This window comes from Rhipicephalus microplus, chromosome 3 (genome assembly GCF_043290135.1).
Source record: "Rhipicephalus microplus isolate Deutch F79 chromosome 3, USDA_Rmic, whole genome shotgun sequence".
Taxonomy (NCBI): domain Eukaryota; kingdom Metazoa; phylum Arthropoda; class Arachnida; order Ixodida; family Ixodidae; genus Rhipicephalus; species Rhipicephalus microplus.
The window spans coordinates 18594031-18721024 of NC_134702.1; the positions used below are offsets into that span (position 1 = coordinate 18594031).

The 126994-nt window shown below is 45.2% G+C and overlaps 4 protein-coding genes across 6 annotated transcripts; 1 reads left to right on the forward strand and 3 right to left on the reverse strand.

Moving 5' to 3' along the window:
• Positions 1–5385: 5385 nt before the first annotated feature.
• Positions 5386–60068, reverse strand: LOC119181184 (rab GTPase-binding effector protein 1). Of its 3 annotated transcripts, XM_075888996.1 has the most exons (19): positions 59904–60068; positions 55952–56062; positions 54177–54483; positions 52974–53094; positions 51520–51531; positions 50378–50590; positions 48784–48919; positions 46739–46981; positions 45592–45764; positions 42246–42489; positions 40657–40686; positions 39926–40050; positions 38641–38841; positions 28239–28478; positions 26886–27075; positions 20159–20325; positions 16162–16278; positions 14414–14524; positions 5386–11802 (listed from the first exon to the last, which is right to left on the reverse strand). In XM_075888996.1, exons 1-19 carry the CDS (start codon positions 59950–59952, stop codon positions 11635–11637), a joined length of 2958 nt encoding a protein of 985 aa, XP_075745111.1. In that variant the 5' UTR covers positions 59953–60068; the 3' UTR covers positions 5386–11634. The 3 variants fall into 3 exon arrangements, with proteins under 3 accessions (XP_075745111.1, XP_037288264.2, XP_075745112.1); XM_037432367.2 differs by lacking the exons at positions 40657–40686; positions 51520–51531; XM_075888997.1 differs by lacking the exons at positions 5386–11802; positions 14414–14524; positions 16162–16278; positions 20159–20325 and adding an exon at positions 25209–25936.
• Positions 60069–61364: 1296 nt separating this feature from the next.
• On the reverse strand, positions 61365–73433 carry LOC119163607 (carbonic anhydrase 2). The gene is made up of 7 exons (XM_075887668.1): positions 73391–73433; positions 72376–72456; positions 70828–70989; positions 68258–68406; positions 67505–67594; positions 65237–65464; positions 61365–61898 (listed from the first exon to the last, which is right to left on the reverse strand). The coding sequence occupies exons 1-7, from the start codon at positions 73431–73433 to the stop codon at positions 61659–61661; spliced, it is 993 nt and encodes a 330-aa protein (XP_075743783.1). The 3' UTR covers positions 61365–61658.
• Positions 73434–88393: 14960 nt separating this feature from the next.
• On the forward strand, positions 88394–97088 carry LOC119181175 (uncharacterized). The gene is made up of 5 exons (XM_037432359.2): positions 88394–88874; positions 91194–91429; positions 92060–92240; positions 95390–95515; positions 96573–97088. The coding sequence occupies exons 1-5, from the start codon at positions 88772–88774 to the stop codon at positions 96695–96697; spliced, it is 771 nt and encodes a 256-aa protein (XP_037288256.2). The 5' UTR covers positions 88394–88771; the 3' UTR covers positions 96698–97088.
• A 4643-nt stretch (positions 97089–101731) lies between these two features.
• Positions 101732–117252, reverse strand: LOC119163600 (uncharacterized). Its single transcript, XM_075887669.1, has 7 exons — positions 117247–117252; positions 110719–111104; positions 108618–108785; positions 107671–107853; positions 106012–106317; positions 104791–105138; positions 101732–102367 (listed from the first exon to the last, which is right to left on the reverse strand). Exons 1-7 carry the CDS (start codon positions 117250–117252, stop codon positions 101791–101793), a joined length of 1974 nt encoding a protein of 657 aa, XP_075743784.1. The 3' UTR covers positions 101732–101790.
• Between the last annotated feature and the right edge of the window lie 9742 nt (positions 117253–126994).

Sequence of the window (126994 nt, forward strand, 5' to 3'; positions counted from 1 at the left end):
AGGACCCCCCTTTCATGTGGTGCTTGTTATGTCGGAACGACCGGAAGGTGTCTGAATGATCGGCTGAGAGAGCACGCGAACAATGTTAAAAACGGGAAAGATGGTTTTCTTGCCCAGCACTGCACTGAGTGCAAGTGTGTTCTCCTCTTCGAGGAAAGAGCGACGTTGTACAAACACAGAGATGTAAGCACCCGGGTCATTGTCGAGGCTGCGCAGATGGCACGCGAACAGGTGCCTTGTGTTAGCAAGCCCTCCGTGGCCTTGTCCGAGAAGGAGCGCAGGTTCCTCGAAGGATTCGGTGCGGGCAGGTAACGCGAACAGGTGCCTTGGATTAGCAAGCCCTCCGTGGCTTAGTCCGAGAAGGAACGCAGGTTCCTCGAAGGATTCGGTGCGGGCAGGTAGCTTTACCTTTCTGGTTCGGTTTCTTCTAGGCTTTTCTTTGCTGTTTTTCAGTGCCTTTGTATTTGTGTTGTTTGTTTTTGTTTTTCTTACTCATGTTCTGCTCTTGTGCCATGGTCACTGTCTCCTCTATATATTTTCGTGCGCTGCGCAATAAACTCAGTTGGAAGTTAGCGCTCGTGTCTTTCGTGTCCTTCTTGTCTCTGTGTCGTCGTTTTGTTCTCGCGCTATAACTATCGTCATGCCATACCAACTAGCCCAAGCTGCCACACTTCTAAGTCACACTTAAAAAGCCATGCATTCGAAGAAAAGAAAAAGGCAGCATATCCACGGAGTGAATGATGAGGAGTGAGGCGAAGCATCCGTCCGCCCATTCGTTCTTGCTTCGGTCCGTCCATGCGTCCGTCTGTGTGACCGTCCATGCGTCCCTTCACCCGTCCGTGCGTGCGTCTGTTCGTGCGTCCGTCCCTGTGTTCGTCCATGCATCCGCCCCTGCGTCCGTCCATGCGTCCATCCGTCGGTGCAGCCATCCGTGAGTCCGCCCATGCGTCCGTGTGTCCGTTCGTCCATCTATTCAACACTCCAAGTACCACCATCTCGCATCTTTTCAGCATATATTCCCGATATAGAAGCACCGCCATCCAGCGGACATTCCAAGGACTAAACGAGAGGTGGCACACGCACACTTTCTTACGGCTTGCGCTTCGGGTCCACTTCCCACCTTTAACCACCTCGAGTTCATGGTATATACTAGTTCACTCTATTCATGGCTCTGCGGCTCAACGCTCGCTAAACCTTTCTAAAACCAAGGAGGTTACGCCCAGCGAGTATAACGTAGCAACCCTTTCTTGTCAGATAGTGCTCAATGTACATGCCAATGGCTGCTAATGGGGGATGAGAGACAGGAGAATTCGGCTCTTAGTTAACGCGCACGCTACGAATTTTTTATTGTTCAACAACGCACAGGAGAAATCTCCCACCGGCACCACCTTGCAGGTCAAAACGTGGTTACACACTACGACTACGAGGGACGAACGGGTGTTGCTATAAAGAGCTTCGCCCCTAAAAAGAAAAATGTGCTCAAGGTGACGATGCCCGCGTGACGCCCGTTTCTCTGTGGCCCTGCTATCCTTCCCTGCCTAGCTTCCAGCGCTCTCGTCGGGACGAGAGAAGAGAGAATGCGATTGCAGCGTGTGGCAAATCTTTTAGCTCCGCTCGTACTAGACTGATTTTAAAATTTTTTTTGCGGCGTTGAATTCGTGAAGCAATAAGCTCCAGTGAATTCATTTCATTGTTACTTGAAAAAGTGTTTCAGGGCCCCTTAAGTGAGCGAGCGACTCGCTTCGTAAAATCGCTGGCTTGCTCAGCGTACCCAGCGTGCGCAGTTTGTGTCTCCACTCGTTCGCTGGGCCCTCTAAGCCACTCAGCTATCACTCTCAATAGAACATTAATTCAGCATTAAAGTGACATTGGTAAGTGACGCTATGAGGCCAGCATTCCGAGCGCAAGGCGAAACGTGGTATGCGTAATGCTTTAAAGGCGCAAAGACGCCAGCAGTGTAGCATAGAGAGCAAAATGTGGTAGCCGATGTTCTAGCTGACATCTATAAAGCAAGAAATAGAAATGGCCCGACTACAAAAACACGTTGCGCGGGTAACAAAGGGACAGAATCGGCAGCAAAAGAACGCAGATTCAAAATGACACACAAGACGAAGTGCACACTTGATTCCTCGAAGAAAACCAATGGCTTTGTAGAACCGCCACATCTCTTGCTTATGCTTATGCTCATCTATGGCTTCAGATTTCTCTCAGAAGCCACATCGCAACTAAGTTCACGAATCTTTGCTAATTGTACAAGACGGGGATGCGACTGATTTTTAACTGACCCGTGTGTCACGCATCGACTAAGCCAAGTAAACAACTGATCACTTGATGGTTGATGCACCAATACCTGAAATAGTCAAGTGAAACCGAAGTTATTATTGATAAATCGCTACAGAGTTGTTCGAAGGAAATTCACAGTACGAAATGTGTCTGCAGAACAGTTCAGTACCACGCATATGTACAACATTAAGCAAGGAAATTAATGAGCCAAACTGTGTTACTTGAACTTTGGATACCATTTAAACTGGACTATAGGACGAGTGGGAGGATAGGTTGACGCCCCAATTTCAGCTTACCGAAAGAGAAAAAAAAAGGAAAACAACCTAAAATTGTCGAACGACATTTATTTACGAATTGGGCGCACAGCACCCCGATCATCGGTGCTCCCCTCAACCACCATCGCAACTGTTCCTATTCGTCAGACGAAGCACCACTGTCTTCTGAAGACGAGAGTTTGTCGCTTTCCGCCTCCCACAGTGCGTTGTCTTCCGTGCCATACAGCGAGTTGCTGATAGAACATTTCTTAAAAGCATTTTCCACCATGGAATCTCGCAAGGAACGCCAAGCGGAAAACACCCAGCCACAAACAGTCGCAAGCGGAGGCCCCTGTAGGCGGCCGTGTCTTTGGGTTGTCGCGGAACATCTACTCTTGGTACTCCAGCCGCACTCGGTCCTTGAATGGCTTGTTTAGCACAACGTTGATCGGTTGGAGGGTGGACGTCATACCACCTGGTATCACGGCGAGGTCCGTTTTTTCATCGCCCAGTGCGCGCTTCACAGCGTCAGTTAAGTGACCACAAAACGCATTTAACACCAGCATGCTGCAAAGACACAGCAGTGCACCTGGCTGACAGTTCCGGACTACTCGTATCCATTCGAGCATCATGGCCTCATCCATGTATCCCTTTTTGTTGACGCGAATGACAACACCGGGCGGGAACGCTTCCTTGATGATGAATAGAGGAAGCTTTTTACCATCTGCCATGCATGCCAGCATGACGGTGAAGCGCGAGTGCTCGTTGCCAGTGGGCAACAGCTTCATATCCTTGGCCCCACGCTGCATGATCATGGTCGATGAAGGCATGTCAAACCACACTGGGGTCTCATCGGCATTGTCAATCTGCCCCATCATGTAGTTGTTCTGCTCCCGATGCCGGTTCACGAAGCCCTGAAAGTTTATAAGTTTGTCCTCGAACTCGTCTGGAAACTTCTGACCGATGGATGTGTGCCACCGGAAAGAAAATCCTTTGCGTCTCATGAATCGACGTACCCAAGAGTTTGGTGCACGAAACTCTTCTCTCGTGAGCCCAGCTTCCCGAGTGAGTTCCACAGCTTTCTTGCGAATGGTATCCATGGTCACTGGCAGCTAGCACACACGAACTTCCCACACAATGTTTCCTAGCGTATTCTCCAGCTGCAGATGAACCGCACTTCGCCCACGAAATGAAATTTTCTGAAGATTGCACATGTGCAGCTTCCCTTTCTGCACCCTCCAATAGCGCACGCTTTTTTCTGATACAGCAAAGCGGCGCTGAGCAGCCATATTCCTATTCGCTTCTGCGAACTCAACAATCTCTAGTTTAAGCGCAGCTGAGTACTGCCTTATCGTACCGCTACTCATATTCAGGGAACAAAAAAAAGACCACTAAAAAATAAACACAATGTCTAGCGGAGCGAGAACTTAGAACAGATCGGAGGCAAATCACGAACACACACAAAAAAAAAACAGACGAGAGAAAAGAACAACAACCTGCCATTGGATTTGAATGCGAATATGGCCGTGTCCAGCTTCTCATGCACATGCAAGCCACATGTTACCAGACAGTGGTGCACTGTCGGCTAGATACCGCTACACAAGACGAGGGGCGACTTTAGCTTGTTGTTTTATTGAAAATATCTCGACCTATATTCAGGTTTATACGGTACTTCTAATAAATCCCGTATACTTTCCTTGGCATAAATGTCCATTCTCATTAATATTGTCTAACAAAGAAAACGTGCCCTTAAATTTATACTTCTTTCCTTCTTTCATCACAAGAATCTGGTTCTGGCACAGTTGACGCTTTCAGGTAGTATGTGAGAAATTATTGGTCAGCTGCCAGCTCGTACTAAGCCTATGTGCTACACAACACCAACAGGCAAAAAATGAGTGCTCCACACTTCGTTATTGCACGCGCCGAAATCTCCGAGCATGACGTCATAAATTTCCAATTTTTTTTTTCATTTTTATAACATTGGCTTGATGGAAAATTTTAAAACTTAGTATGCTAGGTCTATGGCACCCACAGATGACAATGCACTTGCATTTTTATAGAATAGAGTTATGTAGGACCCGATTGACACCTTCAAGATCCATGACGCCACAGTGTATGGTGCGGGAATCTCAATGTGAATTCCCCATTCACATTTCCTTTTCTTGCATTTTCTCTTTTACCAAGCGTAGAATATCCATAAGAGTCGTCTTTTCGGGTTTGTGAAGTTGTACCTCAATGAAACAAAAAATTGTTTTGCTCTTCATACAAATACAAAGAGAATCTGTGGTGGAGGGCTCGGAAAATTTCGATTACTTGGGGAGCTGTCGGTGACAGCAGCAGAGTAATGTGACTTGCAGAATTCGCCAAAGCGAAGGAAGTGATCAGTTGCTTTGAGCGAGTATGACTAAGCAGCTTGAAACATTGTTTTGCTATTAAAGCTTTTCACTATTAAAACTATTAAAACCTTTCACAAATGCGACAGGTGGTGTCATGCAGGATGTGAATTTTTCAACAATATTCCAGAGACAAAATTACTACCACGTGACCATTTCACCATTTGGAGAACAAAAACGAAAGCTAGAGCTGCACAAGAACAATTGTGCTACAGGAAAAAAAAAGCAAGAAATTAGCTGCAGAAATGTCATTGTATAGTAGAGTATTTACTGTCTCATTATGAAGCTTGTCTGTGTCCATTTATGAAGTTCAGTCAACAAGGGCGTTTATTTATTGCAAAAAAAAAATCTGAAACATTATGTCTGTGCACCTGATACATCTCTGCCCACGAGCTTTTTGGTGGACACCGTGTGGAGCAAAAATATTCAGATCACAATAAAATGACCAACAAATCATGCACAGACGACAAACTTTTTTTTCTTGATTTTCATTCTGTACATATTTACAGTCAGGATAAACCCCAAATGAAAATAGAAAACATGCCCTGGTCATACATCTTTGCTACAACGCACATGGCCAACAGAATTTCGCAAAATCCCACACAAGTCAGACGTGCATCGTTAAAATGTTTTAAATTGTGTAGCACTTCTCGTCTGCAAATCATCAGTGGTTCAGAACTGTCCCCCCACCTCTCAACACAATTGCAATTTCAAAACTAGAGTTCACCTCCATTGGCTACGCTTCAGTAAAACAAAAAAAAAAAAAAAAACTAGAAATGTCTCGTCACATGGCTTCTGAAGTGCTCTATTTACAAACAAAAATATTGACATAACCTAACTGCATACAAGCGTGACACAGCATAGTGCAGAATCAGCCACTTGTGACGAGATGTCACATCTGTAGTTTTCTCGCTAAAAAAACTTAAAAAGTGAAATTAGTGAAAGACCAGTGTATTTGACATTCAACCTGGCATATAACCATTGAGCAATTAAAATATAGCATATGCTTAATTAAGCAAATGAGCAATAAATTTAAAACGACAGAGCAGGAAACGCGTACGCACCGACATTGTGTAAGAGCTCCCCGAAACAACAATTCTACACAGTAGTATATGTACAATTCACTGCTTTGCACAATTCAGTCAACACAGCATTACACGTTCACAAAATCCAGTTTGAAAGTTACTAGATCACTCAGTAGGTTTTTCTGAGCCTGCCTTAACGTTAGAAGAGCTCATCCACAGTCTTCCTTGACCACAAGGCAAATTTTATCACGCATGCCACAATCTGTTAGCAAACAATGCAGAAATTCCATGCGGCAGGCATTGTATGCAGTCTGTTACGAGCGGCATGGCCTTAGAGATTGGTACCAACCAGTTCAACATTACACCAACAACTCGCTCAGTCTGAAACCCGAGCACACGGACAGTGCTCTTCTTGAACAGCTTTTTTAGAAGTCTGTGTTCTTTCTTTTTTAATGTTCTCTTTCGAATAACCAACATCCTGCCCTTAGCCTCGGAGATCTGGAATGGGCACACACCATCTCGCAGGCCATGTTACGTGTCAGACTTTTCCCACTAGCCCCCACTTGGTAGCACATCTGAGTGAGTTTACCCGACGTATGCACAAGGGCAATCTAAAAAGTGATCTAGAAATGTTGACCCAGCATCCTGCCTTAGCATAGATAGCACTTGAGATTGGAACATTTAAAAGAGTTGTGAACAAGGCCAGCAAGAGACAGAAATCCCTGGGATACAGTCTTCGGTAGTCATCCCATCATTTAAAAAGGGCAAGAGCAACAGCCGTAACAGATGGCCTTCATAAATGCACATTTCGGAAGTAACACCAAGACAAGATTCGATTGTTGACCCACGCTCGCACACAGTCACAAAAGTGCACACATCGAAGACTCATTCTATCAGCCGTTTCCATAAACATTGCACCACATTCACATCTTTCATTGCCCAGTGTGTTATCCCATTCCCCACGCAGAAAAATGTCACAGTTCTCCGCCACTCTCATAAACTTCTCATAAACAGAAAAAAACAGCATGGTCTTTATATAGAGTTGAGTCCTGATTACAGTTTGCTAAATCAAACCTCTTGTTTAAACGTTATGCATGCAAATAAGAGCAGAAACACTGTGCGCTCTGTACGATAAAAGGAACAAACGCAGAGTAAAACAACCAAGAGCTAAAATTTGCACAATACAAGAAAACTTGATTCCACTCTAAAACACAGCGGCTTCACATCTTGCTCACGCGTGTATTTTGAAGCTTTGTAAGAAGTCCACTATCACAAGTCAATAATGCGGAAATGTATGATACAAGTGTGCACTTAATAAGCACATAAATTGTCAAGTAATGCAACTATAAACAGTTGCCAAATCTTTGTAGCTGGTTGAAGGCTACTTGACTATGACAGCAACTACGCTTGCAACAAATCCACAGTGTCAATGCAATATCAATAGTTTAAATGGTGCAGTTAAACAAGGTTATGCTCTCTAAGAAAAAAAAAATCTAAAATTACTTGGTTAAAATATTTGGAGACCACGTTTTTATTTAGCACCTCCTTTCATTCCAATAGCTTTGCTGTAATGTTTTTTAAACTTAGACAAATTTTGAAACATTGACCTAAAGATAAATGTTGCTTTGTATGCTGTTTGTCAACCAGACTACAATGTTACAGCATTACCTCTGCACACAGGCTCCTGCTAAAATGTTTTGTGCAACGACGCCATCAGGCTACAAACACACTTTGCACTGAAAAACATGATAGTACTAAAGAACAATGGTTTGCAGCATGCACTCACAAAATAACAATGCCCAGATTTCAAGAAAAGCACGATTAAAAAATAAAAAAGAGGGGAAACCATCGGTGCATATTCTGTCTTATGAACAACATATTCTCGACCAACATAGACTGAATAAAACCTGAACAAGCATCGCTCGTACTAAGAACTTTCGCCTGTGGGCCGGTTGATCTATGCAAGTGGCTTCACGTGCAGTAAGCTGTTATTAAACAAGTTGTTTAAAGCTATTGACAAGCCTTTTCTATTCCACGACTTTCTACACTAATGTGAAATTGCGCTATATAAACAGTTTTGGAAAAGGCGCAAAGAGTGTACTAATGGCGCCAACTGAAACAATGCACAAGCGAATTGCATGCTTTGTTACGTTCCTATATTTGTTCAACGTTTGTAACACTGATGAGATTCAGCCTAGCACAAAGTGTATGCTGTGGGCTACATAGTAATGTTCAGAAACAAGCCACACAATAGATGTATGTGAAACTGTAAGACTGCCATGTAATTGCAAATAGCGGGCCTTCCAGTCACTTCGTTACCGTTTACATACCCACCTATGCGAAAGCCAGTTGCTTGCAGTTAAATCTAGATGCAAGCAATGTGCATGACGCCACAAAGCCAATTGGCCCACCTTCTATTCAAATGCAACAAACAGTTCCTTACATAGTCTATGAACATGATCCAGTCTTAAAACTCATACCGGCTTCCACATCATGCCCACTTCACACACATTAAAAAAAACATGACCCACAGATGCATTCCTACTGACTTCAATACGTTCCTGTTTACAACTTATCTTGACAGCGTACATGAACCTTCAAAAACACAAAGTTCCTTTAACACAATTCAATGGGTAAAGAAAAAAACTAAGCAGAAGTACTTGTCAGCATGCCACCACATCCTAACCCAAAAAAAGATAAAATCATTTGCTATATGCACAATGGCAGCCATACTATTTATAGGTGTATTAAATTGGATAAGTGGATAAGAACAAGAAACGCACAGATACACGGGGAAAGAATTTAAAAAAAAAAAAGATTGAGATGCTCTAGATTTTTTTTGAAAGGCGCACCAAGAATAATGAAAGCCTGGCATGAACTTATAGCTGAAAGAGAGAAGTTGTGTTTATAGCTGTGCATACAAGCCTCCAAAGGATTAGCAAGTGCTTAGTTGGCTTGTATCCTGTAGGTGACTCAGCAGTCCTCTTATTCTCTCTGCTTTCTGAAGGACAAAACAGTAATGAAACTGCAGCAGAAAACCACAAAATTAAAAGAATAATTACCTCATTGATAATTAGTTAGCATGTTGCATGTGGGCTTTCATGAAATGACTTTAGAATCATCAAGGTGCAAGCCCAGCTCTGAAATTGCACAAACAACACAATGCTGGGACACAGTTGCAATTCAAATTTGTACCACCAGGGCAGCGAGAACAGTAAGGCCAACCAATGAAATGTTTTAACAAGCCAGGCTAGGCAAGAGCTGCAAAGTGTAAAAGTGTATCGTAAGACAGGAAGTCAAGATTTTGATTCAGCATTCCGCATAGCTTCAAACACCACTATGATTTCAATTTTCACATGCAAAAGCAACAAAAACCTATTGCCTACTCTTCTTGTTTTGACCGCCACTTTTGCGTCGACTAGAATGCCACCACAGTTTCTAGCTAAAAATTTTCTTCAGGCATACGAGCAAATCAAACTAAAAAAAAAGGCACAGTAGTCGTCTGATGACGGGATGATTGAATAAAAGTTCTAAAAATGTGGTCAGTGCACATAGCATGTACTCAAGTGAAATCTAAACACATTTTAAAATGGCAAGTCTGAACGTTACGCTTCGTATGGAAGTCATACAAGAGCATGCAAGAAATAGAAGGCATGCAGGCCTCTTTTGCTTAAATTCTGCACGTTTCATCCTCAACAACCAGTGCCGTAAGTGAAAAACTCGATAGCACACAAAGAGCATTGATGTTCAATGAATGCTGATCTCTGCACAGCACGGCCCAGGGTTGTCTACAGCCATTGTCATGAATACTTTTCGAAAAGGAGATGCCGCTAAAGAAAACGCCTCTTGCTTCACTAGCTGTGCGCCAAAAAACATATCTGCTTATGCAGACTCACCTACGGAGATGCTCGCAAAACGCAAAGGAATGGCAGAGCAGGCATGGGTTCCACGAAACTCGGGATTTACACCTGCCACACCGATATTAACACACCATGCATGTAACGTGTATTTACATATCTGAATACACCTATAAATGAGAGAAAACTTTTTTCTGACCAGTTCCACTCGCGTCACCACCTTCTTAATAGGACAAAAACGTGATATCTTTGGAGCTGCCGATTCAACCGTCACACACACACACTTCCACACAATCCTCTGTTAGCAAAATAAAAAAAAACTCGAACTCTGCGTAGAAGTTCTTAAAAAATGCCAACCGTCCCAAACAGCGAGCAGGGCGGCAGGTAACGCAATATCCGAGCCAGTTTCTGACACAGGCGAATACCGGGAACTTAAATCGTACACCAGGTAATGGACCAGAACTCTGCAAAACATAAATAGTGAGCTCAACTAGAAGTAACCATTTTCTATACTAGAGAATAAATAACAGCTCAGAAATGCACTTCAACAAATAGTGTTCTGCCATGAGGCCGGTAAATGTGTTCGTTCTAACGGTAGATTAGCAACACATGCCCAAAAAATGTGTGGGCGTAATAAACCCTCAGAAGACTCTCTCAAGCTGCGGCCGACCTAAAACAGTTCGCCAACAGTGATTCTGTACATCTGAACTTCGAACTACCATCCATCCGCATGAAAAAACCTCTGCCGCTATCGAGCACTTTCTCGTTGAAACGAGAACCGCCACGCTCCTAGAAAACATGCGCTTGCTCATCATAAGAACGCCATGCACCTTTAGTCGTTTGCACAAGTTCGTTCACATTTTGCCGATGTCTTCCAAAAAATGCACACCGGCGTAGTGTTAGCCGAGGTGTTGCCAAAATCAACGCGTCGGAGCAAGGTCACACACAAAGCAACAGGTTACATACAAAGGAACATTCCAAGTGAAACACGTGCCAACTGCATAGGTCAGGTATCCTTTTTTTTTCTTTTTAAACACGGGAGAGGAAAAGAATAAAACTTTTAGCAGGTTGCTGGAATGCTCGCCCAAATACAGGGGCACCTTTGTCTAGGTTTACCAACAGCCATATGTTACTGCAAACAGATGCTATTGTCACAGGTAAGACAGATCCCTTCTCAATGGAAAGAAAACTCTAGCGCCTGGGGCTCCTCAAGAGGCTCTTGCCTGTATTAGTTAGAACGTAGGAGAGTGCAAAGGGTTAGTCACGCAAGTGGCAGCCTTTAACTAGCAACACCACCGTGCATGAGGTCATAAAAAATGAGATGAAGTTAAAGAAAAAGGTCGGTGCTAAGGATGTACAGCTTCTGAAAGGCCTTTTTTCCTTTTTTTTTGCAAATTAAGCACACGAGGCAGTTCACCGGCATGTTTTCCATACCGCTCGCCCAGGCATTCTCATGCGCAAGTGCTACAAAAGTCGGAACACTCGCAGCGGTAGATTACATAGCACCCTAAGTATGTCGCACAGCTCGACCACGACGATGGAAGAACTCATGTGGACTGAGAAATGCAGTAAACTCGATCCAACACAACACACGCTCGTCCATATCACATACAGGGTGCTACGGCATTGAAAAGAAAAAAACACATTCCAACGTCGTGTTGGATGCACGGAGGCGATGCAACGGCTGACCAGTTTTTCCTCTCCCAAAAGGAGAAAAACGGCAACAACGCAACAAGCTGCTTGCCACTTTACCGCCGACTCTCCGGGTGGCTATGGTGCGATGAGATAAGAGAGAGGCTAAAAAAAAGCAATAATAAAATGCCTAGCTGGGAGTTTGAGGAGGCTCGCTACTAAAGTAGGGTGCAGTGTCTCGGTCGAGGAGGGTGTGGCAGACATTGCACACCGCAAAGGGGCGCAACTTGGGACCCGACCGCACCGCCCGGCTTAGACACTCGGTGCAGAAGATCTTTCCACAGTGGTTGCAGTGCGGCTGGAAAAAAGGGTGAATGAAAGAATAAGGATAGCGATGTGGGCGAGTTTGTTTACGATCATGGTAAAGACGAGCAGTGCGAAGCACCGAAGTGTGGAAGTGCATGTACGGGTGGACTCAGGACCAAAAGGAAGTGAAAGAGTGAAAAACACGAGCACGATTGATTGACTCAAAAGGATGACAAAAAATATTTGAAACAAGTGCAGTGCTCACACAAGACACTCAGGAGGGCTAAGCTTCTTAATATTTGTCGCCAGCTCCATCATGGGCCTTAATATTTTATGCCTCTTCTACAGCGGCAACTACAATTTTTCTTTTTTCGATCTTGTTTTGCAGCAACAGTGACGTGACGAGGTGCTTTCACGCTACGGTGCTGATAATTTATGAGGCACGTTTTTCCAGTGTAGGGCTCTAGCTTGATTCAAATTTGCTGAAAAACATCAAATGTGGTTCGGTTGCCGTTATTTAAATCACGTACATCAACAAACAAAGTAATTTTGATAACTTGCAGGCTCACGTAAGTGCCGTTGAGCATAAAAAACACACCTATTACGTTATGCGTTCACCTGGTGAGAAGATTATGAGTTTTATAACTAAAATGATGTGTTGACAGTACTTTTTTTTAAGAGTACTATTACATGTTCGCTCTTTATATGAGTGCTAAATAACCAACAATATGCTACATACCAAGTTAATCCTATGATTGAAACACAATTGGCACTTTCTGTTTCGGTTTCGTACCTGATGAGTGGTCAAACATTTTTGCTTGTATCCTTGGAAAGAAACTACGTGGACGAAAGCTTTATGCAGCAAAATGACGGGCAATAAATACGGCATTTACCATAACCAAGAACCTGAAAACGACATTGAAGAGAAAAAATTCGCCTTTTCCATTAGGACCTGCACCTTTAATTTGAATCAAGGTGACTTGAGTAGGTATTCATAGCCCTTGAATATTCACACAAGCCTATTGAACAGCACTAGTGCTCGTCATCATTTTGGCATTTCATTCATATTTCATTTCATTTTGCTATTTTCAACAGTTCTTTATATAGAAATACAGTACAATAAGCTTTCCCAACGCTTGTCACATGAAATCCCTTTACTGCGTTGCAGGCCAGGCACCCATGGTATTTCTCAGACTTTTCTACAGGTGCTGCTAGATTTTCGGCAAACTGCCATGCTGCCTGTGGCCTCCACAATTAGTTCCATTGCTGGAGTTAATCATGGACGCCACATGCAGCCAATCATGAGCATCCCATCATATGTCAACAGAAAGCCGCACCACTGTTTTGCTCATTACAAACGAAAATGGCAGCAAAAGACTGGAATGACCTCCCCCACCATATTGCAGCAATCACCTGTCCATCAACATTTATGCATAGCGTCACAAGCCATTTTTCAAGCTAATTCATGGCTTTTTTGTACGTTTTTTGTAACTCCACCCCTTATGTAATGTCCCCCTGGGGACCTTTAAAGGTAATAAAATAAAATGAAATGAAATGAAATGTATCGACGCATTTCAGGTTAGGAAAGGTCATGATAAAAGAAGTATACTGTTATAAACACCATCAACACGTCAACCAGTGAAAGGCCTCGTGATCACCCTCATTTTCTTGCCCTGTGAGACATCAAAAGTGACTTTAGATAAAAAATAAAAATGTAAATATGTCTAATAAAAAAGTGGCTCATTTTAGCCAATATGATACAGTCGACTCCTGTTATTACGAAGTCCATTGGAACCGCAAAAGTCTTCGAACTAGCAAACTGCCGATTCAACGCACATTGCATTGGCACACTAGTTGGTTTATCATGTTATGTTCAAACAGTGCAACTAGTGGAACACGCTAATGCACACACGGCACTGTGTGTGTGTTTGAGCGTTTTTTTCCGCCAGCGTCCAGTCGTGCTGTTCTAACTTGAACTAAACTTCAACCCAACAAGCAGCTGAAGCACTCGACACATCACAGCGAAAGACCTAGTTAGCCGATGCGATCAATGCAATGCTCCTGCCCTGACTAAACAAGATGGCCGCTTCATGAACCGTGGCCCTGCAAACAGCGGCGATGGCGGCCACAGCACGGTTCAACAGCTGTTTTGGCAGTCTTCGTACATGTAAACTTACGGTCGCCCCGAGGCTCTCAAATGAACAACTTCTAATTAACCAACATTGTGGGCTTTTAACTTCAAATTATCAAGCATGTTTTCTTATAGCCGTGCGTGCAAAATTTATGGGACCACTTCTTGACTTCTAATTAACCAAAAATTCCAATTAAGCGACTTGAAATTATAAGGAGTCAACTGTACAGAGTAGACTCTCCTTAGACAGAACCCAAAAGAACCAGAGAATCATTTTCCATTTAGCAGGAGCTTCATTCATTGAGACAAACAAGTGGCGCAGATCTAAGGAGAAACCTATCATATCGAATGCAATTGTTTCATTAAAGTAGTAATTTCAGAGATTTCCATTTACTCAGAGTCTACAATCTCTCCATTAGTATGGCTGTCTAATGCAAGTTCTGAGCAATTGTCTGTCCCTTTACCATCAAACATGCCACATTTCATGGCACCTTCATACAACGGTATGAACAGGGAATCAAGCCGTGCTCACCTTTTCTTTGCGAGAGTGCAGGGCCTTCTTGCAGCTATTGCATTCATTTACGTCATCCTCGTGCTGCCATCGGACTTCACTGTCAGACTGCCGGATCTTCTCCAGCTCCACCTGGGAGTAAGTGCACAGTTGCAAGCTACGTGGAGTCTCGACAGGATTTCCACACGAGTGCCATCATAGTGACACCAATCGACATTATGGCAACATAAAAACCAAGATAAATGCAAATAAAACAAGCACTAGAAAGAGTGGCCATTAACACAATGCTGACTTCAGATTGAAATTTTACTACAATGGGAGAAATCTTATAGCTTATTTACTTGCATAATTTGCTCGCACCATACTGCTCAACAAAAATACGATTTTTCTTTTTCCATGAGTAATTATTGCACCCCGAGAACTACAGCCGAAATGTCATCCGCTCCTTAACTACTGATGATCATGGTGCACGATAGCCTGGCCCCATTTTGTAAGCATTATCCACAATATTAATGCGCAGAGCTCCAATCCAAGCCAAGCCAAAGTGGAAAGTGTGCATCGCAGCATGTTAGTGTACTTTGTGTCCGTTCTGTGGTTGCCCTATGGGACGATGAGGAAGCTACAGTTTAAAGTTATTGATCGTGCGCTAAACAATGGCGAAGGAGCCACCGATAGGCACTTTGGGTCGAGTTTTGTGCTCACTACTGGCTACGGCAGCGCGGACAGCTGAACGCCGAGCTGGATCTTCCGTGTTCTTAAGACTGGAATGAATGGTTACACTTTAATTCGTCCCAAGGCAACTGCAGACGATTTGGCCATCAGCCCTAGGTTGACGTCGTACACTAACCTTTTGTAAGCTTCCCTTGAGTGGCAAACGCCAAGGCTGCGCCCGCAGGCTTTTTGTGTGGTATTCCAGAACTCTGTACTAGTATTTGCTTAAAGTCTTTGTGTCTCAAATAAATGTTGCCTTGTGTTGAACCCGTGGTTTTATTGTTAGGGTAAGTCTTTATTAGTACTTCTTGCAGATTGTAGTTTGTGGCTAGGATTAGAATCCCGATTTGTGCCCCCCCCCCCCCCCCCCCCTTTTTTTTTGTCGTTCCATACATTTTTGCGGAAAATGTTTCTCACGTAGTTCTCACACACCCCAACTTTTCAACAGTTTTCTGAAAGAAAAGTGAGAGGATTATGTGAGTAAATACGGTACATATAAAAGAAGAAAAAGAAAACTATGTCGCAGAATGCTCACACGCATTTCACTCAGAGAGGCAATCTTCTTTTGCAGGGTTCGCACAGGTTTCAGGGGATATTCAAAGAACTTCATGGGCTTGCCACATGTTTGTTGAAGGCTAAAAAGCAGCATCCAGAAAGAGATCTTTTCTTACTTCAAAAATGCTCCTAATTCTGACTACATTTATTGCACTTTAACATATACAGTTTAAACACGATCAACAACAAAGAGCAGCTATGTATAAACGTTAGGCTTCCCAGGAGCAGTCTAAACTTCACATCTTGAAAAGCTTTTCCTTAAGAATTATATTCTCTCGTTTCAGCCCCATATGAAAAACATAGCTGACACGAATGAAAATAGTGTGAGGAAAAACACCCAAGCTTGACTGCAGTTCAGAATCGCGCAAGACGTGCTGCAGCTACTCTCGTTTCTCGATCCTAAGCTCATCGTTCACCAACTTGAAGCACAAGCCACACGACAGGACTTTAATAATACAAAAAACAGGTGACAATACAGAGGATACAAAGTGGTGTGCACATACCTGGAGTGACTGTGACAGCTTGACAAAGTCCCGCTGGACTGCCTCGCTGTTGTCAAGCTCCGTCTGCAAGGTCTGCACTCGTCCTCTCAGACACGTAACCTCTTCCTCCAGTTTCTCCTGCGCGAAAATGGCCAGCAAGCAACATGACGCCGACATCGATACCTGTAACACTGTTTAGCAGCGAAGCTATTATAAGATGACCCTTTGCCATCCGCTGGCCTCACACGCACATGTTATGCATACAGCAGTGTTTGCAATGCTGCTTGCACAGTATTCTAGGGGCCCTAGTTCTGGGGAAGTCCTCGGAAGAATAGACTGTGTACTTGCAGCCCGTTTGACTGCGCTCGTCTGCTCGGCGAGCGCCTGTCCAGAGCATTGGCATACCTGCCAAGTTCAAGGATTCCGAATCCGGGAGATTTCCTCAACGGAGGGGGGGGGGGGGGGGGGGAAGAGGGGTTGTGCTGGCAAGAACAAACAAACAAACAAAAAACATCACGGAAAAAAAGAGGGGGGTAGGGATCTCAATCGCAAGCGCCAACACCGGCATTGCGGTCTTATTGTTGCTTAGAGCGGCCGAACACACTAAGGTAGGGTTTCCCATTAAGGTGAGAATCTCAAACGATCAACACAAATGACAGAATCTGATTCCGTCAAAGCAACTCGCGTATATGCCTTCCTGGGACACACGTGAACGGACAACGGACGGGACGGCGCAGCTGGCTGACGCTACAGTGCGTGTTGCAGTGCTGCTCTCTACTAGATTTTTTTTTTTTTTTTTCACAGGAATGCTAAAACGAGTCTGGCCTTTTTTTTATGTCCTTACTGCCTTTTCTACCACTGCGTTAGCCTCATACATCGCTATCGCATAGCCGCGACCACAGTATTGTGCGCGGCGTTTGCGGCAAATGGTACGTAGTTCCCCCGTGCATTTAGCTGCGCATGTGCCCTCAAAACTAAGTAGTTTTATGCCATCTACAATCGTATCTGCTATGGTTTTGTCCGCAGAGTTTGCGAAAAGCAGCGATGCTTTGACTGGTCCAGCGTTGGACACACACACACTTTCGGGGTTCTGTCAGTTACATCGTCGCCATACATGATAGTATCAAGAACGATTGCGGTTTCGCCCACAGCAGTTCTGGCAACGACAATTCACACACTGTAGAACACAGTGCGTGTGCTGGTTGCACACATACTCCTGAAGCTTCCAGTACGCTGCTCTCGGCATTCGTTCAACAGTTTCCGTACTAAAGTTCGCATCACTCGCCGCAATTAGCAAATGTGTTAGGAACATTCGAATTTAGGCCCAGTAAACATAGAGAAATTTGGCTGGGGAATTTCACGAATTCGTATCTGCCGCAGTTTGGCATCACTAAGATTCTACTGTACGTTTATATACCGTATTTACTCGCGTAATGATCACACTTGCATAATGATCGCACCCCTAAATTTTGTCGTCTAAATTCGACTTTTTTTTTTTCCGCGTAATGATCTTGCCCCATCATCGTAATGAACTTGCCCCATCAACATGACATGTGCCAAGTCTAGCTGAACGCGCCTACCATTGTTTCTGTGATCTGAAAGCGGGCATCACTATGCTAATGCCATAAATTTACTGATTTAAATGAAAGCATTCCTTATTTAGATGGAAGAAACTATTTTGACACACGTGACGTACTCACAACCTCCATAACTGACGCAAAGAAGAAAAAAAAATGCGGTGGCTATGCTCCACGGAGTGCTTCGCTCAGTCAGCCGCCATGTTTGTTTTGACATCCCGCACTGTTACAGCGGTGGCCGCCTGTTGGTCGACCTGTGTTCATCCCGCAGCAATGTTTTTTTTTTTCCTGAAACCACGTTTTTTTGTGTGTGTGTGTGCTTTGTGATCGTCTGTTGAAGCACCATTTCACCATGGGGCGGTATGCAAGCTTTACTGCCGCGTTCAAGCTGAATGCGCTTGACTACGCGCTAGAGCACGGCAACCGTGCTGCGGGCAAACATTTCGGCGTCGACGAAATCCGGATCAGATATTGGAAAAAACAGCGCGACATGCTCATGGCTACTAACAGCACGCGATGGGCTTTCCACGGGCCCAAATCTGGCAGGTTCCCTGACATTGAAAAGGCAGTCCTCAAATACGTGAAGGACATGTGCAAGTACGGTTATGCAGTGTCATTAAACATGATACAGACGCAGGCGTGCACAGTTTCCCGGAGGCTGGAAATAGCCACAAAGGACTTCCGCTCCAGTTCCGGCTGGACGACACGCTCCACGCGGCCGAATGGACTATCGCTGGCATTTCTAACATGCTGGACAGAACGGAAGATGACCCTCTGTGGGACAGTGAAGACACTGCCGGTTCTGACATGGAATCGTGCGGCGGCGACACTGACGCCAGTGATGCTTCGGAGTCTGAATGAACGTTAGGGGGTCAGAGAGGTAAAAAATAAAAGGGCAGTGTGCCATGCATGTAGCTCCTGCGTAATGCGTGCATTTCATTACAAAGGTAAGCCTTAACTTACTTTTATTTTTGGTTATGTTCATGATAGCTACCGTAACAATTTTGATTAGCGACTTTTTTGCGTTTCCGGTGCTTAGAATATTTTTTTCGCGGAAAATTTACCCCGCGTAATGACCGCATCCCGAAGTTGGAGTCAATTTTTTTGAAGAAAAAAAAAAGTGCGATCATTATGCAAGTATATACGGTAAACACCTCTTATATTCATCTATAATAAAATGGGGTGGGTTCTCAAAAAGCCTGGAGCGGTTTGAGCTGCGTTATCGTCAATGCGGCCAGATCACGCACGGAAATTTCGATTTCCGGGAGATTTTCAATGACAACCGTACAAACGGAAGAAACGGTCAAAATCCGGAAGTCTCCTGGGCAATCTGGGAGACTTGGCAGGTACTCATTGGAAAGCCTCGTATTGCGCGCGCATGTGAGCTGGCTCAGGTGAATTGGAGAGCACAAAATATGCGAGTAAATATTATTTTAGCAGAACTGGCAAAATATTAGGGGTGCACAAATTATGCGAGAGTGCAAATTATGCAAGTGAATAAGGTATATGCACAAGAAATGTGAAATGGAGAAACATTTTGATTGTTTAGTGTTTATGTTAAAGTCGTATTATAAGCATTTTTTTTCTTGGTGAACTGTACAGTGCGTTTGTGACTGTACCCTGACCCACTATGTCATGGACGTCATGTCTGCTTTAGAAAATATGAGTGTTGAAAAGGCGGCGCTGTCCGAGAAATGAAAAAAAAAAGGAAGGCATTCTCGCAATGTGATCAAGAAATGTATCTAACCTACCACTTCTGCAACTGCTTGAGTCTCGTAATAAATACAGCAGCATTTATTTCGGCAAGGCAAATGAAAAAATGATCAGTAAACTTAAGTACTATCTTTTACAGTGATAGTGGGCGTGTGCTTCTGTATTGTAGCTACCACAGTGCTGTCAAGAAAAGTTTTCAGCAAGTCTAGTGAAATAATTGTTACCTAACTGCAAGAAATTGAAGTGGACGAGAGGTCACCCTTTCTGTCGGTTGGCTCAGACCAACCAGACCTTTGAATGATTGGCAATCATCGCTCGCTGCCTCGGCTACGAGCGGTCCTGGCTAACACTCCCAGAGATTAAGCACACATAGATACCCTACTATGCGAACGAGGGAGCGCCCCCAGTCCCAGCTCAATCGACAAAGCATCTAATGTGTACAAGAAATTCAAAGGTTGTGCATTCAGATTTCACCAGCGGAAGAGACTATATTTTACATTTTATTTCCTTGAAATTAAGTCAAGGCCACTAAATTACAGTTAGGACAACAACAAATGTCGTCTACTTTGCTTTCCATAGTTCATTTGTCTGTTAGTTTCATTCCTAGTGTCTAACAAAGAAGCGATACACTCGAACGATTCCTTCGTAAGCTACAAGACAAGACGGCTCAATCACAACATTGTTCCTACTGTAAACATAAGAAACAAACTTATGGCACACAAACTTGCCTTTGTAGTTGTGAGCTGGTCATGGCCCCTCTGCAAGGATATGACCCGCTCGTCCAGTTGGCTTGTCAACTGGGCCAACCGCGCTTCGCATGCCTGTAGTGACTTCTCCTTTTGCTCTCGAAGCTGCCGCTCCTTCTCTAGCTGTTCACGGATGCCCGTCAGCTGGTCTGAAAGAGTGTAGTGTACTCAAGTCAAACGACTGGCATAAATCCAACCAGTGGCATGTATCCCAGCAACCTTTTTTTTTTTTTTAAAGGGACACCAAAGAGGAAGAAGATTTTTCTTTTTCAGTAATTTACTCCTTCACAATTCTGAAATCACCACGTTTGCCCCAAGAAGACACTTGGTAAGCAATAAAACATGTAAAAAAACCATAAGCGGCGGTCATTGTGAAATCACCGCACCAAATGCTGTCACGTCACAGATTTTGAAATGAAGCTGTTAACATATTTTCTAATCAATGAAAATGAAGTACATCCTCTTTTGAAAGGGGGAGAGGGGCAATCATTGACTGAACATACCAAGTTTTAAGAAATTTTATTAGGCCCGTGTCACTAAAATAAGAGAAGTAAGCTTCCAAGTTCGTAACTTCACACGCAGAGATTTAATGGTGAAATAATAAAAAAAAAAGCTTTGACATTGATTTATTCATTTACATATTAATGAGCTACAATAGTAAAATTAATGACAGTAGAGTTATAAATGTAAAAATTTTATCAATCTCATGTATTGTATCACTTTAGTGCCCCTTTAATAAATGTCTCCTCCGTATTTCAGCAATTTGAGATCTCCCTTAATAGAGGTGGGGAAGGGCTTTTTCAGCTAGCAGTGCATGAGGGACAGGCCGAAAATTGGGTAGGCAGGTAAAGATTAATAAGTTTGTGGGCACACGGCAATAAATTGAGTTAGTTTAAGACACATTGCAGAGGCCTTCGATTGCGCAACAGTCAGACTCGACACAATGCACTTAGAGGGGGACTAGTTGATGTGGATGCACAGTGCTTTTTTAGTGCCATAAATGATGTCAGTTGAGAGTAGCACTTTGTCCTATCTTGTCTCGTGGCGTCATTTTGCACTAAGGAGGCCCTATGAACAGCCAGGCTGATGATCATCATCAGTAACCCGTCACAACCAGAATTCGATGACCTGCCCACTAGATGGCGTGCACATGGTGCACACTGTAACATCACGATTACAAACTCCTTGGCAGTTAGTCGACACTTCAACCAGCTCCTTTTTAGATTTTTTTTTTCTTGCTCTATACTGTAGCCTCTTCTGCTAGCTTGATGTGCTAAGCTCCCCATGCTGACTGTCGTCACCAGAGAAGTCCCTCTCTCATTCTGCAGGCCAACACCGATAAGCCAGTTTTCCGACCATCAGGTGCCAGCCGATACTGATGATGTACATTTGGTAAAGCCTTAAACGGGCATCCCGAAAAAATAACTGGTGAGAGATTTCATACACTTTCCACATGGCAAATTTATTATCATTTTCCCGAGTATGCTGTCAAGCACCAAGAAACAAATGTCTTCTCACAATGAAGATTATGAGAGTCGACTCCCGCCACATTACAGCCCGAGGGCGAGAAAGAGAAACTAACAAAACTTTGATTCGTACACGGCTATATTATCAAAATAATTGTTATTAGCAAAAAGCTCCAGCAACAATATATGCCTGACCGTTTTGCAGCATTTGTCACAGTTGCAAATGTCATCTGCTTTAGGCATCATCAAGTTTGCTGTGACAGGGTCATCAGTGCCATGGGAGCTCTGAGAATGGTCACCACTTCATCCATTTCATGAATACCTGACTTCACTTTGCCACAGATTGAAGCCCAATACTGAGGCATAACAAATCTCACACGCAAATCTGCACCAGAGTAGTACGGAACAATTCTTGCTAGGTGACAAAATAGCAAAAAGCCCACTCTCGCGACGTGCTTCATTTTTTTGGTTATCTGCAGCTCGTATATTCGTTCAATCTTTCAGCACATTTATTACCATGGGCAGGAAGCTTCTGTTGCTCGTGGTCACTGCTGTCGTAAAAATATATATATATATTTATTTATTTTTCTCAAAATTTTACTTCCCACAGTAAATGCACTCCACCACTTTCCAAGTATCTCTGGTAAAAAAAAAGTTTGTTCATTGTGAGCAAATAAGGTGAAATCGCATCAGCCCTAACACCCTGTGAATTATTCGACGAGTGGATAGAGAGAAGCTTCCCACCCACTACAAAGGGTTCAGGAAAAAGTCGTCACCATCATCCCCTACCACAGCATCACAGCTGCAAAGGTGCGTATATTGCCGCACTCCAAATGGGCAGACAATGCAGATGATGTGAAAAGAGACACTGACCAAAGAAGACGACCTGTGTGTGTGTTTATGTCTTTGCTCTTGGCTGCTGCATAAAAACACGCCGTCGATTCTTGGACTAAACATCTCTGTGGTCTGCTTATGGTGGAGTGTGACAATTATTGCCTTCTTTGAAGCTCTCTCATCCTCTTTCCCATTGTAGGGTAGCATACCGGTCCTTTTAGACTGGTTAGCACCCATACCCCTCTGTTCTCTGCTGTTCCTTCCTTCCTTGCATACACATAATGGGTACTTCACTAAAGTCTACATGCCTTTAAAAGAGATGGACTCATTTGTTTGCACCAGGCACTAAAACGGCAGATTTAATGCAAAAAAATGCACGTACTATTTCCTCATTGCAGCTCACTTGTCTCACGTCATCATCATCATCAGCCTGACTACGTCCACCGCAGGACAAAGGCCTCTCCCAAGTTCTGCCAGTTAACCCGGTCCAGTGCTTGCTGCTGCCAATTTATACCAGCAAACTTCTTAATCTCATCTGCCCACCTAACCTTCTGTCTCCCCCTAACTCGCTTGCCTTCTCTGGGAATCCCGTCAGTGACGCTTAATGACCAGCGGTTATCCTGTCTACGCGCTACATGCCCGGCCCATCTCCATTTCCTCTTCTTGATTTCAGTTATGATATCCTCTAATCCACTCTGCTCTCTTCTTGTCTCTTAAGGTTACACCTATCATTTTTCTTTCCATTGCTCGCTGCGTCGTCCTCAACGTAAGCTGAACCCTCTTTGTAAGTCTCCAGGTTTCTGCTCTGTAGCTAAGTGCCGGCAAAATGCAGCTGTTATATACCTTCCTCTTGAGGAATAGTGGCAATCTACCTGTCATAATTTGAGAGTGCTTGCCAAATGTGCTCCACCCCATTCTTATTCTTCTAGTCACTCCAATCTCGTGGTTAGGCTCCGCGGTTATTACCTGCCCTAAGTAGACATAGTCTTTTACAACTTGAAGTGCACTATTACCTATTTCGAAGCGCTGCTCTTTTCCGAGGTTGTTGTACATTACTTTCATTTTCTGCAGATTAATTTTAAGACCCACCTTTCTGCTCTCCTTGTCTAACTCCATAATCATGAGTTAGACAAGGAGAGCAGAAAGGTGAAAGTCTGGCTGCACTTAAGTGAGGTGTTTCACGTAAGTGCAGCCAGACCTTCATCTTTTTGTACTACAAAGGTGCAACATTTGCCAAATTTCTCTTTGCATCCATCGCAGTTTTTCAATCCCAGACAACGCTGCCGACACCAACGCTGCATTTCCTGCGTCACAGGCTCATTAACATTTTCCCATTAAAGGATGGCCTGCAGGACCCACTGAAACAAAGCATACTGCAGAGTTCATCCCACATATTCACAGCAATGGTGCCAGTCCTGTGTTCTATCTACACCAATTTCTAACAAAAGCAAAGGTGTCCTGAGCAAACCATTGCTTTGGACAATTTCATGAAGCATTAGCATACTGTATTTGCACAATTGTAGGTCCCCTCGAGTGTGGTTAAATAGATTGATCTGTGATTGTGTGAATATGGTACCTATACTATTATTTTGAGTTTTTTTTTCATCCCGACTGAATCTTCTAATTACTGTTGAAGGCCACTTCTAGCAATTTTTTTACATTGATAGATCTGAATAAAATTTACTGGATATATTCCTTTGCACATTTTAGTCATTTCTGCCAAATTACAGGATTGAAAGAGATGTAGATTGCTTATCATTGAATTTTATTGATCACTTCAAACCGTCCACCTGCGTTCCCACAGTTATTGGCTCCATTTTGTGCATGACCTCTCTTATGGCAAAGTGACCGCAATGACGCTACTGAGGTGACCCTACGATGCCTGGTATCCACAAGGCAATGATCGTGTGTGTTTGACCAGTACCTGACTGGTTTTACGTGCGAATTTTAGTTCCTTGAGGGTGGATGTGCAACGAGTGGCATGTAGCTAACGATTAACCTTAGTCTACATATTAGTGTTTTGGAAAGCAGTGCCAGTTGACCGCACGTAAGGTGTGGTTTTGCCATACCGGCTGAAGAGTGTGCAAGTGTGAACTTTACTACATTTATTTACAGTAAACTGTGCATTGTGAGAAAGGTGGCTCATGCTTGGCTAGTCTATTTTATCGCTGCACCCGATGCGATGTTAAACACTATTACCCACAAAGTTAAGCATTCTTTTTATTTAAAAATTTCCGTTTGACTGCAAACTGTTAAACGAATGCATTTCTTAGTCGGGGCATGTCAGGTGTCTGTCAGTGTCCACGCTCTGGCAAGTGTTATCTCTCCACTTTCACTCTCTCTCTCATATCAACAGCTGCAGGCGCGCGCTAATCCTCGCCCCTAGCAACCTCAGCAGGTGGTGCGGGTGGAGTAGCAGAGAGTGAGTGGAGAGGAGGATCACCCTCACACGATTCACATGCATGTGAACAGGCATATGAATGTTAACAGGGATGTTCTACTCCATCGGAGGCGAATGGCGATCGTTTTGCCTCTGAATGCATCCGAATGGCCGCTTTCATTGTCCAACAGATCCAAGGAGCCTGTACACATGGCACGGTCAATCACAGACATAGTACAGCAGGTGCGCTGCAGTCACATTTTCACAGAGCATCTGCTCTTCACCGCTTTCATATTCCGCACTGACGAGACCACCTTGCCTAACATGACTCCCATTTTTTTACCTTTTTTTATACGTCACGTGGAGACAATGCTGTTTAGTTGGGTTCCGGCCTTCAGCATTTTTGCTTATTTCAAGTTATTTTCGAGTTTGCCAAGTGTTTTTTTACTATTGGGACTGTGACAGGAGCGTCCAAGGGCAATTACTTTGACATGCTCGAAATTTGTGGGAGTTTACATTTAAGCTCCCAAAGCAGGGCCATTATTTTAACCAAGGACCAATCACGGCTACAAAAAAAACACACACCATCCATCACAGAGTTTGCACATGTTATAACTTAAAATCTGCAGCAGACAACAGCACAGACCACTTAGAACAGCAGTAAAAAAATCAACACTATCAGTGTAGACGGCAACAAGCACACATGCTAATGTGGATAGACAGCAGATAATAGAACGAATAAATAAAAATAGAAAACAAGGGCAAGCACGAGAAAACTGAACTCCAGTAAGGCCAAGAACAAAAATAATGAGACTGTACATGTACCACCTATATGAGCATCTAGCGGCTTTTTTTAAAAAATGAGTCCAATAGAAAAAAAGAGGAGGGCACAAGAGGAAGATGACAGTGCCAGTCAGTAAGTGGCTCAGCCATGCATAGATGCAGCGCACGTCATGCGAAAGGTCGCAGGAAGGCAGCGGCGGGCAGGTGCCGGAAGAAATAATAAAAGACGTGCAGGAAAGCCCATCCATACAGCACGCAGGCACTACAGGGATGACAGGCAGCAGTCTCCAGGATGTTCTGGGAGATAGAAAAAGAGAGAAGGAGACAAAAGAAACGGGAAACACTTCATTTCCTCTGTCCGGAAAGGGGCACCAAGAATGAAACATTCAATAAAAGTTCACTAAAGAGGAATATGATTGTTCACGTATTACTAAATCTAGATTTCACCATAGCGTGAGCAACGCTGTTGTCAAGAAAAGAAAGTACACATGGCGATGCCACCTTGCCTCCCTGATGTTTCCGCACCAGCTTCCCGTGACAGCAGATTTTTATGGCATGCACTGGTTCCTATGTAATCTGCACCCAGACGTTTGTACCCCACGATGCAAAGCTTGTGGGATGGCTCGCGCTAACCTCAACTACATCTAGGCATATTCCGCAATGACGCACACCATTAAACACAGCACCAACTCCCCATTCAAGATAACCCTTCCTGAGCAGAGGGTGGCTATGCTGCCCAGTGCGTGCCTGGATGACCGACTATAGGACGTCCGACTGGCCAAAGACGCTTCCAGAACTCAAGGTCTAGCCGTCGCCTGAGGATGGGAGGCTCCGGTAGGATTAGTCTTCCAGTCCTCACCTCCCTTGACCTCGGCAAAGACAAAAGTATTTCTCTCTCTTGCATACAAAAATTCATTTACACTGTATTCTAGAGGATATCTTATTTAGTCTTATAACAGCAAGTTCAAGAAAATTTTGCTGAAACAATGTGGCTAAACTACATAAAATACTTCGAAATTCATGGCATGACATCATCAGAAAACACAGGGTATTCGTGGCTGATAAGCCATCTTCCCAATCCGTATTTCGGAGCAGAAGTGCACGATAGATAGGGTCAACAGACAGCTGAATATTCCGACAAAGCTGTGACAATTTTGAAGATGCGAAACTGTATGATGCTGAAGTGAAAAATAAAGAATACAAAAACATCCGCCGCAGATAGGGAGAAAGTGTACCCCTCTCTCACCTAGCTGCCGGCGCAGCTCGTTGGCCTCGTGAGTGAGGGTACGCTCGATCTCCTGCTTGCAGTTCATGTCGGCGCTGGCCTGGTCTCGCAGGAACAGGATCTGACCCCGGAGGTTCTCTTCTAGAGTCTCCTTGTCTAGCTGCACCTTGATGAGGTCCTCCTGCAGCTGCAGGCACTGAAAGCGAAGCTCCTACACACAAAGAGAGCATAAGACACATTCATTCTTTCATTCCTACACCCTGCACCTCCACACCATCGCAGGACTGAAGCAGACTGGGCCACACAATGGTATTGCAAATGTGTTTAATCCAAAGACACTGCCTAGGCTCAAGTGCAAGTAGCACAACTCCCATCAGGACTCTCACACGATCACCTAAAATGACTCGAAAGTGAAAGCCATCATCTTCTTTTTCTTCTCAGTCGGCATACACATCCTTCACAGCCCCCTCTGAAAGCCTTCAGTACTGAAAGTGATTTTGCACTGTCTCCTGGATCGGCAGCGTTGCAAGCTTCCTGCACCTCGCTTGATTTTGTACTGCCTCCGTAATTGACACCTTTGACCAAGTGACAATGGTGTGTGATGACATCACACTATGTGACGTCACAGTAAAATCATGATGTCACAACGATATCCCACTTCAGCAACACCTGTGATGCCGTAATGCCATGATGACACCAAGTGACATCATAAACATGATGTCACAAGGCAAAATCATGTCATGTTTAAATCACTGGTGTTAACGTGGACAATACAGACACGAACAGTCAATTTTTGCGTCCGATGATGAATCTAAGGCTTTCCCACATCGGATGGCTAAGAGGCAGCAAAAACAAATATGATGCTGCCACACGAATATCACTTCCCACAGATATGATGCTAACAAGTGGTCCACTTGTGAATAGAAAAAGTGCTAAGCATTGTGCTACGTTAATTTAGCGACTCATACACAGTGATTGTCATTTATCTTACTGTTGGGTGGGTCATTATTTGGGTTACACACCAACAGCATCATACTCTTCATTAGAACAGGTGGTTACCATTTCAGCCACAAGACTGGCAGCTGCTAGGGACCAAATTTTCATGAATGTACAGTGCACGAAATATGCACAAGATTTGAAGATAAAACAGAAGCAAAATTTATATAGAAATTTCGTGAGGAAGTTGGCTTCATGGCACTTCACAGTACCGCAAGAAAGACCGTTTCGCAACAGTAAGCTTTTTTTTAAAATAATTCTTCCGTGGTGTGCAGTTGGGATGAACTGAACTAACGTAGCGTACTGGGTGCGTGGGTTACATCCAGGGGTGATTACAGCTTGCCCTAACCAGTAATCCACCTCCTGCCTTGCACTCACCTCTAGAGAGTCGGGCAGATTGATGGGCTGATCCTGCAGCTGCCTTGCCTTGGCCACGTACCGTCCCAGTAGCTGCTGGTTCTCTCGACTCAACCTCTCGGCCTCGTCTCGCAGCCTCACCAGCTGCGCGTGCAGCCGCGACAGCTCCTCGTTCGCCTGTTGCGAGCATTCGGCATGCGCCTGCTGGGTTTCTGCGAGGGCTGCTTCGGAGGCTCCCAGGCGGGACTGCAGCTCGGACACCTGCGGCACAACTTGCATGAAGGTGTAGCACCACCTACATTGACGAGTTAGCATGAAAGTTACTTTCACTGCATTCCCAAGCCGAGGGAGTTATTTCACTGTATTCACAAGCAGAAGGGTGGCTGTGTGGTAGAACACCTTCTTGACACAGAAATGACCTGAGTTCGATGCTCACTCAGACCCAAAATTTTTTATTATTTACTTTATTTGCATCTTTCTTGATTTTTTGGTAGTATACAAGCTATTTACAAAGGTGATTGCTAACAGAGTTAAGAAAACACTAGAATTCAATCAACCAAAGGAACAAGCAGGATTTCAAACAGGCTACTCAACAATCGCTTACATTCATACTATCAATCAAATAATAGAGAAATGCTCAGAGTATAGCCAACCACTATACATAGCCTTCATAGATTACGAGAAGCCATTTGATTCAGTAGAAATATCAGCACTCATGCAGACACTGCGGAATCAGGGCGTCGATGAAGCTTATAAAAACATCCTGGAAGAAATCTACGGGTTATCAACTGCAACCATGGTGCTTCATAAAGAAAGCAACAGAATACCAACCAAGAAGGGTGTAAGGCAGGGGGGATACAATTTCCCCAATGCTATCTACTGCGTGTTTACAGGATGTTTTCAGAGGCCTAGAATGGGAGCAGTTAGGCATAAGAGTGAATGGAGAGTACCTTAGTAACCTGCGCTTCGCCGAAGACATTGCATTGCAGAGTAACACAGGGGACGAATTGCAACTCATGATTACGGATTTAGACAAGGAGAGCAGAAAGGTGGGTCTTAAAATTAATCTGCAGAAAACGAAAGTAATGTACAACAACCTTGTAAGAGAGCAGCGCTTGGAGATAGGTAATAAGTCCACTTCAAGTTGTAAAAGACTATGTCTACTTAGGCCAGGTAATAACCGCGGAGCCGAACCATGAGATTGAAGTAACCAGAAGAATGGGATGGAGCACATTTGTCAAGCACCCTCAAATTATGACAGGAAGATTGCCACTATCCCTCAAGAGGAAGGTATATAACAGCTGTATCTTGCCGGTACTTGGCTACGGAGCAGAAACCTGGAGACTTACAAAGAGGGTTCAACTTGAATTGAGGATGACGCAGCGAGCAATGGAAAGAAAAATGGTAGGTGTAACCTTAACTCTTTCCTTACCGTACCATAGAGCATCGATCACTATGGATGGATGGTTTTAAAAGCTCCACCAAAAATAGAAATGCGCGCTTGCAGACACTTAATGCCATCTGGCCAGAAATATAAGAACTACTCTACACTTCTTTTTTTTTTTTTTCATTCTATCGAGCGGGAGCTCCCGCGCAAAAAAAAAAAAAAACAGACAACGGAGGAGGTAGCATCGTGTTTTGCAACGTGGCTCCGAAAGAGCATCGCCCGCCGCCGAAGAAGAAACTTCGGAAACGTGATTCCGCTGCCTCTACTGCTCATGATCTTGATTTGAGCTATAGTGAGGATTCTGTAGAAGAAGTTGGATCATCAGATTTCCACTCAGACAGCGATGATTCATCTCCACAGCCCGGACCTTCAACTCGTGTGTCAAAGTGTGTAGGTTCGGATGTCGGTGTTGTTTTTATACCGTGAGCGTGTTTTGTAAGTGATGACACTTGTTTACGGTTTCTTACTAGGGTGTCAACTACCTATGGAGGCGATATTCTGCCGAATGCACCATGCAAAGTCAAGTTCTTACCTAAACGAACACTTGGAGTACATCTAGATGTGACGCGCCGGAGTGAGACACAAAGTTTTATCCGCGCACTGGACATGTTTATGATGTTTTTCACTGCTGAATCAATCTCAACTGTCTGTCAATACACCAACAAGTACGCTTGGATGAAAATTTTCGAAAAACCCAGCTACGCAGAAGCAGACGGCTCTTGTCTTGAGGTCACGCCACTGGAGATGCAGTTCATTGCACTCCTCATTTACATGAGTATCGTGCAAGTGCCACGCCTTCATATGTACTGGAACACTGGGTCAATATACTGTCACGTTACTCTCGACAAACTTGATAAAAAAATGGGCTCGTTTAGTCGACTACTCAAGCAGCGGCTCAGAGAGATCGTCTTCGTCTTTTTTCACACTTCGATCTCACCCAAGCAAACCATGTGGCAATAGTCCCCCCCTTTGAAAGCATCGACTCGATGCTCGTAAATAAAAAAAAATGAAGGTATACACACGCAGATATAGAGAACTAAAAGAGGGAGAGTGCCACTACTCGCAGAGCAAATGAGGAAGTTTCGCCAACGCTTCCGCCAAGCGCAAAAAGAAAGGGCATAAAAACACACGAGAACACAAACAGCAGCAGCAACGCAATGTCACGACATGTCGTAGCACGTGAAACCACAAGGGCTACTGTGTGAAGTAGGGCTTCAGCCGAAGGACATGCACGGTTTCGGGCCGAAGCTGTCGACGAGAAGACGCTGCGCCGTCCGGAAATACCTCGTAGGTAAGATCTGTGATTCGTCTAAGAACCTTGTACGGTCCAAAATAACGGCTTAGGAGTTTTTCGGATAAGCCTGGTCGCCGGACAGGGATCCACACCCACACTCGGTCCCCAGGGTGGTAGGTGACATTTCGATGGCGGAGGTTGTAACGTCGTGCGTCTGCATCTTGTTGGTGACTGGTGTTTATGCGAGCTAGCTGACGAGCTTCTTCGGCGTACTGAGTGTATTGCTCAGCATCTTGAGCAAGTTCATTGCTTTCGTCGCACGGAAGCATAGCATCGAGCATGGTTCGCACGTTGCGTCCGTAAACAAGTCGGAAAGGCGGAAATCGCGTTGTTTCTTGCGTTGCCGTATTATAAGCAAACGTGATGTATGGAAGAATCTCGTCCCAGGTTTTATGTTGTACGTCCACGTACATTGACAGCATGTCCGCTATGGTCTTGTTAAGCCTCTCGGTCAGTCCATTGGATTGCGGATGATAAGCCGTTGTTTTTCGATGACTTGTGCAGCTCAGTTTAAAAATGTCCTCCATCATTCGTGCTGTAAACGACGTCCCTCTGTCCGTAATCACACATGACGGGGCACCATGCCGTAGGACGATTTGGTGCACGAAGAACTGCGCGACTTCAGAGGCCGTGCCACGGGGTAACGCTTTTGTTTCAGCATAACGCGTAAGATAATCTGTCGCAACTATAATCCATTTGTTTCCAGAGGACGACAAAGGGAAGGGCCCGAGAAGGTCCATTCCCACGAGGTCAAACGGTGTCCGTGGTGGTGCGATCGGCTGGAGCAGGCCCGCGGGTCTCACAGGCGGAGTCTTGCGGCGCTGGCACTCACGGCAGCCTTTCACATATCGATGTACACTAGTTGATAGTCGCGGCCAGTAATACTGTTGGCGTACTCGGGCGAGAGTTCGCGAATAGCCCAAATGTCCTGACGTGGGCTCGTCGTGGCACGCCAGGAGGATTTCATCACGCATGTCGGTAGGAACAACGAGTAGGAAGGCCTTGTCGCTACCACGGGCGTTTTTCTTGTAAAGAATGCCTCTTCTTAGACAAAAAGAGGACAGTTCGCGAGCAATGTGTTGAGGGACCTGAGAGTTGCGGCCTTCCAGGGAATCAATGACTGGGCGTAATTCATCGTCTGCCCGCTGCTTTGACATAAATTCGGAGTCACTAACTGCTCCGAGAAAGGCATCTTCATCTTCGGAGCCCCTGACAGCGTTCCCCACAGGTGCTCGAGAAAGCGCGTCGGCGTCTTCGTGTTTGCGCCCTGACCTGTACACAATCGTAATGTCAAACTCCTGCAAACGCAAACTCCACCGTGCGAGACGGCCGGATGGATCTCTGAGATTTGCCAGCCAGCAGAGCGAGTGGTGGTCAGTCACCACTTTGAAGGGACGACCGTAGAGGTAAGGCCGAAATTTGGTCGTCGCCCACACGACTGCGAGGCATTCTTTTTCTGACGTAGAATAGTTGGTCTCAGCTCGAGAAAGAGTACGACTGGCGTAAGCTATCACATGCTCAACGCCGCCGTGTCGTTGTACAAGGACAGCGCCAAGTCCGACGTTGCTGGCATCTGTATGAATTTCTGTAGCAGCGTCCTCATCAAAATGGGCAAGAACAGGGGCTGTTTGCATTCTCTGTCGTAACTCTGTGAACGCTGTATCTTGTTTTGCGCCCCAAGTAAAGGGTACGTCATCTCGGGTGAGTCGCGTAAGAGGTTCAGCTATCTTAGAGAAGTTGGCGATAAATCGGCGATAATACGCGCACAAGCCGAGGAAACGGCGTACTGCTCTTTTATCTGATGGGACAGGGAAGGCGGCGACAGCAGCAGTTTTGTCTGGATCAGGTCGCACTCCATCTGCACTAATGACATGTCCCAGAAATTTCAGCTCTTCATAGCCGAAATGGCATTTTTGGGGTTTCAGCGTAAGTTCAGCTGTGCGAATGGCTTCCAGAACCTTTCTCAGACGCTTCAGATGTTCTTCAAAGCTCTCGGAAAAGATGACCACATCATCGAGGTAGACAAGGCAGCTTTGCCACTTCAAGCCAGCGAGAACTGTGTCCATCATCCTCTGAAAAGTGGCTGGTGCAGAACAGAGGCCGAAGGGAAGAACTCGGAATTCGTAAAGTCCGTCTGGAGTCACAAACGCGGTTTTTTCTCGGTCTCGTTCATCCACTTCAATTTGCCAATAGCCACTCTTTAGATCGATGGACGAAAAATACTTCGCACGTCGTAACCTGTCGAGGGAGTCGTCTACTCGTGGAAGCGGGTAGACGTCCTTTTTTGTGACGCTATTAAGCTTCCTGTAGTCAATACAGAATCGCAGCGTTCCATCCTTTTTCTTTACTAGAACGACTGGCGAGGACCAAGCGCTGCTGGATGGTTGAATAATCCCGTCATCGAGCATCTCTTTTACTTGTGTCTGAATAGCCTCGCGTTCTTTGGCAGAAACGCGATAAGGCTGCTGCCGGATGGGGCGGACGTCATCGTCGGTAATAATTCGATGCTTCGTGAGGTGTGTTTGACGGACTTTAGAAGAAGAGGCGAAGCAAGATGTAAACTCCCTTAAAAGGTCGTGAAGTGCAGCCTTTCTCTCGTCTGACAGCGTCGAATTAATGTCGATGTGGTCTAGAAATTCCTTATCCTCATGCGTTTCCTCGGACGCGAAGCACTCCGTGACGTCGGCAACAGGTTCTCCATAAGCTAGGGTGGTTCCACGGAAAAGATGCCGGTGCTCGTAATTGAAGTTCGTAGCTAGTATCGTTGACTGTCCGTCACGGACGCGCACAACACTTCGGGCGGCGCATACACCTTGGAGCAGCAGAAGTGATAAGTTGCTTTCAGCCACCACGTCGCCGTCTTGGAAGTCTTCACAAGTGACTTCGATGGGAACAGTTGCTCGAGGTGGCAGCGTCACACTGTCGTCAGCAACACGCAGCGCAAGTCTACGGCAGTTATCGACGTCTCGATCTGTTGCGCCTTGAGTCGAGAAGGTCACGATGCGCTCACGGAGATTTATGATGGCACCGTATTCCCGAAGGAAGTCCATGCCGATAATCAGCTGACGCGAACAGTCGGGGAGAACGAGGCAGCTGAGCACAAACGTAGACGCACGAATTTTCACTCTTGCGGTACAGCGACCCAGCGGTGTTACAACGTGTCCTCCAGCTGTTCGAATTCGCGTTCCAATCCACGGCGTGATCACTTTCCTGAGATCTTTCGCTAGCCTCCCACTGATGATCGAATAGTCTGCACCAGTGTCTACCAATGCACTGACCTGAAGACCGTCAACCAGCACAGGTATGTCGAGCGACACGCGGTCACTAAGTTCAGATGCGGATGTCGGCGTTTCTTCGGCACTGCGATTATTCTCGGACGAAATGCCTTCGGCGTTGCGTGCAAGCATCGATGGGAGGTCTTCCGCACTTTGAGTCCCAGCGACCTTGCCCCCGAAGGCCGCTGCCTTCAGTTTTCCCGACGAGGGCTCGGGGAGCGTTCCCGTGCCGTCACCCCAAAACGTGGCCCAGTGGCTGCGGGTCTCCTCGGAGATGGTGACCGCGATTGCCGTCGTGTAAAGGGTGCACGCTGTTGCGCGAGATATTCTTCGATATCCCTTGGCCTTTGACCGATTCGGGGACGAGGGGAATTGACGGAAAATCCGCGCAGTCCAAGTTGCCGGTATGGGCATTCGCGGTAAATGTGACCAGCCTCACCGCAATGATAGCAGAGGGGTCGTCTGTCTGGCGTACGCCAGAGATCAGACTTGCGCGTCGGTGTACGGCGACTATCGATGTCCAAATCAGCGTGCGCTGACTGAATCGCGACTGACGGCATCATTGTCTGGATCGGGACGTATGGCATTGTCTGGATCGGGACGTGCGGCACTGTCTGGATCGGGACGTGCGGCACTGGCTGGATCGGGACTCCTTGACCCGAAAGAGGAGTGGCAGATCGCAAGGCTTCCGCGTACGTACGACGGCGACTGTCAGTAGACACAGGAGCCGTTTCCAGATCAACCGACGTGGGCGGAAAACGATGGGCGTGCAGCACCTGCTGGACCTCGTCGCGGATGACACTGGTGATAGAACCAACATCGATTTGCCTTGTCCCGTACATCTTTTCCATTTCTTCCCGGACGACAGATCGAATGATCTCGCGAATCCATTCGGGGCTCTTGCTCCCAGGGGTGGCGAAAATCTCGGGAGTTGAGGCAGCATTCACTTGACGGTCAAACTGGGCAGACCGTTGGTGCAGTACTCGCTCCATTGTTGCCGCTTCAGTAAGAAACTCTGCAACACTTTTGGGGGGACTACGCACCAAACCAGCAAAAAGCTGTTCCTTCACACCACGCATGAGGTGGCGCAACTTTTTTTCTTCTGCCATAGCAGGATCCGCTCGCTTGAAAAGCCGTGTCATGTCCTCGACGTACATCGAGACGGTCTCGTTGGGCATCTGGATGCGTGATTGAAGTGCACGCTCCGCCCGTTCGCGGCGGTCGGGACTCCTGTAGGTCTCCAGGAGGCGACGCTGGAACTCGCGCCAAGATGTCAGAACATCATCCCTGTTCAAAAACCACGTCTTGGCACCGTCTTTTAGGCACGTGTACACGTTCCGGAGCTTCGCGGCATCATCCCAGTAATTGATCGCTGCGACACGTTCGAACTCACTCAGCCAGTCGTCAACATCTTCATGCTGCGCTCCGTGAAAGGGGCTAGGCATGAGCGGGTTCTGGACGGTGCAGTAGATCGGCGTGGAAGGTGTCGGAGCTTGCATGGGATCTTGCGTCGAAGTCATAGTCGCTGCGTCAGTGGTTGGTGTCTCAGGCGGTAGGCCTCGTTGGCGGCGGCTTACTCTATGAACAGGAGTGTCCACGGGTGCAGGGCTTGTGTTCCGGCTGCTGGACGGGGTCTTGGGCATCGGGTGGATTGCAAGACGTTGTACCCAGCACCTCCACCAGTCTTGTCACGTTACTCTCGACAAACTTGATAAAAAAATGGGCTCGTTTAGTCGACTACTCAAGCAGCGGCTCAGAGAGATCGTCTTCGTCTTCTTTCACACTTCGATCTCACCCAAGCAAACCATGTGGCAATACGGTGGTCTCTTTCCAGCACAAATCATGAGTAGGAAGCGTTTCTTTTCTCTCCTCGCTTTCTTGCACGTCTCTGATCCGGATCAGAGTACTGCATCAGCCGGAAAACTGTGGAAGGTGTGGCCACTGCTTCAACTTATCAATGAGGTGCCAGCACAATTTTTCCAGCCACCGGAAGCCATTGCAGTAGATGAAAGGATGGTGAAATCGAAAGCAAGATCGGGAATTAGGCAATATATTCCTTATAAGGTGACGAAGTAGGGTTACAAATTGTGGGTTTTAGCTAAATCTGAAACAGGGTACACTTTACAGTTCTTTGTCTACACAGGTAAGAGGGAGACACCAGGACCACATGGATTGGCTTTTGATGTTGTCAGTAAACTTTGTGAAAAATACTTAAAACAAGGGTACAAAATTTACATGGACAATTTTTATACCTCAAAGCACCTATTCGAACATCTCCTGCAATGCAATACGCTGGCGTGTGGAACGACAAGAAAAGATCGCCGAGGCTTCCCAGGCGATCTGAAAGAAACAAAATGGGAAAGGAAGGCTGACCGGGGGGTACATTCGGTGGAACAGGGATAAAAACATCTTGTTTCTCCAGTGGAAAGACCGCAAGGCAGTAAATCTAATGAAAACAATCCACACAGCGAACAAACACATTTAGGCAAAAAGACGTCAAAAAGTGGGGAAGCGATGGACAGAGAGAACAATAAGGAAGCCCTTGTTAGTGCATGACTACAATGCAAGCATGTTGGGGGTAGACAAATCTGACCAGATAATTGGCACATACAATGTCCTTCGGAAATGCGCACGATGGTGGAAAGCACTGTTCTTCCATTGTATCGACATAGCCTGCGTACATAGCTTTATTCTTCTTCAAGAGCATCGCAAACAGCATCCCAACATTCCTGAGCTAAATTTGAGTTCCCGATTTGATCAGCTTTCTTTCCGAGAGATGCTCATCCAGGAAATTTTGAACCTAAATGATAACCAACCTGTCAGAGTTTATCTGCCACCCGACTGGATTCGGCACGAGCCGGAAATGGTTGACAGCCGAAGAAACTGCAAGTTGTGCTACGAGAACACAAAGAAGGAAGTGAAAACAAATGTTCTTTGCAGCACCTGTGAAGCACATCTCTGCTTTACCACCACGCGCAACTGCTTCTCGAAGTGGCACATGCGTCATGGGCGCTAAGGTGAGAGCCCGCTAAAAATATACTTTCTACCCGAGAATGTTCAAATTCGGAAATATTACTCCTGATATTATAAGCTACAATTTGTATATTTCAGTTTTGTTTTAATCTAAATGCTGTAATGTGTAACAGCAATTTTATATCTTTTCTTGTACACTTTTAGTTTTCCTCAAATTTCAGAAAAAAATTATGAAACAATATGAGGTTGTTTGCTTTGAATTTTATTGCATTAGAAAGACGCATGAATGGGCTACATTTTAATATAGAATAACCCATTTTACACACAACAGTTTCTGATAAAAAAAAAATATCATGTAGACACACATTGAAAAGGCCAGTTTTCTACGGTAAGGAAAGAGTTAAGGGATAAGAAGTGAGCCGAGTAGATAAGGGAACAAATGAGGGTTAAGGAAACGAGGGTTAAGGATAGGAAATGGACATGGACCGGGCATGTAGCACGTAAACAGGATAACCGCTGGTCATTAACTGGTCATTAAGAGTAACTAACTGGATTCCCAGAGAAGGCAACCAGGTCAGGAGGAGACAGAAGGTTAGGTGGGCAGATGAGATTAAGAAGTTTGCAAGTATAAATTGGCAACAGCAAGCACAGGACCGGGTTAACTGCTGGAACATGGGAGAGGCCTTTGTCCTGCAGTGGACGTAGTCGGGCTGATGGTGATGATGATTTTTTGGTCATGCAGAGATGATTTTCCGCTCACAAGCAATGGCGCCGACACTTACGCAGACACCGACACTGGAATTTCTGAGAAACAAGCCTTTTAACGCTATTGCGTTAACATAGTTACCAATTTCTTTCTGGTTTTCTTGAGCGAAATTTACAGTAAGCCTCTCTTTTTTAATGTGTGAACCAACGATATAAAGTGCTGACCTTTATTGAGGGAGGTAGGTAATACCTACATGTTATGCGAATGCAGAAATTAACTATGTGCAGGTGGAAGAGATACTAAGCAGAGAAGCCACCCGCTTGAGATGGCTGATTGCATCGCACTAACAGGACAAGTGGAAAAAACACAGAGACCAGAGTTTACCCCATGGGTGTTAGACCTATCATGTTCGCCATCAACGTTGCCAATTAAATTTACCATCGAAGCTCCTCGACAACGTTCCCCATAAATTTCCCCATCAATGTTCCGAGCCAACACTCCCCGCCAATGCTCTCCGTCAAGACTCCCCACCAAGGTTCACAATAAATGTTCACAATCAATGCTCATTACCAGTGTTCATCATTAAAGCAATGTTGCACAAAGCACTATTCAGCATGCTGTACCATCATGCCCCCTAGAAAGTTAATTGGCAATCATTGGAACATACTCGGCAAAGACTCCATGATTATTTGCCATTTCTCGCACTCGCAAATGTTCAATGAACCAACCTGCTGCTGGACATCAGTGGCCGAGTCTGCGAAGCGCTGCTCCAGCTGCTGCCGGTAGTCGCGCTCCCGGCTCAGGTCCTGCCTTGCCGTGGCGAGTTCCTTGATGTGCCGGTCCAAGTCCCGCTGCACCTGCTGCAACTGCAGCTCATAGTTGCTGCACATTTCACACGGCTGGCACAGGCGCTCTCGCAGCCGCTTCAGCTGTGTCAGGGTGGGAGGACAATTTGAAATATTTTTTCTAATTTTGCGGCCCGAAGCCATGATAAATTTATGAGAGGGGCCATAGACGATGGCTACAGAAGTTGGGTTGCACTAGGTCTATGCAAATATTTGGGCATATCAAATATTCTAATGAATATTAGGTATTCAAATTCGCTTCAATTAGAATTTGAGTTATAAGAAGTTTCAAAGCATTCGAAATGAACGAAAAAGATGCATCTTAGTCTGCATTAAACCCTTTGTAAAGGTGGTTTCACTACAATAGAGGAATGCTATGTCTAGAGCATCTTTCCAAAGAAAATCCACACTGCTGCGAAGCCCCCCTTGAAGGTTAAATGAACACCCGTTCAGTGGCCTCACATCTATTCTTTCTTTTTTAGATTCAAAGCAGCTCTTCGACTAGCGTGTGTAACGCTGTCCCTCTGTACACCCCCACTGCGCATGCTCGCGTACTGTGCCGGCCCAGGAAGACACCAACAAAACTGTTGCTCTCCTCCCCCTCTCTCGCCTCACAAGGCCGATGCGAGCAGCGTCTGCTAATAAAAGAAAACGATTGCTCGCGCTGCACAACCGTTCACTGGCCACCTCATATGTGTAGGCACTGGACCGCGCATTTAAAATTCAGTCAAGGGCGTCTTGGTTTTCGCCTGATGAGCGCCAGCGCCAACGTCGCCGCCATTGTGAACATTAGCGCCCGCTGCTTCACATCTACACCTAGTTCCCTTTAGCAGGAGACGGGCCAAGTTCTTCAAGTTTAGATGCTTGTTATGCTAGTTCATATGCTCTAAGTACAGTAAATTTTAAAATGTAACATATTCTACAGGTTATCACTAGCACTCTACCGGAAGTCAAACCCTGCTACTGTTCACAGTTGCTGCCACTTCCTTTGAACCAAAAAGAACGACATACGCACATGCCTCGTTTCAGTTTTTGAAAAATATTGTGCAAGTTGGTTACGTCACAACAAATATGCTCATTTTTCTTCATATGTGACACATACTATTCTAATTCGATTCAAAATTATTTTAACCACATCATTCGCAACAAACTTAAAATTTACGCATACCTCTTCCTCAAGTAGCCTCCATTCCTTATCGCTGACAACTCGCTTGCCGACACCAAGTCCGTCGTCGTAGTCCGTGCGAGCCACTTCCATCAAGGATTTGCGGGCTTCCATTTCGGGTGTCGCATCTGCAATTTCACACGCACAAAGAAATGAACTTTGCTCCAAAAGAGAAGATTTGGACAGGCTTAATAAATATTGCCATTCAACAATGAAAGAGTCCTCTTGCAATGAGAGGCAGGTCTTAATCAGGTTCTGCTCTGCACTCGCAAACTTGCACGCAAAGTAGAAAGTGTTCTGGTTTTAAGCAATGAAACAAGTGTGTGTAAAGGAAGCAATTTAATCAGATGTAAGGGTGCAATGACTGATGACTGAGCTCACCATTTCTATACCAACTTCATGATCATTTATTATTCCTGGGTAGGGCATTACATGGAAGGTGGGGGTCAGGGGGAATTGACAAATATCCCACAACTTGAATAATTCTCGCACTACTGGGCATGAACATGCATAACAAAATATTTTAAAACACTTTAAGGTGCACTTCTGGTACATGAAAGTCACCGCAGCATGATGGCATAAATGGAAGCTTTTCTATTTTACTGCCACTGCTGCCAACTATTCACTGGGGGCACTGCGAACTATGAGAAACATCATTAATTGGGCAGCAACATCCACTCTGCTAACACAGTTCCTTTCACGCTACAGATACCGAAAACTGCCAAAATACTTACAAGCTTTTGTTCGGCCCATAGTGTGTCGTTCTAGGCACGGAAAGAAGCGTTGCGCAGCGAGATCACGCAAGAGCACAAATGCAACAACATACTGTACGAATTGATGCAGAGAGAAAAAGATGATTTAAAACAAATACACTGCACAATACAGCGGAGCCCACATATGGGAAACACATTCCTCGGTGCAAGAAGCTTTTCGTACAAGAAGTGATTAAAACTCGACTGGCACTAAGAGCAACTCATGGCAAAGTCGAATAGGTGCAGCATGGAGCCAGCACGATGCAGTGCAAGTAAAATGGGTAGGCTGTGCAAACACTGCCTCATACAAAACTGCTTGACAAAATAGCCTTCATTTTACCTCTGATGAGCCTGTGATGAGTGCTTGCTCTTTCTTTTTAACAAATCTCTGTTATACCTGTGTCACACGGGCGTGCAAAAAGTCTTTTAAGTAAGCGGTCTTTTACGAAATTGAAAGACTTTTAACAAAGAGGTGTTTGCGGCGCAGACACACGGCAGCAACGATCTCCTTTTAGTGTTTTCGTTCGAAGACGCTAGCGAAAGCGTGGCGCTAGCAGTTAAAAGAGAAGCAATGAAAATTAAACGATGTATCACAATGTACAAATTAAAGACTTGTTGCACTGCTCGTTTCTTCAAATAAATTTGAGAATAAGAGATGAAGAAACACCAATGTGAATGTTTTTTGCACTAGAGAAGGAAGCATTCCCATACCTAGCGACGTGCACAAGTCCGTCTGGCACCACTGTGCTTTTATTTACCGTATTTGTTTTTCGCGGCTCTCGACACGTTATGGGCGACCGTACGGGAGAAAAAGCGAGAATCGCAAGCCTCACGGCCTGCCTTCTCGCTCTGGAAAGCTAGGCAGACGCTGCAAACGCCGCCAAGGAGAGGATAAAGCAGCGCAAGACCGAGCGTCACCACGTGATATTGCCGACGCGTTGTAGCGGCTTACGAGACTAGAAAAGGAAATAACCATTAAAAAAGTTCATTACACCTTCTGCAGGATAGGAAATTTGTTTTTACAAAGAGTTTAGATGACAGAAAAATAAGCATTCGCTCTTTTTTTCCCACCACTCGAAAATTGCTGGCGCCCACTGGTTTCTAGGCTACTCATTCGGAGCCGTAAAAGAGATCGACGAACGCCGTTTACGAAAAAGACCGCTTCTGAAAATGAGTTCGCTCTGTGCCGTGTGTCTGCTGCCAGGAACTCCTTTTCGGAAAAAGACCGCTTACTTAAAAGACTTTTAAGTGCCCGTGTGACAGGGGTATTAGCGATACAATGGCATGCCCCTAAAACAAACACCTCTGGACCAAAATGACATGAAAAACAAACGAATGTTTATGTTGGGGCAGTACTGCGAGCGTTACAAAGCATGACCTTTATAGTGCTCTAGAGGACCCGAGTACTTGGCGTTTGGCTGTAGCAAGGCAAGGCTTTTGCTATCACTTTTCTGTCTGCATTACACTACAATACAACACAAGGTAACAATTCAAACAGTGACAACTGTTCAGTAACAAGATGCAAACAATCTTTGCTGGCAAACTGGCCGAAAGCTAGCCAAGGGTCTTACCGGAGAGTGCGCTAAGCTGGTCTCCTGTCAAGCCAATGCCACCGGTGGTGATGGCGGCCCCGCTGTAGTCACCCAGGGACCGAGTGTCCTCCGTTCCTTTCATGGCGGGAACGGATAGAGAGTTGTCGGCGTCAGAGGGCAGGTCGGAGCTCGACAGGGATCGCCGGTGATTATGCTTCGCAGCCAAGAGAGTAGTGGACACCTTGCAGGCATTCAGGTCCGCTGGAAAGCTTCGCATACGCTGCTGAATGTCAAAAAGGATATGAATTTCTGTAGTGGCAACTTTTCCTGCGTTAACACCACACTACAAGCTGCATAGCAACTAGGGGTGCGAATATTTGAAACATCAAATACTCGAACCGAACATTTTAGTATTCAATCAGAATCACAAGGCACATTTGCTATTACAGTGAAAGTTCGTTATTTCACACCTCATTAATTCGAAATTTTGGATAATTCGAAATGGTCGCCGCAGTCCGGTCCACAGTGCATAGGAGACCATGTGTAAAACGATTCGTTGATTCGAACAGAAATTGCTGCCTCTACGGATAATTCGAAGCGCGCGCCGTCGAGCGTCATCATCGTCAAATACTAGTGGAAGCTTTTACGGTCGAACGATAGGCGGCACGACCAGTTTTTTCGAGCTTCAAGTGGCCTCCGAGCAAAGGGCGAGCAAAGTATGGCCTCCAAAATCCAGGGAGCAATTTTTTTTTTTTTTTCGTAGCCCTCCCGCTATCTCAGCGCCTGGCGCCACTTGTACGCGGGACCCACGGGACGCTGAGGAGTCGGCGGAGTAGTCCTAGCAGTCCTAGGCAGCTCCCGGCAGCGTCACTTTGTTCCTCGAGCACGTTGTTCGCTCACGAATGATTTTGTGCGCGGGCGACAGGAAGGACTTCGGCATTGCGCTGCTCACTGCCATGCACATCTTGGTGCGTGCATGGGAACAGGTGACCGCGACCACAATCGCAAACTGTTTCCGCCACAGTGGATTTGCAGCTGGAAGTGCGCAGGATAGTTGTGACGTCGACGTGGATGGGGCTGAGCAGCTCATGCCAGTGGCATTGCCCGACACTCTTCGGGGCGTACGTTTTGCCGATTATGTTGAAGTTGACACCGGTGCATAGGTGTGTGGTGCCCTGACTGATGAGGACATTATCGCTCAAGTAGCTGGTGCGCAGCCTGATGCTGAAGAGCCAGAAGGTGAGGAAGACGAAAATGAAGAAGCGCCTGTGCGCCCGTCAGCTTCTGCGGTGATGGAGGCACTTAATGTGGCGCGTCTCTTCTTCAGCTTTGAAGAGGGTGAAGAGGATTCCCTGTGCCGCGTCCGCGCGCTGGAACAGGGAGCCGCAGCTGTGGCATTCAGAGAAAAGAAGCAGATGGTCATCACCGACTTTTTTGGCCAATAAATATTTTTCGTGCCCCCACCCCCGAAATCCATCATTTTTGCTCACTTTCATTATTTCGAATTTTCTTTAATTTGAAATTGCTCAGCGTTCCCGTGGAATTCGAATTAACGAGCTTTTACTGTAGAAATATTTGAACACCACAAAACTTAAGAGGTATTAAAAATAGCTCACAAAATTACAAACCAGAATTTCGTCAAGTTTAATGCAAAAATAGATAAATTACCGTATTTACTCGATTCTACCGCGCCCTTGATTGTAACGTGCACTTGATTTCCACAGCGAAAAAAAAAAAACTTAAGACATCGATTGCAACGCGCACCATTTTTTCTCGCTGGCCCGCACGATCACACCACTCGAAAAAACGACTCCTTTCGGGAGCGTCTTCCATTTAAGTATGAGGTACGGGCGAAGCTTGTGCCCATCTGACGTGTAACAGAGCATTGCCGTCACTGTAGTTTTATTGTGGACCGATGTCAGCACGCGAACTTGCTTCGCCCCCTTCTCTACGGTTGTGGTGCCAGGCACGTCGAAGTAAAGAGGCGTCTGATCGGCATTCCCGATTTGCCCAAGCAGGTAGCCGTTGTTGTGCCGCAAGTTTAGGACGAACCTCTGAAAACTGTGAAGCTTTTTATCATACTCCTCCGCAAAAATTTTCGCATATGCATAATCCCCTTCGGAGGGAAAAGCCGTTCCTCTTCATAAAGCTAGTTAGCCAGCACCTGCTCGCTTCAAACTGGCTCTGCATTAGACCTTTATCTAAGACTAATTGCATAGCCCGCACTTGGAGCAGTTTTGTCGTCACGGGCCGCTGTGCCGCTCGCAGCTCAAGCACATACTCGCCGAGCAGCTCTTTAATTTGTGGAAACCGACCCTGCTGTGGTACACTGAAGCCTTTGCGTGAAGCTTTGCTGTCAACAATCTTCTGCTTTTGTTTCCGCCGGTCCCGCACGCACGTTTCGGGAACTCCGAACGACCGCGATGCGGCCCGATTTCCGTCCGTTTCTGCACACGCGATGACTTTTCTTTTAAAAGTGGCATCGTGGTGCACTCGAGTTTTTGGAGTCGGCCCTTCCACGTCGTCGATGCTAATGCACTACTAGATGACGAACTCCTCAGCACACGTACGAAGTGCCGCACATGGGAAACACATAGGCAGAAATGGCCGACGCGCCATGCCGACGCATGTAGGGGGCGACCATTTTGGATTTGCCGATGGCAATAGATTGACCGTAATTTTTTCGTTCGTACTCTATTCTAACACGCATGCGATTTATGAACTCGCTTAACCGGAAAAAAGGTGCGCGTTATATTCGAGTAATTACGGTAGCATTGATTGCAACACACACACCCCCACTCCCTTTTTCAGAACGTGTTTTCATCAACTCGAGAGTCTACTCCCGAGTTTATCCCTTTTTTGGGACCTGCCCACCTCACTTGGCAAAGTGCAGATCAAGCAAGCATGCCACTAACAACAATTCTTATACATTTTAGTTGACTTATGTTGCCTTCCTGATTTGCGCATTGACACTTGTTTCTTTATTTTGTCTTTTTTTTCTTGTGTGTTATAAATGTTGTACCCACCCCCTCTGTAATGCCCTACGGGCCCTGAGGGTATTCTAATAAAATAAAATAAAAATAAAACAATGAAAGGAGAGAACAGAAAGGCCTTCTATGAGTAAAAAATCACATAAGCAGCACAGTTTTTGCATTCGGAATATCTAGGTGGCGTTTACTCTTTCACGGCATCAGCCCGAATAGAAGGGAGGTAGCCCTCGGCACACCTGCAGACCTATAAGACGTGGCGCTACGCGTAAGCCAATTCATTTACACAAGAGCTGTCCCATGCGTGACCGTATTCATAAAGACTGCAGCATCAGCTATGATCACCCACGTCTGGAAGTAGTGATCGAGAAGACATAACTAGAAGAGTAGCCACTCACGTCGTTTGACTTCCTTCCTAGGAGGGAGCTGGCTTTGGAGAATAATCGGGGCTCCACGGCCACGAACCGGTGGCCAGCCTTGGGGCTGCTTGTGGGCAGGGGAGAGACAGAATGCAGGGCCTCCTGCATCTCGGGTTCTTGCAGTGGGCAGGGGACTAGCTCAGAGTTTGTGCCTGCAAACCAGCGAATGGAAATCTCTTAAAAAGTTGTCACTCAAGCGGAACAACTGCATCTAATACGGCAGGTCCACACTTTAATTATACACCCTTCTTCCCCTCACCGTCAAAAGAACTCCCACAAAACGGAACATATTTTGCTGGTCCCTAGAGGATTCATTCAATGAGTCTACTGCAACGAAATGCCAAAACCATGCGGATGCATCATTCTCAAATTAAGGCTCACTAAAAAGGTTTCCACACAGAAAGGATAACTACAGGTGTAACCTGAAGGAAGGAGGAGAGAGCTGATAGTGTCAGGGAACCCAAGTGTTAAGGACATCTTAGTCGAAATCAAGAAGTGGGCATGGGCAGGGCATGTGATACGAAAGCAAGAGAACTTTTGATCGTTGATAGTACCACGCTGAATTCTAAGAGAAGACAGTCACAAGAGGAGGAGGCAGAAGGTTAGGCAGCAGATGAGATTAAGGGCTACTTTTGTTGCACAAATTACAAAAAAAAAAAAAACTACATGCTGAAAAGAAAAACATACAGAACACATCACCGCACCAGTTTTGTACATCTGTCATTGCATTGTCTAGATTTTTTTTTACTTTGCACAACACCACTAGATCATGTTTAATAACCCGGTAGTAGGTAACAAGTTACACTTGAGGTTAAAAAGTCTGCAGGGATGATGTGGCAGCTGCAAGTACATGACTGTGTTAACTGGTGGTACATGAAAGAGGCCTCAGCTCTGCAGTGGGCGTAATCAGGCTTTGGCTGCTGATTGTGACGACATTCATTATGCAGATATTTCACCTCTTCAAATCATTCATAACAAAACACTGAGAGTTATCTTCAGAAACCCTTCAGTGTATTTCCAGCTGTGCTCTGGCTCATGTAACCCACATATGCTATGAGCAAACAAGAGCAATCAAAAATCAGTCACAGCAGTAGGTTATACCATAGTCTTGACTACACGGGTGTACCTGTGGTAGTAGCGGCGAATGACACAACGTTCTCTCCTTCTTTCTTCCGCGGACTTGTCGGCGGAACGTCGACTTTGCGCAGGTGTGCCAGGTGGCGTTGCTGGTCGGCCGTTAGCACCGCTTGAAGGCGTGCAAGGTCCCGCACGTGAGCCTGCTGGGCCTCCAGGAACCGGTCATTGGCCATCTGCCACGTGCGCTTCAGGCAGCTGTGCTCCCGCTTTTCCCGTTCCAGCAGGGTGCACACTGAGAGCCATTGCAGCCACGCAACAATGAAGGGAAGCACATCTTCGGTGACGCAAACACATTAAGCATATCAGCACTACCACAAGCCATACGCGTGTGGAATGATCTTCCTGATGATATTGCCTCTGGTAGTGAAGTAACACATTTCGACATGAACTTGAGGCGCATGTTCTAACAATAGTGTCGCAAGATTGTTTTATTTAAAGGGATCCTGAACCAAACTTTTTCTGCCAATATTTTGATCGAGACTAGAAGACTGGGCACTGAAATCGATAGACGTATCTTTTATTTCAGGCAGAACCTGAGGGCAAACGGTAAATTTAATCCCTTTTTCACAAACTGCTGCACGTAGCCGCCACATTTTGAACTGAAAGAAGTGCCGTTCGGTGATGTTTCAGGCACCGAAAATGGGCATGCCAACACCGAGCCTGCACGTCTCAACCCGCTCAGCTCCCACTACGGTTCCTCAAACCACTGCGAACGGCACCAGCAGCAAACACTGCTCCTGGGTAGGGTAATGTCTCCAAACGGTACGGCATGCCTCGACATTTCTGAACGGTGAGAGTGGGATGCAAAGAAGAGGTGCCAAAGAGGAAGAGGACTGGAATATGCGCACACTACGTGCACCGCAATGAATGTGACGTCGTGGCTCAGACTGGCGTGCGGCCGCTACGCAGGGACAATCTGCCAAAAATACAATAAAACATTCAAGAATCCATGAAATAAACTCTGTTTACTCTGTTTATCATAACAGTAGTGTCCTCCAACTAGAATATCTACGTTTTCATCAGTTTTGCAAGTTTTATTCAGTATTGCTTTAACTTCAAAGGTTCACTTATTTTACAAAGTATCCCATATCCTTCTCCTTCACATTGCTGTTGGCTCTCACTAACGTACTACATTGCTACCCTTGTTGTACTACATTTTTCTTGGTTCTTAATATCCACTTGCTTTCTAACCCTGATCCTTACAGTTCTCTTGTCATTTAATTGTAACCCCCCTTTACAGTACGCCTTTAAACAAGGAGATATTTTCAATAAATAGATAAGTAAAGGAGTACAACCCTGAACAATTCAGCATGTTCTGTCAAAGCGTCGACAGACCGTGTACACAGACTGTCACTTTCAGTCATGACCAACCAGTTGGACAACCGGCCCCTCTCGGGAAGGAAGAATTCTACGGCACAGACAGGACCTGGCATGGCACTGAAAGGCTGGGCAAGCGCTACTACACTTTTTGTGATCCATCGACATTTGTGAACACCTTCCCAGTTGTTTTCTTGCTTCCCTTCTCTTTGACCTCTTGTCTGTCTGTTTTCCCATACCAGTTATCGGTAACACGCTGACAACTCTTCTCGTAAGCTTCCCAACCTTTTCTTTTTAACTTCTCTTCGAATAAATCATTTATTAGAAAATCTAGCAGAACTTACCTATGAAACAAGAGAATTACTCAGACAGCCAAACATACTTAAGTTTCACTACAACCAATTGAATTGGGCATTACAGGTCTTCACAGTCTGCATTGTTCAATTTGACAGCCAAAGTCATTACGCTGCACATAAAAGCTCCTCTTGCCCATACACCCTATTGAGTGAAGCATGGCAGTGCGTTCTACTTCGCTTCGTTGCCACAACCGCCACACTCAAAAGTTTCTAAAAAGTAAGCAGACCAAAACCATAAGTACGGTGTCGCAACAGCCTTTGTGGCTGTATTAGTTTGTGGTTGTCACACTTCAAACAAAGTCCTCTCAAAATTGTGCTGTTATTTTTTTAAAGGTACCGACAAGTTTTTGTTCGAGCTCACCTTCCTGAAACTGCTTGCGCAGCTGGTCCATGTCTTCCTGCATGACCGTCTTCTGGGTGTTGAGGACGGCCACGTACATCTCCAGATCACTGCGCGATGCCTTCTCCGCCTGCAGTCCTTTGCACAAGCTCGTCAACTGAAGAAGATGTAGAACAAGAAGGCGACACAGTTGCAGCAGGCCAGTTTTTTGAACAGGAACACACAATCAACCATAAGTAGCTCGGTGCAACCAACGCACACTTTTTTTTTTTGCGTATACCCCGCACCCAGAACACTGATTCAGGAAAATTTTTCGAAATAAAACCCCTACATATTGCCACAAAACTAGCTGTTCTTGCATAACTGTGAAATATTGCTGTGAAGCCACCCAGCATACTAAAACTTCAGTTTTTTGTCTCGACTTCAGCTTCAAGTTTTCAGTATTTTGTTTTGGTGCATGTTTACTGCTCCAGCTGTCTCAACACACAGTACGCACAAATATTTAACTCTGCGAGTGAACAAATCGCAAGATTTGCAGTGCGATACATGTAGTAGGCGGTGCTGGCAATTTCCTATACACCTGTGGACTGCATTTATACAGCTTCTGCCAGTGCCTCCAGATAAGGCAAGAACATATCAAACTCAAAACGCAAGGTTACATGCTTTCCTTCTCGAGAAAGCCCGGCATTTCCAGCCAGACAGTCAAGGTCGATACACTGCATACAAAGCTACCAAATGCGGTAAATTTGGGAAATCTCAAATCGAACTCAAATTCATGAAGCATGTAGAAGAGATACATAGCAAGTGCAGAGTTCAAGTTTAATTCACTGGCACTAGGCAATGCACTGTACAGCCTGGATACACACTCATGTGTAGGTGCACTCTGTGTTTGTCAGGGGCATGTCGCATCTTTCGCATTGTTGCCTTCAAATATAGCACCGACAATTTACTGAGAAATCTGCCCCAATAACTAGGCAAGGCATACAGACGATTCATTTTTTTGACCGGTAGACATAAACGTAAAGCCAGACGATTTGGCCAAACTGGCCGTCACATTGAGTGAACTGTCAGATAAATATCTCGAACCAAAGAACGAAACAAGGTAGACCTGCTTTTCTTGAAAAGCCAGTTCGCACTGAACCTACTGAGCAATGCCAAGTTTAATGCGCCTGTTTCTTCATTGCAAATCACTGGTTCCCGACTAAGTTAGACAGCGTAAATAGAACAAAAGATAAATAGTGGTAATACAGCTGTTTCATTCATTTTATTAATACTAGCTGCTTCATAAATTTGGCAGTTTAATTCATCAGTCCGTTGTGAGGCCACACCTGGCAATGCAACATGGCTACAGCAGTCGATGGTCGGGCACTGCTTCTCAAGCTCTTCGTGGTTGATTTCCGCCCGCATTTTCTCGCTGCATTATGCACCATCTTTAAAACATGATAAACATTCGTGGTTGATTTCCGCCCGCATTTTCTCGCTGCATTATGCACCATCTTTAAAACATTGGGCAAACTTCTTTTACTTGAAGTTCCCTTTTTTTTAGTTATGAACCAGAATGGATACAAGGTGGGCGAATGTTTCGGATTGCAAAGCGTTAATTATTGTGGCAGACCTTATCATCAAGATGGGAGAGGATTTCGGCAGGCGTGCCACCCCGCACTGCATCGCTGAGCGTGCCCGAGCCGAGGCCGTGGACGAGGCCCGTGAAGGCCGCCTCGTACACGTGCAGCTGCTCGTCTGTCGACCGAAGCTTGTCCTTGAGGGCCTTAATCTCCTCTTCCAGGGGCACCACCAGAGACCGGAGCATCTCCGCATCTTCTTGTGCCTGGTTCATAACACAGCACTGCATCGCGCGCTGCTTCACTCGAAATTTCGAAGCCCGTCATGCCAACACACCAGAGTACCATCTCATTTATGCATCCTAATAAGGCAGAAGTTCAGGGGAACACATCTATTATGCATGCAACGCACTCGAAGAGTCAATTATTCTTTACTCTATGGTACCTTGTAAAAATCTGGTCATAAAATATGGTTTTAGTGAAGCATGTTAGGCTGGGACACTGCAAAAAATGCAAAAGACAAACGCCATAATGATGTGCCACTGTAGATAAAAGTAAGTGAACTCTTTAATAACTGTAGCTCTGTGGCCATTCCGAGAAAGTTCCGTGCAAAATATATGGTCTCGCGAGTACAAAGCCGAACAGACATCTACTCTTATCGTTTTGAACATGCAGTAGTTTGTACAACTAGTCACACATTTATGCATCAAGTCACAATCCCACGCACCCTGCAGCTGCCAACTTAGTCAAACAGTGCAGTGAAAGGAACACTTCCGACAGGCCAAACTTGTTGGGACACATTTTAGATCGTTTCAGCCAGTTGCACAGCAAATTGTGGAGCATTTGCAGCCATGTAACTTGACACTCGATGGGCAAAACTTCCTCCCTTACTGATGCATCTTCACATTTAGTGCATTGCCCCATCCGAAATTAAATGTATGCGCTGACAAAAACAACAAAAATCGGAATGCAAAAAACATGCAGAAGACCGACATACACATGCACAGAGGAAAGCAAAGAAACAAAAGGCGTGGAAAATAGTATTTATTTAATAATGCTGCAACCCTAACAATCAGGACTTTTGTTATCCAAACAAAAAAATAACAATGAGCGTAAATGCAGAAAAAAGCTACACTGTTAATACATGTAGCACTAGTTTGTCAGAATGATAATGGTGAGAGTGTTGTACACTTACGTCCATCCACAGCTGTCAACGAACAGTAAAAACATGTTCACGGAGCACAACGACTTCTACATTGCCAGTTAACACATAGTAGGCCCTTGACAATAATACGCGAGCAAAGTGGCAACACTGAGTAATGCTACTTTACATATGCTAGTTTACATAAGTAACACTTAACATAAAGTACATAACATAACAGTGACACTATAAGACTGTAAGTGCACTGCTAAGTGTTATGCAGAAACTGTTACCAATACCACTTGCAGCCACATGTGCAAGTGTAGGATTTATAAAGTGCATTTATAACTGAGTGGTACGTATTGGTAATGGTACTACAGTAACACTAACCTTATGTACCTAAGTCATTAAAATTTATACGTCCCTCATTCATGCGAAATCAGTTTGACGAAAAGTATACAAGTAAATGTTCACTTTTGCTCACTAAACAAGCAAAATTGAAATTTGCAGCATCTAGCAGAAAGTTCACTAAAACGGCAACACAATATGCAGCTTGCCTGTTTAGGCACTTCTGAATTCTTTCTATTAGGTAATGTAAAAACATTTTAAAAACTAGAGGACTTATGATAATTACATCACGCAGACACAGTTCAACGGTTACATCCACTTCCAAGCATACCAGGCCCATCGGAGATACCGTGAACCCCAGCTTATATAGCTCTGGACGCTCCATTTCGACCCCCCCCCCCCCCATACATAAAGCTGCAGCACCACACAGACACAAGGAATTAACGTCGTGCAGTGCAAGTACAGTCGCCACAGTAGCCAACATTGTTCAAACTCGTTATAACTGCTGGAAGAAGGTGGAATCATCACAAACATCTTTCGCACAGATTTCATTACAGTTATGTGATTATTAAGTTGACTATAATGAAAGCCACTGTTCTGTATTTTTTTGCGCTGCTCTCAATATTGTGAAAATACAAACGGCAGTTACGTTATGGACAGAAGTCACGTGCGGTAGTGACATACGCGTATCTGCTGCACACCAGCAGTGCTGCTTAACAAGTTCCAGACATACTGCACGGCTCCTATCACAAATATTTACCGAGACAGACTGTTGGGCCAGCTGGTACTGCATGTCGTCAGGTTTAACGCAAAGAAACAATGAAGAAAAATTGGAGACACCAGGTTACGTGTTTTCTGTCTTAACGTCTTCAGCCATTTCGCTATTGTTTCATTGCACTAAAGCTCAAGAGGATCCTTTGAAAGAGTGTAATGTTGGTCCTGCTTCATTGCAGAAAGCAGCACAAAAAAAAAGGGACTAGAAAAGAACCACACATACATTTGCACCTTGTACATGTGGTCTGTTCCTTGCCTCTATCTTTTTGCCCTTCCTACGATGATATTTCGTGCTACCCCACTACTACCACCACCACCATCACCCCCACTACAGTGCAAGATGCATGAAAGAGTGGAATATCACTCAGAGATGGGTGTCTGCTTACCTTACGCATGCTCTCCTCGAGGTTCTCGACGGAGTTGTCGCTGGAAGAGGAAAAGGGGTTAGGACTGAGATTGCCCACTTTCTGCTTTAGGGACTTGGTCACCACCGCCAGCACGCCTTCCCTTTTGTGGGGGAGAAGAGGGGGAGCGAAGAAGAGAGAAGACGGGGAAGCATTGTCAGCAGGAGGTCGCGAGGGGTTGAGATGTGCAGAGAAAGACGGTGCACATGTTTAGAAGAGAAGACATTTGCCAAAAAATGGGAAGAAGAGCATGAGAAGAAATGAATGAATCAGATAAAGAGGGATAATGGGGGAGGTACAAAGAACCGGAGAAGCAAGGATAAACAATGGGAGAATGAGAAAAGAGCAGAGCAAAATGAAGGGAGTGTCAGGAAAGGAGAGCGTAGGGTGAATAGGAGAATGGAGAGAAAAGGAAAGATGAAAATGTGACCATGAAGAGATGAAAGGATTCATGTACCAGGAAGAGAAGGCAGAAAAAGACGGAGACATGACAAAGGTGTAATGTCGGAACAAACGGGAGGACAGTAATACAGAGAGACGGAAAGAAAGAAAGAAATCATCAGAAGCCAAGCTCCTCCTACTCCTCCAATCCACAAATGATGTGCAGCATGTAGTACACACAGGGAACATAAATACAGACAGAAAGTGCAGCAAAATTCACATTTACTCGACATGCAGCCATCGACCTATGCATTTTTTGCTGTCACAAAGGATTGAAAGTACCCCATCTGGAGCACACAACTTGGATCACACAAATTTTGTCATACCGTGCATGTATTGTATGGGCTTCCTTTTTTTTTTTTTCGCACATATAACAGGGGGGAAACGATTAATCAATAATAAAGTGCCTTACCACATCAACATCAACATGGTCTCTATGCAAACAAACATCACAAAAGTTTGACTCTCTAGACACATGATATAGCAATCGCTTATGCTGGCTTGTGTTGACTAACTGTATTGGTGAATGATGATTAGTGCCATTAAATGATGGTGAGTCATGGCTAAATGGTCGTAAATGTTGGCTATCCAGTGTAGCAGCAGAAGCATTGTCTTCATTCAATATCACCTCCGTTGCTTGTCTAACCTATGTTTTTCTATCTTTTCTTTCTCTCACCCCCAAAAGAATGCTATGCAGAAAAGTCCGAACGTAATAAGCCACTATGGCAGTAGCTGAGAGCCTACCTGTCCTGTGCCTGCTGTGCACGGAGCTCGTGAAGTTCCTGCTCGAGCCGTTCGGAGTGCTTCTTGCAGCGCGCCAGCTCCTTCTCGTAGCGCCCAGAGCTGCGCAGGGCCTCTTCGGTGTTCTCCTTGAGGATGTGCTGTAGCGAGGCCATCTCCTCCCGGTGCCGACGCCGCTCAGCCTCAAGCTCATTCTCCTGCTCGCACTGAGCCACAAGCAGGAGCGATCGTGCTTCATCCAGGTCCCTCTGAAGCGCATGCAGCTTCTCCCCGAGGGCCTCGCGTTGCTGCCGCTCTGCCTGGAGCTCCTCTGCAAATTGAGCGGCGCATTGCATTGATAAGAGAAATCCCCCCCCCCCCCCATAAATAAGCTCTTTATGTCAAACTACCACGCCTCTGCAAGCCAGCCTTCAAGGACCCGTAAGCAACCTCTGAAGATACAAAAACAAGTGCACTTTTCTCTGCCAACGTTTCCATTTTTTCGGTGCGACTCACGACTGCAGTTTGTTCACATGATGTCACGAGCAAATAAGCTCTCGATTGGTTCATACACAAGGAATATAATATGTACATAGTCTGCTCCCCTGCCTTGCCATGGAGTGGCACGCCAATTCTGCCATGTCTTACATGACTACAGCGCACGATTGGCTGAGATCACTTCATTTTGTGTGTTTCCGAGTGCACAGGCGGCGATACCATGTAGCCGAAAACCACAGTATACTGACAGGCACAATACTTGGTGCTCACATCTTATATGAAGAGATAGGTGGCCCTAGGTGCCCTTTAAATAACTTTTTTTCATTGCTGTGACTAACAAGCTTTATTATCTGCGAAAAGAAGTAGTCAGCACTTTAGAAAAGCACTACCATCTTGTAGACAACAAATATTTAAAAAGTAACAAAGTAAAGATAACACCTATTGTAAGGGTGGTGAATGGGAGAAAGAAACCACCATCTTTTTTGAACATGGGGTGGTTTATAACACAGAAATCGAATTCTACAAATGGCTTCCTCTATCAGTATATTCACAAGATGTTATGGCCCATTTCACTCAGAACAGAACAGGAATTCATAGACAGTAAGGTATCATCATGAAAATGTTTCCGCATTGGTTCCGAGCCCAGGCTTCTGTTATTAACTTGTTTAACAAAAATCACATCTGTTTTAGCTACGTATGACCTCATTTTGTATTGAGATGTAATACATCATTCTGAATGAATTCAGCTAGAACCATATTTACTCACATTGTGCCAGCTTTTGCTAGTGTTGGCTACTCAGCATCAGCATTGTCAGCATCAATTGGGCATTATCAGCTAATGACAACTCACTTACTTTTAATGTAGCTGTACACTGCTACAACAGCAAGAGCGTCATCATTAAATCTCCATCCAACAAATGGGTCTGCCATCACTTCCTACTTGCCAGTTTCCTATGAACTCCTCTCTTTTTTACATGATGATGGAACACTACATTAATGCAAAGCAGTGGAAAATGCCCTATAATTGTGGCAGTATTTCATAGCATCCCAGAACAAAGTGGCATAGTAAAACACTGTAATATCTCAATGCCAAATTCTAAGCCAATAGGTACTCACAAAAAGCAGATAAAGGAGCTGGATTGTCCCCCAGCAACACGATGATACAGAAAGCCAAAAATGGCAACAACGTAGACAAACGAGCAGACTGTAATCGCTAGTCTCTCGTGCCGCAAGACGGCCCAGCATGTAAACCATGCATTCCTGATCAGCCTAGAAAAATAAGGGGTCTCCCAAAGGCCTACCTTCTTTCTGCATGAAGAGTTCCTTGAACTTTGCCCTCTTAAGCCCAAACTCTGTCTCCATCGTTTCTTTCTCTTTGCGTAGCTGCAGTAACAAAGTCCCCTCTTCAGCATCTATGCGAAATAAGAGGGTAGGGAAGGGAGTGTCGGCAGTAAGACAAGTCAGTTGAAAAATTCATGAAAATGTTTGTAAGATGCATTGCCCATCCACGAGACCTTGACAATACAAATGGTAGACTGTAGTACACGGCACGAAATGTGCAGCAACTGCAATTCTCCGCCTCAACACTGTTGCAGCTGTGCAGCAACAGCTTCTCGAAAAATACATTTGCTAACCAGATGCTACTTACAATAACACATACAAGTAGAGAATGTGGAGGCCTCAATTAAAGGTAAACTGAACATATGATGTGTTATATATATGTCATATATATAAACAGAGTAAAGAAGTACTTTAAAGCTGTTACTTAGGGTGGAAAGAGAAACATTCATAAGTTATATTCTAACCATCGATGCAGCCTACTTCATCTTTACATACATGAATTGCTCTTACACAATGACAATGTGTTGATACTTTACAAGTGATGCTACATAAAGTTTTGCCATCAAACAAATGAGTGACAGATTCCCATTTTATATATAAGGCTACATGTACACTTTTGCAATGTCCAATGCCACAGCACTCATCACGTTTCAGCGTAACACCTGTCTTTGCTGATAAGTGTCCCAGGCACACCTTTTGTGAGTTTTTATAATGAAACAGAAGAGCTGGTACAATAATCTTACTCAGCAATGCGAGCGTCGGCATGGCAGTGACATTCTTTGACATATCATATAACCTGACTCATTGAGAAATGCAGTGAAAAAAATGTTTTTACAAGTCTACATTACTACATATAGCAATGGCCTTAACCCGGTAAAGATAAGGCTGTTTCTTAGTTCTAGCTTTACAGAAGAAGCTGTAGCTTCAACAGAATTAGCTGTACCGGTCAACTGAGCCAAATCTGGCATGCCAGAGTACAAAATAAACACAGAAAGATGATTACCCTGGCTTGACATGCATAACTGTTTTCTGTGATATTGTAGTAACAATAAAAAACAGCTGTTCTACATCTCAAACAAACAGTGTTGTTCACCTTATGCCATGACTTTTTCATTCATGTCTGCTCACAATAATTATTAAGGAATGAGACAACAGCTACTAGAACAGCTCAGAACTACGACTTTTATTACAAATGAGAAACTTATGAGAATAAAAAACAATTTACACACTTTTCATCCCAACAAGCACTGCCACAATTGAACATGACAACAGATCCATGTTACAGAGTGTGATAGAAAACAGCACTGCACATTTTTTTCCTATAGACCCATTCCATGTTTGTAAACACAGGTAGACCAATGTCGACATTATGGATAAAATTATAGCGACATCTGCACGTAAATTCCGCCACAAGCGCTGAGGACTGATGTGTGCCAACAAAACGACGTTGTGAGACGCCATAAGCGTTGTGAAAGCCATAAGCGCTAAAGGCTGGCATGTGCGCAAACAAACAAAACTAAGTTGTGAGACGCGACTCACATCCAACCGCGACGCAGCTTGCCAGCATGCCGTTTTTTTTTTCTCGTTGCTTTTTTTGCTCGTTTTTTTTTTTCTCGTTGCAAAAACCCAGCATAAACTGCAGTAGGCAGAGGATATTTTGCCAACCAAAACAGCACCACCGCATATTCGTGGTGTAAGTTCGGTTTTTCTATAGATGGCTTGCACTGACGTCACTAATATCGCCTTGTTGAGCCTCAACATGTGAGCACATGACAATCCTGATGTCACATTAACATTATCGATGCATCACATGCAGGTTAATTCATTATACCCACACAGGGAGGTTTCTGCCACCACATTTTCACAATTTGTTTGTAATCAAAAGTGGAGTCCCAGTTCCTTTGACAAGCTACGTCTGTCACGTCCCGTGCAAGCCATCTATAAGGCTTTGCAGCATGACAGCATTAGAAACTTCATGCTCCTAACTTTTATAACTTGTTGCTTTCAAACAACCCAACAAAATGTTTTTTATTCCAACCAAATCTCATCTGCAGGTCAGTTAACTACATTTGGAGCACAAATGGTATTGTTAGATGCCGCTGTGACCATAATGGTGTAGAAACATGCCAGTACTGTCCGAGACTGTGACTTAGCGGCCCTTCTAGCTTGTTTACGTAAGCCACAATGTGGCTTGCAATGCTGAAAATGTCAAGTCATTAGCAAACATTCCTATAACAGTCTTCGTTATGCACTTTAGCTCTTCGGATTTCCATATAAGTAAAAGTATGCTTGTAACTAGGTTTACGAGATGATTAGGTGAAATCAAGGCAGAAAGCAGCCATACACCTATGTAAAATAACTTTGTAGAACTAGATATTTACAATTGCCTTGTTTATTTACAATGCAAGAGCTGAAATATTTTCACAGCTCTCTTACAACCAAAGCCCGCTTTTCAGGATGATATGCTGGAAATGCATGTCTATAAAAAGCCTGAATAAAAAAAAAGACAGGTACACCTGAGCTGCGGTGCCTTTCAATAACATGAAGAGCCGGCTGCTGTAAAATGTGGACACTTTTACTGCACTGACAAGCAAAAAAATTATGCCTGTAGTAAAAGGTTAAGCAGAATTTTTCATTGCTCACAAGTTGTAATGTCGCTAATGAAGGTTTCAGGTCCCTGAAGTACTTCATCTTTTAGTAAAAGGCTAAGCAGAATTTTTTATAGCTCACAAATTGTAATGTTGCTAATGAAGGTTTCAGGTCCCTGAAGTACTTCATCTTTCGAGTTGCTATGCAGAATTTTTCATTGCTCACAAGTTGTAATGTCGCTAATTAAGGTTTCAGGTCCCTGAAGTACTTCATCTTTCGAGCTGTATTATAGCCTTATATTTAATCCTGAGGCATTCCATTCAAGCAGTGAAGATTTCCATCCCGGCGTGTTTCTTTGTACAGTACATAGTTCTTTAACCAAATCCTACAAGCTGCTAACATGATTCATGACTATTGAAGCGTGAACGAAAGGGCAGGTACTGCAAAGGGGTACACATTTTTCGGAATGTGTTTTCGAAGTTCAATACCCCGAAATACTGCTACATAAAGCAATGCGGTGCCTATCAGTGCTGATGGCAAACTAACGTGCACCAAGGTTGTGGAACCATTGTTCCTCGGCCGTCTTAACCTTCACCACTTCTAGTTAGCGCGACCTCGAAGTAACAATGTAAAACGAAAACGAACAAAAAGCTGTAGTGCAGGAACAAAAAAATAATGCCCTAGCTGGAGCGTGGCAGGTGCCCGGTTTATGAAAGTCGAGTCTTAAACGAAACTGCTCACAGCTGTCGCGATGCTGGCGTGACGAACGGCCAAAAACAAGTTTGCGGAGTTTAAAGGTGGCAACAGACAGCGAAAAGGGGGTGCAAATGAATGGAAGGAGCTACAAAGCGAAAACGCGCCACGAAACACTTCCCGTTGCAGAGTCGCGACAGCCACACCAGCGAGCCCACCGACGTTTACGTTTCATTGTTTTGCACAGCTGTGAACAGCGAGGAACTTAAACGCGAAGCATGCCAACGCCCACAACGTTTCCATGTTTTAGGATGTAGCAAAAGAAGAACATCGTCGGTGTCATGTCAATCAGCTGACGATCACTCCCATCGAGCGTATCATTACGAGCTGTCGCTTCGAAAGGAATACGGCAACTCTCTGTTGGCACCGTCGGAGACGTTGGCAAGGGATTGCGCCAGCGACGGTAACGCAGTTTCCACGCTTTGACAAAGCCCCCAACTGCGGGATATTTGGATTCTTCTCAAGTTTGGAGGGGGCGACGAATCGTAGGGTCGCCAGTGATCAACAAAATGTGGTTTAAGCCTAAGGCCGTCGACAAAACATCGTTTCGTTGCGTGACCGAGTACTTACTTTCCGTGTCTCCGTTCTCAGATTGATGGTGCATGCCTGTAGCGTCCATGGTGATGAAATGTGCGTCCCAGGGTAGCGATTACCTCACAGGAGAAAATTTCGGAACTTCATTTTCGAGTTGCACACTCCGCATAGCGGAAGTCCTCTATGGGTGACAGAGTTAAAAAAAAAAAAAAAATAGTTGCACGCGATGTCACTGCCGTCTGGGCTGCCGGGATTTGGCTTGTTCAGTTTCTCATTTTCTAGATTCGGTGTAACTTATCACACAAATTGATCAATTCATAAATTAGCCGACAGTATTACTGTGGTTTTTTTAGTTTTACTTAGTATTTCTGTGACACAAGTTATGCGGGAAAAGGTGGGTTAATCAGTTTCGGTTTCGGATATCACGACGCGCAGGAGCGCGCCAAGCGTGTTATTGGTAGTTCCTCAGTTTATGTTCGACAATAATTACACTTGATGTATGAATTCGACAATGACGTGTTAATTGGTAAAAATACTATTGACTTTTACAGCAAGCTTTCTCAGTGGAAACTCTCAGTGGGGAACTGCAACGTTACACTGAAGACACTGTCACTTCTCTTAATATAGTGCTGTGTCTTCTCGAAGCAAAGTAACGAGCTTACTCTCACATGATTCAGTTATGTGTTTACTAACACATGTGTGAGTACACGCACACAGCATTCAAGTTACGGTAGAGCATCGGGCACGTAAGTCGAAGGTTCTGGGCTCATATCCCACCAACATAAAAGGGTGATTTTTCGTTCAATTTCTTTCAGTTTAGGTCAGAAATTGTTCTCCTACAATTAAAGAAACAATGTTGTCTCTGCCTTCCTTGTTTGTTGTTTTCTTTAGTTATGTTTAAAGAAACGAGTTCGACGAGAAATTCGCCTCATTACGTACGAGTCTACAAGATAAGACTAACACAGGACTAAGGAATGCGAAGTCTAAGGGCAAGTTTTTTCTTGTTAGACGAGACATTTGTGAGAACAGAAAATGAAGCGATGGAAATAATTGGTGTATCTTATCTGTAGTAACTGTAATATACAATATTAAGAAATAAAAATGGACAGCAAGGTAAATATAGCATGCTCACCGTCAGGGACAAAACTTGCAACCTTCCCATTACGTGGCCGATGGTGTACCATTTGAACTACGGTGGTGATCATTCAGCCGACCACTTTAGTGGCCATATGCTTGTATTAACATCAAACAGTGTTAATTAGCACCGTTAGTAACTATGGCGGCCCTTTAAATTTTTTTTGTTCATTCATAGTGAGGGTTTCGTTTAGGCTAATTTAAAGACTTCAGCTAGTGTGCAATGGATTATTCATCAAAGGCCAGCTCATGAAGGCATCACGTGCAGCGTATCGCCAGCAGCCATAAAAGGAGTGTTTCGCGCTTTTTAAGCACAATTTGTAAATAATCAGTGCAACATACGTTAGTCAAATACTACAGACAGGGCATCAAGTATAATTTTAATCATGGCAACAGACATAAGTGCATGAGTGGAACAACAAAGAGAATTAACTATAAAGGTATTACGTTCAGTAAAATTATACACATCAGTGAAATAACAACCTGCCTGGATTACTAGTATCCCGATGACGCACAGCATGGACAGAAAACTGCAACATTATGCGTAACATATTTGATATCCTCTCATGTGAGAGCACCAACGAGAAATTATTTCCGGAGTATATGAGTAAATATTACATTAAAAAATAGATACAATATGCGTTCACACGTCAAGCGTTAAGGCTGCGTTAAGGACGGCGACACGGCAACGACTGCGAACAGGGTGACGACGGCGGCGCTGATGTCGTGTGAACAGGCGCCGATAGAGGGCGTGAATGAGAGGAAGGAGCGGAAAATGGTGCGCGTAGACTTGACGCCGCCGCGGCCGTCGGTGATTGGTCGCACGTTTCCCGCCAGCAGGCCGCTGCACGACGCGTCATCACCGAGACGCCAACGCAACTTGCGCAGCTCTTCCAACTGCGATTCAGACGGCAAAGAAAGAAAATCCACGCTAGAAACAAACACAATCATTATATATATATATATATATATATATATATATATATATATATATATATATATATATATATATATATATATATATATATATATATATATATATATATATATATATATATATATATATATATATATATATATATATATATATATATATATATATATATATATATATATATATGATGTTGCCATTTATATGCTTGTAGCACGAGGTCGCAAGTTAATTCCATGTGGATGTCCAAGAAAAAAGCTTTCCTAGATGACAAGAAAAGAAAAAAAAACACTTGAGGAATTTGAAGAATTATGACCATGTTTAAATACGAGAGCATTAATTGTCGTTGAGCACGGCACCTGAAGTGCTCTGCATGCTATGTCAGGCTAAAGCAAGAGTCTTTTTATGAAACTCGATTAGGCTTAGGCCTGCCTGCCTTCCTGCCTGCCTGCCTGCCTGCCTGCCTGCCTGCCTGCCTGTCTGTCTGTCTGTCTGTCTGTCTGTCTGTCTGTCTGTCTGTCTGTCTGTCTGTCTGTCTGTCTGTCTGTCTATCTATCTATCTATCTATCTATCTATCTATCTATCTATCTATCTATCTATCTATCTATCTATCTATGTCTGTCTGTCCATTCGTTTGTCTTGGTAATGTGGGCTTTGTCGCGCAAAACGTCATCTTGCGGAAAAGTCAGCTTTGGCAAGCGCTTTTTATGGCACTCGCATGAACTATTGCTTTAATGGGGCCCTGCAACACTTTTGGAGCATGGTCAGAAAATGCTGCCGATCGGTAGTAGAGGCTCCCGAAAACACGCGAGCCAAATATTTTAGCGTAGCACGCAGCCTAGAATTCGCAATAAATTATCAAAATCGGCTAAAATTGCTTTCTTTTCTCTCGACAAACCACGCAATATGACCAAAAATCACACGTAGTGAGCCCATCTATCAGCCATTGGCTGATTTGAACATGGCGCGCTCACTTGTTACAGGGTTCGCCACGGGAAGCCGCTACGTGTCCACGCGTGCGTGTGCAATCGCATTGAAAAAGCCGCGCATACGAAGAAAAAAAAGAAAAAAAGTGCTCAAGGTCACGAGACGCGCATGACGTTTTTCTGTGACCCTGCCATCCCTCACTGCTTAGCTTCCAGCGCTTTAGACGGGACAAGAGAGAAGGCAATTGCAGCATGCGACAAGCCTTCGTAACTCCACTCATGCTGGACGAATTCTTAGAATTTTTGTGGCGTTGATTTTGTGAGGCAATAAGCTCTCCCAGTGAATTCATTCTATGGTTACTTGAAAAAAAAGTGTTTCAGGGCCCCTTAAAGCAGGCGTTGCCCCATAAAGAATCTTCCAGCAAAGAGGCCAGTTTTGGCAAGCTCTTATCACATCTGCACAAACCATGATGTTGAAGCAGGTTTTTCCATTCAAGGAGTTTTATTGCGAAGAAGCCACTTTGGCAAGCGTTTCTTATCGTGTCTGCACAAATTATCACATTATAGCAGGCTTTGCCACACAAAATGTCTTCTTGCGTAGAAGCCAGCTTTGACAGGTGCATTTTATCACGTCTGCACAAATCATCAATTTAAAGCAGGCTTTGCCGCACAAAGGGCCTTTTTGCGGAGGAGCGATCTTTGCGGGGGCAGCTTGCGTGCGTTCGAATCACCCAGCAGCAAAATTACGACGCTCAACGTTATAATCTGCAACACCGACTCGTCGTCTATCATTCCGGCGAAAAAGTATGGGTCTGGAGTCCTATTCACCGCCGGGGACTATCTGAAAAAATTGCTGAAGAGGTATTTCGGCCTCTACACAGTTGTACGACGCCTGAATGACGTTAACTACGTGGTCGTTCCTCACAGCCCCTCGAGAACTCGCCAGCACAAACCGGAAATAGTGCACGTTGTCCGAATGAAGCCCTATTGTTTGGACTGATTCGCACTATACATCTACTGCACCATCTTTTGTGGTAGACCATCGGGACGATGCTCTCTGGTGGGAGGCAAATAACGCATTCAATATGCAACACTAAAAGAACAACGAAGAGCACGCGCAACGAGAGAGAAAGACAAGCTTTTCACCCGATCGGTTTGCCTGTGTTCTGGTGTAATTACAGTGGGTTGTCGTGCATTTGATTACTGCTATTTTTGCGTCGTGACAATATACAGCATGTGTCACTGACTTACTGTCTATTGACCTAAAATAAACATTCTTGAACAAAGTACGAGTCAGCTTTAGCAAGCGCTTTTTATAGCGTCTGCCCAAACCTTCACGCCAAAGCGGGTTTTGCCGCACAAAGAGTATTCCTTCGGAGGCGCCATCTTTGTAAAGCGCTTATCCGGTTTAGGGGCGCACAGTGCGGGTCAAGTGTTCCAGGCCACGCTCCCTTAAGAATAAATAGGATAGTGGCCCGGGAACTATTCAACCCCCCCCCCCCCCCCTCCAACCCCTCATGTTCATATACGGAAGCGAGGAAAGAACAGAGCTGCTATTGTAAAATATTCCTGTCTGTTCTGTTCTGTTCTGTTTATGTTATGTTATGTTATGTTATGTTATGTTATGTTATGTTATGTTATGTCCTGTCCTGTCCTGTCCTGTCCTGTTCTGGTCTGGTCTGGTCTGGTCTGGTCTGGTCTGGTCTGGTCTGTTCTGTTCTGTTCTGTTCGGCTCTGTTCTGCTCTGTTCTGCTCTGTTATGTTCTGTTATGTCCTGTTATGTTCCGTTCTGTTCTGTTCTGTTCTGTCCTGTCCTGTCCTGTTCTGTTCTGTTCTGTTCTGTTCTGTTCTGGTCTGGTCTGGTCCGGTCCGGTCTGGTCTGGTCTGGTCTGTTCTAGTCTGTTCTGGTCTGTTCTGATCTGCTCTGTTCTGCTCTGTTCTGCTCTGTTCTGCTCTGTTCCGCTCTGTTATGTTACGTTATGTTATGTTATGTTATGTTCTGCTCTGTTCTGCTCTGTTCTGCTCTGTTCTGCTCTGTTCTGTTATGTTGTTCTGTTCTGTTCTGTACTGTACTGTTCTGTTTTGCTCTGTACTGTACTGTACTATCATGTCCTGTCCTGTCCTGTCCTGTTCTGTTCTGTTCTGTTATGCTATGTTCTGTTCTGTACTGTACTGTACTGTACCATTCTGTTCTGTCATGTCATGTCATGTCATGTCCTGTCCTGTTCCGTTCCGTTCCATTCTGTCTGTCTGTCTGTCTGTCTGTCTGTCTGCCTGTCTGTCTGTCTGTCTGTCTGTCTGTCTGTCTGTCTGTCTGTCTGTCTGTCTGTCTGTTTGTCTGTCTGTCTGTCTGTCTGTCTGTCTGTGGAAGCAAGTACCTGCTTCTGACCAATGGGGACAGTTCTCTGGAAGACCACGTTGATGGTTCGCTCGGTGCATGGCGGGAAAGAGAGTGAGCCCGGGTAGATGTAGTACTCGAGCGTGTCGTCCGGCATGAGCGACGACATCAAGAACTCGATGCTCTTGTGCTGGTTGCGTGCGCTGTCGTGAAGCTCTTGCATGACGTCCAGGAACGGAACCAGGTCTTCGTTGTCGTCGTTTTTCTCCTGAAGATGCAAAAAAAAAAACATCTTACTCGGATGTATGAGGGACTGTCAGTATTTCTTCCGGTGTTCCAAAGCTCTGGATTGAGTTTAACGTAAGTTAAGAGAAAAAAAAGCAAGAAGTCTGAAATTTCTCACTTGTACTCTCACCCTACTAGCGTAATGTGGTGTGAAAAAACGCCTCTATTGCACCGTGGCTTAAAAAAAGCATAGCAAAGTTTTTCTATGAACTTTGGCTGTGCTGATATCCGCGTTTCTGTTGGCACGCTCTCATATTTTGTGTTTTAGAAAAGCCAAGAATGTTTCATGTTCTACAGGTTGTAAAACGGAATCTATATACGACAAAATAACGCTCACTGTCTCCTGTGGCTTTCTACGATTTCGTATACATAGGCACTCACTATATAGGCAATTTTACAATCGACGCATGGCTGCTGACATCTTGGTCTGACATCTTGGTGTGTCATGACGTGAAATTAGCGACATGATGAAACGTCACATGTACCGATCCAACCGCTTTCATGCGTGAGCGTCCACCGCAGCACAGTTTGTTTGGTTAAGGGAACATGGTAAACCCCATACGCACCATGTATTTTAGGCAAAGCTTATTTACCTTTTTCTCCATAATCATAAGAGTTACACTAATTGTTTTACTATCATTGTGATCATACGCCATTTCTCTCCTTACTGAAGTAGATTTAATGCTAAAAATTGTAACGCTAGTTTTTTTGTATTTTTTTAAACTTTACGTCCCTAATTATCACTCGGTAATAACAGTTGAATGTCGTGGTGAAGAACATTTCCTCACCCAACAGTAATTCTGCTTCGGCATATTTTTATTACGTTATCTAAATACCGGGAAAAATGTTTCTAGATACAGTGATGGCTGAGATAAAGAACCAAAAGTACAAAAAAGCATGTTTTGAGGTAATCGCATTTAAAGTGGAAAATGTGCATTATTTCAAAAGCAAATTGATGAACCTGTTCAATACCAATACTAATCACCAATATCATTTTTATTTGTGTTGAAACGTCTTGCTTGGCGAATTTCCAAAGGATTTTAGCACATTTAAACGGGCTATATTGCCATTTACACGGAAATCAGAACAGTAGGTCTGAAAACTATTATGCACCAAAGTAATGTGCAGACGTCTCAGCAGAAAACAGCACTTTGCGATAGCTGGACAGACACTGGAAGTTGTAAAGGATATGTCTACATAGGACAGGTATAGTAGCCGCGGAGCCGAACCATGAGAGTGAAATAAGTAGAATAATAAGGATGGGGTGGATCACTTTGGCAAGCATTCTCAAATCATGAATGAATCTGCCACTAACCCTCAAGAGGAATGTATATAACAGCTGCATATCGCCGGTACATACCTAGGGAGCAGAAACCTGAAGGCTTACAAAGAGGGTACAGCTTAAATTGAGGACGACGAAACGAACGATGGGAAAAAATAATAGGTGTAACCTTAAGAGACAAGAAGGGAGCAGAGTGGGCAGGGAACAAACCGGGTTTAAAGATATCATAGTTGAAATCAAGAAGGAATGGACATGGACTGGGTGCATAATGTGTAAGCAGGATAACCGCTGGTCATTAAGGATAACTGACTAGATTCCCAGAGAAGGCAAACGCACGAAGTGTAGACAGGTGATAGACATGTTCAAATCGAGATTATCAGTGCAAGCATAGATGTGTGCAACGAGGGAGGCAGGGGGGGTTGGGGGCTGCCCCTTTTGGTAACTTTAAAGAGGGAACGCAGAGTCTAGCCCATGCATTTTCATAGTAGGAGAGAACACGACAATAACCCTTCACCACTACCCCCCCCCCCCCCCGCCACCCGTGAAAGGGAACCCTGCGAAAGTTTATGGGAGTAAGCATAGGTTGCGCTCAGAAATATGCGTGTTCTTGCTGCGTCATACGCCAATACACGAAAACATCCAGTTATTACGCTCTATTACTGTTTTTTTCTCACTTTATTGTTTCTTATTTCTATATCTTACTTTTCTCGGCATTTGTTTGTGTACAGCCCATGTCCTCACCTCAAAAAGTATGACGAGCACTAGCAGGCCGTTGGCCTCCTTGAGACAGTCGTTCTCGTTCAACAGCTCGGTGGTGTGGATCAGTTGTACCTGTACGAAAAATGACAAGACTGAGGGAAATTTGGTGCTGGGAAACCCTCTTTCTTTTTCTTCGGTTTTCTGTTTCTTTCTCTATCTTTTTCTTTTGCCACTCTTTTCTGTTCTTTTTCTTTATTCTTATTGTTTGAATTTTTCTTCCTAGTTTATTTTTTTCTTTCTCTGTTTTTTCAATATCTCGCTTGCATACTCTCGTTTCTTAGCGTACAGCGTACGACAGCATACGACAATCAGAGCCATCGTCATGGCGCTCATCATCATCATCATCATAATCAAGGCGCTCGATGAACAAGGGGAAGAAGACTACAGTGTCTAGAGACACTGTAAGAAGACCTCTTTGGCACGAGCGAGTGCTAAAATTACTACGCAAGGAATGGATTTACCTACGGTACACTATTTCACTGCGTTACGCCACCACGCGGTCATAGCCTAAGTCAACCCGGCTTCCTAAAGTGCTGCGCACTACAAGAAGTTTTACTGGCACTGAAGTCCCTCATCTATACCCTTTAAATCAAATAGGCAGTCTCTAATTTATTGTGAACACAAAAATGACCACGATGTCTCTAGTTTGAACGAATAGCACTGTCAACTCGTGAGAATTAGTTCGCGCAGCTGTAGTGGGCAGGACAGGCAAACTGTTTCTGCGCGCTTGTATACCTCGGCGGCGAATCCCTGGTTCTCAATGAAGTGCTCGGATCCCGACTGACTATCTTTTCCAAAGTGAATTGTGCCCATGAAGAAGCTGTACTGGACCTGCAGGGGCCCACCGAATACACCGAGGTCCACACCGAAAGGGTAGAAGAACACTGCGCAGCTGCGCAGAACGCATTGTTTGCTGTTGATTGATTGATTGATAGATAGATAGATTGATTGATTGATTGATTGATTGATTGATTGATAGATAGATAGATAGATAGATAGATAGATAGATAGATAGATAGATAGATAGATAGATAGATAGATAGATAGATAGATAGATAGATAGATAGATAGATAGATAGATAGATAGATAGATAGATAGATAGATAGATAGATAGATAGATAGATAGATAGATAGATAGATAGATAGATAGATAGATAGATAGATAGATAGATAGATAGATAGATAGATAGATAGATAGATAGATAGATAGATAGATAGATAGATAGATAGATAGATAGATAGATGTCTAGTATTCACTGCATACGAAAAAAAAAGACCCACAGTTTCACCGAAATAGCGAAACAACAAATGTGATAGCTAACGCACTAGAGCGCCAGCTGAAGTAGGACTAGCAGCTTTATGGAAAATGCTCTTCTGGTGTGTACTTTCGGACTCCGGGCACCTTTCGTTAAGTCACCGGTGTTCAGCTGTGGCATGACACACGCGCAGCTGCACATTGTTACGGGAAATGTACGCGAGCGAGGTTTCTCTTCCGAACAACTAACGTGTCGCTGAAGCTGTTTGGCGGACGTTGTGACGACACGCCATTCTGCATGCTTCTCACCGTGTGCCTTCTGCTCGCGTGAATAATATTAAGACGACGTAGACAAAGTTGAAGCGCAGCTCACGCACTCACGTTGATTTTTTTTTCCACTCAAGGTTTCGGTGCGGGCAGGTAGTTATTTTATCTTTACCTTTCTGTTTCGTTTTTTTCTAGGTTTTTTCTTTGCTGTTTTTCAGTGCCTTTGTTTTTGTGTTGTTTGTTTTTGTTTTTCTTACTCATGTTCTGCTCTTTGTGCCATATGGTTTTTATCACATGGTCACTGTATCCTCTATATATTTTCGTGCTCTGCGCAATAAACTCAGTTGGAAGTTAGCGCTCGTGTCTTTCGTGTCCTTCTTGTCTCTGTGTCGTCGTTTTGTTCTCGCGCTATAACTATCGTCATGCCATACCAACTAGCCCAAGCTGCCACACTTCTAAGCCGCAGAGCCGATGTGGACGAAAGGCAATGCAATCGCGTGACTTTGGCTGAGTTTCATGTAAGCAGCCGCTTACATGAAACATGGTTTTATACGTACAAGAGTAAATATATCACTCTTAGAAGTCTGTCAGTCCTGCGGGGCCCGCGCAGCAGCCACAGCATTAGCTGGAGGAGCAGGGAGCCCGTTGTAAACTCTCTTAGGGCACCTACTTCAAGTAAAAGTGCGAGGCGTTTATGAAGCAATATGCGCCTACATGGCTGCAAACTGAGTTGGTACTGGGGTTGATCAGAACAATGACGAACAATGGCTTAGACCTTCGTCTATGATGGGAAGCTTCAAATTGCCTACTCAATGTGATATTCAGATGGTGTGAAGTCCGGCATGATTCTACTATTCTGCTACGCAATGGGACGTTTCGACCGCGAACGCCATCCCTGGCCATAACAGAGGAATCTCGTTGATTCGTCTTTCGCGAGAACCGAGAAATGGAAGTATTATCTGAAAGTAGTATCGATATTTTGAAAAGAAGGAAAACATGCATATTCCGTCTGCAATTTACCTTTGATTAGTAACCTTTGAGCTGTTCAGTTTTTGCTGTAATTTTTTTTTCAACGTCGTGAAATAAATTCTTCTGATAAGTAAAAAAAAAACTGCAGTTTTCTCACTCAGGTCTGCATTGAGGAGAAAGCTACGAAGTGTGTCGAAGTGTTCGACTGCGTCACACGCTGGCTTTCAGCGATCTTTTTGCCGCAAAAACGACTCTGTTGAGGCCTCACCAGCTCTGGAGCGTACATATTTCGGCTTTCTATAACGCGTTTCGAGCTGTTATACCTAATAATAAACGTTGGAGTTCAAGATACGTTGGTCGAGATGCACTTTCACGGTCCTATTATCCCATATAGGGCTATCATTGCTATTATTACTATTATTAGGGCAAGAAAGTTACCGTAATATATGCGCGAAAAATGCGTTACTTTCAATGGACGTTGGCCAGAAATATAAAAAAAACGTGTCACACCAAATTACGCATTATACAGAATCGCATCAACGAGATTCCACTGTACATAAACTTGTAAAGGATACTCTATTGAGGAAGTTCAAAGTACTGGCTTGCCTGTGTGGTAGAATACTTGATTTCCGCGCAGTGTGCCTGCGTTCGATGCTGACTCGCAACCTGGTTCTTATTATGCGCGATAGCGGTGACGGACAACACCTTCATGTTTCATTCAAGGATCTCCGGCAAAAACTGTTCATTATTTATGCTGCGCTGTCTTTAATTAACACGATAGAGAACGCTTGGAGCGATGAGATGGCTGCTTACGCGTCGTTCCGACCATCTCGATGTCGATCTGCAGGTACGAGTCGTAGTTCAGGAACTGGATTGGATCGAAGTACTTGTACTCGGACTGCGCGAACAGCACCGAGATGGGCGACTGCTGGGAGCCCCCGCACGAGGGGTACCGACGGTGCCAGGCAGTGTAATCTGCGCACGTTGTACTCCTCTGTACTGATTGTTACGTACGTAAATGCTGAACGATTTTGTACTGTTTCGTGACTATCATTAACTTCACAAGGAAATCTAGTATGCAAGAGAAGCGGTACATCCGAAGACAGATTTAGGCACCAACTTCTCGTTAAAGACATTTGATAGATAGATAGATAGATAGATAGATAGATAGATAGATAGATAGATAGATAGATAGATAGATAGATAGATAGATAGATAGATAGATAGATAGATAGATAGATAGATAGATAGATAGATAGATAGATAGATAGATAGATAGATAGATAGATAGATAGATAGATAGATAGATAGATAGATAGATAGATAGATAGATAGATAGATAGATAGATAGATAGATAGATAGATAGATAGATAGATAGATAGATAGATAGATAGATAGATAGATAGATAGATAGATAGATTCTCACTGAGAATGTCGGTGGTGTCATACTTCAAGCAGAGCGGGAGCGTCTCGTAACTCCAATTTTCGACCCTGCAGCTTCGGTAGTTTTCTGAAAGTTTAGATGACATGTCAGTGACGTCACTTTTGGCCACAGAAAGGAAAGTTTGAAATGGGATGCCACCGTACACAAGAGAAAATTGCAGTTTCACAATCAGCTGACTCGATTGCTTCTCGGGGGCTCATGACGACTCGGTTGTAACAAGCTTTATGGGCCGTGAACTCGGTAGCGAACAAGCGCCACAGATACGGAGATGAACCGCACATACAAAGACGACGATGATTGCAAGCCAGAACAGGTCATGATGATTGACAGCTGTTCAAATGAGGATGAAGCCCATAACGGATGCCTAAAATAATTGTTTTCCTTTACTGACCATACGGGATTTTAAGAATTACCTGTGGCAGATATTATAATTGCAACCCTCGAATTCGTTTGCTCGAATAGGGAGCAGCAGATCCAAATACGTACTTAGTTAAGAAATAGAAATGCACTACATATTTTGGTCACTTTTGTTTTGGCCCATATCGTCATATTGAATTCCCAAAACGTACAGGACAAGGGGGGGGGGGGGGGTCAAAAGTTCCCAGGCCATGCTGCCGTAGGAGTACATGGGACAATCACCTCGGAACTCTTGAGCAGCATTCCAGCAAGGTTCCTCGCAGCGCCCTCCTCCTCCCTATTATGTAAATGTATGGAGCCGACTTTGTGCTCACCCCGATTCGGAACAGCCCCACTTTTTATTATGTGGGGATGACTTTCCGTCCTCCACCTCCTCTTAGATGACAAGAGGGGGGGGGGGGGGGGCTGCCACTCACCATGCGCTTTCCTCTCCGCATGTCCGCGCCCTCACCCTCGAACCATCTTCCCCTCGTGCGCACGCATGTGCCAATGCACTTACGTATGAATTTCTCGTTGGTGCACCAGTGGTAGACATCGGCAATCCTCGACTGCTGTGAGTGGCTGACGACCGCCTTGGACACTGGAAGGGCGAGTTCGTGCCACCGGCTTACTCCATTGTCTTGCTTAAAGATATAAGTCGCCAACGGTCCCCGTCACCAATGAAATGATGTCCCTCATCATTAAGAATAGTTACAGCACAATCGTTAGCGTTACCCCTATTCCCTGCTGTCCGCGTGAACTGTCTCATCTAGGTACATTATGTCATTTACTAAGGCTCATAATATTGCCGCGACATCTTGCCTGCATTCAAACAACGCGCCCATCACCGCGCGCACAGGGACATGCATGCGCGCCGTCTAGTGTTGCGCAGAGACGATGATGATAGCACGAGCACCCAGCTGGACCCGGCTGATGTGCGCCACGCGCTCGGAACTTCGCTTGAAGAGGAAGAAGAAGAAGGCGGACATCTTTGGTGTTCGGCTGTAACGTTCTATGACCATAGTTCCTTTGAGTTGTGGGCACAGGTTCGCCCTTTCATGAATACGTTTTACTACATCCCTGAGTCCTTCAACATCGTTACAATATAAAGAACAGCTTGCACCGTTCAGAGTGCCTTTCTTTCGCTCAACAGTAATCGTCTTTTGGTTTCTTGCGTTTCCTTTCTTGAAGACTTTGTGCTCACCACTTTCCTGTACAAAACGTTCTATCTATCTATCTATCTATCTATCTATCTATCTATCTATCTATCTATCTATCTATCTATCTATCTATCTATCTATCTATCTATCTATCTATCTATCTATCTATCTATCTATCTATCTATCTATCTATCTATCTATCTATCTAGCTGTCCGTCTGTCGCAGAAACACACAGCAATACAAAAAACATCTATGTATATTGTATCTCTAAACCAATCTGCCTGCCTGGTCGCAATCCACAACCCTTCGATACGACATTCAACTTATAACCAATGGTTCATTTAAAAAGGCCTGCACGCCACAGAAATACTTACGGTAGGTTCCATGTGCCGCGCAGCGACTAGAACTGATGATCATATAGACGGAAGTGTATGACATCTGCGATCATGTTGACAGCGCAAGCACAGTTTCTTTAAAGCTGCTGGTAATAGCATCTCGTGTACGCTGTTGCGAATCAATACAGCTATTTAGAACCAGTCGGCTCTGCAGAAAAGAATGCACTCACCCACGTGCGTAAGATTCGTCGTACGTGCATGCTTGGGATTCTTCTAGCTCGCGATGCTACTCGAGATGCCTCGTTGTTGTTGTTGTTGTTGTTTCCCTGTGCAAATGGCTCGTACCCAAAGAAGGGGATTGGCCGATTATAAGGTGAATTCGCCCTAAACTTTCAGCTATGCGTCATTCCTACAAATTTTTTGTAACTTAATTTTGATTTGAAATACCGATATCAAGTTTGCAGAAAAAAAAAGAAGAAAAATAGTGAGACAGTAATTTAGCAAGAAAATCGTTTAGTCGCAGTGATGTATTCTTGAACGGCGAATAAAACATCCCTGTGGCTGAAATCCAGTGTAGAGGCTTCAAATGAAAGAAGATCAGGTTGTGATAGTTGCAAGCCCAGTCTTTGAAGAGGTGGTGCTAGTACGCTTTGCCTGAATAAATCAAAACGGCGACAATGTAATAAAAAATGACTGATCGTTTACTCTTGATTACAGTAAATGCACATAGGGGAATTCAATATGCCTGATCTATGCAAGTAAAAATTGAGGGAGGTAACGCGGCAACGAAATTTCGTGATGACAACTTCCATCATCCTTGAATTAGTCAGTTCACTGCGCCAGGGAAATAACAAGTGTTTGTACTCTGGAGAAGCCGTCAGTGCAAGGTCAGATAAATTTTGCCTGATTTTAAGTGTGCAAAATCGCGCCACCGTAATGTATACTTTATGAGAGAAAATAGGAATAATTGGTGTCGAAAGGGATGCCTTCGCAAGCCGGTTGCTCTTTATCTGACTTCGTTCTGTTTTTCCTCTAGCCGGGTATGCGCCAGTGCGTGAGCACTGCATTTGCCATCATTACAATACGTACATGGAGTACATGGCATGGAGTCATGTTGTTACATGACGCGCATGTCATAATTTTCATGTTAGGGTCTGTGGCTTGTGTTCGACATGCAATCATGCCATACCATACCAGTTTTGCAACGTACCATGTGAGCGAAACTACCGCAAGAGCTGCAGGACCATGAAATGTAAATCGTGACATTCATGACATACATGTCATGATTTTCATGTTATGACTAGTCAAATGCGTTTTTCACGCTGTCATGTTATGCCATACCAAGTTTGGTATTGATACCATTATCGAAATGGCCAGGAGAGCTAAAAGTCGTAGGCGGCTAGATAGATAGATAGATAGATAGATAGATAGATAGATAGATATATAGATAGATAGATAGATAGATAGATAGATAGATAGATAGATAGATAGATAGATAGATAGATAGATAGATAGATAGATAGATAGATAGATAGATAGACAGACAGACAGACAGATAGATAGATAGATAGATAGATAGATAGATAGATAGATAGATAGATAGATAGATAGATAGACAGACAGACAGATAGATAGATAGATAGATAGATAGATAGATAGATAGATAGATAGATAGATAGATAGATAGATAGACAGACAGACAGACAGACAGACAGATAGATAGATAGATAGATAGATAGATAGATAGATAGATAGATAGATAGATAGATAGATAGATAGATAGATAGATAGATAGATAGATAGATAGATAGATAGATAGATAGATAGACAGACAGACAGACAGACAGATAGATAGATAGATAGATAGATAGATAGATAGATAGATAGATAGATAGATAGATAGATAGATAGATAGATAGATAGACAGACAGATAGATAGATAGATAGATAGATAGATAGATAGATAGATAGATAGATAGATAGATAGATAGATAGATAGATAGATAGATAGATAGATAGATAGATAGATAGATAGATAGATAGATAGATAGATAGATAGATAGATAGACAGACAGACAGACAGACAGATAGATAGATAGATAGATAGACAGATAGATAGATAGATAGATAGATAGATAGATAGATAGATAGATAGATAGATAGATAGATAGATAGATAGATAGATAGATAGATAGATAGATAGATAGATAGATAGATAGATAGATAGATAGATAGATAGATAGATAGATAGATAGATAGATAGATAGATAGATACGCTCAAAGTCGCTGAAGTTCGCTAAGAAATGCTTCGCATTTAATATCTCCTAGACACCCCATTTTGGAAGTTAGCAGTAGCAGTAAATGTCTCAGTGATTTCATCACTTGGTGTCACTTCATTAGGTTACTGCCACATTGATGTCTGCTCTGCTGTGTTGAAGTACATCAAAGCAACAAAAAGATTACCTTGTTATATAGTCCATTTTTGTGTATTCAAATTCTTGTTTTGATATGCAATTCATTGGGAGTTTTATTTTAAAACGAATTTCTTAGCCTGATTTTAGTTCCACTGACCTATACTTTAACGAGATATCGTTGAAGAGCTAGGTTCACAGAAATTCCCGCGTCGGCGTCAGGGGTCGGCGTCGGTGTCGTTGGTTATGAGCGAAAACTGGTAATTTTTGCCTGACCGAAAAATCGAAAAATAGAGAAATACGCAAATAAAAGAAATAATGAAAAATTCTGGGAATGAGTATAAGCGGTTATATCAGAAGAAAGCAAGAAAAAAGTGCCTACCCTTAACAGTCTCTCCTTACGAGGACACCTCAACAGGTCGTCACATGAATGGGGTACGGGGAATAAAAATATATGAAGGACAACATCGGAGAAGAGAGAGAAAGTGAGAGTCATTCGATCTGCCTTCTGCATCAGATTCACAAGCTCCCGCGCAGCCGACCAAGAAAGCTTCCAAGGAGGCCGGATAAATATAACCGCCGCAAGAAGGAAAACAAACGGGCCGGAATGGCGGGTTGTGAGAGCTATGCACATGTGACGTATGACGTGGTGGAGTACATACACTAGGGTGATCTGCGTGTAATAAACTTGTTGAAAGTTAGCGCTGTGTTGTCTTGAATGTGCCTTCTCTTGTCCGTGTCCTTTGTTATATTATATACCATATATTATCATGCTACCGTAACACTCACTAATAGGAGTACCGTAGACCTCGATGGGGAGGCACTAAAGTTCCTCGAGGTCACAAGCGCTCAAAGAGCGCATAAGTCTCGAAGATGCTAACCATAGGCCCAAGTATTTTTTGTCACGTTGCAGTCGTGCGATGGATGGATGGATGGATGGATGGATGGATGGATGGATGGATGGATGGATGGATGGATGGATGGATGGATGGATGGATGGATGGATGGATGGATGGATGGATGGATGGACGGACGGACGGACGGACGGATGGATGGATGGATGGATGGATGGATGGATGGATGGATGGATGGATGGATGGATGGATGGATGGATGGATGGATGGATGGATGGATGGATGTGGCTGTACCATTTAAATCGGGCGGCGGCTAAAGCCACCTAGCCGTAATACTTAGTGAACTAACCATTAGATTTATCTTTCTTTTTTTCCCTTTAAATAGTGAGGTTGAGGATTCGTAGTTTTCAGTGAAGGGTTTAATTTTCACTCGTGCCTTGACTTTAGCCACCAATCAGATAACCTCCTTCTAGTTAAGTCTACCCGCTCAAAGTCTATTTTTGCCCTCCCGGTCCCTAAACCCCAGTGCTTTGAAAAACTCTGCGCCATCATCCTGAACTATAGGGTGAAGCCCTTTACGGAACATTATCAAGTGTTCGGCAGTTTATTCTTCCTCTCCACACGCACTGCATACTGTGTCTACCCCTTCGTATTTGGCCCGATATGTCTTGGTTCGCAGTACTCCCGTCCTGGCCTCAAACAGTAGAGAACTACCCAGAGTATTATCATAGAACCTTTCCTTAACAATTTCTTGCTTAAAAGTTCGATAGATCTCTAGTGCGGACTTCTTAATCATGCCCATTCTCCACATATTGGTCTCAGCTTCCTTCACCTTCTTCTTAACCGATAATTCTTTTTGGTTTGGCGCCCTGCTGTTTTCCAAGTATTTGCCAGTCAATTTTCTGGTTCGCTTCCGCCATTTTGTATCGACGTTCTTCATGTACAAGTAGCTGAATGTCTTCCTAGCCCAACGCTCCTCCCCCATTTCTCTCAATTGCTTCTCAAATTTTATCTTGCTGCTAGCTTCCCTGCCCTCAAATGACGTCCATCCCATATCGCCTTGTACTCCTTGATTTGGTGTATTCCTGTGAGCTCCTAAGGCAAGCCTACCTATTCCACGTTGCTTAATTTTTAATCTTGCTTGAACTTCTGATCTCATGCACAAGACCACATTGCCGAACGTCAGACCAGGAAACATGACTAAAAGAGGAAAGCGCCATCTAGGAGGTGCTGCGCGGGACTTTCGGTTTCCTGAATGTCTGGACCGCCTTACCATCCGAAGTGTGGCGCTGTGCTCGCTCTCCGTAACGGCACGCTCAGAACACCGTCGAACCACAGCAACACAAGTGTCATTATATTTTGCGTCCGCATCTCAGAATCAACACGAATAAAAAAAAACACAATCAAACACAATCAAATACAATCAAACTCATATGGTCCCTTGGGTTATGGTGTACTTGGGCCTATGGGCGTTCGCCTAAGGTGACAAGAAGGTCATCTTCTTTTTCTTCGCAGTCAACTGTATCGATACCCCCCCCCCCCCCCCCCCCAAGACCCCTCGAAAGCTTTCTGCACCTCACGCCAGTGGCGTAGCCACGCTGAACCCATGCCACCCCCCCCCCCCCAACTTATTATTTTTTTTTCGCCATGGCATATGGCATACAGAGTGAAAAATGACCATTTCAAGGAGGTGCCCCACTCCCGGAAAATATTTATGCAAATGCCTCACGCGGGGTGTGAACTGCCTTTGAGATCGCTTCCCCCCCCCCTCCCTTCTCTTTAACCAAGTGGCTGTGTAATATAACGACGTCATCGCAGTATGATGTCATAGTGACGCCGCGATTACGCGAAAATTGGTGACATGTGACGAGTCATCCTATGATCCCGTCATCTCATTATGATCCCATTTTCTTCATCCCTTGTGTGAACGCCGATGCGTTTGATGAGACGTCTAACGTTTTCGTCGTAAATTAGTGTAATAGTAAAAGGGCATCTGCGTACCCGCATACTGAGGAATGGAAGGACAAAAGTTTGTCGGCAGAAAGGCAGAGAACACTGCCAGAGCTGCAAGTTGCCATGTCATGATAAAATTCATTTTGTAAGGACACGAGTAAAAAGAAAGAACAACGAATGATGACTACATACTGGAGTAATACTGAAATGAAGTAAGACTATGTGCATGGGCGTAGCCAAGGGAGCAGGAGGGATTGGGGGGTTCAACATCTCCCCCCCCCCCTCTAAAAGTTTCAATTTTGCGCACATAAAATATGGTTGAACGCCCCCCCCCCCCCCCCGAAATAAATTTATGGCTACGCCCCTGATGATATGATAAGGTATCGCACGTATCATATACAAAAGTCCACTATGCTTGACTTTAATGTTGTCGAAACATCCTGAGAAAGGCCGAGTATCTGCCCCACACAAAACCAAAAGACAGCTTCAGTTTTGAGAAAAATTCTCGACATGCTGTACAGGCGGCATGCTTGCATGTTCAGAGAAATGTTCTGAGTGTTAACGGGTGACATTTTGTTGCTACGTGTAGACTACCTTCTTTCTCCAGATAGGTAAACCAAATTGGTACTGGGGAAACCAAAACAATGTCGTAATGCCCTCATCTCCCTTCAAAAAAAAATGTAGCTGTAGCTTATGTGGCGGAAAATTTTAGATCTCAACTCAACAAATCTACCAACAGGCCTTCACTTCGAATAGCAGACTTCCCATGCATTCACAACTTGCGTTGTCCCCTCTGGTATGTGGTAGAGGTAGAGTATATGCTCAAATATTTTTGTGCTCGAGGCAGTGGCTGCTAGAGCACCGGATTGGCAAAGTATACTATTCCGACTACTTTTGATACGAGGATATATTTTAATTGTTAGTCTAAGCAGAGTCCTTCATTGAAGGACTCCGCTGTAAGCCATGGCACATGGTGAGTACAAGGAAACGGTCAGTAAGCCAGTGCATTGTAAAGTTGCTCGTATAATGAGAATTGTCCAAACAAAATTCCCTTAGAATAGTGAAATTGCGTGGTGAATTATGGCTGGCCTTCTTAAAATGCTTTCTGCATACAAAAATTACGAAATTTTTTAAAAAAATTACATCACAATTTGGCAGTTATGTTTTCAGCAAAGTTCCGCAATACGTATGAGCGTCCTTGCTGTTAACAGAGCGAAAAATGAAAAAAAAAAAAGAACACAAGCATGCGAAGTGGTCGTGAAACGGTATTTCTAATAGTAATATCTGGCTTTTAGCACCCGAAAACCACGATATTATTATGAGGGAAGTTGTAGCGGAGAGCTCCGAAAATTTTCACCTAAATCTAGATACACGGGCTTCACACTTGTTCGCCCCCATCGAAAATGCAGCAGCCGTGGCCGGGATTCAATCGCGTGGCCTAAACAGTATTTTTATGCATGGTTGGCAGATTATGTGCATATCAACGCCCAGAAATGTCCATTTTTTTCTTTTAGAGTTGCAATTGAATAAATGATAACATTAACATGGGCATGCGCATCCGATAGTTTTAATTTCTGTCTTATTCTTTTGTCATGTCGCTAGAGCTTTAGGAATAGCTGGCCCCACCAAATCGCAGCCCTCACTTGCTCATGTGCATTCACGGGAGTGTCACTGTGCACTTCTCGCTATGAAGTGCAATTTCATTTTGTAATGTTTAGGTCCATGCATTTGTGCTGACGCATGTTATACTTTAACAGATGTATATTTCTGTATACTTTCTTTCCGTGATTAGTTATATATTTCGCAAATTATGTAATAATGTATTCCTACACCCCGTGCAATACCCTTATCGATGGGTCTGTATAAAGATAAGTGAAGTGAACAACTATGTTATTGTTCTCTCGGGCTCCGCACCATCGAGGAGTGAATGTGTACGTTGAGTCACTTTCAACCCACGTGACCCACACAGCCAGAGAGTTAACTTCTTGGAATTCGTTCCCTCTTTTCTGCAGCATAGGTTCGTTTCACTTCCGTCGGACTTCCCCGACGACATCGGGGTGCACCGAGTCGAACTCATCGCCACGTTCGATTTCCCCCTTCGTGTCACACATTTCCGAGCTCAGCCGTTGTATAGTCATCTCGTGTCGCAGCCAAGTAATGACACTTATCGCATACTGGATGTCTCATATCCTAATGTCCTTTTTTTTTTTCACAGAATTCAAAAGCTAAAGAATTCGCCCTTCACATGCTGCCCAAGTGTACCAATCTATAAAGTAATTGTGGAGCCAAAAGGGTGTTTGCGAAGTGGGCTGCAGACCACATTTAAAATTTATCCATTTTGTGTGTGTATATAGACAAGCCCACACACAAACACGAACGAACCAACGCAAAAAAAAAATTAGGTATGGTTGAACCCCCTGCCCCCAATTAAAAAAAATTAATGGCTGCGCTACGCCCTAACACAAACGAAAGGGGGGGTGGGGGGTGCATTAAATGAAGAGTGAGAGAGTGAGAGTTTGTTAGAAGACTTAGAGGTTGGCCTGAGCTACAGTGCGCTCTAGCCTCTTACTCTACACAGGGTAGGGGGACACGGAAACGAAAAAAGTGATGAAGGGCGACGATGGGGACAGGAAGATGTGGTGCGTATAGACTGTAGTGACTTAACTAGTACTACGAATACCCTACAGCTTAGCTCGTATTCAGTCGATTCACTTAAACCTTGACGCATATTGTTCTTTGTGAGCCAATTGTCGACGCAACCTACACAACTGCATACAAAGCGTATCACTGGCGTAATAAAACAAAACGACACGAAAGCGATGGCCACCGCAGAAAGAGATTAGTAAAAGCGACCATCCCGGCCAATGGCATTGCCTCAGAACCGGCTACGCAGTAGGTTTGCAATAATAACAATTGTTGGGGTTCAACGCCCGAAGACCATCGTTATGAAGGGTGCCGCAGTGGAGGGCTCCGGAAATTTCGACCATCCGGGGTTCTTTGACGAGCAGCTAAATCTACGCGCACGAGCCTCAGACATTTTTGCTTACATCGAAAGTGCAGGTGCCGAGGCTGGAATTCAATCCCGCGACCTTCGGCCCAGGAGCCAAGCATTGTAATCACTATAGACCACCGTGGCGGATGCAGTAAGTTCGCAAGGCATACGAATTGTTTCAAGAATATGGTACGAGCTTCTATGTATGTGTCATTTACGTATATCGGTTCGACGAAATGCGAGGGAATTTCACCTATGTGGTTATAAAAGGGAAGAGAGAAAAGTGAGCCCCGTAACTGTCTGTATCTGGTGCGTCACCTCAACAGTAGCTCACAAGGGATGGGATAAAGAGGGATTAAAAGATAAGATTAAAAGGTATATATATATATATATATATATATATATATATATATATATATATATATATATATATATATATATATATATATATATATATATATATATATATATATATATATATATATATATATATATATATATATATATATAGAGAGAGAGAGAGAGAGAGAGAGAGAGAGAGAGAGAGAGGCGCAGGGACAGGGAGCGACGGAAGTAAAAAGAAGATAGGAAAGATGAACACGGTCGCAGGAGTCCGAGTACGGGGCAGCACTGGCGAGAACTCTTGTCAGCAACAGGACATGGCGTAAAGCTAATCCAGTTGGCCAGAGCTACGCTGTCGTCGTCGTTGGAGACCAGCGTCAGGGGGTGGCGTAGGACCAATTGACCCAGTCGTCTAGAGCTTCACTGTTGTCGGAGATCGCGAGGGCACAACCGGTCGGCACGGAATCCCGCGAGCGAGTTCGGGAATTTCTCGTTGCCGTAGAGAATACTTGAAATGTGGTGTTCTAATATTCAATTTCTTCTTCAGTCTACTTTCTGTAATGGAGTGTGATCGGGGGGGGGGGGGGGGGGGTTGAGTTGAGAATTATTATTATTAGTTTAACGTCATCTCACATTCCGTTTGTCCTTATATGACGATATCGGTGGACTGGGCTGATCAATAAACGTTTGGTAGCGTCTTATGGTCAGTACATGATGGCAATAAAATCTCATTTATTTTTGTGAATGACTGCAAACAACAAATTCATAAAGTATATTTCGCAGAAATAAAATCTTTCATTAGCAGACAGCGATTCGTTCTCTCTTCTCGTCTGTCAATCCCGCTTTCAGCTCTGTTTTATTATCTGAAAACACTTTAATAAATAATTACTATTCTTTCATCACGAATTATGCGTACGGTCATTTGGTGTCTTTTAACTATCTCACTTGACTACGTCGGCCATTTTCTTTGCTTTCAAAAAGTGACACGCTTCAGGCTGACGAACTCCTTTATCTACACAATAAAACCGTCGGGCGGTCATGACACGCTTCTCGACAAAAACTTCCTTTCAATCCGTTCTCCGGTGCATGCACTTCCCGCGGACGGAAGAGATTTCGCAAAGTTCGCGCAAAAACGCAAAAAAAAAAAACGGAATCACTTTCGGTGAGTCGCCGACAACACCGAGAATCAACTCGCCTCAAAGCGAGCGAGTCTTCGTTACGCACGCCAGTGAGTCGACACGGCTGACTAAGCCTACGGCATAGTGCGCCACGCCAATGAAGACTTGGTCACGGTGGTTCGGCGAAGGGCGAGCCAGCGGCGTTGCCCCCATTGTTGTTGTGGGCGGCATCCGCTACACGCCAGCGTTGGGCTATTCAGCACTCGCCCCGACGCCGCTCACCACACACACACACACACACACACACACACACACACACACACACACACACACACACACACACACACACACACACACACTGTCAACAGACGCGAACAAGCTGTGAGTCTATACGCGACGTGGCCTCCACCGCTAGCTAAATGAATACACACACGAAGCCGGTCGCATGCCTTTGGCCATGAATCACGCCGCTCTCCGTACGCTGCGAGAGGTGAAACTGTGACGCAGAAGGTGGACTCCCTCGATCACGTCGTCCATCAGATAGACGAACGCGTGCGACGTGTTCGGAATGCGTCGACGACGACGCAGGCGGACTTTGTAGCCGCGCGTATGGCCTGCAGCGGCGGAGGCGGACTTTGTAGCCGCGCGTATGGCCTGCAGCGGCGGAGTGATTTGTTGGCCCCGCGTTGGCGTGATTTTTGCGCGGTCGTCGTTCGCGCTGACGTGCTCTCTTTTCTCACCGAGTCACCATGCATATAAAAAAGCTATCGTGTGCTGTGATACATATTTTATTTCTTTTCTGTTGTCCACGTGGCTTTTGTCCAGTGCTAGCTTTCTCTAAACATGACGTGATTCAACGTCAATGCTACGATACGTCATAGCGTCCAGGTACCACTGTATGAAATACTAACATCAAAGAACAGAACGTATGCGCGTTCTCAATGTGTGACTCGATTGATATGTGGGGTTTAACGTCCCAAAACCACTATATGATTATGAGAGACGCCGTAGTGTAGGTTGGTTGGTTGGTTGCGAAACTTTATTGAGGTCCTGCAAGGCGCGCGTCAGCGCGCAGCGGGCGACTCCCACGTCGGGACCGTTAGGCCAAGCCTATCGGCCGTGTAGGGCTCCGGAAATTTAGACCACCTGGGGTTCTTTAACGTGCACCCAAATCTGAGCACACGGGCCTACAACATTTCCGCCTCCATCGGAAATGCAGCCGCCGCAGCCGATGTGTGACTCGAGTCTACAGTGTCAACAAACAAGGATAACCGCCGTTGGCGAAACTATGAACATCGCTGAGGATAAGGAGAAGACAAAGCCGATGTTAGAGAGGTTAACTGTATACGGACGGTCCGACTGCTTGGCAATCTTGCATAGGAATAAGTAGATGGAGCATCTAAAGAAATAACGCGTCGGCAAAAAAGGATATAAACAGCTCGAGAGCACAGTATACAGCAGATACAGCGTGCATATGCGTTTTTTCTGTAGTTCAGTAAAAATAAAGAATGTTCTTTACAGAAAAGCCTTTGGGGTCCAGTTCTGTCCCGTGTCTTGGAGAGAAAATGACCATCATCGTGCGCTCTATTACCGCCTAAACACTCGGTATGGCCGGCTTACAAAGGAAACCGAAACGTGCGGTCCTTTAAGCTGTGTTCACCGCCTTCCTTGTGGAACAGTTAGGTGTGAAGTGGGATTCACACGGCTATGCTATGTCTTACCCTCCCCCTTTACGTCTGCCTCCCGCTCGCATGTCTCCTCCTCACCCTCGTTTCCACTTCCCACAGTTTTGAACGTGGTTTTGCCAGTGTGACAAGTGATATGATACATTAGACACCGACTGCCCGGACCCCTTAAGTTATTCGCATTTTAGCACCACGCGTGTTTAGATACATGCGTGACAACTTAGGCTGCGACGTAATCCACAGTGGGATGGCGGTAATTTGTCTCTACAACGCCACATTAAAGAGTAAAGATGGTTTATGTGTTCGGAAAAAGTTTTTAATGATTTAGAGCAGTATACTCTGCTATGGGAGAGCAGAAAGCCACTTGAAAAGGAGCGTATTCTTGTGTTTAGAGAAATTTATTCTCGCAGGCAGGGCACATCAATAACATTTCCATAGAACATTATGGTTACATCTACACGTTAAGAAACAATATTCGACGATTTAGAGTATTATGTAAACTCTACTATAGAGAGCGGCGAAATCTCGGAGGCCACGGAGGGAGGAGCTCACATGTGTGCTTAGAATTATAGTTTAACGGTTTAGAGTACTTCGTACTCTATTATAGGAGAGCATTAAGTCGTACCTATTAACGGCACGATTCATTACGAAGCAATATAATCAGAAGAAATGTTCGACGACTTAGAGTACAATGTACTCTACTACGGGAGGACACTAGGCTGTTAAAAGTGTGCCGAACCTGGTTCAAGAGAATTTTATTTCCGGATATATCTTACGTAGCTTAAGTGCACACAGAAAAATGGACAGTGGTGATCAATGCGTATGTATAATGCAGGCCGTTATATACAGCGAAAAGAACTTACTTGCGTAAGCAATGATGTACAATGCAAAAAAAAATTGTACGACAGACAGGACATTCGTGGACATCGAGATGATTAAACTTAATAAACAATAAGGCTATATAAACAAACAAGGGGGGTCATTCACAGTGTAGGGTGATGTTTTTGCATTCACCTGTGAGGACAGTTTGCTGTCGTGCTCAAGAACAATATTGCACAAAAAACACACGTTTCTAATGAAGAAAAGAAAAATGCACACTGCAATTTCACAGTGGTACAAGCTCTAGCCCACCTCCTCAATAGGGGAGGAAAGGCATGGACACTCTGTTGTTTTTCACAATAATTAATTGCGTAGACCAGCGCCGAAGGAAAGCCTCCTCATAACTGCTGAAGGCATGGTAACTTGAGAATACAAATACATTTGACAACCTGCGGCAGTCACCTTGACAAAGTGAACGCACAGGACCTTCCAAACTTCACCAACTTTAGAACGTATTTGAAGCCTTTTCTAGAAGAGAATTGTATTTTTAGGCACGCAACATCTAGTACATTTAGGCTAAGTCTGTTGAGTCATGTTACTTTTAATAGATTTTTTTTTTTTTTGGTAGGCTGCAGCGCCCGTGTGCTCAGATGTGGGTGCACGTTCAAGAACCCCAGGTGGTCGATATTTCCGGAGCCCTCCACTACGGCGTCTCTCATAATCATATGGTGGTTTGGGGACGTTAAACCCCACAAATCAATCCATCTTTTTTTTTTTTTTTGTAGCCAATGTATCTCGGGCCTGACATACCCAGTACCCTTGATACCGTCGGTTCCGCTCGTTCCTTCGTTCTTTTGTTCTCTCCCCGCTTTCCTCACAGTGCTGCCCTCAAGGAGAGTACAAAAGAACGCAAGAGCTATAGGCTGCGCAAGCTGTTTTGGGCTTCCGGAACTACAACTCTCTACCCGGGGAAAGAGAGGGCGGCGTAGCCAGAAACCTTTTTTCCGGGATGTGTGGGGAATGAGGTCCAACGACCCCTTGTGTGATTTCGTGCGTGTGAATCGGTGTGTGCGGGGCATACAGAAGATTCCGTACAAAAATTAATATTTCTGGGGGAGGGGTACTCATAACTGATCACTTCGGGGGAAGGGAGGAGGGTGAGGGCCTCCCCCGAAACAGTCAACAAAATGTTCGGCACAGAGCACGCTAACTCTACATCCCGAATTGATGACGCGGTAGAGAATTACTGTATTGCTCCTTTTTCGGGAATTCTGATACGAAATGTTATTTGTTTTCGTCTATATAACCACAGACCCGACTCCGTAGTGTACCGTGCTCCTCTACGCGAAGTAACGAATGCTAAGTTCGGCCGAGAAGGCTTGTGTTGTTATGAAGAGGCAAGCCGATTGCGGTAATGAAGACGGAATTGCTGTGAAAATGTCATTGGGCACACCATGACCGATGCGCGTCACACTGCGATGCTAAACATTTAGCCCGTGTGATACCTCGTATACGCAGTTACCGCAGATATTAACTTACTGTAAACTCCTCTCACTGCGAGCAACGTTGTTTATACAGGCTTGACTTATACAGACGTAGCTCAAATGCCATGCCAAAGTGTTCGAATGAAATTTTTATTAATCTTTTTTTTTTTTGTAACACGCAGCATACACTGAAATCCCAATGGTCGGGCTGATTAAACATCGCAGACTTAACACGAAATTCGACGCAGAAAACTGTTTTGAGATTATTGCGAATAGCAGACATGACTCGGAGTGAAGTATACGAGAAAAATGCGTGTGGTGGTTACGTGTTTTTTTATTTCTGATTGATATTTTGGGACTTATTATTATTATTATAAACAGACTGTCATGCGGACCGTTGTAGCTGTGCATCCCTCTTTAACGTCACCATTATTGTGCTTCAAAAAAGCCAGGTGTAATATTACAGTCCCGCATTGTTACCAAATAAATGTAACGATGGTGAATCTGGCTATATAATAAAGCTTGACCGCTAAGTTGTAGGAACTGTCCAAGTAGGAGTAAGTCGTAAGTAATAAGATGTACTTACTCATGTTCATTTGAAAGCCTCGTAAACAACCATTCGACAGTTTTGGATGAAAAAGCCGAGGCGTCGAAAACGAACCAAGTAACGATGACTTTTCGAGTCATATTTCAAATATTGCAATATTTGCACACTCCCAAATATATTTCATTGGTTAAATATGGCTGCTTGCGGAAGACATTTACAAACATATTCACCACATCAAAAACAAATACTGCAGCCTCCTGAAGCAGGATTTCGCATTGGAATTTACTGCACAAACGCTGGGCTTTTCTGAAGCAAGTAAAAAAAAAATCTTCGTTTTACACACATATACGACGGCACGAAATGTCGTCTGCTAGCGCGCACAAACCTCGCTAGCAGACATGTCCGTTATCTGCTTTTTCGGAAGCCAGTTACTTTCCGCCCCAGCGTCCGGCCTCGGTGCAACGCTTGACTCGACAACGTGTGTAATCGCACTTCGGCGATCTCCGAAGCTTACGCGGCGGCGAGAGAACCAGCTGCCGCCGCGAAGGACAACGCCGGGTGAGGGTTTCCACGCCGACTATCCCATATCCTGCCACTTTTGCGGAGAGAGTCGCGCTCGGTAGTGACTCAAGGTGTGTCCCCCTCACATTATATGCGCGTGGCAACGAACGCCCACGCTAACACGTCGAAGCCTTTCCTTCTTCTATTTCTTTTATTTTTCCTATACCTTGCGACATTAGAGGATGCGCCATTTCCACATACCTCCTCACCATCAAACGCACTCGCCTTCTGCTAACGTCCTCTTTGCGAGCAGACGAATTTCTCTCACCTGTTTCGCGTAGCAGACGACGATCGCGTACGCGCTGCCGACGATAATTGCTAATTTTGGGTCCTCAGGCGATAGCGATACGCGTGTCTCATCTTCTCGACTTGTCCCGCTCATTCACTACGCCGACCTCTTTCCTGCATTCTTTCCGAGTAGACGCGAGTCTTACACACGCCGTTTACTCATACTTTTCCCATCCCTCCTTTTTCAAAGTCGATTCACCCTCGTTCGGTGCGACCTTTATTTAAAGTACCCCGAGTGGCGACTGATCGTTCAGAGTCTCTCGGCCCGCTCACCTGAGGAGTTCGCCTGTACGCTTGTCCCGGACAGCAAGCCAGCGTGGTCTTCTATCGTCCCTCTGGGGTTGTGTGTAGAATTCGTGTGGCACCATGAAGACCTGCGTGTGTTCCAACTTTTTCGGACTTGTGCTGCTTCTGGCCGGCGTCATCCTTACGACTACGGTGGCAGTAGAGATCACGGCTTACACTGACTGTGAGTTGCTTCTCATTTCTTTCGCTGGTGTAATGACAAAAATTGAAAGAGCTGTGGTGGCCTTGTTTAGAGGTCATGTAGTGCAGAGTATACGATATTTATTTAGTTATAGCTACTTTTTAATTCAATCGCCACGAAAGTGCCGCCAAGCTTCGTATTAAGAAAATAATTGGGTAACGTTCATGGGCGAACAAAAAATGGTGTGACGTAGTTTTAGATGCGTTTGTGTCATCCGCTTTCGGTTCTTACATTAAGTTTTCAGGGTTACCTTCTAATGGTAATTTACGCGGCGATCTGAATCGCCTACCATTATTCTAAACACATGTCTGAGATGAAACACAATCCCTGCCCAAGTCTGACGAAATTATCTGTCGTTTTGGAACCGCACATAGGGTTCCTTGTTAGATGAGTGGTACACCTCCCTGTGTTCACGGATAGTCCACATCAGCGAAGAATAAACCCGTACGCAGTTCCGAAACGTCAAATAGCTTCATCACGCTTTGGCACTGACCCTGTTTCATCTTATCCAATTCCTGACCAGACAAATTTTTGTCAAACCCTTGACGACATCTTATGTTCTCCCGTCTTCGAACAAGAAAAATTCTCAAATCAACTTCGCTACCAAAGTATCGCTCCACAGTCACTTGATTTCCGTCGTTTGTCCCAAGTCACACTGCCAGCTACAGCCTTATGTCGGTATAGAAAATTCAAGAATAAATATCACTTGCAAGAAAATTTTTCTCGGTATAACCAGATAATTTACGTCGTCTGCCCATAACCGTCTATGACGATATAACACGCCACTTCGCGAACGTGTTATATCGCCCTCGTGTGATAAACGGAATACACTCGTTCCTCTTGTTAGCGACATGGCTTTACCCAAATAATTTTTTATAAATTTTCAAAAAAAATCTTCATAACATCGAACAGCGTAGGGCACTGATATTGTTGGACAGAACTGACATCAACATCGCCCTTTAGATTAGCCGTATATCATGAAACGCTGTGCGTCGAATGCTCTGGTCGATGGCGTTAGACGAAACTATGCGGGGTATTCACGTGATGTCAGCATGTGCCATTTTGCTGTACAATTCGAAGATTCACTGCTTCGCAAGATAAGCACATCGAGATAAGAAAGCGCGCCTTTCAATGTGCTTTTTGTACGGCTTAGTGCTGGCCGCAGTGGCGTCGGCGCACACTCCCGATAACAACGAGAGGCGGGTGATATAAGTCCATCGAAACTTTCGAAGCGTCGCGTGGACGCACTTCCACTTATTTCGATCAACATCCGCGACAGATGTGCGATAAAAGCAAGTAACACCAATAAAGGGGAACATTCCCGATAACTTAAAATCAAACAGGCCATTTAGATTGAGATAAGGAGAGCTGCAAGACGGATGTTCTCAGAATTGATATGAATCACAAACTGCAGGTCGCGGGATTGAACACAGGAGGTGGCGGCCACGTTTTCGATGGAGAATGAAATGCTATAGGCCCGTGTACATAGATTTGGGTGCATGTTAAATAACACCAGGTGGTCGAAATTTCCGGATCCCTCCACTACGGCATCCCTCGTAATCATATTGTTGATTGATTGATTTGTGGGGTTTAACGTCCTAAAACCGCCATATGATTACGTAATCATATTGTAGTTTTGGCACGTAGTAATCTAGCAATAGTTATTATTGGGTAAAGGTCTTTTGGCTTGTTTCTTTGCTTTAAAATAACCAAAGGGGTTTCTCCGCGGCTGCATCAAGGGAACGTCGTCGGAGAAACTCTTGAAAGAGGCTGTGGGGTTCTGGAGTACTCAAAGTATAACAAACAACACAGTTCGCCGGGTGAGGGGACGTACGAATTAAACTTCTAACGCGAAGACGCCAGCCACCCGAAATTGGTGCAATCAATAGTTCCCCAATGATACCAACTGAGGAGGAATGGAGATTTTCGACCCGCCAAGATGTCATCAAACGAACGTCAACTCGCGAAAGTACACGTATACTCATCGATTCCTAGAAGTCACTTAGGGATAAAGGAGACATAGATAGCAAACACACGGATATGTGGGAGTTAATGAAGACAAATAATGTGAAACAACGCAACATTAGTGACTGCACTGGGACTACCAAAGTCTAACGAACTGCAGCAAGCTGCAGAGAGCGACTCGTTTCCGTCCCGTTTTAACGCTGACACACAAAACTTGCCCCGCCCCCGATGGAGAACCCTGCGAAGGTCTACGATCTAACGTGACCAAATAAACCTAACTAACGTCGTCTGAGCCCGGTTCAACTTCTCAATAAACGGCGTTTCGTTTCCGTGCAGACTACCTGGAGGACCACTGCTCATCGTCCAGATCGGCTGACCGGTACCGGGCTCGCACCGAGGCGCAGTCCATCTCTTTCCGGCTCAAGTCTCCGCTGCAGGAGAAGCTGGACGAGCGCGGATGTCGGGCCGGCCTCAGTTTCAGCACGTTGAACGAGACGTACGGATTCCTCGTCACGCCGGTCTCCATCGACATCCCACGAGGACCCACGAACTCCTGCGTCAACTTCATCTGGGTAAGCACTACGACACGCGTGCTATAATGTATACACGTCGCAATCGTGGCTATGGGTATAATCGAGGATGCAACAAACGCTCAAACTTAATTACTGTGTACCTATTGCTGGACGTAGTCAGTTAGTCAGTGAGTCGGTCGGTCGGTCGGTCGGTCGGTCGGTCGGTCGGTCGGTCGGTCGGTCGGTCGGTCGGTTGGTCGGTCGGTTGGTCGGTCAGTGATCCTACAGTCTGTCATGGATTCTAGTCAGTAATCTTGTTTAGTCGGATCAGTCAGTCAGTCAGCCATTCAATCAGCCAATTATTATATCTAGCCTAAATAACCAGCCTAGTCAGTCAGCCACTCACTCTGTCACAACTAGTGACCATATTCACAGCCGTATTCACAGCAAGTGAGCCAATTAAAGTTTGTTAGTCTCAAAGTGTGAATGTCTTAGTCAGCCAGCCATCCTAGCGACCGAAGAGTCAGTCTGTGATGAGTATTTTAAAACGCTGGATGTCATCTCTCACTGCTAACTTCGCTAGACATACCAAGCATGCGCGCGTTAATGTCGTTATCATAACCCAGCCGTGCAGACCATAAACTCGCACTCGTGCCACAACGCTTCTTCCATCTTAACCTTATATCACAGTTCGACGGCCTTGCTGAGGACGAGCTGAACGGCAAGCGTCTTTGCGGCGACACTTTTCCCAAGACCAGTGCAATTCCCACCAAGGGAGACCGCTTCACCATCTGGTGGTCATCCGAGCCCAGCAAGGACGCTGACCGCCAGGCCTCCTTCAACGTCGTCATCGCCTCCTACGTCAACCGATGTGAGTAAAGATAGATAGATAGATAGATAGATAGATAGATAGATAGATAGATAGATAGATAGATAGATAGATAGATAGATAGATAGATAGATAGATAGATAGATAGATAGATAGATAGATAGATAGATAGATAGATAGATAGATAGATAGATAGATAGATAGATAGATAGATAGATAGATAGATAGATAGATAGATAGATAGATAGATATGACTTTTCCATTGCATGCAACATTCACGATTCCTATAATCTCCCCTGTGCTGCAGACGCATACAGTTCATTACAACCTAAGAATATAAATACAAGTTCCAGCCCCAGTGCTGCGGCGCGTCTGTTATTCATACGTGCAAGAAAGCCGTGGTTAGTGATTTCTGTCCTGACCATAAGTACTTTTTTCGCTGATTTACTAAATACCACGCAGATTTTGAACTAAAAGTTCGTACTACCTTGTTAATATGTTAGGTTTGGCTGAGTAGTCAAGCTGGAAGCTTTGTTTTGAGTTCGCCAGGAATTAAAAGGGAGGCAGTAAACCGAAAACTCGTGCAACGAACACGTGCTTGTACGGGAAGTTAATCTACCTGAAATACGCGAGAGGTACCTGACGTTAAATAAGCAACTCTGCGCAAACTCTGTCTGAGTGGGACAGCGACGGCCGTGGGTGGAGATTGCATTTACTCTTAAGTCGTGTAAGCGACTAAGGTCGAACTTTCGAAAGCTAAAAACGCTGAGTCGTCATCGGGTACGTCAAACACCCACAAAAGACAGTGTCTTCGGTGCACCCTCGTGGCGCCCTACGAAGCACGTATACGGCTTGGCAGCATAAAGTGCCGTGCCAGCGCCTCGAAATGCACGCGTAGGCGTGACACGAGGCCACGTGGCATCACGCCCTACGTGTAAACACGCCAAAAAAAAAAAACGGCATATTTCTTTAGGGGTAAAAAAAGTACGAAAAACGTGCAGAGACGTTCGCAACACACTCCGGCTTCGACAGGCATGACCTCGCAAAAATGAGAAGGCAAGCAGAGTTCAGCGCATGGATACGATGGCCGGGCACTTTTTCTTCTTTTTCTTTCTTTTTTTTTTTTGGTCACGTACCCACCGACAGCAAACCGGAGAAACCGCGTGAACGCGTTTGACGTCACTGCGGCGGGAATGTAGAATGCACGTCATCGACATGCGCGGTAATATGACCTGTCGGGGTGACTCAGTGGCTGCATGGCGTTTCTATATACGTTCCGTGAGGTCGTAGTTAGTTCGAGTCCCGTCCTTTGTAGTCGTGAAGCTCGATGTTTTTGTCATGTACTTTATCCTTGGTTGGAAGTCAATAAACTTCTCTTTGTTGCTATTAGGGTCACAAGCTAGCTTCCGTTGCCGTGGAAGCACGAGGAAGAGGCTGCATTCAATTGGCTAAAAACACAGATCAAACACGCCAACTGTTACACCTACCCCAAGGCAGGTTGCACCAGTTCCATTCAGTAATAAAGAAAAATATCTTGAGTTGATACGGTGATACTTTTTAACCCCGCTCGTGCAATGTAGTAACGAAAGAAGCGATTAATAAGAGTGAAATAGACGCCGTGCTACGTCCCCAGGAACGGAAACGACAATGAAATGATATCGTAGAGGTAAAGTGGGCAGTGCTACTGTCACTTCTACAAGTCTCCAGCTAACTAGTACTACAACTATTACTACTACTTCAATGAAGCCAGCAAGCGTGACACGCAATAGCAAAGCCATAATGGTGCCGTCTCAGCCAGTCGTAGAATATTCATCGCCATCACTTAACGCGTGCTTAGTGTGCGCAGTATACAGCAGCGAATGCCACGTTTTCAATCTTGCAAAAGCAGCTCCCGCGATGTCGCTCGCATCACAGCGTCCATGCAGACATCCCAAAGTAACACATTCGTCACATCCCGTATATACACAAAGCGTCTGGCGCTGTGCCGAGGCTCGTCCGAAGGCTTCGCAAGCAGCTTATAAGTCGAGTCGTCGCTTCCATTTCTATAGGTATGCGTGCGTGTGTGTATGTGTGTTTGTGTATGCATTATTACCTGTAAAATGAAGGCTTCCCCGCTGTGCGTGTGACGTTAACTGCTTGGCACGTAGACGGCACACAACTGCAACGTCCATGTACTACCTGCCACTGCGTATACGTAACCGCGCATGCTTCCATGCTTATGCACGAAAGTTTTTGCGCAACGTTTGCAAGGAGCGAGCGCGTCGAAGAGACGGTGTGCCGAAGACGTCGTGCGTAGCGGCTTCGAAATGAATCATAAGACGACAAGATTATCGTGGGCGTTTCCCGTCGCAACTTCGTAGGGAGTATTTGCACTCGTGCGTTTGGGTCGCTTGAGTCTCTAGAGAGACCAAGTAGCGAGGCTGCGCGTGTGTTGGCACATCCGTCTCGACGTTCGGGTTCTGCCCAATCGCTTCGCGAGCCGCAATGAATGTGACGCAAGTCTATTTATATATTTAACGCCAACGAGACGGGACGAGCGCGTTGCTTCACTCACTTCGGATGAGGTCAACCTTATTAGCTTCTACAGGGGTCAAAGAAAGAGAGAGAGAGAGTGGCTCGTAAGGTTTCACGACGGGCCACGGAACACGACTAGTTCATAGCGCAATCGTTAAATATACCATAGATTTTACGGAGCATCTGAACTCTCAAGGGCAAATGATCACACACAGTGTCATTCACGCCTAAATGGGTGCTGCAATAGTGTAATCGATTTTTTTTACAATCTTCTTCACGCCATATGTATCCCCATTTGTCATTAATTTGCCGTGTACACTTGAGAAAGGTGTAGGGTGTCAAGTATGCGCAGCGATTGCCATTGTGGTTATACGTAGGGAGAGAAAATGTTGGCTTTTTCGCTTTATACTTTCTTTTCCTTGTATTACTATTTTTCAAATTCCTCTCACCTCAGCTCAATTCATGTGGTGAAGCGTATTTAGGGACGTCAGGTTTATTTACAGTTATGCACGTTCCCGAACTTCGCAATTTGTAGAAAGACACGATACTCTGCGCACGTTTTTGCGTTGATTGATTGATTGATTGATTGATTGATTGATTGATTGATTGATTGATTGATTGATTGATTGATTGATTGATTGATTGATTGATTGATTGATTTCTCTCCGTGTACACAGCTTCAGAAGCCGAGTGTCCCGAATCGTGGCGTCGCTGTGACAATGGTGCCTGCATCGAACCCCGGCTGTGGTGTGACCGCATCGACAACTGCGGCGACGGCAGCGACGAGGACGAGGCCAACTGCGGTGAGTGTACGACATTGGACATTGCCTGCACGCACATGTTTAGGCCTCCTCTCAATCTCTGTCCGATGACCGAGCTTAAGGAGGATTGATTGATTGATACGTGGGGTTTAACGTCCCAAAACCACTATATGATTATGAGAGACGCCGTAGTGGAGGGTTCCGGAAATTTAGACCACCTGGGGTTCTTTAACGTGCACCCAAATCTGAGTACACGGGCCTACGAGCTTAAGGAGGAAACGTTAGCTCAAACCAAGACTGACCACAAAAAAAGAAGAGACAAGCACATCGCCTGTGAATGTCTTTTCCATTCTCAGTGGTGCGTCTTAGTTTGCGCTGAAGTTTTCAACTGTGATGTTATGTACGAACTAAGCCAACAGAAGTTTTGTCAATGACTGGGTTGTCGGCAAAGTTTTAAAGGGACTCGAAGGAAATAAAAACGATTTTTTCTCATATTACCAATTTACTCTCTTGCAATTTCAAAAACATTACGCTTGCCGCGACCAGACACGCCAAATACAATAGCGAGCGGTGGTGCCGTGACACCTTGCCCTTTCCGCACCAAACGACGTGACGTCATAGATTTTGACGGCATTCACTAGGTTCTACGTAGTTGATTCTCAGTAAAATTTATCCTCTAAAGTGGCCATAAACTTTATGCTCCAGGACAGTTCACTGTGCCAGCGTCACCAAAATGCGAAAAACACGCTTTGAAATCCGTGTCGTCACGCGGGGAGTTTTCGGCGATAAATGCTAATATGAAAATTTGACCTTGATTTTCTCAATTAACGCCGTTAGAGTTCTCAGAGTATGTGTTGTGTGTTTATCATTGTACATATCACTGTCATCGCCTGGCAACTGGAGTAGCCTGTCAGGTGAAAAACCAGGCAAACCTCTCCAGCTTCCCATTAAAATAGTTCTCTCTCTCTCTCTCTCTCTCAGAGGAAATTTATAAGTCTTAACCGATTCATTGTTTCGCTTTAGTGTCCATTTAATTCTTGCAAGCACACGAAGAGGGCGTGCCGCGTTCTCATACAGTTCCTTTGTTTTGTCTCTGCAGCTCCCAGCACAGTATTGTCCATCCCCGGAATCGTTATCATCGCTGTCATCGTGGTCCTCGTCATCATCGCTATCGGAGCCATCGTTTACGTCTGCAGGCGGCGTCGTGCCTACCGGGCCACGTAAACAGCTTCAGCGATGACGCAATCGCAAGATATTAGAGTTGGCTCCAAGGGTTGCCCCTCCGCATTTGACGTCACACCTGTGAAACTCTGCCCATTTCGCTCCAGTCTGTCGTCACTTCCGGTATGACGTACACTACCGAGCAGATGGCAGCAAAGTGTAGCAGACGACTGAGTGGATTGATATTGGATAAATACATTAGCACAGTCAGGGCGGAGGGAGGAAGAGGGGAGAAATTGTTGAAGTAGAAACTATACGTGTGTACATACGGAGTCAGAACTTTAAATCCACGATGATCAATTCCTGGGATGTAAGACTTCGCGCTGTATCGTGACGTCACGTTCTCGTCTAAAGCTGTTCTACGTGTCAGAAGGTTGAGGAAATAGATGCTTTGACCAGCGTGTCGCACAAAGGATAGTAGTAAAAGTAGATAATTCCCTGTTTTAACATCTGTTTTAAAGAAAGTATGCGCGAACACAGGATTTCCGCGCTGATATTCACTCTAGCCTCAAGGTTCGATCTTGTTCTAGTGAATAATCGAACTTCTAGATATTTTCAATAGATGTTTCATGCTTCTCAAACGCGCTGTTCGAAGGAAATACGATCAATAGCGTTCGGGCATGTATGCGTTAATTGGAGAGAACCGACCTCCCGATTCAGGGCTATAGACAAATCTTACACGGAAAGAGTAAGTGGGAGAAAAGGAATTCTCGGGGAGCCGTAGTAGGTGATCGTCCACGCCCAATGGTGACTCACGTCACGAGTCACCGCAAGTCACGAATCGTTTCTCTCTCAAGCCACGCGTCGGGATAATGACTGCGCATGCGTTCGCCTTTGTTAGATGTCAGGGCATTTGAGTCATTTCTTTTACATCGTGCATCATCGTTCGTAGTCATTCAGATACTTCTGAAAAACTAAATGAGTAATCAAATCCAGACATGAAAGGGAGTTGGGAGAGGGGGGTAGACAAAACATGTGATAGTCATGTGATTCGCGTAGCTCAGCCCCTCCGCAGTTGACGTCACACCTGTGAAGCTCCGCCCTTGTCGCTCCAGTCTATAGTCACTTCCGGTATGACGGACACTGCCGTCATACCGAAAGTGACCTGGCCTGCGCAGTGCGATTCCTGATTCACTTTCATTAAACCATCGAAGCTTTGTTCCACAAAGTGTAAGGGTCTTACGAGCGATCTTAAACAGATGTCAGATGTCCATCAATGTATCATGTACGAAGCACTCCTTGTATATTGTGTATTCGACGTCTTTTTATGTGACCGAGTGGTTCCTTCTGTTTTGTTAACCCTGTCACGCGGCCCGCAAAATTGGCAGCTCGAATAATTTCGGCTCGCAGCTTCACCGGTCGTCACATTTTTCGGTGCTGCAAGCCACGCCTTTTACACACTGTCACCTTTTTGGTTAAGGTCTTGGACATTAAGGCCTTGTAAGTCAAGGGTTTATATGTACAACTGCCCGTTTCGCGGACCATGTGACATGGTCGTGAGTCGTACTGCTTTGTATATTGTTCACGTATTTAATTTTTTGTCTCATGTACAACTCTACTGTACGATGCTAAAGAGTCTCGTACGAACTCAAGCGCACCAACTTGTATGAACATGTGAAGTCATTCCAATTTTAACAAGTTCATAAATGTGTGTTATAGTTATTTTAGACGGGTTATTGTTATTGTGTACATATATACATCTGCCCATAGTTTTATTTTTTCTCTGTACTCATTTTAGCCAATGACCTTTAACCAGTGTAGAATCATATTACACCTCTGAAGCATCGTTTAAAGCGTCGAATCATGTTTGAAGCATCGTTTATCAGTCAATCGATTTACCATCACTTTCCACAAGGGGCATTCTTGAGCATATACCCGACCATTCACATCACACCTGCATTGTGCTTAGTCGTGATTAACTAACAGGCCGCTTTGTGTTCTGATAGTTAACCATATCGTTTGCTCGAGTATAAGTGTGGTAGGTATTGCTGCTGGTTGTATAGTCAATTATTACGAGCTGTGGTGAATATATGTGTTTGTTAGACTTCTAGGTCCCGCTGTTGTACGCGTTACAAGGTGATTTTGAATGGTTATAAAGCGACCTGTAACTCACGAACGTCCAACCTGTCACTCATCGTATAACTGCATCCGTAATTCTCGAGTTGCCATAATCGGACCTCCAATGCTAGAGAACCAAGCGTGACACAACGCGCTGGCTTTAGCGCCTTCTTTTTTTCTTTAATTTCTTAGGTACACTCTGATCACTTCCAGGTACCCTCACATATTCTCTTTTACTTCACGTTGACTTTGTATGTGTGCTGTGTCACACGTTGGAACCTCCTCTGAAATTGTTCTGGTCGGTTACTGTCCTTTCTGTTTCATAGTTTGTATGTGTGTCTCTGTGTTTGTGCCTTTGTATGTGTATGTGTTGAGTAAGCTCCGTATTTACGTGTACATGTGTAGAGCGTGTAATATTTATTTATTCCCTACTGTCTTACCTTGCGATGAAACCAGCTGCTTTGCCTGCCATTTCAACGCCTAATAAAACGATGGGCTGTATACAGGTCAATGAATTTGTCTCTGTCATTTTTTAACTCTTTTTTAATGTTCTGAAACAATTCGCATCAAAGTTTGATTTGTTCCCCTCCGTTACCACGAACATCGGAAAGGTGGTGTCGTGTTACATTGTTTTATGATCATCTACACAAAACTGCTGGCTTTGTTATGGACCTTAGATTAAATGCTGGAGGCTCGTGTGCGTAAATTTAACCGCACGTGAACACCAGGTGGCCCAAATTTCCTGAGCCCTACACGGCAGTGAGCCTCATAAAGATATCGTTATTTTGGCTCATAAAACTGTGCCCCCCGCAATAACGCCTAATATGGCGCTGCGGGTAATCTTTCACATAAAAAATTATGATTGTTGTGATTAAATTTCTCCGGTGGCGTATAGGACGCTGCTTGATTGGCAGTTAAGTCGGCATCGACCCTGAAAAAATACAACAGCCACTCACATTTTAGCCATAATACCAACTTTTGATTTCTGGATCCGAACAGCAGCGTTCGAATTGCGAAGGCTACTTCGTTTCATAATAGAAACATCGAGCATTCGCATGAATCGTTACTCCTCCTCTACAACTCCACCCACACCCTCCAACATTTCCTCAACCTTTTGAATTAAAAAAAAAAACCGCATAAACGTTTCGCGTTCGGTGTACACCAGAGCAATTTGTTTCTGCACCACGTTCTTGTTCGTTCTCCCCAACCAGTATTAAGTTTGTGAGTGACGATGCTTTCGAGTTTTAGGCCTTAGTAGACGAATAATGCTCCTGAGACGACAATCAAGCAACAAACTGCTTTATTACCAACTGAGAAGAAGGTTTCATCGTCCCGTATGTCTGCAAAGTTGCCGGCGAAACGAAGCAGAGACGATGCTTCTAGATTCGAAGAAAACCGTCAGCCAAGATGACCGCATCCACTATAAGGACGCCGCAAAAATAAATAAATAAGCATGTAATGAGTGCCATTTGAGATCTACTCCGTTCCACGCGCTCAGATAGCGCTAGATAATTTATCGATTCTTCAAATTGATGCTTCTTTTCATTTAATTCATGGTGTTCATTGAAGTGAGACTGCACTTATTGGCGAATTCATAACGCTTAATGGTTACTTGCAAAAAACGAATGTCCCAGCCAAAGCGATTGAAACCACATTTTTTCACGCTTATCAGCATAGTTTGTCATGAGAACTGGCTTTTTGTAATCGTATCTCAGTAGAAGAGCGTGTTGGCAGTGGCAGTGAGTTAGATGGACCAAACAAAATGCTGGTAATATTGGAGCATCCAAGTGGTCACTGCGCATGGACGAGCAATAAATTTTCACGTAAGATATCACAACATAAAACCACATCATGCCAGATATGCATAAAGGCTTGGGCAAACTCAAAATTTTATGCATGTGACGGTCGCAATACATCAATATACAAAAAAGCACGACGTGGTTTGAAAGTTTACACTGAAATAGTACCTGTCCCCGCAAAGAGAAATCGCGAAGTTAAAGCACGCTGTTTGCATCCACGAAAAGTTCGCGGCTTTGGCATTTGACCAACCATAACACAAACCACAGTCTCGTTTTCTTTTTGTTTTCTGGTTTCTGCAGACGCCATTGCGTGTGTAATATTTAAAAGGCCCCATACCACACCAAGCTCACCACATGAGGTCGTCCATTGCCGAGAAGCTTTACCAAGGAAATCGCATCTTAGTACAAGCAATCGTAGACAGTAAGGTAAGATAATTTCCTTCTTTATGGAACACCCTCCAAAAAAAATGTGGGGATAAAACAAAGGAGTGGCGACGTGTTCGCATCACACTACAACATTACCTCACCGTTTGGTGTGGGTAGAGTATGCCAATTTAAGATTTTTTTCTGATATCCTTGGTCCTCTTTTAGGTACCAAGAACCTTCTGGTCAGAATTACACACGATAACGCTGGGTTGCCGCATATGGCCAAACGTTGCACCAGCACATGCATGGTTCGTATCGATGAGATGGCCAATCTGTAGCACGTAAGCTGTGCTGTAAATTCAGTTGTTCACATTGTCTGCAATTTAACACCGAAGACAATTATTAAGCTCGCACATTAAATGGGCAATAGAGGATGAACAACTAAAACATTCCTAAGCTCTCCTGCACAAATCACTCCTATGCAACATACGCAGCAGTTCAGAACGTGCCAGTTCTCAAAAAGGCAAACACTATGCATTTGTGCGAAGATGGTGACGTGTAGTTGCAAGCAATATCCAACGAGGATGCCGCGTTGTCCTCGCTATGCTCAGATGTGAAAGCGGTGGTCGTCAATTGTTCATGGCACACAGCCCCACCAGTCCTAAGTCACGCGTTCAGACAGGTGAACAACGTTCCTCGCTGGAACATGCTTCGCAAGCGGTGAAAGGAACGGTTCTCGTAATACTGTGGCAGTTCGAAAACGTGTCCTACGTCACATCCAGTGTCAACGCACGGAAGTGACGTTCGTGGCTGGAAATGTTCCCCGAGCGACCTGCGCCCAGGTTCTTGCACAGGGCAGCAGTACACGCCTTCTCACCGGCGACGTCCCGCCGTGAAGACGTGCTTAGCGCTGGGCTTCCAGCACTTGCACGAGCCATTGACGAGGAACCAGTCGTAGTACATGCGCACGATGTAACAGCCGACGTGATCGTAGCCGTCGCACTTTTCCTTGGACGCAGACGTTGTCGCCGATGTCCTGGACCTGGCCGCAGCCCTGGGACCCGCCGGCGAGACGTCGCTACGCCTCTTGCCCTGCTGTTGCTGCGGTTGCTGTTCCTGCTGGGATCGCTGTTTCTCTGGCGATAACGTTTGCTGCTGCTGTTGCTGCTGCTGCTGCTGATCAGCGCCCACACGACGGTGCAGGTATTGTTGGAAGGCGTGGAAGTCGCCCACGGGAGGAGGCGGCGCAGGCTGCTGAATCATCTGGTGTGGATGAGGATAGTAAAGAGACTGTGGCTGCAAGGGAGCAGCCGGATGAGGGGCACGGCGCCTCTGCGGAGACGTCGTGGGAAACACGGCATTAGGGTAGAAGATCTCGGCGACCAGCAGGCTCACCCAGCGAGGAGACTCGTGACAGAGGCCGCCGTCGACGAAGTCGCACCTGCTTGACCTGCGCGATCGACAAAATATGTGGTATGTATGTTTACAGGCACAACAGTGGTTGTCGAGATATTTGTTAGCGTTAACCCAGCATGGGTGATTAGCGACGAGATATAATGCTAAGAAAAATATACGGCTCGGATTTAGCTACTCAACTCCGGTGGGTAAAAGTTGTCAAGAAAAAGGGCAGTAAAGAAACTAGAGAGAGAGAGAGAGATAAAGATGCAAGGAAAGGCAGGGAGGTTAACCAGACGAACATCTGGTTTGCTACCCTGCACTGGGGAAGGAATAAAGGGGAGAAAAGAAGTTGCAGGGAGATGAGAAGGTACACACAATCACGAGCACACTCGGGGAGCACACACAGTCTACAGGCGGTCGCTCAGGTTTGTTGACTTTAGGTAAAGTAGCAGTGCTTTAGTTGCTTTGTGCGCAACTGAGGCAGATGCCCAAGGTCCTAGTATCTTCTGCACACAAAATGGTCCGGGGTCAAGTTGATTCAAAACCATCCGGAGCTGGCATCGCTGTGTGTCGTAGCAAGCGCAGCTGCACAGGACGTGTTCGATGGTCTCTTCAGCTCCGCAGTAGTCGCATGTAGGAGTGTCTGCCATACCAATGGCAGACACTCCTACATGCGACTAACTTGATGTTATTGTTATGGTCTTCTGGTTGTTGATATATTTTTGATATTAGCACTTTATTTACAGAAGCCGAGAAACGACAAGAAAACTAAGAAAAGCGAACTTGCTGGCCATGCCCGTTTATCACTACATCTGAAATAATTTTCGGGCTTGAATTTGCACGAACATGAAAACCGATAAAAATGCGAGGAAGCGAGAAGCCTGCCCACAAATGATATAGTACAACGCCAACGTGCTATATGTGTTGTACGAAGAAGACAAGAACAGACAAATGTCTGTCAAGTTGCAGTTTATCGGTGGGACTGTCGACGTCACGCTTTGCATTTCCTTCTCTTGTTCCCTTTCCCTCCTTTTCATATCGCTCGCTTTAAAAAGGCTAGAAATAAACCGCCTGCTCTCTATCGGTTGGTGCAGCCCCAAGGCACAAGGACTACCTGTTTTTATTAGACGCATAATACGAAAAGAATTAGTGAAACAACGAGAAAATATGACAAAATGATCGATTGTACCAAAAGAAAAGTTTTAAAGAAAAATCGCTCATGGCGTAAAATCTTCTAGAGAATCCGCTAAATGACTGGATCAAATTTCTGGTGCTTGACAAAACGCGCTGGCACGGAAACCCTTAATTACTCTGCCAGAAGGTACAATCGCCAGCAAGCTTAACTCGAACGCCTCATAGTTTGCCCTGAAATAGTTTGCTTGACTCCGGCGCTTTGGGTTTCATTGCCGAGATATTATCAATACATGCCGAAATATTATCCAAGCCTGTCGGAGAACTATCTCAGCAACAGCACCCAGCCCTTCGCGGCTGGTTAAACAAGTCCAGGTCACGCTTCAGAGTACTCGAGTTACGCTGCTGGACTAACAACAACAACTTTATGAGTACAGCACTGATATGAATAAATAGATCAAATACGATCTATTTATTCATAATACGCCATGCTTATACGCCATTTGTACGCCATACTGCGTACAACTGCAGATGCAACAGATAGTATAGACCCGTCGTTAAAGGGCCCCTAAACCTGCTCCGAGCCCCACCGCGGTGGTCTCTAAGGTACTCAGCTGCTGACCCGCAGGTCGCGGGATCGAATGCCTGCTGCGGCGGCTGCATTTTTTATGGAGGCGAAAATTCAGTGGGCTCGCGTGCTCAGATATGGGTGCACGTTAAAGAACCCTACGTGGTTGAAATTTCCGGAGCCCTCCACTACAGCGTATCTCATAATTATACGGTGGTTTTGGGACGTTAAAGCCCACATATCGATAAACCTTCTCCGAAAATACGAAGAGCGAGCGCGTTATTGCAAATGGTTATTGTCTTCCGGCGTTTCGAGTTTTCGCGGCACGCGTGAGCTGTTTGTTCACGTGACGTTGGGAGGAAATAAGCTTTTTATTGGTCGATTTACGAGAGGCGTCTATTGTGAGGGGTCACTTGCCGTGCTTCGCCATTCATTCGCATGCCCGTTCTGCCTTATCTCGCTTGACGATCGTGCGCAATAAAGTGATTTCACTTTGATTTCAGCGACTTCGTAAGGAGAAATAGCAGAGTCTAGTCGAAAAGCGGCAAATCCTGACGGGCTCAATGCTTCATTCGGACGGTTCGGACATTCCACATGTTTCCTGAAGAAATAAGTGGCTATGAGGACATGGGGCCTGTAGGAACGTTAGTGAAAGAAAGAGACCACTGTCTATAGCCTTTGAACCCGTCGTGGTTAAGGGGGACCTTTAAGTAGGCGCTATATCACGTGACCTCGTAAAAAGTTAAATGCGAGGGTGAACAAATGAGTTCACTCACATGCACTTCGTCTGCTGCACAGTCTGGGTGAGGTACCCTTCGTGCGGTATCTGCACCACGTACTTCCACACGCCCTGGTAGTTGCGCGCGAACGTGGGCGTGACGTATTCCTCGAGCGAAGGACACGGCGTGGGCGGCAGGCCCTCAACGTCGTTCTCCAGGCTGGACTGCTGCGCCGAGTCGCTAGGCTTGGACTTCTTGCGCGTGCTGCTGTACACGTTAGCCAGCAGCTTTATGGGCGAGCTCTCGCTGGTCATCAGGTCGAGGACGGTCACCAGGGGACTGGTGGCCGACGCGACCGTGCCCGTAGCTCCGGTGAGAGCAGAGAGAACTTGCGTCAACGGCGACCTGCGAACACCGAGTGGCCAGCTGATACACTGAGCAATTTTCTACACAGGGACTAAAAAAACTAGGACCCTCAGGCCCTGACACTCAGGCTCTGACATTCAGGCCCTGACACTCAGGCTCTGACACTCAGGCTTCTTCAGGTCGGGGCGTACCCTAATATTGCGCTATTGAACAAAAATTTATCCCTAAATACAACCAACTAATACATGTTTCTACTGCCACGATATAGCTACCGTGGAACATATGCTCTGTCGGTGCCCCGCGTTAGGCGGTGGGGAAGTCAGCACGCCGACTAAATGGGAGGGTGCAAGCTCCGGACTTGGACAACAGCTATGGACAGTCCATCGGGCCCGCGACGCAGCAGAGAGACTTAGTCATTCTGTTCTGACGTGGGAGCGGCCCGCAACGGGCTAAAGCACGTTCCGAAAGACCAAATAAAGTTCACCCATCTATCCCTACCACTAGGACCCCTTACCTTGGGAAAGATGGTGACTTTTGTAGCTTGTCTCCGAGCATGCATACCCTAAGAATGAACAATATGCTTTCTTTAATTCTTTTTCTATTTGTTGTAACCGTTATCGTCAGATTTATCAGAATTATTGCTTGTATAAATATATCCCTGTTGCTCATCATTATAGTATAAAATATATATCTTACATTTTGTACATTTCATTGTCTGTTGCACACATTTTGACATTCTGTTCTCGTTTTTGTATTGTTGCACTGCTTATGCGGTTTCCCACCACTGGGCAATGTATGGGTAGGGGAGCCTTTGTCAGGGAGTCGCATCTGCCTTTAGCCGCTTCATCCCACATGACGGCTGTCTAAACAAAATTCAAATACAACCATTTTAACGAATCCGAGTCGTCATACCTGTTAACTATGGGCGGAGCAGGGGTCGTGCCGGCGGCGTCCGGACTTATGGCGTTGATGATTTCAGCCGCGTACGTTAGCATGTTGAGCAAGTTGCTCTGCGTTCCGCTTCCGCCGGAAGACGACGACGACGACGAACCGGAATTGGCGGAACCAGACGACGAAGAAGAAGATGATGAAGACGCGCCGGACGCCTGCACCTTGTCCGCTATGGCAGGAGTACGCGCAGTCAGCAGCTGCAGTATCGTCTGCAGCACGGCCGTCGACACCCTGGCTGTCGACAGGGCCGAGTAAAGAGTGCACAGCCTGTGGCAAAGAGGGAGATGGAGATAAATGAATGCAAGGAAAAGGACAGGGAGGTTAAGCTGGTAATAATAATCAACCGGCTAGTTGGCCTGCACATGGGCAACGAAGTAGGTGTCTGTAAGTGAACAGAGAAAGGAAGCATAAATATCAAAACAAACAAAATGTTTGAAAAAGTTCACACATGCACACCTGCAGGACGTTCCAATCAGAGCCATTCTAATAGACCAGTGAAATGTAATTGTAATGTAATTGTAATGTAAATGTGGAGGAAAAAAAGTGAACGAAAAGATAACTTGCCGCTGGCATGGAGCGAACCTGCGAGCTTCTAATCTGTTAGTTCTCATTGGTGTTGTGTCTAACAAGGCAGGAACGAGCCCTTGAATTACCACTTCTTTTCTCATTCAAAGTAACGCAGTAACACACATCTAATAAAGAAGATGCATTGACGCAAGTTAGATGAAAGTATATCAACATCCAGACGTAAACTGCTATTCTGAGTTTATAGATGGATTATAGGGCTTAGGCAACGTGAATATAAGAATAACCATGTAATCGTGGTAAGTTTGGTAGCAGTGTGGAATGCATTAAGGCGTGAGTTACGTTTTTACGAGGACCTACAGGCACTTTTTTTGCACTAAAAGAAAGTGTTTTTTTTTTATTTCCAAGAAAATAGAAGCAGAGAGAACCCGCGAAGCTATCTTTTTATTGCAGAAATAAAAAAAAGTCTGTCGCTCATTTTTTCCTCGTTTTTCTGCACTAACACAGTTGACACAAGCAAGCACTCTGTCCCGTATAGAATGTATTCTTGCAAAATATATCTTTATCTTACTGTTCACTTGTGGCATACAGCTGAGTTTAATAGGTTCAAAAAGGAAAGGTCTTCGTGTCCATGAGCTGTTTTGTTGGAAGATTGACTGCAGTGGTCCTGTCCCATATTCTTTAATCCATAGGTTCCGCTTCAATTATTCGTAAGAACAAGTTTCAATGAACTCCACCACTGGAGATACTAGTGAAGGCAATCGTCAAATATGGCCCCGCCGTGGTGGTCTAGTGGCTAAGGTACTCGGCTGCTGACCCGCAGGTCGCGGGTTCGATTCCCGGCTGCGGCGGCTGCATTTCTGATGGAGGCGGAAATGTTGTAGGCCCGTGTGCTCAGATTTGGGCGCACGTTAAAGAACCCCAGGTGGTCAAAATTACCGGAGCCCTCCACTACGGCGTCTCTCATAATCATATGGTGGTTTTGGGACGTTAAACCCCACAAATCAATCAAATCAATCGTCAAATATGGCCCACGAAGTATAAGCTTTCACGAGTTCGGTCCGACAGATGTACTGTGTATAACGTGGTACTCACGTTCCGCTTCCGTGCTGACACAGTTGCCTGAACGTGGCGTTGAAGGAGCGCGCCAGGTCGTGCACGGTCGAATCGTGCGACCTTTGACCGCGCCATTCGCGTTCCACCTCTTGAAGCGACTGATACGCATTCTCAGTCTTTCGGGTGGAGTTGAAAGCCGCCAGCGACCTGCGACCTCGCCGCCTGCGCATGCCAGAGTAAATATTACGCTCTTCAAACATCCGAGAGCAATTGTGCAGCTAACTACATAAAGCATAGAAAAATAACGTTAAAAAGAATTCGAGAATCACTTGCAAGCAACCTATTCTCCGTCGTTACTGAAGATATGCAAATGCACACATTTGCACACGGCCAAAGTCATATATGCTTTGTTTGAAGGCTGCGAACACCTTCGAGGGGACGGAGCAGTTCTGAACTGACAGGTAAGCATCTTGTATTTGCATAATAAACATATATGCGTACGCAGATTTACCCACTATGGTGAGGGGGGGGGGGTGATCGCAGCGCCAAGCACCCCCCCCCCTTTCCTCGTTTCCTCGTTGGTCGTGTCCCAAAGACAACATGCATGCTGCACACTGGATGAACGAAAAAAAAAAATGAAATGGTAGGGGTGACGGGCTTCTGTCAATATGCTGCCTTTGGTCTGTGACTTTCGGGGAGTAAAAAAAGGGGTGTAAACGGTTCCTGAAGTAAAAAAAATCGGGGACCTCCGACCGCCAATATCGTCAGAAACCTGCATGGCATAATCCTGCTAAATTATTGAAACAGTGATCGGCATAGCCCGGTTCAGCAAAACTATAGGGCAGACTTTGCATGAGGTGATCGAAAGAACGGAATGGGGGAACTCGGCTTTCTTCTCGTGCCTATGCTTGTGATGACAAAGTAGAATATATTTTACATGCTTCACTATTTAATACCAGTTTTATACCAGTGTTTATACCAGTCACCTTTGGTAGTAGTCGAACACGTGTCCAGGTGGCACGGCAAACAGGTTGCCCACGAAGCCTGGCGGTGGCCTGCCGGCGAACCTGGCCACCTTGGGCAGGTTAGGGTCCTTGCGAAGTAGCGGCAGTGTGCCCGCCAGAAACTCGAGTGTCTTCTTCTTGATGATTTCACTGTGTTGTAGGAATCAAAGGGCACGCGTCCACTATGCGTCTACAAATGATGCAAACAGCTACTCAGCTCTACTAATTTCGTGCGATGCAGTGAACGTCGCAGTACTCGATCGTGTCAAACAAACGGTAACAAAAGCTCGTTGGATGCTTCAACTATGTAAACCAACTCGCCTTTTGCGCACCACTGCAGTCGGCACTGCACAGTGTATGATTGGGCGGGAATCCCCTTCTCCTCCATCTCCTTACTTCATACAGTGTAGCTCGTAGGCGCCTATATATACGCTGGCAGAATTCAGTTTTCATTAAAAAGCTCTCTCTCTCTCTCTCTGGTATTCGAACTTGTTGAAAGGCGGTCGATTGTTTTCGCTGTCATTCACGGACTGCTCAACACGGAGTATATATGTGCAGCGTAGCACATCGTCGCGTAAATTGGTACATAATTTATTAAAGTAAAAGTTGGAAATTGAATCAAGACAAGGATTTGAGGCATTGTACACGAATACTGTTACTCGTTCGCGTCGAAATTTTCTGCTACTAGTTTCTGCTTGCATACTTTTTTACATCATCCATTATTTCGTCATATTGCGTTACACTAATTTAAACAGGCAAAGCCTGCCTTAAAGAAAGCTTTGGCGCGTAAAGTGTGTTTTTTGCAAAAAAAAAGCCAGCTTTGGTTAACGCGTGTTATCACACCTATATATAGACCCATTCCGTGTTTGTAAACACAGGTAGGTTGATGTCGACATTATGGGTAAAATTATAGCGACGTCCGCACGTAACTTCCGCCATAAGCGCTGAGGGCTGCGATGTGCGCCAACAAAACGACATTGTGAGACCCCATAAGTGCTGAGGGCGGCGATGTGCGCCAACAAACACAACTAAGTGGTGAGACGCGACCCACATCCAACCGCGACGCAGCTCATCGGCATACCATTTTTTTTTCTCGTTGCTTTACTGAGAACACCACATGCACCATTGAAAACGCAGCAGAAACTGCGGTAGGCAGAGCGCCTTTGCCTACCAAGACAGCGCCACCGCATTTTCGTGAAGTTAAGTCCGGGGAAATGTGTCTATACGTCAACTGTAAAGTATGCTTTGCCACACAAAAAATCTTTTTGCAAAAAAGCCAGCTTTGGCAAAGCGCTTCCAATCGCTTTTATGCAAACGTTTACTGTAAAGCACGCTTTGCCACAAAAAGGGTGTTCATGCAAAAAAGCCAGCTTTGGCAAGATCATATTGCTTATCGGATATAGAGAATCGAGCAGTGATTGCAGCCCTCATACTCCCCACAGAACTGAACTGCAGTGGTCACGTTCAGTATATTATTTTATAACCACGTGCTAAAGATACATTCGTTCAGATTGAACATGTTATTGAACTGCGTACAAGTACCACCTCTGCAGCCCTTGTTACAAAAAGGGAATAAACCTTTCCGAGAAAAACTCAGTTCAACAACGTACCTTCAATCTGCACGTTGTATTGGGTCTGTTTAAAGTGTCGCACATGCTGTGTGCATATTCTTTTTATCCGCAGATTCACTTGTATTATAATGCTGGCCATGCCACTAGGGTAAACAATCCAGGTAACCTATCTATCTATCTATCTATCTATCTATCTATCTATCTATCTATCTATCTATCTATCTATCTGTCTATCTATCTGTCTGTCTGTCTGTCTGTCTGTCTGTCCGTCTGTCTGTCTGTCTGTCTGTCTGTCTGTCTGTCTGTCTGTCTGTCTGTCTGTCTGTCTGCGTCTGGATGCCCTCGTGGTCCTTTCCTTAACTTAGCATACACCAAAATTTGCATAACCTGTCATGAGCGTACGACAAACAAGAACACACTGTTTGAACACACGAACAGTGAACAATGAAGACATGCACGCATTACCGCATTGTTTCTATGTCGCTACGCATCCGATATCTAACGTCACTTACAACGGGTACGGTTCCCCTCGAGGCCTCTGACTCATGGGGTTGAGCGGGATGAAGCCCTTATTGAGGTCTCCGCACAGGGTGTCCCGAGGTGAGAAGCGGCCGTACACCACTCGCTCGGGACAGTGCACGTTGGCCCGATGGTAGGGCGGCTTGCGGACCCTCGGCGGCCGGTCGTGTGGTCTCCGGGCCTTTTGGAAAGCGTAGTAGCCCCGAGGGTGTCCCGTCGTTCCATCAAGGGCCTCTCTGCTGCTTGCGGTAGAAGACCTAACCGAAGACCTGACCGAGGAGGCGTCGCTCGCCCCACTGCCAGCTTGCACGAAGACCACCTCGAGTGCAAGGGCGAGGGCGGCTATAAGAGGCAGCCAACCTCGACTGCGTACCAGCGTCTGCGAGAGAGATGTTGTGGCAACAAGGTCGAAGAGTAATTAATTAAAAAGTGCCATGGCTTACCCGTTGTGGTTCCTTTCACTGTCCTGTTCTTTTTTTTTCCGAAGCCAAGATGTCAAGAAGGTTAACGAGGTTATACGATTTGGTTAGCTAAGCTGCATTGGGTGAAGCGCAAGAGGAATAAACGGAGTAAAGGGACAGCGTAAGAAGACGGGGTATAAATGGAGTTAAGAGACGGAGGTTTACCGGAGGACATCATTAGTTGGCAACCTCGTACTTGAAAAGAGTGAAAAAAAAGGTATGAAATAATGAAATAGTTGACGAGTCCAAAAAGGCGCCAGAAAGTGAGTATAACTACACAAATGTACGCACGGTTAACACACAACGGTAGGAAAACACGATCCCATGCACAGCGACAGCGTGTCCTTAAATTCCTTACGCACTCACTGCGGCTTGCTCTATGGTCTGTGCAGGGCAGTGCTCGAGAACTTTGCTTTCTTTGAGCGGATGGTTGACCAGCCAGTTCAGAGTGGCTGATTGCGTGGTGGCCCCATCCGTTGTTTAAAACATACTTTAGCAAACATACTGAGGAACTTGAAGAAGTGCCGAATGAGTAATGAGACCAAGTTACTCCTTAAAGATTACTTGACTCTTTTGAAACCTATAAAGAAGTTAAATGCATCTTTCACTGCTTCTATGGGTGCAAAGTTCCTTATTTTATCCGTCCCTGTGAGAAGTATGGTTGAATGTCTATTGTACACTCTTGTTGCACTAAAAACTAAAACGTCAGCTTTTATAGGACGCCCTTCTAGAACGTAGTGATCGAAGTCTCACTTAGAAAGGTTCCTAACAATAATAATAATAATAATAATAATAATAATAATAATAATAATAATAATAATAATAATAATAATAATGGCGCAGTGGCACCAAACATTTTCTTAGAGAAGGCCGCCAACCAATGAGAAAGAGCTTTTACGAACAAAGGCTTCGCGAATTCGGCCCAAGGTTTTTGCTAGTGCTTCGCACGAAGGTATTTGCGATGACCCGTGTTCGCAGAAATGTTGTGACGCAAAAACTGCCGTAAGATCAGGAACCAATAAGTCGTGTTTTCGTAAATATTAGCAATGGTGGCTAGCCAACTGTAAACAGCATTTACAGACCTAAAAGACCTCAGTGATGTATTCATAAAATTCACGTCAAACCTTTGTGCTCATCTGTTTTTTTTCATAATCTTTTTGTTTTTCAATACAGAGTACGCTTGGTGGGTGTCATATGTGTGCTACAACGTCTACGTTGTGTGTAAATTGAAGTGGTATGCCTTGTCATTTATAATACGATCATAGCTGGCTGTGGCAGTGGGGGAGGCCTGGGGTGGATCCAGCCGCTTATCTTAGAGGGGGGGGGGGGGTCACTTGAATTAAAGCGGGAGGGAGGGTGGTCATCACTGTTTTGTTTTAGTAGTAACTATAATCACGAGAACTTAATCACAGCACAAATATTTTTCACTGGAGCCCACAGGGGTATCACTTACTTGTTTAATCGCATTTCTAATCGTGATAAATTGGAAAAATTCTGCGTCCGGTGTTGTACAACAGAATACCCCCCCACGTGGCTGGCTGCACCGCGTATAAAACAACAGGTACGATGCAGAAGTATGCCCAACGAGCGCATGCTTCAAAGGGCCAGCGTACGCGAGAACAATGGCGCCCAGCCAGGCTCCTGCGCTGTAGAGTAAATCTCTCGCTTGTCTAGCTGTGCCCTACAATGACCCTAGCGAAGCAAGGCCGACCGCAGCGATAATTCCTTTGTCTCGACTCGTGTATGGCCCGCATGTGCACCAGAGGCCGCACGACACGACCCCGGACTCTTTCTCTTTCCGTTAGCCGCCGCGGCACGTCGCTGCAGTCGCCGGCGATGAGCGAGGGTTACGCCCGAAAGCAGCGGAGTGGAAATGGTGAGGGGCTGCCATTGTCCGCGTGACCAGATTGCGCTTTGGCTCGTGACAAAAAAGAGATCCTGGTGGCACAGTAGCGCTGCCGACGACATGGCCTTGCAGTGGGCGTCGCCATTGCCCCGTAAAGTGCAACAGCTGAGTGCGTGCGCGTACGCCTGCCTTGGGCGGTGCACTGCAGCTCCCCGAGAGCGCATTGCGGAGACCCGATGAGCTCTTGTACGTCACAGGTTAACGACTTCACTCCCTTGTTCTTTTATTTTGATATTTCTTTTTGCCCTCGTATGAATGACGCGCATGTCACGTGATGCTTATCGAGGATGTGCGTGTGCTTTCTGCGCAGTGACAAGCATTGCCTTTTTATTCTTTTTTTTTTCTGGATCCGACTCGTACAATCTCATTTTAGTTCTGAATGCAACGGAATGCGCAATAAGCATACAGCGTACAAGTGGGCCGGTTCGTTCTCGTTTCCCAGAGTGCGTCCGGGTTGGTAAGCGGGGTAACGGTATACGCGCGCAAAGTTCTATTTACAAAGCTCAAACTGATGACACTGCGCTTGAAAAGAAAGACAGAAAAAAAAACGGAATATTGACGAAACTCATTGTTTAAGGCTTTTCCCCCCCTCTGTGTTTTACCTCCGACTTATAGAAAAGGACGTTGAATAGTCAACGGAAACCGGGTGTTTACAAAGTTATCAATTTTCCCGCAACAAAGAGGGATACAGAATGAAATGGTTAAGGAATAATCATAACTATTGTGCACGATTACCTAAGATTTTGTTGTGTTTAGAGAGAGAGAAAAGCCACACGCGGAGGAAAGCTTTCAAACATAAATCAGTTCATGTAATGCATTACTAACTTCAAATTTTCAATGATGACGACTTCAGCAACAGTACTGGCGGAGTCCCGCGGCATGTAGGCAGGAGCGTATCCAACCACCCATTTTAGGGAAGTGCAATCACCTGAAGTATTGTATTCCCTGAGAGAGCGGCGTGGTGATGACCTTTCTCTTTGTTTTTACTAAGAGATTAAACCCATTGGTAGCATTAATACTGTTATTCTGTTATCACGGTGGTTTCCCTCTTTTGCAGTAATTGGTAATAGCAGGTCGACTACGAGCACCAAAGTAAGAGAGGGGGTACTGACACGGAATTTGGGGGTGGGGGGATAGCCCCTACCACCCCTCCCCCGTATCCACCACTGCATGTACTGCTTAGTCGAAGTGCATTCAGAGATATCTTTGCCACATCGAGCATCGAGTTTCTTCAAAGTAGTATGCTACTGAACTAGTTGGTTCATGGCAGTAAGGCGAATTTGATCATCGACTTCACAAACGCACGCCTGCATAACTTGGATCCCGATCTGCAGCTTCGTCTTCCCCCAAGGATATCTCGAGCTGAGGAGACTCTTTTATGCCGCCTGTGGGTTGGAGTGGCCTTCACGAACGCATACTCTTATCTCATTGAGATGGCCAGCTCTCCTACATGCACTTACTGCAGTTGCGAAGAAACCATCGCGCACCTTCTGTGTGAGTGCACCCATTTCAACGCGCAAAGACAAGAACTCACTGCAGCTCTGGATAGACTAGACGATCGGCCTTTGTCGGAACAAAGGATTCTGGGTTATTGGCCGAGCCCATCCTCAGCCCAGAAGGCTTTGAAAGCTTTGCTGCGCTTTTTGCGGACAACTGGCCTCAAAGACAGACTTTAGTGTCTTATACTCTTTGATGTTGCCTTTCCTCTGTCGCAATTTTTTTTGTAATTTCTCCCTCTCTTCGCAACATTTCTTTTAACATCTTTCATTCCCCTCACCCCTTTCTCTAGCACAGGGTAGCCAGCCGGTCTAAGAACTGGCTAACCTCCCTGTCTTTCCGCTTAAACTTTCTTACTCCTGATCATCGACACTGAAAATGCGGCCTATTCGGAGACTGAATGCAATGTTCTTGATATCTCTTTGTTTTAATTAACTATCTAACGGCATATGCGCATTTGCGTTTAAAGAATTGACTGAGCTAGCATTCGCACATTGAAACGTGGCCCCATCCTGCATTCATATTATTTTAGAGCACATCATCATCAGCCTGACTATGCCCACTGCAGGGCAAAGGCTTCTCTCATGTTCCGCAAACTTCTTAATCTCATCTGCCCACCTAAGTTTCTGTCCCACCTTCGTGCGTCTGCCTTCTCTTAAAATCCAGCTAGTTGCCCCTATCTTTCTGGCGTATATTGTAACTTATGGGAGTGTTGGGCAACAAGACAACAGCTGACGCTCCCCAGTTGTGATAGTACTAAGAACTTCCTGGAATATTTTGTAGGTGAAGACATTATTAGGCGGAGGCTCGTGGTAAGAGAAACCACCCTCTGGAACAACAAGAGATTGTACGAGCTCTCCACTGAAGAGGGGAGTCAATGAACCCTTCGAAATAAAAAATGCTTCGAAATAAAAATTTCAGTTGCTAGTAAGCGCTTGTCTGTGTCCTCTCTGAGTGTGTGTATTTTTTTTTTTTTTTTTGCGCTTGTCTCATCATGAACCCTTCGGCCTGGCAGAAAGTCCAAACACCAGAAACGCCTAGAAGACAAACTGATAATAAAGGGACCCGACTGACCGAGAAAACGAAACTCATCACCATAATCAGCCAGGCTACGCCCACTCCGGGTCAAAGACCTCGTTTATGCATTTAACATGGTCCTGTGCTTGCTACGGTGGCGATGTCATATCCACAAATTTTTTAAATCGCATATGCTAACCCATAACTTTCTGTCTTCCCCTCGAGCGCAATTGCCTTTCTAGGAATCCGGTTCGTTACTCTTAATGCCCATCAGTTATTTTGACTTCACTCTGCATGTCTTGTCCATGCCCATTTCTTTTTGATTTCTACTCAGATATTCTTAGTCATCTTTTGTACCAGAACTATAAATATGTGTAAAAAAACACGCTGAAACGTAAAGTTAGTTTTTTTGCAAGGTGTAGCAATAGCATAGTGAAGCTCTCTAAGTAGGTGACCGGTGGTAAGCGCGAAGTGATGACGTGTTCTATCCCGGTAAAGGACACAATTGGCTGTGACTAGGATTACTGTATAGGGTGTACAATACTCTAGCCGTGAACGCAACGCGCATGGGCATGATGGCGCAGTGAGCTAAAAACGGGTGGAAGAAATTACGTCTCCGAGCATTGCCCTATGTGACACACTGTTTAAAAAAACCTACAGGAAAAAGTATTTTTTTCATTTTAAAGAGAAACGGGTCTTCTCGTGGGATCAGCTAAGCGTTCAGTGAGGCCTGATTGATTGATAAGTGGGGCTTAACGTCCCAAAACCACTATATGATTATGAGAGACGCCGTAGTAAAGGGCTCCGGAAATTTAGACCACCTGGGGTTCTTTAACGTGCACCCAAATCTGAGCACACGGTCCTACAACATTTCCGCCTCCATCGGAAATGCAGCCGCGCAGTGAGACCTGTAATAAGTCATATAACTGCAGTATTTTGATGATGTAACCCCATTATCTGGAGTTCCTAAGCGTGATTCGCTCCCATCGATGCCTTGCAACGCCTCAAGATGAGTTGACACGTGGGAAACAATGCCTTGATGTGTTTCTAATATGCCTTAATGAAGTTACTGTCATAGAATATTCACTGAAGTAATTACTAGAAAGGTAGTTTTGATGCTGACTTATGTATGAAAGAAAGTATCACTTCTATTATCTAGAATGTGCTATCCCAAACAAGAAACAAAAGAGAATGGTTTGTTTAAAATTTTTCGAAGCGTCACAGTACGCTGGTGTTCATCAACTAACGGCTATCACCGACCCGTACTGCGCAATTCCTAACTTCAGCGAGGACATCAGCTGCATTTACATCGTCCACTTCGGTGTATCAGTGGTTTGGGTGCTCCGCTGTCAACCCCAAGGTCGCGGGTTCGATGCCGGCTGCAGCGGTCACATTTCAATAGAGGCAAAATGGTAGAGTCTCTTGTACTCTGCAATTTCAGGGCATGTTAAAGAACACCAGATGGTAAAAAATTGCGGAGTCCTCCACCACTGCGTCCCTCATAATCATATCATGGTTTTGGGACGTAAGACGGTTTTGGGACGTAAGATATATTATCAGCTGCATTCATTTGCTCTCTGACGTACAAAGTAACGTAGGTAAAGTTAGCCCTCCATAAATTATTTTCCATCTCATCTAACCGCCATTATCGGTTGAATCGAAGAGGAGCTATACTGATACAATTGAGTCATTGTGAGTAGCGATGTCCCAGCCACGTCACTTACGCTTACCATTTTTAAGGACGTTCCTTCAAATCCTCGATGCCTACAGATAGTCTCCTGGACGAATGGTCTAACTTCCCCAAGCTAGGACAGCATCGCACGCAGACAAAAGAACCGGCTCGCACGGCTTCTCAGTCAATCAGTCTCGGTATAACACCGTCGAAAGTGAATGACACAAGTTCCCTTCTGCGAGGCGTCGTGACTTTGATCGAGAGCCTCGCGTAAGCACCTTTTTTTCACACAGGTATTGTTGTCGCGGAAGTCGAAACACCCATTCACCACAGCACACACACAAACGAAGCGAAACCCCAAACGCGGCAATCCACCACTTCTCGTTCCAAAGATATGGCGCGGTGAAATCACCACTGTCCTCTTTTCACGGCGTGACCGACGCACTCGCGTAATAACAGGTAAACGCGCGTGGAAGAATCGATATCTTTCAATAGTCACACACTCGGTTGGCTTTCGATCGGAAATGCTCCGATCACGATCTTCCATACAACTCGACCAGTAGCGATCCCAACGTCGGCGTGAGAACTTCTCGAGTATCTAACAACGCTTGGCTATCCATGGTTTGGCGGAGGTCTCAATAATAAGCTTCTTTCGTCGAGCTACCAGGCCGCTGATGTGGGGCTTTCTTTGGGAAAAACGCAGTGGTGCGGAAACGCCGCCGGGCCTCTCGTTCGTGCATCCGCGATCGGGGAAACGGCTTCGCCTGCTGCCGAAACTGCGGGAATCCGAGGCATCCGGAAGAAGAAGCAGACGACAACGACGCTAGGGCGGAGATGGCGGTACTGGTGGCACCATGGCGCTCTCCTCTCTTTTTCTTCGTCCTCGCCGCTCTTCTTCTCGCCGTCGACCGAACCGCTATGTCTACCGTGTGTGCGACGCACGAGAAGCGACGCCAAGGTCACGGTCAAGATTCCTTCCCTCGCCTCACGCCCGACCCCGTACGCTCGAGGCGGTGCGCCTACTGTCACTCCGCCTAGTGTCCGCCACCGGCAGTTATGGGTCGCGGGGGTTTGCCCTGCACGGAGAAGGTCGAATGAGAAAACAAAGTTGTGATCTATAGGTGTTGCGTGCGAGAATGAGTCTGTGGGAGAGTGTTTAGCAGGAAGAGGCGACTTGGTCGTTTTCGGGTTCAGTTGCTCTTTATTATTATTTTCTTCTCGCGCTACGTGGACGAGTAGAAACCAAAGCGTTGGCCTCAGGATATTGCGAGAGAGAGAGAGAGAGATGTGGAAGTTGTAGTTCATGTGCTTGTTAGCTTGCAACGAGAAACGCAATATTAAAAGGAACATGGAGGATGCGGGATAGCAAGATCACAAAGCATCATCGCTCTCTGCGAACTTTGGGGTCAAAGTCGCGAGACTTTTCTTACACGTAAGCACTGATTGTTGCCTCCTGCTTCCCGCGATTATAGTTGACTCTTCCAGTGCTCCCTGTTGGGCCGACGCACGAGCGAACAGTCGTAAAAATGATGCGCAGTTGTGGCTTGAACCTCTATGTCTTTCCGTCTATTTCTTCCTCCTCCTCAAGTCAAGACTTCACACGCCGTTTTGGCACGCTGGGATTGCTCTTTAAACTTACGCGAACCCTAGTGTAATTAATTTCACCGCCATATATTGATTGATACATGCGAAGACCAAAGTCACAAGTTTCACTATTAAAATTCTTGTCGGGATCTCCGGTGGCGACATCCCGGATTCTAGTATTTCTTTTATTTGGGCCCTATTTTCTGAAGTAAATTTTTTGGAGAAGACCGTGTACTTCATTTTTGACGTTAAAGAACTGCGTACCCTCCAGTAGATGCCGTCAAAGTCGGGGAAACCTCGGTGAGTCGGTGCGAGAACTTCATTGATGATTGATATATGGTGTTTAACGTCCTAAAACCACCATATGATTATGAGAGACGCCGTAGTGATGGGCTCCGGAAATTTCGACCACCTGGGGTTCTTTAACGTGCGCCCAAATCTGAGCACACGGGCCTACAACATTTCCGCCTCCATCGGAAACGCAGCCGCCGCAGCCGGGATTCGATCCCGCGACCTGCGGGTCAGCAGCCGAGTACCTTAGCCACTACACCACCGCGGCGGGGGTGCGAGAACTTCAAAACGAAGTTTCTCTTGTATTTTCTTTTAGGACGTTCTTTCTCTTGGCAAATGTTAAGCACGCTGCTTTTTATAAAACTGTAGTTAACTTATGCGTGAACAATCGTTTTCTTTTTCTATTTAGAGTTCGTTAATTATGAGAAAGATATGACTATCGTAACGGCGCCACCTAAGTGATGGATCCAAGTATGAAGACTTCGCGGATGGTTCCGGCAGTCGGAAATTCTTCTGGAAGCCTCTAAAAGCCACGTCTGGTAGGTAGCGGAACGCACGCTTTAGCGAATTCGCTTTAAACGAATTCCCTGTACATAGATATTCGCAGTATCCTTTTTCTTTGGAGGGAAGGGGGGGGGGGGGGCGTTTCCCGTTCGGAGCACGACAAGGCAGACGCGAAATCGAGCTTGCGACCAGTCCCGTTGAGACCTCCAAAAGCACCGTGGAACGATGCGTCTTGACTCCGTTTCTTCGTGGGCCAGGCATTCACGAAGATGGGTGGGCAGGTGGGGGGGGGGGGGGGGTTGTAGCCTAGATACGAGCTCGTCTAACTTGCCGGACACACATCATCTCGATCAGTCCGGGCCAACCTAGCTGAAGGCCGCTGTCATCCACGGCGCGCAATGTGAAGCGCCTCGCAAGGCACGCTATATAATACGTGTATACGTACCCACCTATGTTTACTTACATTCCGTCCCGCGTCCGCGTTCCAAAAACTAAATAAACGACCGTAAAGTGGGGAGGCACGTTTCTTACGCACGAAGATAAAAGCGGCAGAGTTTGCGGAGGACTGCAAGAAGAAAAAAAAACATAACGTGGGCCGACGGCGCGATAGGAAAAGAACGAAGACGAGTCAAACCGAGGAGGCGCCTGCTGGTCTGGGCCGAGCGAGAGCATCAGAGTGCGTACGAACTGGCTTCGTCCTTCGGTCGGTCTGTGGGTCGCGGTGACTGCGGAGAGAAGGTTGCTGAGGGGGCGCGTGCGCTGGCCGCCTGTTTCCACTGACCCGCATTGACGAAGAGGACGACGACGACGACGCGTCCAGATCAGTACTCCTCTTTCCCTCTATTTCATTCCTCCTCTCCGTAGATACATCTTTCTTCCGGTTGGGAGGAGGAACGGCCTGCCGGAGCCTGTATGCCTGTCTCGTTAAAGCGCAAACTGTTTACGGCGGAGCCTTGCGTGCGGTGGCTCTCTGGCCGAGTAACCAATGGTCCAACTCACGGAAGCATTTTTATTTTTTACTTATAGTATATGAAAAATATGAGAGGTAGGCTGCGTTAGAACCGGCTATTCCAGCATCATGGTGATGATATACAAGATACACACAAAGATGAAAAATTACCAAGAAGAAGCAATGGTAATCGGAAGCACCATGTATATAATATATACAGTATAGGGTGTATATATGACGCGTGAGAACATCTATGGGCCCCATCCAGTTCGTACAGCGTGATCACATCGCGGATAGAGTCCGAAGAGATAACTTTTTGTGCACTTACATCTTCACTATCACATAGGCTGATTAATGTTAAGGAGCGGTAAGAACTATAGACAGGTCATTAAATTTGTGTCCATTAAAAAAATCACGAACAGCGCTCACTGCGATCCAGGGCAGCGGCATACAATAACAAGGCATATGAACTGAATAACATTGCAGCGTGACATAACAGGAACAACTTGACAATAATTACAAGTGTACTATAAGCCGGGGAAATAAATAGTGACATCATGGAACGAAATACTCTCGTGCGTTATTTCAGGCTTCATTTTTCAATGCAGATATCTCTGAAAATCACTCTATTCAACATAAATGACAGTGCATATGATGTAAGATTTGCTGTCCGATATCTTTTGTCGCACAGGTCAGTGCGACAAAAAGGAACCTGCCAATACACTTTGCTGCGAAATGCGTGTATACAGTGGGTGGGAATAGCACGCATAGCTACCTGATAACTGCATGTGCTGCGCAGCAGGGCGCGCGACCTACCGATCCCCTACAGAAGCACCAGCCTACATGACGCGAGGGGGAGTTGGTGACAGACCGGCTAGGGCATATGCACGCATGTGTTGTTCGGCCGGCGTGGTGAGGGCTGAACGGTTTATGGCATCTATTCATGGCGAGTTAAAATCCTAACCATTTTTGCCCTTTCTTAGTTTTGAGTCAACGCCGGCATTCCGTCATTTGACATGTGGGGGTGCTAAAACCTCCTGTAAAGTTGTTTGCGCCTTGTAGCGCTCGTGTCTCGCGCGGAAGCCGCATTTCACGTTCACAGCTACTCAGCGGTAGGTGGCGTTGTGCTCGCGAGCGTTTATCACCACCATCATCATCATAATTAGTGCGTGGCGCCGGCGGTGAAGCCTAACGGCAAGTCTTGGCGGCACGAGAGATTTGAGCGAGTCCTTTTGGCGGGTAACGGTCGGCGCGAATGGTTGTCTAGCGTGGGTCCCCGGTGCGCGGCACAGCGGGTTACGCGCCGGGGGCCCCCGTGGTAAGTCAAGCGTTGGCGACGCCGCATTAGGTGTGTCATTGAGTTTGTTATGTTGTTGAGTGTTGTGTAATTTTGTGTAAGGCTGTTTTAGCGTGTTGGTCACAATTGATTATAATTATTCGGCTGACGATATCGTCGTTCTAAAAGTAGTTAAATAAATGTGTGTGTTTTGGTTTGTTCCGATCGCGTCTGCTGTGTCCGTTCACTCCAAGAGTGCAGTGCTCTTCATTTCGAGACTCCACAGGCCATGTCAAGAAATGCATGCTCAGGAAAAGCATATCAAGAAAGGTGTGCTCACGGCTGCATGCAGATTTCTCGACCTCGTGCATAAAAAATACTCATAACGTTCGGGCACGAGAATAATTTGAAGCTGACGGACAGTTCAGCAGTACGCGCATTGTAATACGCGCTGAAGATATGACGTAAGGCCTTCTTTGTAGCACGTGCAGACGAAGGGGTATTGCCACAAACCAAGAAAGAATAGTCCAGATGTTATAACCAGTTTCACAAGAAAGTATGCGCGAGGTTTTGCTTGAAAACCAACACACTTACTTACAGCTAAAATAATAACAATTTTTCTTTAGTTCCACGTCCCGAAACAACGATATGATTATGAGGGACGCTGTAATAGAGTACTCCGAAAGTTTTGACCATCTGGCGTTCTTTAACGTGCACCAACTTTCGCACAATACCTCTACCATTTCGCCTTCGTCGAAATCCGTTGGCCATAGCCGGGATCGAACCCATGACCTTCGAGTCAGCAGGCCAACACCGTAACGACTACACCACCATGGCACACAAACTAAACAAAGTGAGCTGGCAGGAGGATGGCAGCTCATGTGTTTTATTAAAAAGTATTCATATCGTGCTTTTGTTTGTTTTATAATGTCAAGGTGATTCCACGTAAGATCGAATAAAGCATGACCTGTCGACATTTTAAATTTATTTCAAAATTTCATTTAACGTTGCTTGATGAGTGCAAAGAAGCGATCTGCAATCGGTTCAGCCGGATTTTTATTTTTATTTTTTTTTCGAAGCACAGTACATCAATAATGACGAAGAGGTGGAGTGCCACGCTTGCCTTCTCTGCTGTATTGCTCGAATTTGGTGATTAATTACAGAAAACGTATTAAAGCTACTTACGTCTAATATGTATAGCTAAATTAATGCCTGCAGTGTTTTTCGCTCGCGTTTAGTTATTTTTTTGCTTCTCGGGGTAATGTACACATTTTTATTTTTAAAAATCTCAAAATTGACGCAGAATACGCTTCTTTCTTTAGTTTGCAGGTTATCCTTATTAGATTTGTGGGTTTTTCTAGGTTCTTTAGGTTTGTTGTTTTTTGGCTTTTTTAGGTTCTTTAGATTTGTAGCTGCGTTTTCAGCGTGTTTATTTATAAAACAGCCAGAGCTTATACTATTAACACTTTTCATTCAGAGCTAATATCACGCTAATTTGAAGAAAACATAATTCAATGAGACATTTTGACAATGAATAAAAATAAAAACCATTTTTGATGTTTCTTTACCTTTACCGTTTCTTACTATAGATGGAGCGCAGGCACTTCCCCCCTGAGTCCAAGCCCAAAACTAGGCAGACTTCAAACGATCGCGCTTATGATGCTCGGTGTGGCACCCTCTAGATATGCCTCTGCTTTTCGGCTGGTCCCTCTGGACTTCATTAATGTTTTTTTTTTTTTGTCTACCACAGGGTCCCTTGCGCATCTACTGCGTAAGATAACACAAGGGTAAAAACTACCTTTTTTTTTTTTCATTTCACTCGTTATTTCGATTCCCCACCACATACACACCCTACAAAAACTTCATGCATTTAACAAAATTTTGCACGGCCTCCGTGAACAGTCCACCTCGATCATGGCAAGCAGCATCGTTATGCGACGTAACGTGAATGACGACATTGTAGCGACGCCATCATGACATCACAAATTACGGATGTCTGTGACGTCATGATGACATGAGGACGTACGTCATCACGTGATGATGATTTTATGAATAATTCGTGTTGACCCCGTCGATGCACACATTTTCGCGTTTTATCAGGCCTCAAAGCTGTCGTATTAAAAGAAAAAGAAAGGAGAATGCTAACGAAACGTTGGTATGATTACTGGCGCCATCTTCCTTTTACAAGAAGGACTAGACCTGCCATTTTCTCAGGCACGAACCTCGTTTGAATTGCGGAAGCCAGCCCCGATGGTATAGGCAGAGTCCGTTTATATATAGTGGCAACAGGAAGGCAGCGATATCTTTCAATATAAGTGAACTTTTTGAAGTTGTCCCTATCTCTTCCTTACCATTTGGCTTCACCTCTTTCTCTCTCTCGTGCAGATGAGATAGAAGTATGGAGCGTGGCGGCGCACGTCGCGTCCATTACAGTTGACAAAAGCACTCAATGCTTCCCTTTCGAGCTCTATAGAACGTACACGTAAACGTATATGTACGTCACGACGGCGCTGCAGTTAAACATACCCGTGCGTGTGCAGGAAGTTATTCCTTTCGCGATGTGAAAATGGACAGCACGAAACACTGAAGAGCGGAAATATACTCAAGGAAGCACCGAAGAAGTGAAAGAATGACTAACGAGAGCACTGGCTTTGAACATTCGCTGCTATACTCGCGTTTCTTGTGGGATTTGCCACGATCCTCGCAACACGTAGGCGTATACACAAGCGACGGTATGCCTTTCAGCGAGAGCTCCAGGCCACGCCATACTATCGCGAACATCGGCGGGGCAACGGCCGAAGTTGAACTTACCCGGGTGGACTTCAGCAATCGAGATGCCCTTCACAGTGGGCCCCGACTGCACGTACGGCATTCAGTATGTGAATCGATGTTTGCAGTTGAGAAGGGCCGCACCTGGCTCAGCGTTCTATACTTGCTTTTAAACGTATACGAACGCAAACTGACGCAACGTGCAAGGGCAAAAGTGGATTGCGATGTGTTGGTAATAGATTTGCCACTATCCGCAACCAACCATGCATGCAGATCAGCATATGGAGATCGCCTTGGCGTGGCATATCGCTCGTAGCGCCTTGCTTTCACTGTGCGATTCGTTGAAAATGCCGCAAGAAGCACAACACAGTGCAACCGTCGTTGTTGGTGTTACGTACGCCGCAGGCGTATGGCCACTGTAACGTGGGTTCGGTCGTAGCGAGCCGCAGGGCCGCGTTCCCCGTCGTATGATTGGGGTTCTTACCGTCACGATGATTGGGGAATCAGGAGGGGGGGGGGAGGGGATTGACCCCCTCAGAATTTTATCATCATCATCATCAGAATTTTCAGATGGTGTTGAGTGGGGGCATGGCTCAGCGCCTTTGGGGATGGGGAAGTAAAGATGCTAGGATCGAAATTTTATATAAAGTTTCTATTTTTTTCTGTTACGATAATTACTCTGAAATTCCATTACATTTTATGAGATCACTCATGTACGTGGAGGTTAGGCAGGGTCGGAGGGAGACGAGTAGGAAGAAGAGGTTAGAAATAAAGAAGATGGCTGACACCCCAGCCTAGTACTGTGTATTATTACAAATTGGCGCAGCCGCGTATACTTTCTGTGCGGACATTCAAGATGTGGGTGGACTTCAGCATTGAAGCAAATCAACGCGGTGGCATCCGGATCTTGACCGCAACTCCTCAAGATGAAGAGGAACTAGTTCTTCCGGAAGCAGTGAGCACAGACGCATTTGTTTCCTATATAAGCACTAAAATGAAGCTCACTCCAGACCCTTTACTTGCTAAACGAACGGTGAGGATCAACATGAAACTTCAGGATTATGAGAATTTCGTGCTGACTCCAGTAAGAAACGACGCGAAGCCTGCTACCGCTGCTTCGCCCGACAGTTCCGTCGAGCTGATCAACAAGTTTCTTGAACTGCACCAAGAACAGACTAGGCAGCAAAATGATTTAATGCGCTTGCTTGTAAACGCGACGGAAAGATTAAGCAGACCGAGTCGCGAACAAGTGAAGCCAGACATGTTTGACGGAGAGTCTAGTAGTCCCGAGTCCCGGCTCACGTTTTACGAGTATGCATGCAATGAAAACTACTGGCACAGCGACGAAGATAAAGTGAAAAACATGCGACTATTCCTATCGGGCATAGCAAAGAGTTGGTACGAATGGCGTCTCAACGCTCACAGCAACAAACCATGGACAGAGTGGAAAGCAAGCTTTCTGAGCTCCTTCAGCGAGAACAAGGTGTTGCTATGGGACAAAGCAATCACGTTCAAATACAGGTCTGGATCTGCACTCAGCTATTTTTATGAGAAAAGGCGCTTGTTACAGGCGGCAGACTCAACTTTGCCTGAGACGTCTGTGGTTCCGCTTATCATTCATGGTTTAAGTCCGGACCTCCAGAAGCAAATACAAATGCGAGGACCCAAGACGGTCGAAGAACTTCTGCATGGAATGCGAGACCTCTACCTCCAGGACCTAGGAACCCAGCGTCAATCCATGAAACCTGCTGCAAGGAATACCGGGGCCACACGAGCTGAGGAACGACGCCCACTTGCAAGCTGGAGACCTACTGCAACACCCATATCCTTTGTCAACGCAACATTGTTGTGGGAGGGAACTGAAGAACTTAAGTTCCATAACGGAAAGTTCACAGTCCCAGAAACAATGGTGCCTCGAATTTTGGAGCTCTATCACTACTCCCCGCACTCAGGTGGACATGACGGCTTTTGGAGGACATATCACAAGATTCGTCAGCGTTTCCAGTGGAAACACATGAAAGAGGACATTCAACGATATGCTCAGTCTTGTCATCAATGTCAAGTTCACAAAGCCAAGTACCTTCAGAGAACAGACGAAATGGTTTTGCCTCAACATTCTGACATACCATTTGAAGTCATTCATCTGGATTTCGCAGAGCTCAAGAAGAAGGCTGCAGGAGTAAGAAGAACGCAGTCTTTCCTAGTGGCAATAGACCAGTGCACAAGAATAGTGGCTTCACGGTCGGGAAGGGAAGACGCAAATAATGTGATCGCTCTTTTGAGTCGAGAGATGTTCCAGAATACGAAAATAGTAATATCAGACAATGAGCCAGCGTTTCTCAG

Coding starts and splice junctions, on each gene's coding strand:
- LOC119181175 (XM_037432359.2), top strand. CDS start 88,772: ATGAAGACCTGCGTGTGTTCCAACTTTTTCGGACTTGTGCTGCTTCTG. Junction 88,875..91,193: donor GATCACGGCTTACACTGACT/GTGAGTTGCTTC, acceptor GTTTCCGTGCAG/ACTACCTGGAGGACCACTGC. Junction 91,430..92,059: donor CCTGCGTCAACTTCATCTGG/GTAAGCACTACG, acceptor CTTATATCACAG/TTCGACGGCCTTGCTGAGGA.
- LOC119181184 (XM_075888996.1), bottom strand. CDS start 59,952: ATGGACGCTACAGGCATGCACCATCAATCTGAGAACGGAGACACGGAA. Junction 53,095..54,176: donor GCACAGCAGGCACAGGACAG/GTAGGCTCTCAG, acceptor CCCCCACAAAAG/GGAAGGCGTGCTGGCGGTGG. Junction 20,326..26,885: donor CGAGCTGCGCCGGCAGCTAG/GTGAGAGAGGGG, acceptor ACACTCTTTCAG/ACCAGCTGACGGGCATCCGT.
- LOC119163600 (XM_075887669.1), bottom strand. Junction 108,786..110,718: donor CGAGGGGAACCGTACCCGTT/GTAAGTGACGTT, acceptor CCTACAACACAG/TGAAATCATCAAGAAGAAGA. Junction 105,139..106,011: donor GCTCCGCCCATAGTTAACAG/GTATGACGACTC, acceptor CGGTGTTCGCAG/GTCGCCGTTGACGCAAGTTC.
- LOC119163607 (XM_075887668.1), bottom strand. CDS start 73,433: ATGATCATCAGTTCTAGTCGCTGCGCGGCACATGGAACCTACC. Junction 67,595..68,257: donor ACCAGGGATTCGCCGCCGAG/GTATACAAGCGC, acceptor TTTTTCGTACAG/GTACAACTGATCCACACCAC. Junction 65,465..67,504: donor TGCTCGTCATACTTTTTGAG/GTGAGGACATGG, acceptor TTGCATCTTCAG/GAGAAAAACGACGACAACGA.